Source organism: Hemitrygon akajei, chromosome 32, assembly GCF_048418815.1.
Source record: "Hemitrygon akajei chromosome 32, sHemAka1.3, whole genome shotgun sequence".
Lineage (NCBI taxonomy): Eukaryota > Metazoa > Chordata > Chondrichthyes > Myliobatiformes > Dasyatidae > Hemitrygon > Hemitrygon akajei.
Window position 1 is genome coordinate 6,571,356 of NC_133155.1, and position 144,179 is coordinate 6,715,534.

The following is a 144,179-nucleotide window of genomic DNA, read 5'->3' on the forward strand; positions in this document are numbered from 1 at the left end:
AAATCTCTTCATTATTCTCCTCTACATTCCAGAACACATCACTTCCTGCTGTCAAATCTTATCATGATTTTAATCTTACTCAGCCATTTCCTGTCATTGATTAACTTGATATAACTCATTTCCATAGTGGTGTAACAGTCCATGCAGTGGCCTTACAGTTCTAAGTCTCAATTCAAGAATGTTTCATCAACACATGAGTGTAAAGGCAAACAAAATGATGGTTACTATCAGGGGTAGTAGGGCCCGTAAATGCAAATTAAAATAAAATGGCAGGTGCTGAAATTTTGAAGTAAAAAGATAAACTGGTGGAAATACTCGTTAGATTGGGCAGCATCTGTGGAGAGACTAGTCCAACTAGTGAATGAAAGCAGGCTCTGGTCCGGATGCCGGGGTGGAGATACGTCTCTACCAAAGGAAGTGTAAGGCGCTCCTTCCCTCCGCTAGCCTGCATGTCACCCTTGGACAAAGTGTAGCACCAGCTTAGCCCCCCACCCACCATTCAGGGTCAGGTGAAACCATGGGAGCAGGTGGTGGATGGTCGTTTGAGCAGCTGGTGCATATCACAGGTCCTGGTTATGCGACCACTGACACCACACAGGCAGTTTTTGAAGAGATAATGGCTACGGTAATCCGTTTTGTAAAGGCACTGCCCAGAAAAAAAAAGCCATGGCAAAGCACTTCTATAGGAAAATTTGCCGAGAAAATCATGGTGAAAGACCGTGATCGCCCACACCATACAACACGGCACATGACGTCCGCAGCTCCACTCTCCCCGCCTCTCAGTTAAGATGTTGGCTTTCCTCCTCGGATCAACTATGGATTCCTCCCACTTCCTATGGAATCCCACATAAACTTTCAGCTGATCATTAAAGCAGAACGAACTACGCGCTGGATTGACGAAGGCCGTGCCGTCCACTTAATGACTAAAGGTCAACACTCTCTGCTCTCTCTCCATTCCTCCCTCTCTGACCGTTCCTTCCACTTGCTGGTTTTCTCGATGTCCCCTTCTTCCACCTTTCCCAATGGTTGTCACATACACTCCTCCTCATTCTCTCTCTCGCTGGATCTCGAGGGCACACCTTAACTCCACGATTGACAGTGCAACCCGCCAATGAGAGAGGCGCTGCCGCCTACCTGTGGGTGACGACGCAGGCGGAAACGGCTAAAGTTTGTTGAAAGTTGCCGTGAGTTCGGGCGCGTCGGAAACTTGTCCACGGCTGGGGTTTTTGCTCCAGCTCCAGCTCCAGATCCCGGAGATGGAGCCTGTCAACACCTGGAGTCCGCGCAGAGTTGCGCTATGGCTACAAGGTGAGATCGGGGTCTGCAGAGAGGGAGCGAGGAACAAGTGGTAAAGTGGGCGAGTTTTCTTTCACCTGATAGTTCTCCCCACCGAAAAGAACCCGACCTGTGCTGTTCCTTTATCCGTCGCGATTCGGTTCAGTGTCGGTGCTTTCTCAGAAAGAACGGTAAAGGGTTTACAGTGGCTAGTTCATGTAATCCCCTTCTCGCAGGTCTGTAACCTGAGCTTTTTTTATTTTGCAAACCTGCAAGGCTAGAGTGTCTTGTTGTTAATTGCTACATTTGCACGTTTATAATAATAGAACGAAACGCGGCACATTCAAGGCAACAGCCTGAATGTCAACAAAACGAAGGGTCTGGTCCTGGGCAGATTGCGTGCCGCTGGCGGTGGGGAGCTCCAGACTCCTGATACAAATGCCACCAACTATTTCACCTGAGGAAGAGCCACGACCCGAGACTGATCTGACAGTCCTGAAGAAGGGTCTCAGCCTGAAACGTCGACTGTTTATTCATTTCTACAGACGCTGCCTGGCCTGCTGGGTTCCTCCGGCATTTTGTGTGCGTTGCTCTGGATTTCCAGCATCTGCAGAACCTCGTGTTAATAATTGGACCTTCCGCATAAGGCTAAGGGACCTCTGCCCGGCCCTGATGATTGGTTGCAATTTTTAACGGATACACCAAAGGAAAGCATCCTGTCTGGATGCATCAGATCATGCGGCAACTGCTCTGCACAAGAACAGCAAGGAACTCTGGAGAGTTGTGAACCTGGCCCAGTCCATCATATTTCATCTCTACTGACTCTGGCTATACCTCCTGTTGTCCTGGAAACATTAATCAAGGATCTCATCCAATCCTGTCCGAAAATTCAAAAGCATGTACCACCTGACTCAGCCTAGGTTCTTACTGCCCATTACACAGGTGGTTTTTAGGGCAGCAATGAAGGTCCTCCATCTCCATCTGTCCTTGGCCCAGGTGTGGTTCAGCGTCCTCATTCCTGCCTGTACGGTATGGCACCAAGTTGTCTTTGGCCTCCCGCATTTTCACCAGACTCGGGGAGAGTTCCTGTCCCGCTTTTCTCACATTTCTGAATGCACCTCCCAGAAGTTGAAGATGAACTCTTGGTCTCCTATGATCCCTTGCACTTTGTTTGTTCCCCTGCACTGCCCTTTCTCTGTAACCACAGCACCTTGTGCTGTATTTGGTAATCTTGTACAACCTCAGTGTATTTTACTTTGGCATGTTCTGCCTGGATGACAGCCAAGATAAGATACTTGCTCTAACTTCATTCATTTGACAGTGAACATCATTCCATCCGGAAAAAATAGGTTGTTCACCTTGGCCAGGACTGAAATTTCCATCTTCTAGTGACATTTCAGCCAGCACCTTGGGTTTCACTGGTGTTATCAAACCAGTGTTAAAAAGCAAGGCACATGCTGACCTTGGACCCTCACCATTAATGAGGTTGGGAAACCTTGCCTTAGACCACATGAGATGTTGAAAGTTGTGCTCACCATCGGAGTTGGGTGAAAAATTAAAATTTGAAGAAGAGCTGAATGTTTACAATGCCAGTATTCCAACCATACTCATTAACAAACCTTTGTCTCAATCCTTGGACCCATCATTAATGGTAAGGGTCCATGGCAAAAAAAAGGCATGGTTCCTTTGTAACCAGGTAGCCACAAATATATGTTTTAAGTTGATGGGCAGGCTTGCTCTTTTTGAGGTGGTCATTGCCTGGAACCTACTGAATCTTAGTTCATGGCTGAATGTTGTATGTATGGATGATGTGCCCTGGTCTATTGTATTTCCTTCACCCAACACTACGCAAGCTTCATCATCAGAAAGCCAAGACCTCAGGTGAGCCAAATGTTGCTCTCCATTCCGGCTTGACTTGAGTATTGTTAATGGCACTCTCCCTCCAGTTAAATTTAGTCCCACACTTCTAAATCTGGAGTTAGCTTTGCTGAATAAAAAAGTGGAAGTTTTAGGGAGCACCAGCAAAGAAGCATGTAAAAACTGTGAATTGCATATCAGTGTTTATTTTATTTAGAGTTACAGTGTGGAATGGGCCCTGCAGGCCCCTCATGTGAGGCTGCCCAGCAGCCCCTGACAACCTCAGTTTAACCCCAACCCAATTATGGGACACTTTACTGTGACCAATTAACCTACCCGGTATGTCTTTGGACTGTGGATGGAAACCAGAACACCCGGGGAAAACCCACACGTTCCATGGGAAGGACGTGGAGAGACTCCTTACAGAATGCCGCCAGAATTGAACTCCTCGAGCTGTAGCAGCGTTGCGCTAAAGGCTATGCTACTGTGGTGTTGGTGGTAATGGCTTTGAACCTAAGGTGGTGTGTGTTTCTATAACTCTGGGTCAATCTGGTGCTCAGAACCTGAAGTCGGTGACCCTGGGTAATGTAGGCTTGAAGGATGATTTAGCTGGGCAACTGCATTGAAAGTATAGCAGCGAATGATGATGTAATGGAGGATGAAACCTATTTAACCAATCGCAACCATCTAATTGATCATGAGCGTAGAGGCTGCAGCAACATACAGCAATACCCTCCTCATTTTGGATTTGCTGGAGATCCTATTGACTGGCTTCACCCAAGTATTCTCAACAGAGCTGAGTTCCAGAAGTGAGGGGAAAGTGGTTGATAGACAGCAATGAGTCAGAATTTGACCTTGTGATATCAAGGAGCTTTAATAGAATTTAAGTCAAGGGAAATAAAATTGTAACTCCGCTGACAACATAACGTGGCTGAAGGCCAATCGCTTTATCTGCTGGTTTGACCACTTCCAGCAGTTTCAAAACATAGGCTTTTCTTCATCATGAGAAACCTAAAGTGTGGATATTTATTAACTCCCTATCTGATGGCAATACATGGGTAACTTCAACAGTGTACTGAGAACAGGAGATGGGATGTTATGTTAAAGTTGTATAAGACATTGGTGAGGCCTAATTTGGAGTACTGTGTGCATTTTTGGTCACCTACCTACAGGAAAGATGTAAATAACTTTGAAAGAGTACAGAAAAAGCTTACCAGGATGTTGTTGGGTCTGGAGGATGTGAGTTATATGGAAAGATTGAATAGGTTAGGACTTTATTCCTTGGAATGTAGAAGACTGAGGGAACTTCCAGTCTTGTGGAAGGGTCTCGGCCTGAAACGTTGACTCTGCTCTTTTCCATAGATGCTGCCTGGCCTGCTGAGTTTCTCCAGCATTTTGTGTTTGTTGTTCAGAATTATGAGGGGCATTGATAGGGTAAATACAAGCAGGCTTTTCCCACTGAATCTGGGTGGGACGACAACTAGAGGTCATGGGTTAAGGGTGAAAGGTGAAAAGTTTAAGGGAAATTTCTTCACTCAGAGGGTCATGAGAGTGTGGAATGAGCTGCCAGCTTGATTTCAATATTTAAGAGAAGTTTGGTTAAGTACATGTATGGTAGGGGTATGGAGGGTATGGTCCCAGTGGAAGCAGGCCATTTAATTGGTTTGGCACTGGCTGGATGGGCCGAAGGGCCTGTTTCTGTGCTGTACTATGTCAGTATACTATGCCATATACCATTAGTTTGATGCAAGGTTTACTAAACCCATTGCCTCAACTACATGGAATAATCAAATCCACCTACTTTAAATATATATCTAACCTCACAGAAAGAACTCCAGGGCAGGGCAGCCATATGTTTGATGTCTAATCTGTCTAAGCATTCATACTTTCCACCAACTATGCCTATAAAATGCGTTGTGACATCAAGTCAAGGCTGCTTCTAGTCCTTCACAAAGCTCCTGCCATCTGAATGGCAAAGGAGCAGTCTGCTCCTGTGTGTTCTTCAAGCGTCACACCAACCAGATTTGGACATGTTCTTGTCTTTTCATTACTTGAGTCAAAATTCTTGAGTCTGTCCAATAGCATCATGGGAGTATCTCCTTTGCAATGGCCGGAACATTCCTTTGTTATTACCTGCTCTGAGTGTTAGACTGCCCGCCCTATCCTTGGTATGTGAATGTACAAAAAATAAAGAAGGGCTTGTGGACTGAAAGCTGAATATAATTTGTATGTTTAAAAAAAGCAAGATAGAATTTACATGTAGTGGTTTGAATAGCTTTCATTATCTAAGAGTTTTGAAGCCTGAGTGTGTTCACAGGAATTTAAGATCCTAAAAGGGATATTGGCATAGAATAACGCAATTTAACTACTGGGGAAGCATTTATTTGATTGTGCATAAGAGGTTTGTCGGCAATTCTGTGCAAGAAGCTTTCCGTGATCTCCAAGTGAAATGTGGCCTTGTAAATTCATTGCAACATTCTTTTATAAGTCTCTACTTTCACAAATCCTAAGTGCTGACCTTCTGATCATTTGAGATAATTAAATGTCTTTTCTTTCCATTCTCATGTTTGCTTGATTTTCTTTGGAACAGCACTTTGATTGTCAAATGGTTGTGTAGCTACAAACACCAGCAATTCTGCTGCTGCTGGAAATTTAAGCAATATGGCTGGCATGGTAGCATAGTGGTTAGCACAACGCCTTACTGTACAAACGACCCAGGTTCAATTCCCGCCGCGGCCTGTAATGTTCATTCATTGGTTAATTGGTCATTGCTTAGATTAAATCGGGGTTGCAGGTCAAAGCACACAGCTCAAAGGGCTGGATGGTACAAAGGGCTTTGTATCTGAAAAAATAAATACACACAAAATGATGGAGGAGCTCGGCAGTTGTGTAGTTAGCAAGATGAGATGTTAGCTGAGGAAGGATGTTGCTACTTCATGGTAAAACCATCCTGACTTAGAATTGCCTAACTAGAAGCAGGAGTCGATCTGAAGAACTTATCAGAGCTACAAGCCATGAAAGCTCGCAAGCCAAATCCTTGAGGTGATCTGTCATGTTAACACTGTTATGTGGTTCAGAGAAAAAACGTTCCGTTGTGAACACTAGACATTATGCAGATGCTGGAAATCCAAAGCAATGCACACAAAATGCTGGAGGAACTCAGCAGGTCAGGCAGCAGCTATGGGAATGAACTACCAGTCAACGTTTCAGGCCAAGATTGTTCCTTGGGACTAGAAAGGAAAGGTGAAGGTGACGGAATAGAAGGGAGGGGGACAGGTGAATGAGGCTAGCTGCAAGGTGATGGGTGAAGCCAGGTGGGTGGGAAAGGTAAGAGAAGGAATTTGATAGGAAAGGAGAAAGGGAAGGAGGAGGGGACCTTGGGGAGGTGATAGGCAGGTGAGAAGAGGTAAGGGGCCTGAGTGGGGAACAGAGGAAGACAGGAGGGGGTGGGAATTTTTTTTACTGGAAGGAGAAAGCGATATTCATGCCATCAGGTTGAAGGCTGCCCAGACGCCATATGAAGTGTTGCGCCTCCTCGTGGCACAAGAAGTGGCCACGGACTGACACGTCAACCTACAATATAATGCAGATTATGGCTACTCAGTCAGGAACACCACCTATAAACTAAATGACTCATTCTGCCAAATAATCATTATGGCCCATGGCTGTTGCAGGCAAGTGCAATGTTTTACTATCTGTTCCCGAATGTCTTTGAGAAGGTAATAGTCACTTTCTTGCAACAATACAGCCTTTAAAAACAAGAGAATGCAGGTTGCTGGAAATCAAAGCAACACACACAAAAATGCTGGAGGAACTCAGCAGGCCAGGCAGAGTAAACAGTCAATGTTTCAGGCCAAGAACTTCATGAGGACTGGATAAAAGAGATTAGGAGTCAGATTACGAAGATGGGGGAAGGAGACAGAGAGGTACAAGGTAGTAGGCGATAGGTCAAATCGAGAGAAGGAGGGGCTGAAGTAAAGAGCTGGGAAGACAATTGGTGAAAGAGTTAAAGGCTGGAGAAGGGGGAATCTGATGGGAGAGGACAGAAGGCCATGAGAGAAAGGGATGGGAGGGGAGCACCAGAGGGAGGTAAGGAGATAAGGTGAGAGAGGGAAATGGGAATGGTGAAGGAGAAGAGCAGCTGGAGGTGGGGAACAATTACCGGAAGATTGAGAAATCGATGTTGATGTTATCAGGTTGGAGGCTGCCCAGATGGAATACAAGGTATCGCCACTCCAACGTGAGTGTGGCCTAATGCTGGCCATGGACGACATGTCGGAATGGGAATGGGAAGTAGAATTGAAATGGGTTCCACTGGGATATCCCTTTTTTGTTTTGGCAGGTGGAACATAAGTGCTTGAGGAAGCAGTCTCCCAATCTGCGTCAGGTCTCACCAATGTACTGGAGGCCGTACTGGGAGCACCAAATACAGTAGATGGCCCCAGCAGGCTCACAGATAAAGTGTTGCTTCACTTGGGAGGACTGTTTGAGGCCCTGAATGGTAGTGAGGGAGGAGGTGTAGGGGCAGGTGTGGTACTTGTTCTGCTTGCAAGGATAACTGCTGGGGGGGGGGGGAGATCAGTGGGGAGGGACGAATGGACAAGGGAGTCGTGTAGGGAGCGATCCCTGCAGGAAGTGGAGTGTAGGGAGGGAGGGAAGGATGTGCTTGGTGGTGGGATCCTGTTGGAGATGGCAAAGTACCTTTATGGTACTGGTGCTTCCATAGGTTTGAATGTTTTAGTATTTAGACCCAGCAACTACGATGATGTGATTCCATTTAGGGTGGTTTGTAAAATGAAACTTGCAGAGGGAGCCAATCCCTTGATGTCCTTTCATTCAAGGTTACAGAAGGTTTGAGTTTGGAAGGTTCAAAGGCACCTGTTGAGTGGGTGATATCCACTGGTACTACAGTGCAGTTCTATGAAGGGTCGTTGACTTGCAGCGTTAGATGGTATCTCTTTCCACAGAAAGAGGGCGGCACAGTTACGTAGCGGATCGTGTAGCATGATTACACCACCAGCGACCCAGGTTCAGTTCCTGCAGCTGTCCGTGAGGAGTTTGTACATTCTCCCCGTCCCTGCGTGGGTTTCCTCCAGGTATTCCGGCTGCCTCTCGTGTTCCAAAGACGTATGGGTTAGTAGGTTAATTGGGCTCATGGGCCAGAAGGGCCTGTCACCGTGCTGTATCTCTGCATAGATAATGCTTGACTGGCTGAGTTCTCCCAGTAGTTCCGTCTTCGTTTCAGATTCCAGTACTTGCACTGGTTTTCCTCCGTGCACTAGTGTTGATGACTTTGAGAGTCATGTGCAAGGTTGCTTCATCTCCTGGGCTCCATCCAAGAACTGAACAGTGTTCTATGATCTTAGTGTGTCTTTAGATAATAGAATAACATAGGGAAGTCAACCCATGAACACCACCTCACTTTTTTTTTGTCTTTTTGCACTTTATACAATTAAATTTTATATATACAGTGGATTCCACTTAATTGGGCCATTGGTTAATTGGGGCAGCCGTTTATTTGGGGCAACTCCTTAAAGAACAAAAACTAATCGAGAAAATAGTCGGCATTTCCTTCATTTATTTGGGATACCATGCCACTTAATTGGGGCAGGGACTTTTGCTGAACCATTTCTAACTAGTGTCAGCCGCATGCACTTGTGTGGCCGTTACCTGCAGTAGGTGTCTGTGTTGATTTTTGTGTTACGTCTGTGCTGTTTCAAGCATCCAGGCTTGGAGATGCCAGAAACAGCCAGGAGCGAAAATGAAACGATTTCATGACTTAAGCAAGTCAGGAACTATGAAGAGTTTGGAGGTATTGACAATCATCCTAAATGTTACAATGAAAGTGAAGACTTGGAGGACGCAATCATCAATAGCAGTGTATGAAGGCAGTCCGTTATCGACACGAGGTGTCTGCGCTGATTTTTGTTCATTTACAGTCAATCAAAAGATCACGGCAGTGCTCACTGGATGAATTCCTCTGTCGATAACTACTAGGAACAAAGACACAGTTTTATAGTTCTGTAGTAGCATTGTAGCATTCTAATTTGTTTTTATTTTATTTAAATACTAAGTTTTTTTATATACCTTTTTTTAACTATTTCAATGAAACTTCAGCTAATTGGGGCAGCTGTTTAATTGGGTCAAAATATGCCAGTGCTGCTTTTTGAACACAAACATGCGAGTAACACTACTTAAAAACTGTTCACACTGAGTACAGTGTAGAGTCTAAAGGCCACACGATGTGCATGGAGCTGACGCTAGTTAGCAAGTGTTCACCAGCAGTCTCCTGCCCCAGTTAAGCAGCATACTGTCCCAAATAAACAAAGGGAATCCCGGCTATTTTCTCAATTAGTCTTTGTTCTTTAGGAGTTGCCCCAATTAACCGGAATCCACTATGTTCTAGTCTTGATGATGCTGAACTTGGACTGGAAGTAGCACATGGCCGCTGTTAGAAGTCTTATCCTTCTGGGTGGCAAAGGTTGCAGGTTTGGAGAGCCTTGCTCTACTGCACTTTGCAGATGGTACACTGACCAATTACACAACATTGATTAGGTTTTGTTCCTTAGGAGATGGCCCAAATTAAGTGGCTGCCCCAATTAACCGATGGCCCAATTAACTGGAATCTGCTGTAATAAAATGTCATTAAGTGCATAATACAATAGCTGTAGTAGCAACAGTATAATTGAATGCAACACGTCAGTGTAGTGTTATTTCTCTTGAAGTTTCCTGATGGTTGCTAAAATATATATTGCATCATTAGCAAGTTAGGGAGAAACAGGAAGTTTGTTTAAAAACTGTTGGAAGGCAATGAGAGATTCTTTCACATATTTTTGTGCAGGTATTTCTGGTAGCCCCTTAGGTAGTTTAGTCAATGTATCATTGAAGGCAATTTCACACATGGTCATTCCCCATCCTAACTCGCACCCCATTCTCTTTCTTCAGAAGACACTGATTTATCAACTTGGCCGATGCAAACAAAACATTAAGGTGTAAATGTTCATGCTGTCTGTTTTGTTTTCAACTTTCAAAACATTAAATCAATCCAAAAGACAGGCGAGTTCAAAAAGTGAGTGTAAACTCCTCTTTAGGCGAGGTGTCCACATATCACATGGTAGCATAATGACGTATGCAATTAATGCATTAATACATGACTTGTATTGTTTAAAGAATGAGAATGCTTTTTTAAAAAAAAGTTAATTAAATTTTCAAATGGGTTACATAGAGTAGAATAGAATAATATCAGCCCTCCCCCCTCCCCTTAACCCCTCCCCCCTAACATATCCCTATCTTCAAAAGAGAGGAAATAAAGAAAGACTGCCTGGATATCGGAAGATCCCCACATGCTCCATGGAATTCAAAATAGCTTTAAGATATGTATTTATTTCTTTCCCCAGATGACCAATAACTTTATCTTCAGAGTACCTATATATTTAATCCTATCTTTTGTAAATAAGGGTGCCAAATTTTCAGAAATATGTCATATTTATTTCCTAAATTATAAGTAATTTTTTCAAGTGGAATGCAGCTAAAAATTTCATTCTTTCAACGATCCATACTTAAGTATGCATCCGATTTCCAAGTAACTGCAATAGCCTTTTTGGCTACTGCCAATGCAATTTTTATGAATTCTTTCTGATATTTGTTCAATTTAGGTTTCGGTTTTATCCCTTCAATATCACCAAGTAAAAATAATATTGGGTTATGTGGAAGTTGTGTTCCAATAATTTGTTCCAATAAAACTCTTAAATTTATCAAAAAAGGTTAAATTTTAAAACAAGACCAAGCAGAGTGTAAAAAAAAAAGTACCAATTTCTTGATTACATCAGAAACATTGATCAGATAAATTTGGGTTTAATCTATTAATTTTTTGTGGTGTAATATATAATTGATGTAAAAAGAACTTGTATTGTACTAATCTAAGTCGGACATTTGTTGTATTTGTCATACTGTCAAGACATAATCTTGACCAATAAGAACGAGAATGCTTAACCAATCAATATGCAGTCAAGATTACTCAAATATAACTGAAATATTAAATACACAACAGTGTTCATCGGAAAAACCTTTACAAAGTTCAAAGGCAATTTGTTATCAAAGTTCATGTTACTATATGTTGTATTTTTATATTTTAGTACTATTTGAGTAATTGTGTGTGTGTGTGTGTGTGTGTGTCTATGTATATGATGTGACTAGTGGTGTCCCACAAGGATCTGTTCTGGGACCTCTACTTTTCGTGATTTTTATTAATGACCTGGATGTGGGGGTAGAAGGGTGGTTTGGCAAGTTTGCAGACGACACAAAGGTTGGTGGTGTTGTAGATAGTGTAGAGGATTGTCGAAGATTGCAGAGAGACATTGATAGGATGCAGAAGTGGGCTGAGAAGTGGCAGATGGAGTTCAACCCAGAGAAGTGTGAGGTGGTACACTTTGGAAGGACAAACTCCAAGACAGAGTACAAAGTAAATGGCAGGATACTTGGTAGCGTGGAGGAGCAGAAGGATCTGTGGGTACATGTCCACAGATCCCTGAAAGTTGCCTCACAGGTAGATAGGGTAGTTAAGAAAGCTTATGGGGTGTTACCTTTCATAAGTCGAGGGACAGAGTTTAAGAGATGCGATGTAATGATGCAGCTTTATAAAACTCTAGTTAGGCCACACTGGAGTACTGTGTCCAGTTCTGGTCGGCTCACTATAGGAAGGATGTGGAAGTGTTGGAAAAGGTACAGAGGAGATTTACCAGGATGCTGCCTGGTTTAGAGAGTATGGATTATGATCAGAGATTAAGGGAGCTAGGGCTTTACTCTTTGGAGAGGAGGAGGATGAGAGGAGACATGACAGAGGTGTACAAGATATTAAGAGGAATAGACAGAGTGGACAGCCAGCACCTCTTCCCCCAGGGCACCACTGCTCAGTACAAGAGGACATGGCTTTAAGTTAAGGGGAGGGAAGTTCAAGGGGGATATTAGAGGAAGGTTTTTCACTCAGAGAGTGGTTGGTGTGTGGAATGCGGTGCCTGAGTCAGTGGTGGAGGCAGACACACTAGTGAAGTTTAAGAGACTACTAGACAAGTATATGGAGGAAATTAAGGTGGGGGGTTATGTGAGGCAGGGTTTGAGGGTCAGCACAACATTGTGGGCCGAAGGGCCTGTAATGTGCTGTACTATTCTATGTTCTATATATAAATTTGATTATGCATTCTTCTTTGTTTAAATAATTCACTACAGGTTATATGTATAAATATAGAAGGGTATATGTCATCGCTCTACCACGTGATACGTGCGCACCTCGGTTGAAATAAACTCATAATACACCCGCATTTCTGACTGCCGTATCTTCCTTTGAATTAGTTTACTGTTTTGAAGTTACAAAACATAACACCATGTGCTTGCTTGAGGTTCATTCTCTTGTTCATATTTAGAAGGAAAAGAGAAATACAATAGAATTTTTTTCAAAACAACTACATAAACAGACAAAGATTGGTGAGGATTCTGGCATGGAATGCTTATTTACTGAATCCAAATCAGATTTATTTTCACTGACTGGTAAGAGACAAAATGTGTTGCTCTGTGATATCAGTATAGTGAAAAAACATGAAATTACAATAAATTGCAGAAATAAATTGAGCAAACGCAAGGAACAATGAGGTGGTGTTTGTGAACCAGTAAATCTGATGGAAGAAGGGAAAAAGCATTTCCTAAATTGTTGGGTGTGAATCTTCAAGCTCCTGTACCTCCTCCCTGATGGTTTTGATGAGAAGGGGACATGTCCTGGATGTTGAGGGTCCTCACCGATAGATGAGACCTTCTGCCTGTTGAAGATGTCCTCAGTGATATTGAGGGTTGTTCACTGATGGAGTTGGCTGAGATTCTATCAACAACAGTGTTATCATCTGTGGATTTATACAAACGTTTGTAGATGGTGCTTATGCTGTCCTTGGCCACGCAGTCAGTAGTATAGACAGAGTCGAGCAAAGGGCTAAACTCACATCCTTGAGATGTGCGTTAGTGTGAAGGAGGTATTATTACTGATCTGCACTGACTGTGATCTCCTGATGAGGAAAGTGAGAATCCGGTTTTGGGGGGAGGGGGTACAGAGGCCTAGGTTTTGAAGCTTGATGATTAACATTGAGGAAATAATGGTGTTGAATACCGAGTTGTAATCAATAATCGGCAGCCTGATGTATGTCTTGCAGTTGTCTAATTGCTCCAACGCAGAGCAGAGTGTATTACAAAGCTCCTACTAATAACAAAACATGCTTCCAATCACAGCCTAATGTCGTTACTAAATAATACAAACCCACTTTCTGTTATTCAGAATAATAACTTCCTGGAATTCAGAAGAGTGAGGGGTGACCTCGTTGAAACCTATTGAATGTTGAAAGGCCTCGATAGAGTGGATGTGGAAGAGATGTTTCCTATGGTGGTGGAGTCTAAGACCGGAGACACAGCCTCGGAATAGAGGGACATTCATTTAGAATGCAAATGAGGAGGAATTTCTTTAACTAGAGAGTGGTGGATCTGTGCAATTCGTTGGCAGAGGCTGTTGTGGAGGTTAAGTCATTAAGACAGTTTGATAGATTCTTGATTAGTCAGGGCATGAAAGAATACAGGGAGAAGGCAGGAGACTGGGGCTGAGGGGGAAATGGATCAGCCATGATGAAATGGTGGAGCAGACGTGATGAATCAAATGGCCTAATTCTGCTCCTATATCTTATGATCTTGTGGTTGTGAGCTGGAATTTTTCTTTATGTTGGTGATTGGTTTTTGCAGACTGTCACTACAACTTGAAACAGGGTTTCATAGCTAAGACAGTGAGAACTATGAGATAAATTACAACAGGCAACTGAAGTGAATCTTGTTGTTAAAGTTCAGGTGCAGAGAGCTGGCATGTGGAAAATATTCACTGCTGGGCAGGTTTGTACAAGTTAGACCACAAATCTTATAGAATGTATTCATCATCTGGAATGACTCAGGAACAGCAGTCACTAAGCCAAAATACTTTAAAAGTGAACTTTCAATGAGTCCAGTTGTTTGAATGTATCCCAGTGTGTCTTTAAAATGGCATTCGATAGGGATTACTTTGATACTTGTTGAATCTCTGAGCATTAAGTGACTTGCTTTAGCTATTTTTTGGAATTCTTTCCTTTCTGCTGAAGTCATACAGTCATCCTAAACTGGAGTTTATGCTATTACTGTACTTTTTTCTCTGCACGATTGTAGATTCATTCTCACTGAGATCTAGGCCCCCCCCCACCCCCATTCTGAAGGAAGCAGAATTAATAGCTCACAAACTTTTGTTTCACAGAATGTCAAGTACAGATTAGTAAAACCGCCTTCTATTCCCATTGACTTCAGATTGATAATTCTACAGCAGAACTCACAATTCAGTCCTTTCCAGTCCTGAAGAAGGGTCTCGGGCCAAAACATTGACTGTTTATTCATTTCCATGGATGCTACCTGACCTGCTGAGTTCCTCCAGCATTTTGTGTGTCTTGCTCTGGATTTCCAGCAACTGCAGTCTTTCTCGTGTTTATGTTTTTCCAAATTATTATTTCATTTTCAGTTAGTCTATTATTTACTTACTTACTGCAATACCCATCAGGGTGCCACAGTAGAGTAGCGGTTAGCGATACTATTACAGCTCGGGGCGATTCGGAGTTGAATCCTGGTTCCGTTCTGTAGCGAGTCCCCATGGAATGTGTGCGTTTTCCTCCCACACTCCAAGGACGTACCGGGTAGGGTAATTGGTCATCGTAAACTGTCCTGTGATTGGGTTGGGGTTAAATCAGGGCTGTCAGGGGCTGCTGGGCAGCACAGCTTAAAGGGCCAGATGGACCTATTCTGCACTGTATGACTGACTAATAAATAACATCTGCAAACTCGTCTCTGAAGGGTTAACAATAAAAGTAATACATCAGCCACTTACAGGGCATTGTTTGAATGTTAATCTCTAAAGTTTATAGCAAATAAAATGTACAGCATTTTATTGATATAAATGTAAACTTTTTAGAATTTAATGTACAATGGGGAAACTGAATGCCCAACCCCAAGTGCCTCCCCAAAGTGAGGTGGCTGGCTGCCGAAATGATGAAGTGTGTGGTGAAAGAGCCTACACAAGAATATCGGCATGACCTCATTCTCTCTGATCTGGAGCCATGAGCGACTGCAGATGCTGGAATCCGGAGCAACAAAATACCTGCTAGAAGAACTCAGCACGTTGAACAATGCCTGTGGGTGGAAAAGGTTGTCACTTCTTTCATCACCCTCCCTCCCCCACAGATGCTGCTTGACTGACTGAAAACTTGTTGAAGATTTTCTCGCCAATCTGATTGTTGCAGATGCACCTGCTCCTGACGGTATTGCAAGATGTGACTGACATATAGTTCTCAAGATCAAATCCTTTCTTCTCTTTGAGGGCAATTTTCTTTCACCACTGCCTAGGATCAAACAGATCTAGTTCTTTAAACCGGCATCAGAAACTATCATTGGAATTATATTCCGTATGCAGTCTTAGGTATGTATCCCTGTGGAACACACACAAGACACTGGAGAAACTCAGCAGGTCAGGCAGCATCTATGGAGAGGAATAAACGGTCAATGTTTTGGGCTCAGACCCTGCATCAGGATGTTGTCTCTTTATTCCTCTCCTAATTTGCTGAGTTCCTTCAGTGTTTTGTGTGTTCCTCGAGATTTCCAGCATGTGCAGTATCTCTTTGTTTATGTATCCCTGTGGACCAGCATTTCCCTCTCTTTGACATCACCATCAGGCTAGAGAACCAGTTTAAACGAAGAGCTGATTATATGTGAATTCTAATTAGCAGCATTACCATTCTGTAAATAGAGCAAAGCAATCTGATGACTAATAATCAAATTGAAGCTCTGTTGTCTTGCTTTCGACACTGTAATTCATAGTGGACAATTAAGTAGATAAATGGAGGGAGGAATGTTCTATGGATGGCACATCCCCAACAGTCACAGAATTCAACCTGAATGCAGAATGAAGCTGAGGGTTGGCATGTTCAACCAGAAGCTGAAATTCAATAATTCGCCCCAGAATCTTCTTGAGGTCCCCACGATCCACAAAAGCCAGTTTTTCAAACCACATGATGGGGCCAGAATGGCAGCTAAGTGTACTGGTTATAACATTATGTAACTGGGCCCTTTGGATAGAGCTTTGAGGATGTGTGTTATAACTAGCTGCTGTTGTTCCAGTACAGCTAAACCCTTAATTTTATTTGATTATGTTGAAGATTGTCCAGATGTGTCTTATCAACAAGAGCAGAGCAAATACAGTCTGACTAATCGCTGCCTCACTAGCATATTCCAAACCACAAACAAAGCAGTGATAACGTGTTCAATAGTTCTTGGTGGAAAAGAAAATGGTTGATTATTCAACATTAATAATCTAAGTGGTGATGGCTGGATCTTCGCTTGCGAGGATCAGGAGGGAAGAAGGCTCCTTAGGAGTGACGGCACGATCGTTGGTGACTGTAGAGGCCAATTCTGGATCTGCAGACTCTGGAGCTGAGGGGACACGGGAACAGCTGGGATGTGGGCGCCAAGGTAGGAGGATCCTTTCTGCACGTCCTCTTCTCTTCAGCAGTCGCTCTTCAGGATTCCTCAAAATCCTTGGCTGCTCCGTGGATCAGCGTTCTCCAGCGGTCTCTGTCTCAAGCCAGCTGCTGCCACTCATTGACCTCAGTATTTTCCTGAGAGAGCTGCTCTTTAAGTTGGTCTTGGTACCTCTTGTGCGGGGCACCGTGATCCCTCTTGCCCTGAGAGAGGTCTCTGTACCTGGAGTTGTCCATGCGGGACACGTGGCCTGACCAGCAGAGCCACCTGAGCTGCAAAGTGGCTTCAGTGCTTGGAGGTTGAGCTTCTCCGGGACCTCGTTGTTGGAGACACGATCCTGCCAGCTGATACCCATGATGGAGTGGAGGTAGCGCTGATGGAAGCGCCCGAGCAATCGGATTTACTCGTGGTACAAGACCCGGGCTTTGGAGCCACGTAGCAGTGTTGTGACCATGGCAGCCCTGTGGACAGATGCAGCTGGTGCTTCTTCCACACCTGTTTCTGGAGCTGCCCGAAGGCACTGCTGGCTCTGGCAGGTCAATTGTCAACATCCCTTACCACCGTTGGAGATGACGCTGCCCAGGTAGGTGAACTGATACATGGTGATCCGAGGTAGCTTGTAAACCCATGAGAGGGTATGTGATTGTTCAGGCTGACTGTTAACCCGAAAGCCCTTACAGCCTTGGCGAACTGAGTGACTGTAGCCTGTAGTGCATCCCCAGTGTGCGTGAGAAGAGCACAGTTGTCCGTATATAGAAGCTCGAGAATGGGCTCTTGCCACGGTCTTCGTTTGGGTGAGAAGGCGGTGGAGATTGAAGGTATTCCCATCAGTGTGGAACTGAATGTACGTGCTCTCCGAGGTGGTCTCTTTTGCTTCCCGTAGCATCACGCTGAAACAGGTGGTTGGTGCCAAAACGCAGCCTTGTTTCACGCCGGTACTGATGGGGAACAGGTCATACAGGTCATCGTTGTGTTTAACCTGACCGCTTTGGCCTTCACGGAGCTGCTGCAAGATGGTGAGGAATTTCGGGGGACAGCCGAGCTTCGACAGAATCTTGCAGAGACCATGGCGGCTGACTGTATCAAAGGCCTTGATCAGGTTGATGAACGCCATGTATTGTCCAATACCTCTCTTGTATCTGGCGCAGGGCAAAGGTCATGAATAATTAAGTAACAAGATATAAAAAGCATTGTCCTGTCGGGGCTTGTCCATTTTATAAAAAGACCTGTCAAAAATAAGATCAAAATAGGAAATTGTTTGTAGGTAATTGTACAACATTCTATTTGTAATTCCTGGATAACGATATAGTGCATGGCTTCTTCATCCAGCAAGATTCACTGTGGGGTAGAAAGTAACAAATAACATTCAAGTTCAAATTTATTGTCATCTGACTGTACAACCAAACAAAACAATCTTCCTCTGGACCATGGTGCACCCTCACTACGTAAATCACACAGTATTATACTTTAAGTTTAATGAAAGATAATTTAAAATGCATGTAGTAAAGCAGAGCACAGGTAAACAGCTCGCTGTCCTAGTGACCAGACCTCGGTGGTGGCAGGGTATTCATTAGTCTCGCAGTCTGAGGGAAGAAGCTGGGATCCAGTTTCATCCTGATGCTCCTGTACCTCCTCCTGACGGTAGTAGGTCAAAGGGATTGTGGGATGGGTGGCAGGGATCCTCAACAATGCTTCGGGCCCTTCGTCTGTAACGCTCCCAGTGACTCTTCCAGGGGCTCCCAATCATTTTTATGCTATGACTTGGACCATTAACTGAGAGGTCTGTGGGCCCCAGGTTGGAAACCCCCGACTTTTAGGCGGTTTTCACTGTTAAAGCAATAAATCACCAGGTTGTGCTCTCCTTCAGTAAGAGAGAGGATCTGAGCTCACATTAACGTTTAATGGTGGGACCATTGCTGAATTCAATACCATCGCTCACATGATCAAAAAATATGACTGGATCAGTCTCATTAAAGCAATGCCAGGAAGACCGAGTCAAAAGCTGGTGTTCTGCAAAGCGTAATATAACTTCTAGTGTCTGCGCTGATTCTATTCAGCGACGTTCAAAGTAAACTTTATTATTGAAGTACGTGTATGTCACCATATACAACCCTGAGATCCACTTTCATGTACTGCATGAACTCTTCAGTCAATAACTATGAGGAGCTAACACACGATTTTATTGGTAGTTTTCTAATTTGTTCTGTATTTCGTTTAAATATTTCCTTACTCAGAGAGTGGTAGCTGTGTGGAATGAGCTTCCAGTAGAAGTGGTAGAGGCAGGTTCGGTATTGTCATTTAAAGTAAAATTGGATAGGTATATGGACAGGAAAGGAATGGAGGGTTATGGGCTGAGTGCAGGTAGGTGGGACTAGGTGAGAGTAAGTGTTCGGCACTGACTAGAAGGGCCGAGATGGCCTGTTTCCGTGCTGTAATTGTTATATGGTTATATGCTTTGTTACTCAGTTAAATGGTTCTAACTCTATCAGTCACGCACACTTGCATACCGTTAGATGCTGCACCATGCTTAGACTGGGCAATTTTTAAGTAGTGTCAGTTGTGTGTTTTTTTTTTAAAGAACAGTTTTTTTTTGTTTTGTCACTGATAGTTGGTGAGGAATAAGCATTAAGACAATTCAGAACTGATTTGCTCACTGCGGGTTTCAAGCAGTCAGGCTTGGAGATGCCAAAAACAGCAGGGAGTGCAAATGAAATGATTTCACTCCTTCAGTAAGGTGGGAACTGCGAGAAATTTAAACATGTAGACAATCGTCTTGAATGTTACAATGAAAATGAAGATCTAGAAGATGCAATCATCAGTAGTATTGTATAAACGCAGTCCATTATCTGCTCCAGGTGTCTCTGCTGGATTTTGTTCATTGGGTACACTGGATAAATTAACCCCGTCGATAAATATTAGGAACTAATACACAAGTTTCATAGAACTGTAGTAGTATTGGTAGTGTTCAAATTTGTTCTGTATTTTATTTACATAATTTGCTTGTCTTTTTATGCCTTTTTAACTATTTCCATGAAACTTTGTCTAATTGGGGCAGCAGCTTAATTGGGCTAAAATGTACTGGTCCCCATGTGTCCCAATTAACCCAAATCCACTGTATTTTATCATCCCCTCAACACTGCAAAAGATGATGACCACTCATCAGCATTGTGAGCGTATTATCTCCAGAAGGTTGCATTAGTTGAAGTTAGGAATACGTATTTATTGCATCCCTCGCTGGTGGCACGACTGATCAAAACGTATATCTGCTCCCAGCACCACCTGAACACTAAGCTGGCCGGCTGTCATTTAGATGAACACCTTTTTGTATTCCCAGTTTAGAAGTCATTAAACAACATGCTTTAGCCTTTCTGCGTGCACGGGGCATGTGATTCAGATAAGTAAAGGCGTGGCCTCCGCACCGCAGTTACTTTCCATTACTGAATATTCATTGGGTTTTCCTTTGCAAGCTTTTGGAAACTTGGCCTGATAACGGCGAAGCATATAACGTCATTCAGAAAGCATTTTATAGCTGTGTTTTCATCATTTTTAAAGGCACACGTGAAAATCAACTGCACAGTCAATCAAATCAGCTCCACTTTGTCAGTTTTGTTTAACACCGCCGGCGCTCACACAGACAGATAATGAGCAAGTGCCGTTTATCTGAAACAGAAGGCTGGCTCCAGAGAACAGGGGGAAAGGATTGTTCAGTCTCTTGGACAGAATTTAAGAACAGGAGCCATTGCTACTTGAAACAAAAGCTAATTTAGCACCATACACTATGCAGGTCTCTAGAGAGATAAATCGTTGAACACAAAAGAGTAGCAAATGAAAAACTGAACAAAACTTGCACAAAGCTGAGAGCAAATACTTTTTCTGACCCAATGTAGTGACTCATTGCTGGGAAACGATCCTCCTTTCTTGCATGATTTCATGCTGGTGAAAGTAGTTTCCCTGCTTAACTCAAATTTTGTTTTAACCTTTTTCTCCCCTATGCCAACAACCTTTCAGAATGTAGATCACCTGACTTTGTACCAAATTGTTAAGTTCACTCCTGGTATAAGAAACACAGGGAATCAGTTCGATCCACGAGTAATTTTGCCAGACTAGGAAAATTGCTTGCTCCAGAGTCTTGTGTATAAATATTTATATGTCAGCTTGGCTCAGATGGTATTTATTCAAAGATTCAGAGTACATTTATTATCAAAATATGTCTGTAGTTTACAACCCTGCCATTTGTCTTCACGCAGGCAACTATGAAACAAAAACTCCATGGAACCTGTTCACAGAAAATATCAAACACATAACGCATATGGAAAAAAAAAATCATGCAAACGGCAAAAAATGAGCGAATTACACAAACCACAGAGTCCTTGAAACTGTCTAGGAGTGTTTGGTTTAGTTCCAGTGAGCCAATAGTTTACACAGTCCAGTGGAATGGGATTTCTAAGGACCCATCAGTGATGATAAGGAATGGCAAGTTATTTCCAGTTAAGAAGTACCTAGGGCTTGGAACAGAACGTGAAAGTGGTGGTGCTACTGTGTTCAATGTCTTTTGTGGTAAAGGTTGTGGATTTGGGAAGTGCTGTTGAAGTGGTGTTTCATAACCAGGATATAGTTTGTCAATGGTACGCCTTGGAGCCATGGTGCTGGTGTGGAAGAAATGACAATTTGGTGTCGTGGAACGACTATCAATCAAACAAGCTGATTTGTTTTAGTTGAATATGTCAGGAAATGTCGAGGAGGCTTGACCCAAACTCAGAGTGGCGAAAACTATTTAACAGTGAGTGAAAACTTTAATAACAAACTGCAAAATACCAAGCCATGAGGGGGCCACAAAACAAAAGAGAACAGATACTTAACGCAACAAGCCAACAAGATAACAGAAGGTTAGGGGCAACAGATTGAGGCTATCCGGTTCACATGAGTGAACAAGGACTGTGGATAAGATATATAAAAACACAAAATGCTGGCAGAACTCAGCAGGCCAAACAGCATCTATGGGAGGAGGTAGTGACGACGTTTCGGGCTGAAACGTCGTCACTACCTCCTCCCATAGATGCTGTCTGGCCTGCTGAGTTCTGCCAGCATTTTGTGTTTTTTATTTATTTCCAGCATCTGCAGATTCACTCGTGTTGACTGTGGATGAGCGATGGGTTTAAATAGGCTGCAGGTAATGAGTTGGGAACAAGTGGCAGGTCAGGGTGACTCCTGTTAGCGGTGGAGACTGGGAGGAGCCTGCATGTGCATTGGACAACCTTACTGCAATAAAATATCTCACTGTTGTTGTAATTCCGCTCATCCAGGCTAGTGGAGAATATTGTTCTCCTGATACACTTTATAACTGGAGCAAGGTCTTTGTGGTGTTGTGAAGTTATTCACCTGATGTTCTGTAGGCATCCAACAGCTGACCTTCTCTGGTACCCACAGTTTTCATTGAACTGGTCTAGTTGAGTTTCTGATCAGTGCTGTCATCTTGCATGTTGATGGTGGGGTTCTTGTAGATCGAGGGGTCCCAACCTTTTTATCCCATGGACCCCTCACCATCAAGAGGGGTCTGTGGACCCCAAGTTGGGAGCCCCTGTGGTAGATGGTCAGGACATTAAATTTAAAGCCATGTGGGTAGACCTGCTCTTTTTGGAGGTGGTCTTTGCCTGGAACCAAATGAATGTTACTTGCACCTTAGTTCATGCCTGAATGTTGTTATGTATGGATGATGTGGCCTGGTCTGTTGTATTTCCTTCACCTAACACTACGCAAGTTTCATCGTCAGACAGCCCAGATTAGAATTCTGCAGGACTCCCCAGAGCTGAATGTGGTCAAGGCCTCAGGTGAGCCAAATGTTGCTCTCCGCTCCCGGCTTGACTTGAGTATTACGTTAATGGCACTTCCTTAATAGTTTAAATTTTAATTCCATTCCATACTTCCAACTCTAAATCTGGAGTGAGCTTCCTCAAATAAAAAGTGAAAGTTCTGGGAACATGTAAAAGCGGTGAATTGCGTATCAGTATCGTCTCTACCAAAGGAGATTTGAAATGTAACCTCATCGCAGGACACTTTCCAATGTTCAATTAACCTAACCGGTACATCTTTGGACAGTAGGAGGAAACCGGAGCACCTGGAGCAAACCCTCACATTCCACAGTGAGCACTGCAAGGACACCTTACGGAGGACTCTGGGATTGACCTCCAACGCCGAGCTGTAATAGCGTCGCGTTAACCGCTACGCTAGCTGAAACCGAAAAGGGAATCTGGAGAGGCCTATCCATGGTTTCCCCTCTAGCGTAGTTGACAGAACATTCAGCTGCATCTCATCTGTATCCTGCACATCTGTTTTCACATCTTCACCCCACCCACAGCAAGGATAGAGTTCCACTCATCGTAATATTATACACCTGCAATATTATCTCAGCGTTTCTCTCTCCACAAACATACCCTGATGAGCTGGGATTGTCGACTATTTGTTTCCGTGCTTCATGTGCCTCCAACAGCTCTGACCTGCATTCTCCAGTTTCTACCTATCCCTTTTGTTTCTCTCCGTCACTGTTTTCATTAATTATTAACCAGGAGGCTCCATAAATAGTGAAATCCTGGCCTCGCCCTGTCAAAGATGTTCCTCCTCAAAGTCAAAGAGTCAACATCTAGATTAGATTCAACTTTATTGTCATTGTGCTGAGTACAGATACAAAGCCAAATGAATGATGCATCCTTGATGATGCTTTTCGCCCTGCCCAGGCAGCGTTTATGGTAGATGCTCTCCATGGTGGGCAATTGGCTGCGGATATTCCGCCAGGCAGTTTTCATCACACGCTGGAGTGTTTTGTGGTCTGATACGGGACAGTTGCCATACCACACTGAGATGCAGTTGGTGAGTATGCTCTCAATGGTACAGTGGTAAAAGTCCGTTAGTATCCTGGGACAGAGGTGGGCTTTCTTGATGCTCCACAGGAAATAAAGGCGCTGTTGTGCCTTTTTGCTCAGGATGGAGGAGTTCAGGGACCAGGTGAGATCCTCAGAAATGTGGACACCAAGGAATTTGAAGTTTGATACATGCTCCACTACAGCTCCATTGATGTAGATGGGGATGTGAGTGTGGCTCCTAGCATGCCTGAAGTCCACAATGATCTCCTTGGTCTTCTGGGTGTTAAGGGCCAGGTTGTTGTCGGCACACCACGCGGCCAGGTGCTGGACCTCGTCCCTGTAGGCCGTCTCGTCATCCCCTCTGATCAGGCCGACCACCGTGGTGTCACCTGTGAACTTGATAATGGAGTTAATATCAAAAGCTTGTATGCAACGTTGAGATTCATTTTGCAAGCAGCCACAAAACACAACAGAATCCACAAAAAAACCCACCATAAAGATTGACAAATATCCATTGTGCGAAAAAAGAACAAATTGTATGAACAATAAAAGTTTTTGTATTTTTAATTTTTGAGATACAACACGGAATTAGCCCTATCAACCCTTTGAGCCACCCTGCCCAGAAATCTCCTGATTCAATGCTACGAAATCATGGGACACTTTACGATGACCATATAACCATTACAGCACGGAAACAGGCCATCTCGGCCCTTCTAGTCCGTGCCGAACGCTTACTCTCACCTAGTCCCACTGACCAGTTAACCTACCAAGTGGTATGTCTTTGGACTGTGGGAGGAAACCAGAGCACTTGGAGGAAACCCACGTGGTCATTGGGAAAACGTACGAATGCCTTGCAGGCAGCAGCGGGAATGGAACCTGGGTCGCCGGTACTGTAATTGCGCTAACCACTACGATAATACTCACAGAACGTGAACTGCAGAGCCACTGAGAATGAGTCCACAGCCTCAGAGCCGAGGCGAGTGACGCCGGTCCAGGAGCCTGATGGCTGCGGGTCAGTGCCACTCAGCCGGGTTCAGAGCCGAGGCGAGTGAAGCCGGGCTCAGCGGGTCAGTGCCACTCAGCCGGGTTCAGAGCCGAGGCGAGTGACGCCGGTCCGGGAGCCCGATGCCTGCGGGTCAGTGCCACTCAGCCGGGTTCAGGGCAGAGGCGAGTGACGCCGGTCCGGGAGCCCGATGCCTGCGGGTCAGTGCCACTCAGCCGGGTTCAGGGCAGAGGCGAGTGATGCCGGTCCGGGAGCCCGATGCCTGCGGGTCAGTGCCACTCAGCTGGGTTCAGAGCCGAGGTGAGTGACGCCGGTCCGGGAGCCCGATGCCTGCGGGTCAGTGCCACTCAGCTGAGTTCAGAGCCGAGGCGAGTGACGCCGGTCCGGGAGCCCGATGCCTGCCTGAGTTCAGAGCCGAGGCGAGTGATGCCGGTCCGGGAGCCCGATGCCTGCGGGTCAGTGCCACTCAGCCGGGTTCAGAGCCGAGGCGAGTGAAGTGCCACAGAAAAGTGAGACTTTGTCCTTCACCCTTAGCCTTAATCTGCCCTAAAAATTGGGGAACCTCCAGTTGAGCCCTTGAATCGCCAAGGCGTAGAAGGCTACCAAGCAAGTGTTGGTAAATGAAATGAGTAGAGATAGATACTCGATGTTTGACATGAGCGTGGTGGACCAGAGAACTTATTGCTGTGCAGTATCACCACATGACCCCAGGGTGGATTCCGTGCAGACAAACCAGGCTCTGTTACAAGTTCTGCTGGATATTTTATTGCTTTGCGTTTATCTGGCTGCATCTAGTGTGATGTTATGCCTGGTCTGCTGTAGTAACACTGTGCCATCAGCAGCTTACAATACACGGGGTAAATCAGACCACACGGACTGCCATTAAAGGAGCAATGCTGGCAAGTTTCAGCCACTAATTATAAACACAACAGTTTCTGCAAACACGGGAAACCTTGAGCACCACACAATGAAGAACGGCGGGTGGGGGGGGGGGCGGGATTGCATTGAAACCTATTGATTATAGAAAGGCCTAGATAGAGTGGATGTGGAGAGGATGTTTTGTAAGGTGTGGGCAAGTCTAAGCCCAGGGACCATAGCCTCAAAATAGAGGGATGTCCCTTTAGAACAGAGATGAGGAGGAATTTCTTTGGCTAGAGAGTGGTTGACCTGTGCAAGATGTTGCCATAGACACCTGTGGAGGCCAAGCCATTGAGTATGTTTAAAGCAGAGGTTGATAGGTTCTTGATTGTACAGGGATCAAAGGTTACGGGAAGAAGAATGGAGTTGTAAAGGATAATAAATCAGCCATGATGGAATGGCAGACTCGATGGGCCAAATGGCCTAATTCTGCTCCTATATTTTATGGTCTGAAATACTGGAGGAACTTGGCAAGTCAGACAACATTTATGAAGTCACAGTCAACTGTTTAGTTCCTCCAGTTTTTCATGTTTGTTGCTCGAGTAACGATTGCGACTTGCTTATTGTTGTGTTTGCGAATGCTTATTTCTAGAGTAACTAATTGAGGAAGGACACAGCAGTATAGAAACGGCCGAGTGTGTGAGCGACCTGGAGTGCATTCAGTGTGAGCTCCTGTGCACTGGGTGCTCGTTGTGGGGGTGTGCTCTGCTCTGTACTCTGAGGACCAGCTCCCACGGACAACGTGGTCGGCAACCACGTGTGAAAGGCAAAGTGATGCAGATGCTGAAAAGCTGAAATAAAATCAGAAAGTGTGTCAGCAGACATTTGAAGGTCTTCTGTTCTCAATCCCCTGTCAATTTTTATCTTGCTAACTCGGGACAGGCTTGAAATTAAACTGGTTGCATGGGCCCCTGCTATTGAATTACCTGCCAAGTTCCACACTAAACTGGCTTCACTCGTCTCAGTGCTGAACTGGCTCCATGGCTGTGGCCTGCACCATCGGGCTCCCAGACCAACTTCACTCTCCTCGATGCTGAACTGGCTCCATGGCTGTGGCCTGCACCATCGGGCTCCCAGACCAACTTCACTCTCCTCGATGCTGAACTGGCTCCATGGCTGTGGCCTCAGCGCTGGGCTCCTGGACCAACTTCACTCTCCTCGATGCTGAGCTGGTGCCAGGGCTTTGGCCTCATTTTCAGGGGCTCTACAGTCCCCGTTCTGCTTGTTATTTGTTTACATTTCTATTGTCTGCTCGATTTCTTCTTTTTCTTTTTGTACATTGTGTGTTTGATGATCTTTGTTGTGCAGGTATTTTTAATGGGTTCTATTGTGCTTTATTTTGTGGCTGCCTGCAAGCTGAATCTCAAAGTTATATATGATATACATCATCATTATCATTGTGTTGTGTTGTATGACATCATCAATATGTGCTGTGTCATATGACATCATCATTATGTGCAATATCATATGACATGGGAGATCATGGTCTTGACAATGATATTGTTCTTGGCAAATTTTTCTGCAGAAGTGGTTTACCATTGCTGCCTTCTGGACAGTGTCTTTACAAGATGGGTGACCCCAGGCATTATCAATACCCTTCAGAGATTGTCTACCTGGTGTCAGTGGTCGCATAACCAGGACTTGTGATATGCACCAGCTGCTCATACAACCATCCACCACCTTCTCCCATGGCTTCACGTGGCCCTGATTGGGGGGGAGGTTGGGGGGGGGTTTAAATGGGTGCTACACCTTGCCCAAGGGTGACCTGCAGGCTAGTGGAGGGAAGGAGTGCCTTACACCTCCATTAGTGGAAATGCATCTCCACCCCGTCACCCTATGATAATGAATGTATGTTGAAGTTCAGTCCTTTCCCTCGTGTTTTTGGGGAAGCAGAGTGCCTGTTAATGGTATGTGAGATGAGGGCTGTCCTGTTTTAGACTCTGCCTGTCGTTGTGTTCCCTAGGCCTCGACAGTAATGTGCAGAAGTATCCATTTGACCAGTGGCAAGTGAACGGTGAGCAGCTTCTGCGATTATCGCAGCAGGGCCTGGAGGAGCTGAGCGTAAAACAAATTGGACACCAGGAGCTGATTCTAGAAGCAGTGGAGCTGCTCTGTGCACTGGTAAGTAAAGCCCGTTACTCTGTGTGCTGTGTGGACACCGGATGGAAACTGTTTCTCTAAACAAGAGATTCTGCCCAAGCTGAAAATCTTGAGCAGCACAGTACACACACAAATCTGGGCGGCAGAGTACCACAACACTGTTGTGCTAACTACTACTGTAAATTGTTGACCGGCATGGTAGTGTAGTGGTTAGCACAACGTTTTACAGTACCAGTGACCCGGGGTCAATTCCCATCACACGGTAGTGTAGTGGTTAACACAATGTTTTACAGTACCAGTGACCTGGGTTCAATTCCCATCACACGGTAGTGTAGTGGTTAACACAATGTTTTACAGTACCAGTGACCCGGGTTCAATTCCCATCACACGGTAGTGTAGTGGTTAACACAATGTTTTACAGTACCAGTGACCTGGGTTCAATTCCCATCACACGGTAGTGTAGTGGTTAACACAATGTTTTACGGTACCAGTGACCCGGGTTCAATTCCCATCACACGGTAGTGTAGTGGTTAGTACAACGTTTTACAGTACCAGTGACCTGGGTTCGATTCCCATCACACGGTAGTGTAGTGGTTAACACAATGTTTTACAGTACCAGTGACCCGGGTTCGATTCCCATCACACGGTAGTGTAGTGGTTAGCGCAACGTTTTACAGTACCAGTGACCCGGGTTCAATTCCCATCGTACGGTAGTGTAGTGGTTATCACATCGCTTTACAGTACCAGTGACCCAGGCTCAATTCCCATCGTACGGTAGTGTAGTGGTTATCACATCGCTTTACAGTACCAGTGACCTGGGTTCGATTCCCATCACACGGTAGTGTAGTGGTTAACACAATGGTTTACGGTACCAGTGACCCGTGTTCAATTCCCATCACACGGTAGTGTAGTGGTTATCACATCGCTTTACAGTACCAGTGACCTGGGTTCGATTCCCATCACACGGTAGTGTAGTGGTTAACACAATGGTTTACGGTACCAGTGACCCGTGTTCAATTCCCATCACACGGTAGTGTAGTGGTTATCACATCGCTTTACGGTACCAGTGACCCGCGTTCGATTCCCATCACACGGTAGTGTAGTGGTTAACACAACATTTTACGGTACCAGTGACCCGGGTTCGATTCCCATCACACGGTAGTGTAGTGGTTATCACATCGCTTTACGGTACCAGTGACCTGGGTTCGATTCCCATCACACGGTAGTGTAGTGGTTATCACATCGCTTTACGGTACCAGTGACCCGGGTTCAGTTCCCATCACACGGTAGTGTAGTGGTTATCACATCGCTTTACAGTACCAGTGACCCGGGTTCGATTCCCATCACACGGTAGTGTAGTGGTTATCACATCGCTTTACAGTACCAGTGACCCGGGTTCGATTCCCATCACACGGTAGTGTAGTGGTTATCACATCGCTTTACGGTACCAGTGACCCGGGTTCGATTCCCATCACACGGTAGTGTAGTGGTTATCACATCGCTTTACGGTACCAGTGACCCGGGTTCAGTTCCCATCACACGGTAGTGTAGTGGTTAGCACATCGCTTTACGGTACCAGTGACCCGGGTTCAATTCCCATCACACGGTAGTGTAGTGGTTAGTACAACGTTTTACAGTACCAGTGACCTGGGTTCGATTCCCATCACACGGTAGTGTAGTGGTTAACACAATGTTTTACAGTACCAGTGACCCGGGTTCGATTCCCATCACACGGTAGTGTAGTGGTTAGCGCAACGTTTTACAGTACCAGTGACCCGGGTTCAATTCCCATCGTACGGTAGTGTAGTGGTTATCACATCGCTTTACAGTACCAGTGACCTGGGTTCGATTCCCATCACACGGTAGTGTAGTGGTTAACACAATGGTTTACGGTACCAGTGACCCGTGTTCAATTCCCATCACACGGTAGTGTAGTGGTTATCACATCGCTTTACGGTACCAGTGACCCGCGTTCGATTCCCATCACACGGTAGTGTAGTGGTTAACACAACATTTTACGGTACCAGTGACCCGGGTTCGATTCCCATCACACGGTAGTGTAGTGGTTATCACATCGCTTTACGGTACCAGTGACCTGGGTTCGATTCCCATCACACGGTAGTGTAGTGGTTATCACATCGCTTTACGGTACCAGTGACCCGGGTTCAGTTCCCATCACACGGTAGTGTAGTGGTTATCACATCGCTTTACAGTACCAGTGACCCGGGTTCGATTCCCATCACACGGTAGTGTAGTGGTTATCACATCGCTTTACAGTACCAGTGACCCGGGTTCGATTCCCATCACACGGTAGTGTAGTGGTTATCACATCGCTTTACGGTACCAGTGACCCGGGTTCGATTCCCATCACACGGTAGTGTAGTGGTTATCACATCGCTTTACGGTACCAGTGACCCGGGTTCAGTTCCCATCACACGGTAGTGTAGTGGTTAGCACATCGCTTTACGGTACCAGTGACCCGGGTTCAGTTCCCATCACACGGTAGTGTAGTGGTTAGCACAACGTTTTACAGTACCAGTGACCCGGGTTCGATTCCCATCACACGGTAGTGTAGTGGTTATCACATCGCTTTACGGTACCAGTGACCCGGGTTCAGTTCCCATCACACGGTAGTGTAGTGGTTATCACATCGCTTTACGGTACCAGTGACCCGGGTTCAGTTCCCGCTGCTGTCTGTAAGGTGTCCGTACATTCTCCCAGTGACCGAGTGGGCTTCCTTCGGATGCTCCAGTTTTCTTGCTCATTCCAAAGACGTGCCGGTTTAAAGGTTGACGGGATACTATAAATTGTTCTGTGATTAGGCTCCGATTAAATCGGGGGAATTGCTGGGTGGCACGATGCAAAGGGGGGAAGGGCTTATTCCATGCTGTATCTTGGTAAATAAATTCTGATGGTACGTGTAAGGCGTTCCTGGAGCTGCAGACTGGGTCGATTGCAAAGCAGGAAGCAGCCTGTTGAGCTGAAGTGTCTGCATATTCATCAATGCAGCTGAGAGACAACAGTGATTAGCATTCGTTTTGGGGTGCCTTGAGTGTTGGTGTGGAGATCTAGGTGTTTGAACCAAAGGAAGCAGCATGAATGGATTGCAGCTACAGAATTGTCCTATTGTTATCTTTAATAAACATGTAATGTTGGATCAGGAGCCGCTACCGAGAACGTCTCCCATGTGGTTCCAGCTTCTTGTGCTGAATGAAGACTTCGGCATCATCAGCTTCAGTGTCTCTCCGGCGATCGATCACGCTCACGACCGGCGGCGCGCTTCGTTGGGTTGCAACAGCCTGCTTGGTGCTGTATCTCCAAATAAATAAACAGTCAGCGTTTTGGGCCGAGATCCTTCATTGGGACTCTTCACTTCCCTCCGCTGACGGACCCTGAGTTCCTGCAGCATTTTGTGTGCGTGTGGCTCTGATTTTCCTGCCTGGGATTCGATTAGGAATGTTACATATTCATATCAGCCGGCCACTAAATCCTTCAAATTGCCAGCGGCTGATTGACAAATCCCCCTGAATATTCTGGCACATATGGTGTGATGATGCTAACAGTAAATAGGCTGATCTTTTAATAAGGTTTACCGCATTGTATAGACGAACTATTTAGTGTAAAGAATTCTTTTGTTGTAGGATTTAGTCTGCACCCAGCACTTTTTCTGACGTTGATAGCGCTGTAAAGCTGCTGGGTCTGGCGGCATCTGCCCGTGAGTCTGAGACACCGGGAACCAGGATCGGAGGCTGAGGGGTGGCCTGCCCCAGCTTGGAGGCCTGTGTGAGTGGGAGGGTTTTACTGCTGTTGCCTTGTTCTGCTTTGCTGTTACAGTATTGCTGATGCTGCCCGCGTTGTTCTGTGAACCACACGTTGTGTTGGCATTGGAATGTGTGGTGGTGCTTGCAGGCTGCCCCAGCACAGCTTTGTTTATACTTGTGCCTACGGGCTACACCGCAGCCTATTCCGTAACCCTGATTTTCACATCTGCGCCGCTCTACGCCGTAGCGAGCGTGGGTTGGTGTGCGCCAGAACGCTAGTTGGCTGTGGGGTTTCTATGCCACTGTGTTGAGTTTCTTCGTGAGAGACATGGACGAGGAAATGCATTTCAAACATTTTCGCATGTCAGCAGGTAGATTTGGTTCATCTATTTTGTATTGGTGTACGTGCAGCCTACAGACATGGCGGAGAAGAAGCAACCGGAAATGCGTAGGAGGAAATGCGATGCTACCAAGTGGACCAATCACAGTTGTTGCGGTCTGCGTCGCCACGACGCATGAATAACTTTTCTGGAGAGGTGCACGTCACCCTTTAGCATAGGGTACAGCGTAGGTACGGTGTAGGGTACGCGATACCTATGGCGTAGATGCGACTCACAAGTATAAATCAGCCTTTAAAGCAAGCGACCCATTTCACTACGTTACAATGTCCATGGGGTAGGTAAATCTGAATCCAGAGTGGACAGGAGTTTTGGTCCGAAAGGGTCGAGGTGAGGTAGCCTCTATAGAGAGGAGGGTGAAGGGGAAGGAGGACCACCAATGGGTGAATCCAAGTAAGGAAAGGGTTAACTGGCAGATGAATTCAGGTAGGAGAGCAAAGGGTGGGGGCATCCAAATGCTGCAGGTGATGGAATCTGATGAGATAGGAAGCTGAAGAGTGGAACTAAGTAGGGGAGCTATTATGGGCAGATGGGAACAGTGAGGAAGGCGGACCCAATGGAAGGAGTATAAAGCTGATGAACAGATGGAGTAAATGGGGACAAGAAAGAAACTTGAGGATAGGGGATGAGGGTGTATGGGGGGGAAGAGGAGGAGGAGGAGGATTAGAAAATGTGTGCGTGTAGGAGGACCTGGGGGAGAGAGACTAAGGGGTATGGGAGGAGAAGGTGTGAGTGGGAACTCCTGGATGGATGGTGAGAGGGGATGAGGGTGTATGGGGGGGGGGGTGGAGGAGGAGGAGGAGGGTTGGAAAACTGGTGTGTGTAGGAGCACCTGGGTAGATCAGAAGAGGAGAGAAAGGGACAGAGAAGGAGCAGGTTGCCTGAAACTGGAGAATTCAATGTGCATGCTGTCAGGGTGTAGTCCACCCAGGTCGAATATGAGATGCCCCTCCTCTAGTTTGCTTTTGCCCTCACCCTGGCAGGAGGGTCAGTGTGAGATTGTCCGTCTTTGTATGTAGTTCTTCACTGATTCTATTGTATTTCTTTTTCTACTCTGAATGCCCACAAGTAAAGGGAAGTATAAGATGCCATATCCATGCTCTGAGAATAAATTTTCTTTGAATTTTGAACTTGTTTCACCGGCGCAGAGCAGGCCACATCAAGAACACTGAATGCAAAAGAGAAGGTTGGAGAATTTGCATGTGAATCTTTACCTCACCCAGAAGAGATGGCGGTGACGGAGGAAGTATAACAACAGTTCTTGCGTCTCCATTTCACCAAACATGATTTGACTCCTCTAACCTACCCAGCTAATGTTCTGTCCCAGTTTCATATCATCAGCACACTTGGAAAACTTTATAATTATTGAGCAAAACATGCAGAATCCCGAAGGAACTCAACATGTCAGAGAGCATCTATGGAGGGAAATGAACAGCCACCATTTTAGGCGAGACCCTTCTTCAGTCCTCCATAGATGCTGCCTGACCTGCTGAGTTTGTCTTGCATTTTATGCGTGTTCCTCAAGATTTCCAGCATTTGCAGAATCTCTTATGTTTATTACTATTACCGAGTTTTTCCTCATTTTAAATTAATTATTAATATACATCAAACAATCCCCAAATTAATAGCTCACAGTAACAATTTAATCACTTCTTTCATGGTATAACAGTTCATTCATTCGTTATATGTCATACATCATGGCATGGGTGATAATGGTCTTTCCATGATCATGATTATTCTTGGCAAATTTTTCTACAGAAGTGGTTTGCCATTGCCTCCTTCTGGGCAGTGTCTTTACAAGATGGGTGACGCCAGCCATTATCAATACCCTTCAGAGATTGTCTGCCTGGTGTCAGTGGTCGTATAACCAGGACTTGTGATATGCACCAGCTGCTCATACGACCATCCACCACTTGTTCCCATGGCTTCTCATGACCCTGATCAGGGGCTAAGCAGGTGCTACACCTTGCCCAAGGGTGACCTACAGGTTAGTGGAGGAAAGGAGTACCTTACACCTCCTTTGGTGGAGAATTATCTACACCTGCCACCCAAGGTATAACAGTAACTACCAGGAATTCTGCATCCACTGATGTATCTCCATAACTAACCACCTCCTACATTGAGAATACCTTGACATGTACATACATTGTAAAACACTAATTGTATTTGTTGATAATAACTGCTTCAATCATTTATTAAAATCACATCCTAATTGTTTGTGGCTCCAGTATTATCCCTGCCACTCTGTCTTTACCTTGGTGTTGCAGGCATCAGAGGTTAGATAAGTGCATGCCCTAGCTGTGTTAACTTACAAGCACCATTTTGTTTTCAAAACAAGTTCCCTCAGCCACCATTGTTCACCTCAAATATCCTCCTACTATTAAGTGGTTTCAAGAGTTTCACTGTAATCCTCTGTCTACAACTATTAATGATCTTGTTGCAATCCAGCTTGTAAATCTTACTTTATTGGCTAAATCATGATACTTTACGGCTGTTCAAAGGTCAAAGTTCAAGCTAACTTGCAAAATAACATCATAAACAGGCAAAAGTCTGCATTTGCTGGAAATTCAGAGCGCGCGCGCACACAAATGCTAGAGGAACTCAGCAAGTCAGACAACATCTATGGAAATGAATAAACAGTCAACGTTGTGAGCTGAGATCCTTCCTCAGGATTGGAAAGGAAGGGGGAAGATGCCAGAATAATATACTCAATCCATTGTATTGCATTGCTGATTTTAAATTATATTTTTCCCATTACTTCACTCTTGCAAGATATTTCCAAAGTTACTTTGTGCTTAAAATGTTGATTCCATTTTCCCTGGGTTTTACTCTACCAGAGATGAAAGGAATCCTCCCCCACACAAACTTGTAACCAACATAAAGAACACAAACTAATTGCATGGACAGCACTAAAATTGAAAGAGCTGGTTAGTGTTTTAGGTTGAAACAGTAACTCGGACAACCTGGAGAAATCGGACATAGTTTGCTTCACAAACAAGAGAAACTCTGCAGCAGCTGGAAATCCAAAACAACACACACAATACTCAGCAGGCCAGGCAGCATCTATGGAAAAAAGTACCATCGATGTTTGGGGCCGAGACCCTTCGGCAGGACAGTTTGCTTCAGTTCGGTGGTTTGGGAGTTTATGGTTTCAATATGTAAAACTGCCATCAGATTAGTTACCTTGCTGATTTGATATTCCAGTGTCCATTAGTGGGTGTATCCTAATGAGATGTTAATGTCTCAAGGTTAAGAAAACCATTACCATTTAGACTTGATTATCTGAATCTGCACCAATTAATAAAGTATTGGAATTAAACCCCAACACTGATACCATTGTCAATGGTTTAGAAAACCATTATCAAATAAGGGGTGAATGTAGATTTGTTGATTTCTTTTAAATGGACATTTTTCTCCACCAGAGGCAGAGGGAATATATATTATGTCATCCCAAGAGCTCCAGTGACATTAATTATCAAAGTACGTATAAATGTCACCACATTCATTTTGTTATGGGCATACTCAAATCTCTAGACTAGTAACCATAACAGAATCAATGGAAGACCACCCAACTAGGGTGATCAACCAGAGTGCAGAAGGAAACAAACTGTGCAAGTAGAAAAACAGGAAATACTAATAATAAATAAGCAATAAATATCAAGAACTTGAAATGAAGAGTTAGTATATTATCCAAATTTATGTTCCCAGTTTACATGCTAACCAGGTGAACTGTCCAGAAGCAGTATATTGTTAATGGCAAACCCTTAACAGTGTTGATGTGTAGAGAGATCTTGGGCTCCATGCCCATAGTTTCCTGAAAGTGACTACATTGGTCACTAGGATTGTAAAGAAACTATTTGGCCATGCTTGCCTTTATTAGTCAAGCTACAGAGTTCAAGAGTCAGAAAATTGTGTTGCAGATTTATAAAACTCTGGTTAGATTGCATTTAGCTCTGGTTGCCCCACCATAGGAAGGATGTTGCGGCCTTGGAGAACATGCAGAAGATGTTCATCAGGATGCTGCTGGGATTAGAGGGCATGTGCTTCAAGTCGAGGTTGGACAAACTTGGTTTGTTTTCTCTGGAGTGGCTGAGGATGAGGGGAGATTTAGATTATCAGAGGCATAGCTAGAATAGATGGACAGTGCTGCTGCCTGTAAGGAGTTTCCGTGTCCTCCCCGTGACTGCGTGAGTTTCCTCCGGTTTCCTCCCACAGTCCAAAGACGAACCGGTTAGTAAGTTAATTGGTCATTGTAAATTGTCCCATGACTAGGCTAGGGTTAAGTGGGTGGTTTGCTGGGTGGAGTGGCTCAAAGTACCAGAAGGGCCTATTCTGCACTGTATATTTTTCCCAAGGTTGAAATGTCTAATGTCAAAGGACATGCGTCCAAGTTCAAAGGGACACATGTAGGGCAAGTTTGTTTTTAAACACAAAGTGGTGGGTGCCTGGAATGTGCTATGGATACAAATATGATAGAGGCATTCAAGACAATGATTTGCAGGAAGTGAAGGGATGTGGACATAGAGTAGGCAGGAAGGATTAGTTCAAATGGGCATTTGATAGCAAATGTAAATAGTTCAGCACAGTATTGGGGGCCGATGGACAGTTCCTGTGCTGTACTGTTTAAAGTCAAAGTAAAATTTGTTAAAGTACATATATGTTACCATATACTACTTTGAGATTAGTTCTCTTGCCGGCATTTACAGGAAATGTAAAAAATACAATAAAATTTATGAAAATCTATACATAAACCAAATCTGGCAAACAGCCAGTGTGCAAAAGATGATGAACTGTGCAAGTAAAGAAGTACAGAGAATGTGAGTTCTAAAGTCCTCGAATGTGAGTCTGTAGGTGCAGATTCAGTTCGGTGTTGTGGTGAGCGAAGTTATCCAAGCCAGTTCAAGAACTTGATGGTTGTGGGGTAATAACTCTTCCTGACCCTGGAGGTGTGGGACCTAAAGCTTCTGTACCTCCTTCCTGATGGCAGCAGTGAGGGGAGTATTGCTTGGATGGTGGGTGCTCTTGATGATGGACAATGCTTTCTGTAGCCTTTTCTGTTCTGGCCATTGGATTTTCCAGACCAGCCTATGATGCAACCAGTTACAATACTCTTCACCGCACATCTATGAAGATTTGTCAGCTTTTGGTGACATGCTAAATCTATGCAAACTTCTAAGGAAGTAGAATTGCTGTTGTGTCTTCTTTGTGATGGCATTTATGCCCTAGTTCCAGGAGTGATCCTCTGATATAATAATAGCAAGGAATTTAAAGTCATTGACCCTCTTCACCTCTGATCTCTGGAAGAGGACCGGCTCATGGACATCCTGTTTCTTCCTCCTGAAGTCAGTAATCAGCTGTTTGGTTTTGCTGATGTTGAGTGAGAGGCTGTTGTTCGGACACCATTCAATCTCCCTTCTTCTGTATGTCAATTCATCATGTCTTTTGATTCGGCCAACAACAGTGGTGTTGTCAACAAATTTAAATATGGCATTGGAGCTGTACTGAATATCACAGTCATAGGTAGAAGACAAGTAGAATAGGGGGCTATGCACACAGTCCTGGCAGTGAGTGTGGAGGAGATGTTGTTGCCAATCCAAACTGACTGGTGTCTGCAAATGAGGAAACTGAGGATCCACTTGCACTGGCAGATATCGAGGCTTGGTAATTTGAGGGGATGATGGTGTTGAATGCTGAGTGTGAATGAAGAGGTGATGCAATCTTGACGTTTACATCCTCATTGGCCAGCTACTCCAGAGCTGAGTGAAGGGCTAATGAAATTACATCTGTTGTTGTGATGGTAGGCAAATTGTTGCAGCAATAGGTAACACCTCAGACAGGAGTTGATATGCTTCATGACCAATATGTCAAAACACTTAATCACAGTGGATGTACGTGCTACTAGATGATAGTCATTGAGGCAGGTTACCACGTTCTTCTTGGGCACTGGTATGATTGAAGCCTTCTCAAAGCAGGTGGGCACCTCAGACTGCCGAAGCGAAATGTTGAAAATGTCCATGAACAATCCAGCTAGTTGATTAGCTCAGGTCTTCAGTACCTGACCAGGTACGCTGTAGAGCATCCTTCTGTGTTTCAAGTTTAGTACAGAATTGCAACTTTGCATGTGAGATGGCTTTCTGGAGGTCATACCTGGACCTGTTGTACTTTCCGGAGTTGCCAGTCTTGAATGCCGCTGATCTAGCCCATGGCAAATTGTGAATCTCTTGGTTCATCCAGGTCTTCTGGTTGGGGAAGACTCTAATGATTTGGTGGGGCCACACTCGCACACGAGTGTCTTTATAAAGTCTTTGACAACTATCGTGTATTCATTCAGGTCTTCTGATAACTACTTCAACATGGCCCTGCCCCCTGAGCCCCACTTCTTTGTTGTCCTTGCCTCTGGCGCCTTGCTCTTTAGTCCCTGCCTGTATGCAGATAGGAGGAGAGCAGTCAGATGGTCAGACTTCCAGAAGTAATTACGAGGGAAGGAACAGCAGGCATTCTCAATGGTAGTGTAGCAGCTGGCGAATGTATTGGGTCCTCTGGTGCTGCAAAAGATTTGCTGATTGTAGTTGGGCAGAGATTTCTTCAAGCTCGCCTGAATGAAGTCCTCATCAAGGATGTGAAAGACATGAGGGTAGGCTGTTTCTTGTTTGTTAATCATCGCACTCAATGCACCAAGTACTCGTTGGACACTTACCTTTTGGTGGCATGTAAATTGCAGTCAGGTGGAGAACTCTCTCAGTAAGTATAATGATTGGCACGTAATAATAAGATGTTCCAGATTAAACGTTCCATCTTTGTTCTAACCACTTATGCAACATTAATGAGTAGGAGCTACGATCCTGACTTTTTGTTCATCAGCTCAATTAATTATGATCCAACAGTTTGTAAGGGACCAAGGTTATTGTGTGGTTAGTAGATTCTGAAGTGAAGCGGGGTTTATAAATGGCTGTCTTCCCAGTGAATAATTTTGCCTTCACTTTCAGACCTATGACCTTGAGACAGAGAATCTGAAGGTTCTAATGGAGAAGCTGAGAGCCGTCTCTGGAACCCTTCAATCCTTCATTATCAGTCGGAGGAAAGTCACCCCCAGTCCACAGAGAGCGTCTGGAGACCTCCTCAGTTCCGTTATTGACCTTCTGCAAATCACCAAAGCTATTTTCTCCTGGCTGAACAGGTACTCAACATCACATGTAATATCAGTGACATATACTCTGAAATTTGTCGTTTTGAGGCAGCGTTACTGTGAAATACATCAAAAATTTGACAATAAGAAACATGTTTAAAAATAAACTCAATAATTAGTGCAAAAGAGAGCAAATTTAGTGAGGTAGTGTTCATGGGCTGGTGTGCTGTCCACTCAGAAATCTGATGGTAGATGGGAAAAAGCTATTCCTAAAACATTGAGCGTGTGTCTTTAGGCTGTTGTACCTCTTCTCTGATGGTAGTAATAAGAGGAGGGCATGTCCTGGGAGATGGGGGTCCTTAATGATGGATGCAACCCTTTTTGAGGCATCATCTTTTCAAGAAGTCCTCAATGCTGGGGGCCTAGTGCCCATGATGAAGCTGACTAGTTTTCAACTTTCTGCAGCATTTTTTCCAATTGTGTGCAGTAGCCCCTTCATACCAGATGGTGATGCAACCAGTTAGAATGTTCTGTGTGGTACATCTGTAGAAATTTGTTGGGATCTTTGATGTACCAAATCTCTTCAAGCTCCTAGTGAAGTATAGCCATAGCTTTGCTTTCTTTGAAATGGCGCCAATATGTTGGGCCCAGGATAGATCATCAGAGATGTTGATACCCCAGGAACTTGAAACTGCTCATGTTAATTAATACTTCAGATTATTTCTTTAGCCAACAAAATGAAGCCCTTGTCTTTAAATCTCATTTTTTCCCTTCTATTGTGTGTTAACTGTCAAACATTAAATGCTTTATTGGTATAAAGAAGGAAATAATTATTTGCACCAGTTTAGATTCCTTGCAGTAAATGAAAATCAAAACAACTGCAGATGCTGGAAATAGAGTCGTGGAAGAGTACAGCTCAGAAGCAGGTCTTTTGACCCATCCAGTAGTACCGAACCATTTGAACTGCTACTCCCATCGACCTGCACTGGGACCATAGCCCTCCATACCCCTACCATCCGTGTACCTATCCAAACTTATCCTGAACGATGAAATCAAGCTCGCGTGCACCACTTGTGTTGGCAGCTCATTCTACACTCTCACCACCCTCTGAGTGAAGAAGTTCCCCCCCCCCCCGCCATCTTCCACTTAAACTTTTCACCTTTCACCTTTAATCCATGACCAGTGGAAAAAGCCTGCTTGCATTTATCTCATCTATGTTCCTCGTAATTTTGTAAACTTCTGTCAAATCTTCCCTCAATTTTCTACATTCCAAGGAATAATGTCCTAGACAATTCGATCTTTCCTTATAACTCAGGTCCTCCACACCCAACAACATCCTTGTAAATTTTCTCTGTACTCTTTCAACCTTGTTTACATTTTTCCTGTGACTATACTCCAAATTAGTCTTCACCTTATACAACTTCAGCATAACATTCCATCTCCTGTACGCAGTGCTTTGGTTTATGAAGGCCAATGTGCCTTTATAGCCCTACCTACCTGTGATGCCACTTTTAAGAAATTATGGACCTGTATTCCCCGATCCCCTTGTCCACCGCACTCCACAGTGCCCTACTGTTCATTGTAAAAGACCTATACTGCTTGGTCCGACTGAAGCGCAACACATTGCACTCACCTGCTCAAATTCCATCCGCCGTTTTTCTGCCCATTTTCAAAATAAAAACAGTAAATGCCACTGCCACAAAAGAATTGTATCACATAAGACAGTAATAACCAATCTGATTCAGTCAGAGGGTTTGGCTACATCTGTAAGAAGAGCAACAGATCTCGTGGTTTGGAACAAAGACTCAATTTGTTTCTCTTTGCATAGGTGTAGCCTTACCTGCTGATTATTTCCAGCCGTTTATGTTTTAATGTAAATGAATCTGGGAAGCAGAGAATGTTGGGGCTCGCGTTGCGGCTGCAAAAACGCAGGTTGTTATCACGTGGGCAATACAGATTGAAATACACTCTTATTGAAATAATGGGCAGCTGAGGAAAGATTAATGTCCTTGTCTATGTAACTGGGTGCCGGAGTGGACATGTGTTTCTATCACAGCAGGTGTAAGGCACTCCTTCCCTCCACTAGCCCTGAAATTCACCCTTGGGCACCTGCTTAGCCACCCGATCAGGGTCATGTGAAACCATAGGAGCAGGTGGTGGATGGTCGTTTGAGCACCTGATGCATATCACAAGTCCTGGATATGTGACCACAGACACAAGGTAGACGATCTCTGAAGGGTATTGATAATGGCTGGGGTCACGCGTTTTTTAAAGACACTGTCCAGAAGAAGGCAATGGCAAACCATATCTGTAGAAAAATTTTCCATGATCAAAGACCATGATCACCCACATCACAGACACGGCATATAATGATGATGGCATCTATGCAAGGTATTGCTAAACTTGCATAACCTATGTAATGACAAGCTGAGTTTTTCCAGCTTTTATTGTTTTTATTTTGGATTTGTTCGGTTTTTTTCACTCGGGCACATTACTGTGTAGTTAACAGGATACTGAACAAACATTCAACACATAAATTGCACTTACATCAGGTGTTTTAATGGGAAAAGATCCTCTGAAGGAAAGCATAAAGTAATTGCTGAGCCAGTGACAGAATGAAGTAGAAGGTTTGCGTAGAAAGATTACATGCAGAGAAAGAAATGTGAAACTGAAGCGATTTGCATTAGCAAGGAAGAGCAACCCCATCGTGTGAGTTTTGGTTGACATAGAAGATATTAAAGTCTCCTCCTGGTAAAAATATTTCTCCCCTTCCATTCTTCCCCTATTCTCCACTCTGACCTTTTACCTCTATTCGCCTGCCTATCATTTCCCACTGGGCTGGGTCTCCCCCGCCTTCCCTTTCAACTGTGGTCCACTCTCCTCTCCTATCAGATTCCTTCCTCTTCAGCCCTTTACCTTTCCCACCCACCTGGCTTCACCTGTCACCTTACTAACCTCCTTTCCCTCCCCTCACACCTTATTATTCTGGATTCTTCCCCCCCACCCCCCCACCCCCACTTCCTTCTCAGTCCTGAAGAAGGGACTCAGCCTGAAACATTGACTGTTTATTCATTTCCATAGGTGCAGCCTAACCTCCTGAGTTCCTCCAGCACTGCGTGTGTGTGTGTGTGTGTGTGTACGCGTGTGCGCGTGCGTGCGTCCATCCGTGCGTGTCCCCGGTTGGGTGCAAGTATTGAATAAGTTGATGCGTGTGGAGTTGAAGCAAAGGGCATTGGTGATGGTGGTTCACCAGTTGTGGAGAATTTCTAACCATACTTCTCCTCTGCCAAACTAGGTACCCATTTATATGTATCATAAATTACACTGAAATGAAGAAGGAGATCATCAGGCTATGTGTGGAGCTGACAAAAACTATCCATAAGGTTTGTCCGTCTCACCACTGTCTGTAAGCAGTTTGTCATTTTCCCCGTGACCGCGTGGGTTTCCTCCCAAAGTCTAAAGACATACTGGTTGACAGGTTAATTGTCCCACTATTTCAGCAACTCCCATGATCTTTCTGTATTTCATGGTGAAGACAAATATCAGAGTTGTGTTGTACATGCATGCTTTGACAATAAAATGAACCTTTGAACCTTTGATTGGGCTAAATGGGAGGTTGCTGGGCAGCAGGTCTGGAATGGCCTATTCCCGCACCGTATCTCAATAAATATCACAGAGTGTCATAGAACCGCAGAGAAGCTTACATGTAGGAAACTGGCCATACAGCACTAACAGGTTTATTTTAGTTTCCGAAAGGTCTGTGTTAATACACTGTTTTGAGCTTCATCTCACCCTGTCGGCATGGTTTTCTGTTCCTACCCCGTATACTTAGCAAGCCTCCACTTAAACGTACCCGTGCGAGACGTTGACAAACAAGTGCTATGAAATCTGAAGGTTTTTTTTTTAGCACTTTTGTAATTTTTTTTTCACCTTTTCTCATTTCAACACATCAGCCCTTCAGGAGAGCATTTGCATAGTGATATTGTAAGCAGAGTGAGATTTATTTACATATGGTTCAGTGAAAATCAGACGCCACCCTCGAGTGGGGTGTTATGAAGCTGATGAATTCCCAAGTCAGGGTTTGCAATAACTTTAATGTTTTGTTTATTTATACTCCCTTGCATCCAGAAGTGGCTCACAATTTTATATGGACAGAAATCCTTGCAAATCTTGATGTTGTCTCCATGTGGTATTATCAAAACTTGTTGAAATGCACATAGACTACATCAAACCTTCATCAAACCTCCTTGTAATCACCTCAACAAGTGTACGTGTCTTAACAATTTGACGCAGACCGTCCTGACGAAACTGTATCTTTCTAAATCTGGGGTTCCCAACTTTTTTTTACTGTTAACCGAGGGGGCCGTGGATGCAGGCTGGGAACCCCTGTTCTAAATTAAGATTTTTGTTGGTTGATGGAATTATCTCTAATAACCTGTGTACAACTGAAATTAAAGCAAGTGGCTTGTAAATTATTGGTTTATCTCTTCCTCCCTTTTAAAATAAAGTTACATTTGCATTCCTCCAAACCTCTGGTATACTCCTTTAGTCAAGGAAGATTGCATAATTATCGACAAACCATTGCAATTTTCTTCCTTTATTTCTTTTTAAAAGCTGCTTATAGTACATCCAGGCCTTGATAATTCATTCATCTGCTTTTAAAGACTCTCAAACCTTGATAGCTCCTTATTTAGTAAGGTTATTCCAGCTTACATTTCATATACCTCCCCCTTAACTACAACAGTGTCAATCCTTCCCTTCATAAACTCGTCTGCGAAGTATTAAAATAGGATTTGTATTTGTATCCTCTGTCACTGCACAGTTCATCTTCAATTGGCTTTGCAATTTCTTTAGTTATCTTTCTGCTCCTTATGATTTATAAAACATCTTTGAGATTTTCTTCGAAGATGCCAGAAGTTGTGGAGAATGATGTGCTGGATGTGGAGGCTCGTGGGGTGGTAGGTGAGGACAAGAACTCTATCCCTGTTAAGACAGCAGGGTGAAGTCAGATATCCGGTAAATCGAGGAGATGTGGGTGAGGGCCGTGCCAGTGATGGAGGAAGGGAAACCCTATCCCTTGAAGGAGGAGGACATCTCTGATGTCCTGGAAAGGAAAGCCTCGTCCAGGGGATAGATGCAGTGGAGACAAAGAGACTGAAAAAGTGCATTTTCACAAGAAACAGGTATAGTCAGGATAGCCGTAGGAATGAGTAGGTTTATAAAAGATGTCAGTAGACAGTTTGTCTCCAGAGATGGAGACAGAGGGATCCAGAAAGGGGAGAGAGGCGTCGGAAATCGACCAAGTGAATTTAAGGGCAGGGTTGAAGCCGGAAGAAAGTTGTTGAAATTGATGAGCTTAGCGTGGGTGCACGAAAGTGCAGTCTTCAGTGTGGCACAGAGAGCATTGTGGATTTGACAATCATTCCTGATGAACGTGTTATCTTTTGGCCCTGTAGTAATTATTTCATGTGAAAAACCTCTTGGGAGCATTAAACTGACATTCCTGCCCCCTTTTTAAGCCACAATTCCATAATAGTTATAAAATACTTCCATGTCAGACAGGGCCTTCAGACCATCTGCCCTGTATGCTATACAAATGCCCTCTGTGTTTCCATTGGTTATTTATTCCCCTGCTTCCTACCCCATCACAAGCTATTGCTCAGCCATTACTTCACAGTTCTCGGTTGCTTTCTCGTCTTTGCCTGCGTGCATGTGTGAGTGTTCCATTGTGGAGAGCACCGTACCTGAGCCTCGAGCTGCCCAAAGTCCGGATAGTTACACATGCCAGGAGAATCCACTGAGGATCAGTAGCAATCCCCTTCCCTAATCCTAGAGACAATGGCAATATTTCTAATGCTGTGTTCTCGCCACAGCTTAAATCATACCCTTATCACACACTGATGTGCAACATATTAATACCCTCTGAGGAATCTATTATATTTTAAAGTCCCAGATGTATGCTTCTCTTAACAGATTGACACTTTGCCAAGTTAACATTTTAGTTATAACATGATTTCTGAGCCCCTATTAGCTGAATTATTATCTAAATGTCATTAAAATCCTTAAACTTGATATCTATTGTTTAGGAATACAGCCAGACAGAGAAAGAAAACTGGATACTCAGCATTGTAAGTATGAACTAATTATCTCCTCCTTGCCACACTATCATGAAACCGAGTATCATCTGAATGCCCTTGAGTCAGAAGGTTGTAGGAGCCGTGCATCTTTTCTCTATCTGCATTGTGTTCTGTGTTTATTGTGGTAGTTAGTCACGTGGGTGGGCGCATGGTAAAAGTGAAGGGAATAAGTTGCATATTCGTGCTTTGCTCTGGCACTTTCGTTCTGGGGACCGCCGGGCGTTATATATCTTTTGTTGACCGCATAATTATGCTTAATTGCATCACTTCAAGTTTGTTTGTTTTGCTAGTTGCTGATAAAGGATTGAGTACAGTTCTTCGATTTTTGTGGAACACTATTATTGGATGGATGAGAGGGCGTATCATACAAGGATAACAACAGCAGCAGCAATAGTCTGTGTGAGATTGATATTTCAGATGAGTTGGCGAACCCATGTCCTATTTGTGTCTTGGGATGGTAAAAGAACAAGAGCATTATTTGAAAAACTAATATTGCAGGTTCAGCTCCCAGTCTAGAAACTGCCTCAGACCAATGGCCAGCACAAGAACAGTTTCTGTGCTGAGAATACTAAATACCAACATTAACCTACAGTGTTCCTGAGGGGCAGTGAGCTGATAATTAAGTCCCACTCGGGAATAATTTGAACTATGCCTTGAGGAGATTCGGCTGTAGAAAACACTTCCATTTTGTTTGTCCCCTCCCCACTAAAATCAGGATGCTGGAGAATGTTCTGACCTTCCAAGCTGATTGCCGTTTTGTAGAGTTTGTCAAGAATTACACAACCACAGCATTGTACCTTTTCAGGAGTTGTTTGCAATAGTGACTCATCGTTAGTTGGCAGGGCAAGATGTGCAGTGGAACTGCTTTTGTGAGTCAGAGTACGAATGCCCTCGAACGGAAGAGCACAGAAAACAGTGGATACGGCCAAGCCCATCACGGGTGAAGCTCTTCCAACCATTGAGCCCATCTAGAAGAAGCAGCACCCATCATCAAGGACTCCCACCATCTAGGCCATGTTCTCTTCTCACTGCTGCCATCAGGAGGGAGGTGCAGGAGCCTCAAGGCTCACACCCCCAGATTCAGGAACAGTTATTACCCCTCAACTATCAGGCCTTTGAACAAAAGGGGATAACTTCACTCATCCCAACACTGAACTGTTCACATAACCTATGGACTCAGTTGCAAGGACTCTTCATCTCACATTCTTGATATTTATTGATTTTTTTATTTAATATTATTATTTGGGGTTTGCAAAATCTTTGTATTTGCAGTTTGATATCTTTTGCACATTGTTTGTCCATCTTGTGGTGTGAGGTTTTTCATTGATTCTATTGAGTTTCTTTGTATTTACTATGAATGCCCTCAAGAAAAGGAATCTCGGGGAGTAAATGGTGATATGTATGTACTCTGATAATAATTTTCCTGCTGTAGCTGACTAAGGGTCATTTCTAGGTGGTGGTACTTTGCATTCTGTTCCACCCCCCCCCCCCCCCCCCCCCGTTGCGAATAAGGTAACGTTGCTGTGTAATTGGTTCTGCTTGGTCTTATCTACATTCCTTTCTGATTTAGTGCAGAGAGCTCTCTAGTTTCTGTGAACGGATGGTCATGGAAAGTCCTGAGGAGTTGGTGAATCAGCGAGCCTGCTTGGAGACTATTCACTTGCTTACCACTTCGCCAGGACAGAGTCTGGTAAGTCTGCACGCTCTCCTGAGGACACCGGAGATTGAGGATGCAATACAAATCATGGACACTATTTCTAGATGAAATTGGGTTTTAGAGAGTCTAGAAAATCTTCAGATTTGTTTTTTTTAAAGGCACATTTACAGTGCTGTGCAAAAGTCTTGGTCACATATAGAGCTAGGATGCCTAAGAGTTTAGCAGAGTACTAAAGTGGTAAAGGGTTACAGCTCCACTGAGGATTGAGAATGTGCTTTGGGCTGACATTATGGGGCAGTAATGTGGGGAGCTCCATTACTAGAGGCATCCTTCAACTGAAATTTGTCAACGTGGAGCGGAAAGCAAGTTTGTAAATCTGGTGGGAGCAGAGGATGTTGGGAATGGTGAGGGTGGAGCACTGTGGGAGGGGTGTGGAACAGGGGGCAGAGAAGGAGGGCCGGGGTGGTGTGTGGCGTGGGTGTAGACACACCCAGCCCTGAGACACCAGGCAAGGCCATTTGATTCCAAACAATCAGTTTATTGATCATTACAGAATGTCTCTCTGGTGCTTCCCACTCCCCTCCCCTTTCCCAACCGTGATTTCCCTCTCCCTGCCCCCTTCCCACTCTTCAGTCCAAAATTCAGACCTATATCCAAACCAAGTTTATCATCGCTCATATTATATATAAAATTACAGTACTTCTGCACAGTACTGTAATTATATCTCATAGACCAAGGCTGTTTATCACTTCTCTTGAATGATGGTATGTTTTATACACCCTGTAATATCTTAATGTGCAGTGACACTAACAGTAAGGCTGTGCTGGCAAGGTATCACCCTTGCTTATAGTGCTAAAGGGTTACAGCTCCACTGAGGATTGAGTATGTGCTTTAGGCTGACATTATGGGACAGTAATGTGGGGTGTTATTAGCAACATCCTTCAACTGAAATATTACATTGATGACCTGCCTTTCTGCTTTGGTTCAAGTAATTGTTTAATTATATTCTTCTATTAATTCAGCCACTTTTTTTTTTGCTCCACAAATACATCTCATCCTTTGTTTTATCAGTCTAGAAAGTCCATTAAATTGGTAAAATGAATTATCCAAGCTGTCTTATCAACCCTCTTTTCATCTATCATTCTGCAAGTCGAACTGACAAGCCACTGTCTTGTTTATGATCTGTAGCCATTCTGCAGTAGTCCCCAGGGCTTCAGCAGTCAAAGGTTGCCTGCCTGTGAATGTTTTTATGTACTAGTTGGGGCACACAGCACCTATAACATCCTTCACTGGAGTTTTATTGTTCATGCGTGTAGAGTCTGCGTATAATGCAGCATGCAGATTGCTTGTCTCAATTCTGAAGAGAGTTTCTTGTGTTTATGGTTGGGGGAGATTATCTCTCATTCCTGTCTCAGGGGACCATCGTTCTCTGATCTGAGCCACACTTCATAATGGCTCAATATGCCGAGTTTGTTTTAAATTGAGATACCGTGTGGAATAGGCCCTTTCGGCCCTTTGAGCCCCTGATTTAACCCTAGCCTAATCACGTGACACTTTACAATGACAATTAACCTACCAACCGGTCTGTGGGAGGAAACCCGGCCACCCGGAGGAAACACACGCAGCCATGGGGAGAAACATACAAACTCCTTACAGGCAGTGGCAGGAATTGAACCCTGGGCGCTGGTACTGTAAAGCTTTATGCTAATCACTACGCTACCGTGCCGCCCTAGTTGGCCTTCAAAATTACTCATCCATTGTTAGGCATTCCCACATACCCTGTCACTTTATGTTTCTACAAACTATATACGTCCTCCTGCTACCAACGCACTTCTACATATAATGTTCTTATACATTCTCCAACAGCCACTTCCTGCATCAAAACATACGTCATGTCACCTCATTATTTCATACCTACAAGTCTAGATGTGAGCTCACCAGTTTTGTGAAATCAGACTGAACAACGACACTCCAGCTTTGTGCTTGGACCTTCAAACTCAGGACCTCCTGGCCTTCCTCAGTCCATAATCTCTAAATTTCCTCAGATTGTTTAATCTGCTCTTCACTGCACTGAGGCCGAGGCTGTGGGCCTGCTCCAGGCTCTGTGACTGGGGGCTCCACGACATTTCCTCCGCCTCTGGATGAAAACATAGATGGGAGGGGGTATAAGTTTGCCAATGATACCAAGATTGGCGGAGTTGCGGATAGTGTAGAGGACTGGCAAAGAATACAGCACCATATAGAGCAGTTCTAGATATGGGCAGATGGAATTTAGCCCAGATCAATGTGAGGGGTTGCACCTTGGTGGGAAATGGCAAAGAGACGGTACACTGCAAACACGAGAAAATCTGCAGATACCGGAAATCCAGGGCAAAATACACCAAGTGCTGGAGGAACTCAGTAGGTCAGGCAGCATCTATGGAAAAGAATAGACAGTCGACGTCTAGGGCCTTCGTCAAAATGTGAAGTCAGAGCAAGAAGGTAGGGGGAGTGGAGGTGGGGAGACAGTACACTTTCAACGGCAAGATCCTCAAGAGTGTTGCTGAGCAGAGAGAGATCTTGGGATAGCTTTTTGAAAGTGGTTACACAAGTCAGTAAGGTGGTTCAGAAGGCTAATGGAATGCTTGCTTTTATTAGCCAAGGTATTGAGTTAAAAAGTCAGGAGGCTAAGTTGCAACTTTATGAAACTCTGGTTAGGCCACATCTGGAGTATTGCGTACAGTTCTGGTCACCTCGCTATAGGAGGGATGTTGAGGCTTTGGAGAAGGTGCAGAAGAGGTTTACCAGGATGCTGCCTGGTTTAGAGGGCATGTCCTATCATGAGAGGCTGGATAAACGTGGGTTGTTTTCTCTGGAGTGGTGGAGTCTGAGGTTTGTAAGATTATGAGAGGCAGAGATAGAGTGGACAGGGAGTCTCTGTTTCCCAGGGTAGAGATGTCTAATACCAAAGGACACGCATTGAAAGTGAGAGAGGGTAGGTTCAAGGGGAACGTGAGGGGTAAGTTTTTTTACTCAGAGTTGTGGATGCCTGGTTTGGTGGTAGAGGCAAATACTTTAGAGGCTTTTAAGAGACGTGGATAGGCACATGGCTGTAAGGAGGATGAAGGGATATGGATGTTGTATAGGTAGGAGGGATTAGTGTTTGGAATTTTTTGATTTGCTTTTTAGCTGTTGCAGCACAACAGTGTGGGCTGAATGGCCTGTTCCTGTGCTGTACTGTTCTGTGGTCTATGTTCTTTGCGCTGAACTAAGGCTGTGGAGCTGTCCTGGGATTCGTGACCGAGGACTCGCTTTCGTTCTAAATGCTCTTTACCTGTATCGTTTGCTGATTTGTTTCTCTCTCTCTCTGCTCATTGGGTGTTTGTCAGTTTTGTTCATGAGTTCTTCGGGGTTTCTTGATTTGTCGCTCCCTGTAAGGAGACAAATCTCATGGTTGTATCCCGCATACATTATACTTTGATAATAAATATACTTTGAACTTCTGAGGAAAGAAATGACCTGCACTTGTAAAGGACTTATCATGGCTTCAGGATCTCAAAGTACTTTTTAAACAATGAATTATTTTTTGGAGTGTAACTATATATGGAAAGACAGTATACAGTTTGTTGGCTCAAGCTGCAGAAGTGTGGAGAAAGAGAGTGGGAGAGGGGAAACAGTTGCAGGGACTCAGTAATTTGGTTGTTTATAGTTGAGAGGTTATCTGTGAAGATAGGACGGTAGATATTGTCTATTTGGACTTAAGTAGGCATGTAACAAGATCCTGCATGGTAGGCTGGCCCAGAAGGTTAAACCATATCAGACCCAAGTTAAGCTAACCAACTGGACCCAAAATTGGCCAGGGGGCAAGAGGCAAAGGCTAGATTTGTGGAAGGATGTTTTTCTGATTGGAAGTGCCACTTCCACTTGTGAATGCCAAGGATTTGTACTGAAACCCAGTTGTTTGTTTTATGGATATTATTGACTTGGATGTTAAGGAGCTGTGAATAACATTTGTGGTGTTGTGAGGAAGGTTGTCTAAGGCTGCTCTGGGGCGTAGATCACTCGGAAAGTTGGATGCAGGGTTGGCAGATGGAATTTAATTCTGACAAGAGTGAGGTAATGTATTTTGGGAGGTCAAAAGGGATAGGACATAAGCAGTAAATGGTAAGATGCAAACGATAGTTGAACTGAGGGATCTTTGGCTTCAGTACATTGTTTCCTGAAAGCAGCAGCACTGGTGGATAGGGTGGTGAAAAGGCTTTGGGCATGCCTGTCTTTGAAAGGCTGGAGCATAGTATATGAAGCTGATGTTAAATATGAAACTAATTCAAAGGAAAACGAAATAGCTGAGAGATGTGAGTCTTAGCTCGCGTTTTACTTTAAGCGAGGCGTACACGTATCCTGTGGTTGCGTCTCGGTGTATGCAATTCATGTATTTTTTACATTTAACCTGTAGTGAATTATTTGAGCAAGAATGCCTACTCGCGGGTGGGGTGGTGGGGTGGGTACTTTGGGGTTCTAACATTTAACTGTTGTTCACGCTTTAGGACACTAAATGCTAAACACTCCTGCGTTTTTGTGGCTGGTTGTGAAGAAAAAGCGTTTCAGGATGTATATTGTATACATTTCTCTGACATTAAGTTGTACGATTGAACCTTTGAACCCTAGCACACCGCTTCTACTTGGGCCATACTTTATCAGTTGAACTTCTCAATTATATATTAACATCTTTAGTTGGTGTAATCTAATCTGATTCCAGTTTCTTGTTTTTAGAGGTGGGTTTACTTCTTGCACAGAGTTTAAAAGGCTCTTATTCAACCACTTGAGATGCATTCATTTTTCTTCCTAGAAGTTTGAGACTCTAAATGCAATTATCACTCATGATTTAATTTCAGGACTTTTTGAACCTCATCCAGTTTTATTTAGCTAAGTGTTTAAATCGGTTTGTTGTAGATTAACAACTCTCTGCATCATTCCTTTATGTGAAGTGTTTCAGAGGTGAATTCTGATTCAAGTCATTGGCATCACCAAAGACGCGTTTCCTGTCCTGTCCAGTCTTGCTGCCACTGTTCCAGAGGCTCGACAGTCCTTTGGAACTACATCCATCGTTTCCACTTTCCCCTCTTTTCTCAACTCAGAACTGGAATAGAAGTGTCAACCCCAGGGGAATGCTGGAGAGATAGATATCAGTAGTCTAGGGGAAGCACAAAGGCAGCCGAGCAGTTGAAGTATCCAATAACCAACAACAAGGTCAAGTTCAAGTTTATTGCCATTCAGCCCTATACATGCATACCGGCAAATGAAAAACGTGCACAACCCAGTGCACGTTACTCACACACATAGCACATGAAGTGATATTACCACAAATAGCAAGGTGCAGTTATGACACAGGTTTAAAAAGTACACAGTATAACACTGCTGGCGCTTCATACGCGATGAGACCTGGGTGGTGACAGGGAGTTCAGTCGTCTCATGGCCTGGGGGAAGAAGCTGTTTCCAATCCTAACAGTTTTTGTTCTAATGCTACCGTATCTCCTGCCTATCAGTGGTGGGAGGAGGGGTTTAAATAGATTGTTGGATGAATGGGGGATATCATGGACAATGCTAAGGGCCCTGCGAACATTTCAAGGTAAATATTTTAAGTTGTTCAAATTTGATAGGTGGAGTGGATAATTTTTCAATTTTGTACATTACCTGTTGAGAAGTGGCCACTCTCTGATCTTGAAACCTTTGCAGAAACATACAGCAGATTTAAAGCAGGTTCCTGAACCTCGTCCGCTGTGATGAAGTAGAGCTTAGAGTCCACACCGTCAAGTTCAGGAACAGTTATTACCCCTTGACCATGATGCTCCTGAACCAGAGGGATAACTTCACTCACTTCATCACTCAACTGATCCCATTTGGACTCACTGTCAAGGACTCTACAACGCATTTGATTTGAACTTTGATTTAACCAATACTTTGTTCTGAAATGGCTGCTGACTTAACAATTGTTTTCAGACTTGTTTCTATATTCACCCTGACATCAGCAGATTCATTAATCTACAGTGGTAGGTAAAATAAAAATAAATGATCCTTCACCTTTGACCTGAAACATCATCTGTGTTTCTCTTCCCAATTTTGTAACCTGACCTGCTGAGAGTTTCTACTCTGTCCTGTTTTTTTTTTAAATTTCAGGTTCCAGCATGCGCAATCTTTAAAAAAAAAATAAAGTACCATAAGACTACAAAATATAGGAGCAGAATTAGGCCATTTGGCCCATCAGGTCTGCTCCACCATTTCATCATGGCTGATCCATTTTTCTTCTCAATCCCCAATCTCCTGTCTTCTCATATCCCTTCAAGCCCTGACTAATCAAGAATCTATTACCCTCTGCCTTAAATATACCCAATGACTTGGCTTCCAAAGCCACCTGTGGCAATGAATTCCACAGGTTCACCACTCTCTGACTAAAGAAATTCAATAGACAATAGACAATAGGTGCAGAAGTAGACCATTAGGCCCTTCGAGCCTGCACCACCATTCTGAGATCATGGCTGATCTCATCAAATTCCTCCTCTTCTCCATTCTAAAAGGACATTCCTCTATTCTGAAGCTGTGTCCTCTGATCTTAGACTCTCCCACCATAGGAAACATCCTCTCCACATACACTGTCAAGACCTTTCCACATTTGATTGGTATCAAAAAGGACACCCCCTCATTCTTCTGAATTCCATTGAGTAGAAGCCCACAGCCATTAAACACTCCTCATATGACAAGCCTTTCAATCTCATAATCATTTTCGTAAACCTCCTTTTAGCCCTCTCCAATGTCAGCACATCCTTTTTTAGTTAAGGGGGCCTAAATTGCTCACAATACTCCAAGCAAGACCTCCCCAGTGCTTCATAGAGTCTCAACATTACATCCTTGCTCTTGTATTCTAGTCCTCTTGAAATGAATGCGAACATTGTATTTGCCTTCGTCACCACCAACTCAACCTGCAAAGCGACCTTTAGGGAATCCTGCACGAGGACTCCCAAGTCCCTCTGCACCTCAGATTTTTGAACATTCACTCCGTATAGAGTGGTAATTTGGTTCTAAACTAAAATCTCATGTCAAACTGTTTTTACAAAAGTGATCTGTGATGTAGTGTGAGCCTGGCTGACAGCTGTGGCTATCGCTTACATGGGCAATCGAGACTGATAATGTTACAGGTGGCTAAGATGTTAAACCTCAGAAGCATTTTAATAAATGACACAAGCTGCTCCAGATTCATCACTTCAAAGCTGACAAACTCCATTTCCCTAAGCAAATGGTCACACCTTTATTTACTATGGCTGTATTTTGGATTAAAAGCTATTTCCTTATGTTGTTCAGGGAATTGAAATCAAGTCGAATAATGGGCTGCATTTTATCACGGGAACTGCACTTAATGTAAGTGTCATTTATTCACCTCTGTCTAACTGCCTCTCTTGGAATGTGCATGCAAATGGTTACCCTTCTGCGCCTGAGTGTCTTACTCAATCTGCTGGATTTGTATTTATTTTTCTTTTATCCCCTCACCCATTTTCTTTTTTTATCCTCTCTCTGTCTGTCTCTGTCTCCCTCTGTCTGTCTCTGTCTCTCTCTTTCTCTGTCTCTGTCTCTCTCTCTCTAAATTCCAGATTCCAACAACCTTCTAGATAAATTGGTTCTTCCTGATGAAGAGTTTCAGTCCAAAATGTTGTGGTTTACTTCTCTCCATAGCTGATGCCAGACCTGCTGAGTTCCTCCAGCATTTTGCATGTATTGCTCAAGATTTCCAGCACCTGCAGAATCTATTGAGTTTAAAGTTGCTCTTCTGATTCCTTGTAAAGCTCTTACCCCTTACCCTAAAGCTCTAACTTAAGCCTTTTAGTATGTGACATGCCAAAAGTTGTTCTTGAACTGTCTTCTCCCTTGGGCACCTTTCTTTCGATTGTTACATTTTTGTGGTGTGTGAGTGCGTGTGCAGATGAGTGTATTATCTGTTTCTATGCAATTACATGTCTTGCTCCTTCCTGCAATGGCCTTTTGACTTCCCATGGGCTGGAGTATGTCAGAGTTGTTGAACATTCTTTCCTATAAGCATTGCCATTTAAAAAATTGCATTACCTCAAAGAGACTTTCACCATGGGTGTAGGTTATCCTAAAAAGAACAATAAGGGTCCACATTTGCCGATATCTCTCAACACAGTATAATTTTGCAGTGCTGTGCTGGTGGAAATGTACGTAGCTGCTGTGAGCCCAGTCGTTCTGGAAATCAGACATGGAAGTCATTGGGAGCATGGAATCTGACTTTTCTGTCCCTATGTTTATGCCAACTACCAAATATCTATGTGTACTAATTCCATTGACTGGCACTTGGTCTAACGCCTACGTTGCCGGTTCTGGAGGACCTGTGTCATAAGGAAAGTGTGAATCGGTTAGGACTTCATTCCTTGGAATGTAGAAAATGGTGAGATTTGATAGAGGTGTACAAAATCATGAGGGGTGCAGATCGGGTAAATGCATGCAGGCTTTTTCCACTGAAGTTGGGTGGGTCTACAACCAAAGGTCATGGGTTAAGGGTGAAAGGTGAAAGTTTAAGGGGAACATGAGGGGAAGCTTCTTCACTCAGAGGGTGGTGAGAGTATGGAATGAGCTGCCAGTGTAAGTGGTGCAAGCGAACTTGATTTCAGTGTTTAAGAGGAGTTTGAATAGGTTGGGGTATGGAGGGCTGTGGTCCCTGTGCAGGTTGAAGGGAGTAGACGATTTAAATCATTTTGGTGTAGTCTAGATGGGCTAAGGGCCTTTTATGTGCTGTACTTCTCTATGACTCTTCTCTGTGGCAATTCCAATGCTTGTCCAGATGATCTGGGAGCTGCTGCCTCCATTACATCCACAGCAGCTTGTTCCAGATTTCAAGAAACCGTCTAGATGAATACGTTCTCCCTCAAAGGATCTTTATCAGGCTGACAGACGGTGAATAGCAGGAAGCCACAAGGATCAGTGCTTGGATTCCAGACCTTCATAATCGATCTCGTTGATTTAACTAATGACCAATGACAAATTCCCAAGTTTGTTGATGTTCCAAAATGAAGTGGGATTGTGAGTAGGAATGAGGATGTAAAGAAGATTTAGGGGAATGTAGTGAATGTGGAGGTGTAATAAACTGAAAAGCAGCATATTTTTGTAAATGGTGATGTATTTGGTAAAGCTGATGCCCAAAAGGACCTAAATGGTATGAAAACCAACATGTAGATGCGCCATAATTAGAAAGACAACAATATGTTGGCAAATGTATTACAAGAAGATTTCATTTGAGGAATAAAGATGTCTTATTGCAATTATCTAGGGCTTTGGTAAGACTGCAGCTGAAGATTTGTGGATAGCTTTAGCCTCACCTATAAAGGGTGGGAGGGTGGAGATTCGTCACTACCAAAGGAGGTGTGAGTCACTCCTTCCCTCCACTGGCCTGCAGGTCACCCTTGGGCGAGGTGTAGCACCTGCCTAGCCTGTCTGATCTGGGTAACGTGAAGCCGTGAGAGGAAGTGGTGGATGGTTGTACGAGCAGCTGGTACAGATCACAAGTCCTGGTTATGCGACCCCTGCTGCCAGGCAGACAATCTCTGAAGAGTATTGATAATGACTGGGGTCACACATCTTGTAAAGACACTGCCCAGAAGAAGGCAATGGCAAACCACTTCTGCAGAAAAAATTGCCAAGAGCATCATGATCAAGGAAGGACCATGATTGTCCATGTCATAAGGCACATAACGAATGGACAACCCTATAAAAGATATATATCAGAGGGAGTTCTGCAAAGGACTGCTTCCTGTGAAGGCAGGCTTGCTGCATGAGGAGAGATTAAATAGATCAGCCCTGTACTCACTCCAGTTCAGAAGAATGAGAGGAGAATTCACAGAATTCTTATGGAGTTCGCCCACATGAGCTAGAGATCACAAGTTAAAGTTGAACTATTTAAGAGAACATGAGGTGAAACTTCTTCACTCAGAGTGGAACAAGCTACTGGTGGAGGTGGGGAATGCGGGTTCAATTGTAAGAGAAGTTTTGGATAAGTACTTGGATGGGAGGGGGACGGAGGGTTATGGTCCAGGTGTGGGTCGATGGGACCAAGTAGAATGACAGCTCGGTATGGGCTGGAGAAACAAAAGACTGGAGAACTCAGTAGGTACGGCAGCTTCTAAGGAAATGAATAAGCAGTTTTGGGTTGAAACTGTCGAGCTCTTTGATTCCAAGTGGATGGAGGGAGAATGTTTCACTCAGATGAGGAGCTGAGAACCAAGGGTCACAGTATCCAAATAAAGGATAAGTTATTTAGTTCTGAACTGATGAGCGGGTTTTCCATACAAAGGATAATGAAACTTTGGAATCTCTCTCTCTCTCTCTCTCTCTCTCTCCTGGAGATTTGTGTAATTAAGAACCGATCAATATCAAGGGAATTGAGCAATATTTAGGAAAGTACAGAAAAATACCACTAAGGTAGACCATCAATGTCAGAACAGGAGCAAGGGATCATGTGGTCTGCTCCAGCTTCTCTTACATTCTTGCACACTGTCATGTCTTCCTGAGTGGCAGATGGAAATGCTGACCCACTGAATGCATGTACTTCAAACACGAGGTAATCTGCAGTTACTGGAAATCCAGAGCAACTCACACAAAACGTGGGAGGAACTCAGCAGCATCTGAGGAAATTAATAAGCGGTCAACGTTTTGGGCCAAGACCCTAGTCTCAGCCCAAAATGTCAACTTTTTACTCTTTTCCATAGGTGCTGCCTGGCCTGCTGAGTTCCTCCAGCATGTTGTGTGTTGAACACACATACTTCCTTATTTTGAAAAGAGAAGTGTTTACTAAGTTTAAATTCTATGTAAGTGGAGATGTGGTTCTGTTTTTAGCTAAGGTATGATTCACTCTGAGGACTCAATATTTTTTAGATTTTAAAATATTTATATTAGAATATTTATATTTTTACATTTTATTATTTTCTTTTAATGACTTGAAATTGCTGTGAAAGAAATCAGAGAGAGAACTGCTCAAGCCCAAACTATAATTTGTGCTCATTTATGAGAATTGGTGTTGCACAATTGTTCTAATTTATAATTTGAGATCGCTGCTCAGCTTCCTCAGTGCCAATGGGTGCATATTCGTTGGGTGAATGATCCATAATTGAAGCTGTTACGAGCTTACTGTTATCTGCTCTTCTTCAGTCTCCTGCTCAACGTTCGCAGAAGATTCGGCCTGGAGATGAGGTGGTCCAGGTGAATGATATGGTTGTGGTAAGTACAGGCTGAAAGATGCTCTCGTTAAGGCATGGTTCAGTTGTTGGATGACAGAGTTGGTATTTGTCGGGGTGAGTGAACAGATGAATGCTGTGGTGGGAGTTTTATAATGCAAAGTGAGAGATACAGATGAGAAATTATGGAAAGTACAAAAGCAGTCAGAAACAGATGATTTTTCAGCAACTTCGTCTACTTATTTTTCTGTAAGTGTTACATAGAAACATAGAAATCTACAGCACATTACAGGCCCTTCGGCCCACAATGTTGTGCCGACCATGTAACCTACTCTAGAAATTGCTTAGAATTTCCCTACTTCATAGCCCTCTATTTTTCTAACCTCCATGTACCTATCTAAGAGTCTCTTAAAAGACTCTATTATATCTGCCTCTACCACCTTCACCAGCAGTGCATTCCACACACCCACCACTCCCTGTATGGAAAAACTTGCCTCTAACATCCCCCTTGTACCTACTTCCAAGCACCTTAAAGCTATGCCCCCTCATGTTAGCCATCTCAGCCCTGGGAAAAAGCCTCTGGCTGTCCACACGATCAATGCCTCTCATCATCTTGTACACCTCTATCAGGTCACCTCTCATCCTCTTGTTGTTCCAAGTTCACTCAACCTATTCTCATAAGGCATGCTCTCCAATCCGGGCAACATCCTTGTTAATCTCCTTTAGATTAGATTCAACTTTATTGTCATTGTGCCCGGTACAGATACAAAGCCAATGAAATGCTGTTAGCATCTAACCAGAAATGCAAAAGAATAGTGTTATTTACAAAATAACTGTGAATAAAAAAGTAAGTGCTACAGCACACAAATATAAAAGTTCTGAGACAGTCCAATATGGGTGCAATACTGCTTAGCGCTGTGATGTGAGGTTCAGCAGGGTCATAGCCTCAGGGAAGAAGCTCTTCCTGAGCCTGCTGGTGCGGGAGCGAAGGCTCCTGTAGTGCCGACCGGATGGGAGGACAGTAAAAAGTCCATGAATAGGGTGAGATGCATCCTTGATGATGCTTTTCACCCTGCCCAGGCAGTGTTTATGGTTGATGTTCTCAATGGTGGGCAATTGGGTGCTGATAATCTGCCTAGCAGTTTTCACCACACGCTGGAGTGCTTTGTGGTCCGATATGGGACAATTACCATACCACACTGAGATGCAGTTGGTGAGTTTGCTCTCAATAGTACAGCAGTAAAAGTCCGTCAGTATCCTCTGCACTCTCTCTATAGTATCTTTTAATTACATGCAGTACCATGCAAAAGTCTTAGGTAGGTATATATATATAACTTGGGTGCCTAAGGCTTTTGCACAGTACTGTATTTGTCAACGTGGAGTGGAGAGTGAGTTTGTAAATCTGGCAAGAGCAAAGGATGTTGGGAATGGCGAGGATGGAGCCCCTCAGGAGGGGTATGGGACAGGTGGCAGAGGAGTAATGTGAGTAACGGGTGTGCCGGAAAGGTACAGACACACCCAGCCCTGAGACACCAGGCAATTCCATTTGATTCCAAACAATTGGTTTATTGATCATTACAGAATGTCTCGCTGATGCTTCCCACTCCCCTCCCCTTTCCCAACCATGATTCCCCTCTCCCTGCCCCCTTCCCACTCTCAGTCCACAATAGAGACCCATATCAGAATCAGGTTTATCATCACTCACATATGTCATATTTTTTTTTGCAGAAGTACAGTGAACATAAAATTACTACAGTACTGGCAAAAGTCTTAAGTACATATCTATATATCTCAGTAGCCTAAGCCTTTTGGACTGTGCTATATATCTTTTAAAACCATTGGTAGCTTTGAAAGGTGTACAAGAACCCCAGTCACAGAATCACCCATTTTATTGTTCAAGATCTGCAAACATCTAGTGAAGTACTATACCGAGAGTCTCACAATAATTGATTTTCATGTACCTTAATATTCAACTGGGAATCTTTCCAAACACATTCCTGTTATCTTACTCAGGATTTTCTCAGAACATTCAATTACTGCCTTATGCAACTCCAAGCTGACCAGCTCAGACGATTTAAAAATGATAGATTTGCCTGTTTGAATTTAGCAGAGGTAAGATTACCTGCCAATGATTTCTGACTCAGTTCTTTCCCCTTTTTTGATTCTGCGTGGCTGTTTCTAGAGTCATAGAAAAGTACAGCACGGAAAAAGGCCCTTTGGCCCATCAAGTCCATGCTGAACCACTTGGATTACTCCCATCGACCTGCACTGGGACCACGGCCCTCCATGCCCCTACCATCCATGTACCTGTCCAAACTTCTCTTAAATGTTGAAATCGAGTTCGCATGCACCACTTGTGCTGGCAGCTCGTTCCACACGCTGGTCTTCTGCCACAATGTGAATTCCTCAAAATTTCTGGGTAATTCCGCTCCATTTTTTCCCTCATTTCCTGACTTCCGTCACCGTGGCCCTGATTTCCTGGTGTACTGCCAGAAGGAACTTTCTACTTGTATCCTAAACTTTTTATTGAATTCTTAGGAACAGGGGAACGTGGTTCCTTAAAGTCTGATCTAAAGTTCAATGAGGTTGTGTCAGAATCAGGTTTAATATCACTGGCATACGTTGTGAAATTTTTAAACTTTGCAGCAGCAGTACAATGCAATACATGATAAATATAGAAATAAAGTTGAAATCTAGTAAGCATATACGTGTGTGTGTGTGTGTGTGTGTGTGTGTGTGTGTGTGTGTGTGTGTGTGTGTGTGTGTGTGTGTGTGTGTGTGTGTGTGTGTGTGTGTGTGTGTGTGTGTGTGTGTGTGTGTGTGTGTGTGTGTGTGTGTGTGTGTGTGTGTGTGTGTGTGTGTGTGTGTGTGTGTGTGTGTGTGTGTGTGTGTGTGTGTGTGTGTGTGTGTGTGTGTGTGTGTGTGTGTGTTAAAATAAGTGGTACAAAAACAGAAATGAGTGTTCATGGGTTCAGTGTCCATTCAGAAACCGGATGAGAGAGGGGAAGAAGCTGTTCCTGCATTGTTGAGTGTGTGCCTCAGGCTTCTGTACCTCTTTCCTGTTGGTAACAATGAGAAGAGGGCATGTCCTGGGAGGTGGGGGTTCTTTATAATGGATGCTGCCTTTCTGAGGCATCGCTCCTTGAAGATGTCCAGATCAGTGACCGAACCCTATCTCTATTATCACTTTCAGTGGAGACAGAGTTAGGTCACAGATCTGCCATCAAACAACAGCCAATATCTTATTTAAAATTAACATCAATCTAGCAGCAATGAATATCCATAACTTCTGCAATGCACTTCACTTAGAAAAGTCTTGATTTTTGGATACTGGGTCCCTTCTTTGATTACTCAATTTTATTAGATGAAAGGAAAATACTGTAATCTTTTTAGCAAAATGTTGACTGCTCGTTTCAACGGATTCAGCCCGACCTGCTGAATTCATCCAGCTTGTTTGTACGTGTTGATTTGACCACAGCATCTGCAGTGTACTTGTGTTTAGTAAAGTCCCCAAAGAGCCCATGATCTAGGTCCATCAGAAAGTACAGTCCATAACCCAGCATTTTGACATGCCAGAGGCTGTCTCCCTCACTAATGAGGGACAGAGAGGTACCCCTTCTTCCACAGCAAGAGGGGAGACAAACAGCTTGCGGTTTCGATGTCGCAGTCTGCAGCGTCTCTTTATTTCTCTGAGTCGAGAATCGGCAGCAAACTTATGGTTGTATTGAGCAGAAGAGAGATGGAATGTTAATATATATCCAACACTTAAGAATGATTTTTTATTTGTACTCTTCTGTTAATGATGCTGTTCTCATACTTCCATTTAAGGTTATAAGTTTTGGATTTCTATATTTTTTTTCAGCAATTGTGTATTTTCATTATCTATAATAGTCCAGATATATTTTCCGTGTCCTGAAATACTATGCTAAATTTCTCATCCAAAGTAGCGGGTGGGAAGCAATCGTCATTGGCTAATCCTATTTCTGAATCAGTGTATCTCTGCTACTATCAGATGTCCCAGGAGAAGGGGCAACCAGTTGCTCGAGGCATAAGGGGCTGGTCAGCCATGGTTGACTTCTCATCTAGGAGAAGGAAAACTCTGATCTCAAACCTCCGCTGCTTTGCGGCTATACCCACTCCTGGGGAAGGCTTCGGGAGTAAACCCCAAGGAAATATCCAGGGCTGGAATCCCTAAAGCCGTCCTACATTGAGTTCAATGCTGACTGGCAACTCCAGCAACACTGCTGGTGCCAAACTGTATCAGTCTCTGCCGTTCCTTTGGATTCATCAGTTGAGAGGCGAGAGCCTGCTACATGGGCAACAGCTTGCTCTCCAGGTCGTACCTTGCTGGCTTGCATATCACGTAGACAGCTGGCGTGCAGCGCCCATTGTCGACCCCAAGCAATGGAGGGCCTCAGATGTCTCAGGAAGGAAAACGATCGTGTGGGCGTGTTTTTTCCCTTCTGCTGTCCGAGATGGCAAGTCCTGAACACAGAGCTTCCAACCTGATGCTCAGATCCTGCAGAAAACTGCTGAAACACTCCTTCCCTTAAAGCCTTTTGAACTACTCACACTGGCACCAAAAGTGATGCCGTTCCCCTTCAATTACCTTTGTACTTGGAAAATAGATTCTACAGATTGGGGAGCAGAATTAGGCCATTTGGCCCATCGAGCCTGAAAGGTAGAAAGTTTAAGGGGAGCATGAGGGGAAACTTCTACACTCAGAGGGTCGTGAGAGTGTGGAATGAGCTGCCAGCGCAAGTGGTGCATGTGAGCTCGATTCCAACGTTTAAGTGAAGTTTTGATAGGTACATGGACATGGAGGGCTATGGTCCCCGTGCAGGTCGATGGGAGTAGACAGTTTAAATTGTTTTGGTATGGACTAGATGGGCCAAAGGGCCTGTTTCTGAGCTGTACTTCTCTGTGATTTGATCCATTTCCCTCTCAGCCCCAATCTCCTGCCTTCATTCCCTGACTAATCAAGAATCTATCAACCTCTGCCTTAAATATACCCAATGACTTGGCCTCCACAATCGCTTGTGGCAATGAATTCCACAGATTCACCACCCTCTAGCTAAAGAAATTCCTCCTCATCTCCGTTCTAAATGGACATCCCTCTATTCTGAGGCTGTGTCCTCTGGTCTTAGACTCTCCGACCATAGGAAACATCCTCTCTGCACCCACACTATCGAGGCCTTTCAACATTCGATAGGTTTCAATGAGGTCACCCCTCATTTTTCTGAATTCCAGTGAGGACAGGCCCAGAGCCATCGAACGCTCCTCATATGACAAGCCGTTCAATCCTGGAATCATTTTCATGAACCTCCTTTGAATCCTCTCCAATGTCAGCATGCCCTTTCTTAGATAAGGGGCCCAAAACTGCTCACCGTTCTCCAAGTGGGGCCTCACCAGTGCTTCATAAAGCCTCAACATTACATCTTTGCTTTGAAATCATTTGTTTATTATTATCAGGATACAGTGAAAAGTTTGCCTTGCATGCTGTTCATCGTGTTCCCTCTGCTGCTAGGTTGGATGGACTTTGAAGAACCTGGTTGCCAAGCTGCGAGAGAATCCGAGCCAAGTGGTTCTTGTTATGAAAAAGCTGCCCCTTGAAATCTTACCATCTGTGTGTACTTCAGAGATGATACCTCCACACAAACCCCAACAATCACAGGTGAGAACAATTACATTCAATAAAATGAACAGCTGTATATTCACTAATTTAGAGATGCAGCATGGAATATGCCCTTCCAGCCCAACAACCCCGATTTAACCCTAACTTAATCAAAATATCCTCTCATGTTCCCCGTCAAACTTTTCACCTTTCACCCTTAACCCATGACCTCTGGTTGTCGTCCCACCCAACCTCAGTGGAAAAAGCCTGCTTGCATTTACCCATTCTCTACCCCTCATAATTTTATATACCTCAATCAGATCTCTCCTCAATCTTCTACGTACTAACTTATTCACTCTTTCCTTACAACTCAGGTCCTCCAGACCCAGCAACATCTTTGTAAATATTCTCCGTACTCTTTCAACCTTGTTTACATCTTCCCTGTAGGTAGGTGACCAAAACTGCACACAATACTCCAAATTAGACCTCACCAATGTCTTATACAACTTCAACATAACATCTCCTGTGCTCAGTACTTTGATTTATGAAGGCCAATGTGACAAAAGCTTACTTTACAACCCTATCTACCTGCGACGCCATTTTCAATGAATTATGGACCTGTATTCCCTGATCACTTCATTCTACTACACTCCTCAGTGCCCTACCGTTCACTGTGTGAGACCTATCCTGATTGGTCCTACCGAATTACAACTCCTCGCACCTGTCTGCATTAAATTCCATCTGCCAATTTTCATTCCATTTTTCCAGCTGGTCCAGATCCCACTGCAAACCATGATGACCTTCCTCGCTGTCCACTACACCCCCAATCTTGACGTCATCTGAAAATTTGCTGATCCAGTCAGCCGCATTATCATCCAGGTCATTGTTATAGAAGACAAACAACAACAGACCCAGCACTGATCACTGTGACACACAACTAGTCACAGACCTCCAGTCATGTTGGCAATATTTATATTTGTGGCAATGGCTGAGTTGGCAAAAGTAGGATCTGATTTTAAAAATTGACGTCCTTGGGTTTGGCTTATCCCTGTATCAGGATGTGTTTTAATTTTTATACTTGGGCAGGATGAGCAGAGCCTGTGCTCAGGTCAAGGTGGGATGAGGAGCAAGCTGATGTGTTTGGGATGCTCGTGGGGGCTGAGGATTTGGGAAGCAGAGCGGAGGATTGGATTGGGGGGAGGGACAAACATTCAAGGACATCAGGGTCGTCTGCTTAAGGGTTGGGTCCAAAAGAACATAAGGGATTTAGCAGATGTTTGTCCATTTGTTCGTTGTGTGCTGTGTCATATGACGTGGGTGATCATGGTCTTTCCCTGACCATGATTGTTCTTGGCAAATGTTTCTACAGAAGTAGTTTGCAAGACGGGCGACCCCAGCCATTATCAATATCTTCAGAGATTGTCTGCCTGGCGTTGCATAACCAGGACTTGTGATCTGCACCAGCTGCTCATACGACCATCCACCACCTGCTTCAGGGTGTTATATGACCCTGATCGGGGGGCTAAGCAGGTGCTACACCTTGCCCAAGGGAGACCTGCTGGCTACCAGAGGGAAGGAGTGCCTTACCCAGATATCTCTACCCAAGCTAGACAGGTTCCAGTTCAGCATTGTGTCATGAAGACCAGGTTGACCTGGGAATGACCAGTGATGGTCATTACTGGAACAACTCAGAATAAATTCACCGATCGTTCTCCAGAAGATGCTTTAGTTGAGGGGTTAACATAATTCAGACCACACAAGTGCAAAGTGGATTCATGGCAGCAAGTGCCCAGTTATTTTTGGAGCTATGACAAATGATCTCAAACTGTTATCTGGTTTCACTTCAGAAACAAATGGATTTTGATTACATAAAAGGTGGTTGGATTTCAAAATCAGGATCTTTTTGCTCCTCAGCTAAATCAGCCAAAACAAAACAGAGTAACAGTAATAACAGAGCCAGTGTTTCATGTCATAGGATCTCACTTACCACCTATTGGTTGCCCAGAGGTGGAGTTGGAATAGGAAACTATAAATTCAAGATGTTCTTTCATAATGGAAAAGTGCTGTTGCAAGTCAGCACAGGAATGGATCTGTGAGGTAGGGTGGAATCTTCAATTTCAGTATCTGATGGTAGTCTAAAATAGTATTCTATTGAGTTGGTGCCAGGGTCTTTACAATGCACAGATTGGTCCTACGTGAAGCAGAGCCTACAAATTCTTCTATATCTTGCACTCGGATAATATCATTGGTGATGACCTTTGCTTTCCCCGCACCCCTATAATGTCATGCAGTAAGGAATGTGGCAGCATTGGAAGGGTTTATAGGAGATAAACAGTAGATTTGAAATTTATAAAACTTTTATTAAAAAAAACAATCAATGCAATCCAGAATGAAAATGGTAAATAAAGAAGAACTTTAGATCAGATACCTGAAGGAACATCTTCACATACAGGCTGAGAGATATCTGTCTAATCCAGCAGACAGCAAGCAGGAAACTAGAGTCATGAATTCAAAAAAAAAAATGTCTTCCTGCCATCCTTGGCGGGTGTGAACATGAAAGTGGGGCAGGCACCTCTTGTTTCTTTGATTTATTATGTAAAAATTAAGTTTGCATGTTCTCTCCGGGTGCTCCGGTTTCCTCCCTCACTCCAAAGACATACCATTCGGTAGGTTAATTTGTCATTCCAGTTGGTTATGGTAGGTTAATTTGCCCTGTGATTAGGCTCGGGTTAAATCGGGGGATTACTGGGCGGCACAGCTCGGGGTGCCAGAAGGGCCTATTTCACACTGCATCTTGATTTTAAAAACCCATTAAAGACCTCTCTGATCTTTGCTTCCACTACTTTTTGGTATATTACCTTACACAATGACTCATGAAGAAGATTGTCCAAGACGTCAAAAGAATCCAGATGAATTGAAAAGTAAGCAATGGGATGGAAGATGGAATTTAACTCAGACAAGTGTAAAGTGAAGCATTTAGGAACTTAAATCAGGGCAGGATATACACAGTTAATAACCTTTAAACCGAGAGATCCTGGGGTAAAGATACAGTTCTGTGCAAAAGCCTTAGGCAAAGGTATATAGCTAGGATACCTAAGACTTTTGCACAGTACTGTAATAATTTTATGTATGGCATTGTACTGCTGCCGCAAAGAAATGTGTGAATGATGATGAACCTGATTCTGATATGGGTCTCTGTTGGGGACTGAGAGTGGGAAGGGGGCAGGGAGAGGGGAATCATGGTTGGGAAAAGGGGAAGGGAGAGGAGTGGGAGCAGGAAGCACTAAAGAGACATTTTGTAATGATCAATAAACCAATTGTTAGTGACCAATTGACCTTGACTGGTGAATCAGGGCAGGGTGTATCTGCATCCACGCCACACACTCTGGTCCCTGTCCCACACCCCTCCCATGGCACTCCACCCCCACCATTCCCAACGTCCTTTGCTCCAGCCAGATTTATAAACTTGCTCTGCGCTCCACACATGGACAAATACAGTCCTGTGCAAAAGCCTTGGGCACCCTAGCTATATATATGTGCCTAAGACTTTTGCACTGTACGTTGTTCCATGAAAGTGGCTATGCAGGGGGATAGGGATGTGAAGAAGGCTTCTTCACTGAGTACAAGAATCAGAATGGTACGTTACACTTGTACAAATTATTATTTAGGTCACACTTGGAAAATTTTGTGCAGTCAGTGTCAGTCACCAGACATGAAATTAAGCTAAAGAGGGTACAGAAAAGATTCGTCAAATATTGCCTAGGCTTGAGTTTTAAATAATGAGAGATTGGATAGGCTGGCTCTGTATTCCTTGGTACAAAGGGTGGGTCCAAGGTGCCGTGATGGATTGTGAGAGGCACGAGCAGGGCCAATAGCCAGAATCTCTTTCCTATGCTAGGGATGTCCCTTTGTAGAGACGAGTGTAAAAAGGAAGAGGTTTAAAGTGGATCTGAGGGGTAAATTTTTTGTACAAAGATCTGATAGTATCTGGAATGAGCTGGTAGTGGTGGAGGCAGGAGCAGTAATAACATTTAAGAGGCATTTAGTCGAGTATTTGAATGAGCAAGGCATTGAGAGAGATGAAATTAAGTTCAGCAATTGGGATTATCATCGACGTGATGGGCTGAAGGGTCTGTTTAACTGTACCACACTGTCAATATTGTAAAAGGAGTTGCATCTGAAGTCAACATCAGAACTACCCCTTTGACTTCTTTAATAAATTCTAAATTTATTTCTAAATCATATGTGTACGTAGAGTTGATGTGGAAGGAAGCGAAGTAAAATTCATCTGGTTTGCCTATATCTGTTCTTTCTTCTAGTTACCAGAAAGTCTGTTAGAGGAAGAAGCACCATGTCCAGATCCCAGTGTGCTCCCTGATAAATGTGTGCAGTGAGTAACATTTATTTTTCCTTGGGCTTGAGATGTGAGGGGTAAGGTTTACTGCAAAAGTGAACTTTGTTCAGATTTCCAACTCCAGGCTGCTAAGATTGATTAGGACTGACTGTAGTTGTTGGGTTCAATATTAAGGCGACTGACAAATTTACAATTGGCCAATCTAAGTAGTATTGAGTATCATTCAATACAAAGGACATTTAGAGCTGACTAGATGGGCCATTGTGGTCTTTTACAATCCTGTGTGATGATTGCCTTTGAATGAGCTACATTAGATCTTGTCTCTGCTCTGAAGCACCTTGATGTGAATAACCAGCTCTCCATCTATTACTCTGGACAACAAAGATTTTGCTTCCTGAATACTCTTGGGTGTACTCCATGGATCTTGGGCTGCTGATCATGAAAATCTCTGAAATTTCTCTAACATGCACCATTATTTGAAATCGCCTATATTTGTTATTTCAATTCATAATTCAAGTCAGAATAATGGATGCTAAGATGAGGGAAGGCATTTTTGTTCATCCACAAACCAAACAGTTCATCAATGACAGGCAATTCGAAGAACTTCTAGTGGGACCAGAGAAAATTACATGGAAGACATTCAAGGACGTTGTTGAAAATTTTCTTGGTAACTCCAGAGCACCAAGCCATGTGCAGCTGTTGGACAACATGCTTTAAGCATACAAAACCATGAAGTGCAACATGTCACTAAAGATTCATTCCCATTTAGACTTCGTCCCTGCATGTCTTGGCTCTGTCAGTGACGAGCATCACCAGAACATTGCGGTCATGGAGAAATGGTATCAGGGCAACTGGAATCCATCAATGCTGGCTGATTATTGTTGGACACTTAAACAAGAAGCCTCAGACACTGAGTGCAAATGAAAATCATCAACAAAACATTTTTAACTTAGTTGAATATTGCAAAGCATCAACACCATTATGCAATTAAACACATCATATTCAATAAAATTAATTTCTCGTTTCTCCAAATTCCTACATGATACTAGTAATCTGAAATTATATCTGTGTTTAGCTTCAAGCAGTCGATCAGAAACAAAACAAATTCTGATGAAGCAACACTTTTGAAAAACTTTGTCGTCCAGTGTAATAGGAAAATAAAACATTCTTAACAAGTGCAGTTGATCTTCCATTTACAGTTGTTTGAAGTAGGATTTTAAATGATCAACATGAATATATAGAAATGCAAAACCAGATACAGACCATGTTTATGGTGCAGCATCTTTGATTGACCCACAAGCAGGACACCAACTAGCATCACGTCCTTCAACCGCATGTAGCTAAGCCATTGACCATTACCTATCAAATGTTGAAAGGCCTTGATGGAGTGTATCTGGAGAGTCTAAAACCAGAGGACACAGATACAGAATAGAATAACACAGACTCAGAATGGAGATGAGGAAGAATGTCTTTAGCCAGTGGGTGGTGAATCTGTGGAATTCATTGCCACAGGCAGCTGTGGAGGCCAAATCATTGGGTATATTTAAGACAGAGGTTGACTGATTCTTGATTAGTCAGGGCATGAAGGGATACGGGGAGAAAACAGGAGATGGGGCTGAGAGGGAAAATGGATCAGCTGAACGGCCTAATCCTGCTCTTATACCTTATGGTTTTATTACGTTCTGGCTGGCCATTTCAATCCTAGTCCTGGGTGTATTAATGCCCAAATGAAGGCTCTCATTCAAGCTCAAGTTCAAACTTAATTATCTTTCAACCATTAATGAATACCCATGAATACAGCCAAATGAGACGGCGTTACTCCAGGTTCAAGGTGTACCAACAGTCATACACAGCGAAGGGCACATGTAGCGCATATAAGACAGCAGTCAACATACAGTCACACAAAATATAACCCAAGTCCATGAATCCGTGGCTGTTGTCAGCAAGGAAAGGTCTGGAGCAGTCTGCAGTCAAGCACAATCCGTCCTGCCTGCCACTGAGCGAATGTTGGAAGGCAGCGCTGATGGGAGAGGTCAGCTCCAACGCAGCATGGACCCTGTACCACACTGCCTCCAGCGTTGCTTCTCTAAACCAGCTGCAACAGGCAATGCTGCCTAGTCTGCGCTATAACCGAGGCTGCGCAGCTCCCCCGCATCAGCCTCACCAATGAGCCAGTGAACCTGACTTGCACATTACCAACTCCAGTTTATTTTAAAACACAGTGAAAGGCCCAATAAGCACCTAAGAGCTTTCTTGCTGTTTGATTGCATGATCTCATGTTCAGTGACGGCAGCCTCCCAACTAAACGTTTTCTCCCAATGAGATCAAAAAGCCCAAGTTGCTTCTTGTTCCTTAAAATAACTGCAGAGAGCATGGCCATACAGTAGATAACTATCCAAAATTACAGCAGAAGTAGCAAAAACAATTTTCTTTCTTTTAAATTTCAGTTATTCTCAGAGAAATGATAAGATGGAGGTCCAGCAAGTTGCGCAGGATGACTTCAGTGCTTCTGAAACCAACACACTCCACATGAATGAGTTTCAGTCTGTGCAGACTGACTCTGACCCCAAAACCGAGTCTGTGACTGAAGCTGGAGAAGGAGATTGCTTGCAGCCAGAAATGACCCACCATGAGGGTAAGAATGAATTCTTGTACAGTACTGGGCAAAAGTCTTAGGCGCATACAGTATATATAGCTGGTGTCTTAAGACTTTTGCACAGTAATTTTATGTATTGCACTGTACTGCTGCAAAAAAATGAACAGATTTCATGACGTGAGTGATGATAAATCTGATTCTGATATGAGTCTCTATTGTGGACTGAGAGTGGGAAGGGAGCAGGGAGAGGGGAATCGTGGTTGAGAAAAGGGGAAGGGAGCAGGAAGCACCAGGGAGACATTCTGTAATGATCAATAAACCAGTTGTTTAGAATCAAATGACCCTGAGTGGTATCTTGGGGCTGGGTGTATCTGCACTCGTGTCACCCCACGCCCCGGCACTCTTTCTCCGCCTTCTGTCCAGCCTGTACAGGGACCTGCTGGTGTGTTTGCAGTATGGTGTAAAATTAGATTCTGAACTGCAAAGCATGCGATGCCTTCACCCAGCTGACTGCACTGGCAATGAGTGCAGAAGTGGCAGAGACAAAGTTCTGCACAGTCTGAGCAACTGAAAATTTTGTTAGCTGAAAAGACGGTGGTTTGGGTCGCTTAGAAACGGTGAGTCATACAGTTAATGCATTCTTTAAAAGAAACTTCTGTATATCGATATCATAATTTGAATACATAAATGCCATTCTGGTTACTATGGTAATTAATGGGAAGCAATGGAATAAACTTTTTGTTCGTTCATGAGGTATGGCATCAATGGCAAGGGCAGCATTAATTATCCGTCTCCAATTACCCTTAAGAAGTTGGTGAATTGCCGTCCACTGAAATAGTTGCTGATAAAATTATTGATATAACTGAGTGCCTTGCTTGACCTTCTCCGGTGGCAGTCCTGAATGGTCCAAGCTACTGAGAAGCAACTTCCCTGCAGGCGGTGGGAAACCAGATTACTATTTTTTTTGCTACAACCTGGTAGTACATGAAAACATTTTTTTTTTCTGGATTTATCTCTGGATCATTAATCCAGGAAATTACATTCTATTTTGTTGCCTCATTACACTGCTCATAAAGATTTTATAATTATGGTTTCTACATGGTAATTAATTTAATGGGGAACTTCTAGTATAATCTGGCCATTGACTTTTTCAGAGAATTTAGACACAGTGTCCACAATGTTCATTTGACCTCAGTGTTACTTTTGAGATACAGAACATAAGAACAGGCTGTTCGGCCCACAATATTGTGCCATACTTATTCACCAGTAATTAAACACCTAACTAAACTGATCTCTTCTGCCTGCTCAATGTCCGTACCTCTGCATTCTGCGCACTCTCATGAGCCTACATAAGAGAATTTTAAATACCTCTATCGTATTTGCCTCCACTACCACCCTTGGCAGTCCATTCAAGGCAGACACCCCTCTCTGTGTTACAAAGCACAGACATCTCCTTTGAGCTTAGCCCTTTCTCGGCTTAATACATGCTCTCTAGTACTAAGCATTTCAACCCTGGAAAAATATACCAACTGTCCACTCTATAATCTTCTATAGGGACTCCATTCAACCTCTTCCACTCCAAGGGAAACAATCAAATTCTGTCCGATCTCTCCTTGTAGCGCATGCACTCTAATCCATGTGGGTAAACCTTTTCTGAACCTTCTTGCTATATAAATAAATAACTTGGGTACAAATGTGGGTAGTAATTTCACCGACAATATGAGAGTTGGTGGTGCTGTTGACAGTCTAGACCAGGGTTCCCAACCTTTGTAATGCCATGGAGCCCTACTGTTAACTGAAGGGTCCATCGATCCAAGGGTCCAAGTTAGACCCCGGTCTAGAAAATTGCCAAGGAATATAGCAGGATACAGATCAGATCTCATTAAATTCCCTCCAAAGTGTCCCCATCTTTACAATAATGGGATGACCAGAATCAAGTGCAATACTCCAGATGCAGCCTAACCAGTGTTTTCCAACGCTGCATCATAATTATTGTGGTCACTTGGGTAGCTCTTGTATTTCAGATCTTGTATCATGCTTTTTCTCATAGTGAAGTGTTGGTTTTGCTCTTGACCACATATCTTGTAGGGCATTACACTGCATCAGAGAGAGTTTTAAAAGATCTAAGAACAACGGAGATCTGAGGAAAGTTTTAAACACAGTGATCACTATTTGGAACTGGTGGAGTTTGATACAGTCACATTTAAGATGATTCGAACAGAATAGGTTCATTGAAAGATAAGAGATCAATTGTGGTCTAGAACAAAGGTTTGTTCCCCAAGGACTGGGGTGAGGGAAAATTCCTTCCTTCAGAGGGTTGGGAACCTGTGGAACTCTGAGCCACAAAAGACACCGAATAAATTTTAGTAAAGATTTCAAGGTACAAATGACATAACTGAGGAGAGAGTATAGACATGGTATTGTAGCACTCCAGATACAGCCAAACCAGATTTTTATAAAGCTCCAACATATATTCATTGGCCACTTTATTAGGTACACCTGCCTGTTAATGTAAATATCTAATCAGCCAATTGTCAGGCAGTAATTCAATGTATAAAAGCATGCAGACATGGTCAAGAGGTTCAGTTGTTGTTCAGACCGATCATCAGAATGGGGAAGAAATGTGATCTAAGTGATTTTGACTGTGGGGTGATTATTGGTGCCAGATGGGGTGGTTTGACTATCTCAGAACATGCATAACAATCTCTAGAGTTTCCACAGAATGGTGCAAGAAACAAAAAACATCCAGTAAGTGACAGTTCAGTGGGCGAAAATGTCTTGCTAGTGAGAGAGGTCAGAGGAGAATGGCCAGACTGGTTCAAGCTGACAGGAAGGTGACAGTATCTCAAATAAATAGAGTGGGAGCTGAGGCTCCTGTACCTCCTTCCCGATGCAGCAGCAAAAAGGGAGCGTGTCCTAAATGGTGAATGCTGTTTCTTTGTGACAGCGTTCCTTGTAGATGTGTTCAGTGGAGGGAAAGACTTTTCCTGTGATGGGTTGGGCTATATCTACTACTTTTTGTAGGCATTTTCACTGTTGGTATTTCCATACCAGGCTGTGCTCTCCATATCACTGCTGTGATCTCTTTGAAATGGCATTTACGTGCTGGTCCCAGGACAGGTCCTCTAATAGGATAACGCAAAGGAATTTAAAGTTAATTACCCTCTCCCGCTGTAATCCACTAATGAGGACTAGCTCAGGGACCTCCCGATTTCAGCCCTCTGTAGTCAGTAACCAGCTCTTTAGTTCTTTATTCATAGCTATTTTAATACTTAAGGAGTTGTGAGAATGGTACTTGTGGACTCTGACAGGTATCTGTTGCTCATTAGGCTGAGTGGAATATTTTTTAACTTCTGCCGCAAACTTTCCAGTTGTCAGTGGGAGTGTTGCACCACGTGCAGGTAGCATCAGTCCTGACCTTGTGATCAAAGGGAAAGTTATCAAAAGGCAGATGAAGTTGGGTGGGCCACACACTCTGACAATCAATGATTCATAAAAGGGTTTTGTATGGAGGCAATTTAATCTATCGTGCCTTTGACAGTTTTTTGCAATTACTCCCACTCCCCTGCCCTTTCTCGTAGCCCTGCACATTTCAGCTTTTCACGCATATAATGGAATTACTTTCTGAAGAATTGTACTAAACCTGTATCCACTACTCTTTCAGGGTGTGTATACTCACTCAGGACAACTCACCTGTTACCTATCACCTTAAATCCAGCCTGCCTTTATTGACAAGTGAAAATCCGCAGATGCTGGAAATCAAAGTAACACACCCAAAATGCTGGAGGAACTCTGCAGGCCAGGCAGCGTCTATGGAAAAGAGTAAGCAGTGGACGTTTCGGGCCGAGACCCTTCATTGGGACTGGAAAAAAGAGATGAGAAGTCTGAGGAAGAAGGTGGGGGAGGGGAGGAAGAGGTACAAGGTGGCAGGTGGTAGGTGAAACCGGAGGGGAGGGATGAAGTAAAGAGCTTCACTCTCCTTCACCATACCTCATTCCTCTCTCACTCTCTCTCTCTCTCACTCTCCTTATCACCTTACCTGCCCATCACCTCCTTCTGGTGCTGTTCCCTCTTCCCTTTTTCCATGGCCCTCTATCCTCTCTATCAGACTCCCCCCTCCTCCAGCTCTTTATCTCTTCTTCTGCTCCGGCTTGGTACTGTGCAAGCACTGCCGGACGGCTGTCGTAACGCACAGTCGGTGTGAACGGCGTGAGAGTTAAATTGTAAAGTGAGTTTTTTTGACTAGATCCCCTAAATTGATTTGATTGAGTCTATCTTTAAAAATATTAATGGCAGAAATACTGCGCAGTTCTGGCGGCAGAAGATTCCACTCTCTTGTTGATCTTGGGTAGAGGGAGCACTGGTAACAAATCTTGTTGAATTGAGGGGGTTTCCAATATGTAAGGTCCAGTTTGCTGTCGAGTTGAACTGACCCTGTGGCGACTTTGGATGTTTGATGGAGTGATGTTGTGAACTTCTTTGAAAATGGAGATTAACTGTGGCTTAGTACGTCGGTTTTCAAATGGTTCCCATTGAAGGTTAGAGAGCATGTCGGTGACACTGGATTTCCTGCTGTAATCATTTAGCACAAAGCGAGCAGCACGGCATTGGAGTTTTTCGATGGACTTCTTATTGTTAGCTTGATAGGGATCCCATATGGCCGCGCAATACTCGAGCTTTGGACGGACAAGTGTCTTGCACCAGTCGACTTTGCCAGCTCTTTATTTCACCCCTCCTGCTCTCCCAATTTCACCTATCATCCACTATCTTGTACTTCTTCCTCCCCTCCTGCTGCCTCACTTCTTACACTCAAAACAGAAAAAAAACTACTTCCATTTGGTCCATGACTTGTGGCTGTAACTTAAAAATTAGAGCGCTATGTTTTCAGGAGTCCTGTTATTACAAAGCCTCCAAATACAAACACTGGGAGAAGTTAAGAACTGACTTCACCTAAAGACAACTGAGGCTTGGCTGGTTATGAATATTCAGTCCTTCCTGAGGAAAGGTCTCGGCCTGAAACGTCAACTGTTTATTCATTTCCATAGATGGTGCTCGATCTGCTCAGTTCCTTCTGCATTTTGTGTGTGTTGTTCTGGATTTCCAGCATTTTTGCAGAATTTCTCGTGTTTTCAATTAAAAATTATTTTAGGTTTTGTTAACCAAAATTATTAAAAAACATAGGGCAAGGAGAAATTTGTTCATAGACCATCTATGATCACATTGAATGGCAGGCCAGTTTCACAACCTGTCTCTCTGTGTTTTTACATGAAAGTCTCCTTTTTTTTAAATCTCCTTTGTTTATTTGTTCCTTAAAAGCATTATTTCACTCTGTTCTTTCGTACATGTCACTCTTACAAAAGGCCTCACATGCCAAAGCAACCTTAACTAAGGAGCTGAGACCTGCTTAATTCATTGTATTCATTTATTTATTCATTTTATTTAGAGATAACAGCCTTCCAGCCCAACAAGCCCAGCAGCCCACCTATTTAACCCTAGCCCAGTTTACAATGACCAATTAACCTACTAACTGGTACATCTTTGAACTGTGGGAAGAAACTGGAGCACTCAGAGAATACCCACGTACAAACTCCTTACAGAGGACAGCGGAATTGAACCGTGAACGCTGGGACGCCCTGAGCATCATGCTAACCACTACACTACCATGAAGCCCGTTAAAGCTGCTTGACCTCACCTGGTTTGTCAGGAAATCAAAGATGCTTATTGTTTATCAAGTATTTGTCTTTGTGTTTCCCTCCGCCAAGTCCGTAGCCACCTCACCAAGCCCCTTCCCCAATCCTTTCTCTGAAGGGAAGAACTAACAGATGAAAGGCACTTTTGGGCAATGATTGGGCACTATTCACAAATTTGGCGCAAGTCCACCAAATAGCACTTTTCAAAAGCACCCTTATAAGGCAGAGTACAGTTTCTAATCCTTTCTCTCTTGACATGCTGTGGCTTGCTGAGATATAAAAGTCCTGTGTTTGAAGTGTATTAACTATATGCACGATGCCAAAGTGCACTGTAAGATGTATCATATCATTGACAATCTTGGATCTGATGTGCATGCACAATTTTTTTTAATTGCTCATATTTCCAAAGTGTTTGTCACGCTTGATTGATTCACATTATTTGCTAACCTTGTAGATTTGCTGAAGTGCAGAAATATATAACAAAAACCCTACAAAGTCACACAAGATTAATTAAATCCTTTCAAAGCTACCTTTCAAGAGACAACAGCTGTAGGAAATGAGTATAATTCGGTGAAACAACTTCCTCTTTCTATTAGTTGTCTTTGTTCACATCTGAACAAATCGAATAATACTTTCCAGACGTCAATAAGCACTAAAATGACCTGTAGGTACAGGAAATTAAAATGTGGTGTTAGGTAAATAAATATTGGTAGTTGAGGTCTTTCATATGGACCTGTTAACTTTTCCTGAAGATTACTTGACTATTTGTTTGCTTCATTCACCCTTCTGCGTACAATGCATCAATACACAGGAATCATCGTCCTCGGACCACCCACTCTGTACTTTGCCTGTGTGACCACTGTGTGCGAGTAGATTTTCACCTTCCCCAAATTACCAAAAGTGAAAATATACCATACAGATATACTTCAATTAATGCACAATATTTACAATTCTGATATTAATGTGCCAATGTTGTAAAAGGAAAAGCGTATTTTTTTTCTCTGACCTTGAGACTGTACTGCCTATGTACCTGAAATATTGAAGCTAACTCCTTCAACTATGATTACTGTCAAATGGATCCTTGTTGCCCAGTAATGGCAGCATTAGACAGGTTTTGAAAAGGATATCATTCGCTGATAATTTGCTGTGTCGTATGACGTGAGCAGTCATGCTCTTTGACCATGATTGTTCTTGACAAATGTTTCTACAGAAGTGGTTTGCCATTGCTGCCTTCTGGGCAGTGTTCCAAGAGGGGAGACCCCAGCCATTTTCAAAACTCTTCAGAGATTGTCTGCCTGGCATGAATGGTTGCATAACCAGGACTTGTGATGTGCACCAGCTGCTCATACGACCTGCTCTCATGGCTTCACGTGACCCTGATCAGTGGGGGCAGGTGGGGTGGGGCTAAGCGGGTGCTGCACCTTGCCCAAGGGTGACCTGCAGGCTAGTGGGGGGATGGAGCGCCTTACACCTCCTTTGGTAGAGACGTATCTCCAATCCACCTCCCAGAAAAAGACATAGGAATGCTGTACACATCATGCAGGTATGTCATTGCCATCAGTAGTATGTACAAGAGGTGCTGCCTCACCCATCATCAAAAATCATCCATTCAGGTAGCTGCCATAAGACAGGAAGTACAGAAGCCTGAAGTCCCACACCACTAGGTTCAATAACTGCTACTTCCCTTCAGCCTTTCAGTTTTTGAACCAGGTGCCACAATCCTAATATCTAAAGTTCAGCAATACTATAACCGCTTTGCACTAAAATGTATTATTTTGTTCTAATTGTGTTCTTTCTCATGATAAATGAGCATGATATGTATTTCTTGTGAATGCTTATAAGACACGAGGTGTCTGTGGTGCTGCTGCGAGTATTTCATTGCACCTCCCCGTACGTGAACTTTTGCATTTGGTAATAAATTTAACTTTGGCTTTTTAATGTCTTGGCCTTAACAACACGGTGATGTTATTTCTGAATGGCATTGCAGAGCACGTCTCTACTGTTCCATATAACCTCTTCTATGAGAACTTAAGTAATTTATGTAATCGAGTATGTATTTGATCATGTAGTGCAGCAGGTCCAAGTGCGCTTTCTCTATTATTTACGCACTGTGTTTTGGTTTTGCAGATGAGCACATGGAGGTAGCAAGTCAAATATCTGTTGAAAAAGGGCAGTTTGTTTCTGATGACCCACCAGCTCCCCAGTCTCCAGGAATGACAGATCTTCATCGAGTTGACGATGGAATGAAACACGACGGCAAGCAAGAAGCAATGGCGAGATCACCGTCTGCTGCAGATGACACAAGATCAGTGAGTATCAGGTTCTTTTGAGGCATCGAGGCCATGAAGGGATATGGGGAGAAGGCAGGAGAATGGGGCTGAGGGGGAAAATCGATGGGCCAACTGGTTCTATATCTTATGGTCTTATTATTTACAGAGCCATAGTGAATGGACGCAGGCCCTTCAGCCCAAAGACTCCATGCTGATCATCTTATCCACCAGCTAGTCCCAATTTCTTACATTTATCCTGTATCCCTCTAGGCCCCTCCGCTCCATGTACCTACCCAAATGTTTCTCGAATGTTACTATTATATCTGCTTTGTCAGATCATTCCAAATTCTCACCATCCTCTGCATGAAAAAGTTGCCTCCTCAAGTTCCTCTTTCCTCCTCTCACCATAAGTCTATGCCCGCTAGCTTTGGAGTCCTCTACCCTGGAGAAAAGACTGTGACTGTCCCATCTTATCTACGCCTCTTGTGATTTTAAACACGTCTATGTGGTTGCCCTTCAGTCTCCTACGTTCGAAGGAATAAAAGTCTACCCTGGCCAATGTCTCCCTATAATTCAAGTCATCTAGTCCTGGTAACATCCTGATAAATCATTTCTGCACTCTTTCCAAGCTAACCATGTCTTTCCTACAAAAGTGTGACCAAGACTGTACTCCTAGCACAGTAATGTGTACATCAGCATTTAAATGTCCCAACTCCCATACTTGGTTCAAAGGTTCAATTATTATCGAAGTATATACATGCAGTATACAACTCTGAGATTCTTCTTCTCCAGATAACCATGAAACCAAGAAAAAACATGGAAGTCAGTCCAGAGAGAAACAGCAAACTATCCCCCCCACCCGTACCAAAAGGAACGGTAACATGATCATCAACGCCCAAACCCCCCCCCTCCCCTGCACGAAACACAACAAGAACATTGCCTTCAAACTCCTCCTTCTCGCACAAAACAAACGTGAAAGAATGAGCGAAAACATAGAATATTTTTTAAAACTATAAGACTGAAAAATAGTCCATTGTCCATAGTCCAACTCCATATCTATCAATGCAGAAAACCTTGGTATCATCCTCTGGGCACAGCCACAGGCCACACAGGCCCCCCTCTCTGGCAGCAGAGCGATCCTGCCCTAATGAAGACCAACCTCCTAAGCACCTTTTCCACTACCCTGTCTACCTGTGATGTCATCTTCAATGATTTTTGCACTTGTACTGCTAAGTCTCTCCATTCCATTGCACTCTTCATTGCCCAACCATTCAAAGAATAAATCCTACTCTGGTTTGACTTTCCCAATGCCATGAGATTTTGGGTAGAAACTTGGGCAGGTCAACCAAAATAGAACTTGATTTGTGGAAAATTATGAAAAAGCTCAACATTGGGGTATTACCCGATGCCAACATCAATAATTCCTAGAAATGGCGATGTTTGTCAATTGTTCCACTTGCAGTTCATTGCAGCAAGCAGTTCATGTCTACATGTAGCACGACCTGGAAGAGATCCAGGACTGAACTGAAATGTAGTGCAGCACCAATAACACAAAAGCTGAACTATTCCGGTGTCATTGTAGCCACCGTATCTCGTTGTTTGATGAAGTGAAATTTTTAAGGGGTTGAATGCAATGTCAAACAAATAGACCATTTTGTTTTGAATAATACAAATCATTCCGAATGGGAATGGAGATGTGCTCAGCCACTCTTCTAAAGTACAGTTCATCGTACTCTTATCTAGAGGGAAAAGCTTTATGGAGTTTGAGATTCAAATCACTCTTTCCTGAATACTTCTGATTTATATAGTAATCTCCTCAGATTTGTAGGTAGTCCAGCCATTTACCTCACCTTCCTTTCTATTAAGAGCTTCCACAGGTTTACGAGAGTGATTCCATAAATGAAAGGGTTAACACACAAGGAGCTTTTGATGGCTCTGGGCCTGTATTCCTGGAGTTCAGAAGAATGTGTGTGTGTGTGTGTGTGTGTGGGTTGGGGGGGGGGGGGGGGGGGAGTCCTGTCATTGATGCATATCAAATATTGAAAGGCCTGGATAGGGTGGAAGTGGAGAGGATGTTTCCAGCAGGGGTAGGGTCTAGAATAGAAGGACGTCTCTGTAGAACAGAGATGAGGCTGATGAATCTGTGGAATTGATTGTAACAGACTGCTGTGGAGGCTGGGTATATTTACATTTAAAGCAGAGCTTGGTAAGTTCTTGATTTGTCAGGGTGTTAAAATTACGGGGAGACAGCAGGAGAATGAGTTTGAGAGGGAAAATAAATTGGTCATGATCGAATAGTGGAGCCAGGTTGATGGGCTGAATGAACTAAATTCTGCTCCTATGAGCCCACTAGGGGAAAGGCAGCTCTGGACTAGGTGCTGCGTGTGTAATGAACCAGATTTGATTAGGCAGCTGAAGGTGAGTGATCTTAACTTAAGAACAAGTAATCATAATAGAATTCACACTGCAGTTTGAGAGGGGGAGGCTAAAATCTGATATTACAGTGGAATAAGGGGAACTACAGAGGCACGAGAGAGGAGCTGGCCAAAGTTGATTGGAAGGGGGCCCTAGTAGGGATGATGGCAGAACAGCAATGGCTGGAGTTCCTGGGTGCAATTCAGAAGATGCAGGATAGATGCATCCCAAAGATGAAGGATGCATCTAAAGGAAGGATAAAACAACCGTGGCTGACAAGAGAAGTCAAAGATAGCATAAAAGCAAAAGAGAGGGCATATAATAGAGCAAAAAATAAAGGGAAGTTAGTGGATTGGGAAGCTTTTAAAAAACAACAGATGGCAACTTAGAAGGCCAGAAGGGGAGAGAAGATTAAATATGAAGGTAAGTTAGCCAATGATATCAAAGGGGGTACCGAAAGTTGTTTTTTTTTCCAGATATATAAAGAGTAAAAGAGAGGTGAAAATAAATATAAAACTGCTGGGAAATGACACTGGAGAGATAGTACTGGGAGACAAAGAAATGGCAGATGAACTTAAGTATTTTGCATCAGTCTTCACTATGGAAGACACTAGCAGTATGCTCACAATGCAAGAGTGCTAGGGGACTGAAGTTGAGTATCGTTGCTATCACTACGGAGAAGGTGTTTAGGAAGCTGAAAGGTCTGAAAGTCGACAAGTCACCTGGGCCAGATGGAATGCACCCTGAGTTCTGAAAGAGGTGGCTGAAAAGATTGTGGAGGCTTTAGTAATGATTTTTCAGGAATCACTAGTTCTGGAATGGCTCCAGATGACTGGAAAATTGCAAATGGCACCCCACTCTTTAAAAATGGAGGGAGGCAGAAGGAAGGAAATTAGAGGCCAGTTAGCATGACTGAAGTGGTTGGAAAGATATTAGAGTCTATTATGAAGGATGAGGTCTCAGGGTGCTCAGAGGCACATGATAAGATGGAATCGTTTGAAGAAATTACAAGCAGAATAGACCAAGGAGAGTCGTTGGATGTTGTTTCCCTGGATTTTCAGGAGGCCTTTGACAAGGTGCTGCACGTGAGGCTGCTTAACAAAATAAGAGCCCACGGTATTACAGGAAAGATTGGTTGAATGGTAAGAGGCAAACAGTGGGAATAAAGGGGGCCTATTCTGGTTGGCTGTCAGTGACTAGCGGTGAGCCACAGGGGCTGGTACTGGGATCACTTCTTTTCACAATGCCGGTAATTTGGATGACAGAATGAATGGCTTTCTGGCCAAGTTTGCAGATGATATGAGGTAGGTGGAGGGGCAGGTAGTGCTGAGGAAGCCGAGAGTCTGCAAAAGGACTTGGACAGATTAGGAGAATGGGCAAAGAAGTGGCAGAAGGAATATTGTGTAGGGAAGTGTATGGTCGTGCACTTTGGTAGAAGGAATAAAGGCATAGACTATTTTTCAAATGGGGAGAAAATTCAAACATCAGAGGTGCAAAGGGACTTGGGATGATTCCTTAAAGGTTAACTTGCAGGTGGACTCAGTGGTGAGGAAGGCAAATGCAATGTTATCATTCGTTTCGAGAGGACTAGAATACAAAAGAAAGTAAGTAAAACTGAGGTATTATAAAGCATTGGTCAGAGCACTCTTGAAATATTGTGAGTAGATTTATCTAAGATGTGCTGACCTTGAAGGGGATCGAAGGAGGTTCTCAAGAATGATTCCAGGAATGAAAGGGATAATGTATGGGGGGGGGGGGAGCCTGTACTCGTTGGAATTTAAAAGAATGAGCCTATTGAAAATGGAAAGGCCTAGATAGAGTGGATGTGGAGAGGATGTTTCATATGTTGATTGAGTCTAGACCGGAGGACACAGCCTCAGAATAGAAGGTCATCCCTTTAGAATGGAGATCAGATGGAATTTCTTTAGCCAGAGGGTGGTGAATCTGGGGAATTCATTGCCACGGACGGCTGTGGAGGCCAAATATTTGAGTATATTTAAAGCAGAGGTTGATAGGTTCTTGATGTATAAGGGTATTAAGGGTTATGGGAAGAAGGCAGGAGAATGAGATTGAGAAGGAAAATATATCAGCCATCAACAAATGGCGGAGCAGACTCGGTGGACTGAATTCTACTCCTATGTCTTGTGATCTTATTATTGGTTCAGTTCCATCCCATGCTGTGAATGCCCTGTTTGAGTGAGTCCTCTGCAGATCAGCTCAGTGCTGCCCTCCCTGGGATTGACTGGCTATTGCAGCTTCTGCACAGCATTCGACACCTGAAACTGAGGCAAGAGGAAAAAAAATTCATGAGCTGTATAATTGGGAATGCTAGTGACCCGCGCAGGACTTTCCAGCTGATATATCACAATCAAGGCTGTTGCAACTGTTTTCATAAGTTTAAATTTGTTTCAGATCCAATTACGCAACAGAAGGAAGAAAAAGGGTGAGTAAAAGTTATTTTTTTTTCTTCTGAAGCTCTTAACTCGTAGAACTTTAACCCACATCACTAATTCAGGAAAAAGAACCCATGAGCCGAGCTACCGTTGACAACACTATACTTAATTGTAAGGAAAACCAAAATGGTGGACGATGGACTCCCTCTTGTGGTATTGGCTGTACTGCCTAACCATGCTTCAGGCCGTCTCCAGGTAACTACTAGTTCCATTTCTACAGACATCCATAAATCAAAAAATACACAAAAATCTCTCGATATGGTAACCTCACCCACACAGTGTTGCAACGAATGGCATCAACAGCACATAAAAATGATAAGAAAAAACAATTAACCGAGATGGAAGGAGAGAGAGAGAGAACTAGTTCCTCCATTGTAGGAATAAATGTCAAATGTGCAGAAGATCTGCAGATGCTGGAAATCTGGAGCAACATAGAAACATAGAAAATAGGTGCGGGAGTAGGCCATTCGGCCCTTCGAGCCTGCACCGCCATTCACTATGATCATAGCTGATCATCCAACACACACAAAATGCTGGAGGAACTCAGCAGGTCACGCAGCATCTAGGGAAAAGTGTAAACAGTCAATGTTTCCGACAGACCCCTCATCAGGACTGAGAGGAAGGGGGTGGGGGGAAGATGCCTGAATTAAATGGTGTGGCGGAGGGAAGGAGGACAAGCTGGAAGGTGATAGATGAAGCCAGGTGGGTAGGAAAGGTCAAGGGCTAGAGCAGAAAGAATCTGATAGGAGAGGAGAGTGCACCGTAGGAGAAAGGGAGGGAAGAAGGGACTCAGGGAGGTGAGAAGATGTAAAAGGCCAGAGTGGGGAATAGAGCAAGATTCTTTCTTCTCCACCCCTTGACCTTTCCCACACACCTGACCTCACCTATCAACTTCCAGATAGCCTCCTTCCCCTCCCTTCCCCCCCCCCCCCACTGTCTAATTCAGGCATCTTCCCCCTCCCTTTCCAGTCCTGATGAAGGGTCTCGGCCCGCCCCGTTGACTGTTTACTCTTTTCCAGAGATGCTGCCTGACTTGCTGAGTTCCTCCAGCATTTTACGCGTGTTGCTCAGGAATAAGTGTATAATTGGGATTTTTGACTTATTAATACCATGGGAGCTGATTCATTTCTAAGGGTGTCCATGAGTTGGATGTTGTTAACCAGGAACAGACTGTACAGAACTGCACACTTCATTGAGAAGATGCAAAGTGTGCGGGTCGAGTCAGTGGGAAGGAAGGCAAATGCAATGTTAGTATTCATTTAGTACGTATATACCGTGGAGAGTATTCTGACAGGCTGCATCACTGTCTGGAATGGGGAGGCTATTGCACAGGACTGAAAGAAGCTGCAAAGGATTGTAAATCTAGTCAGCTCCATTTTGGGTACTAGCCTACAAAGTACCCAGGACATCTATAGGGAGCAGTGTCTCAGAAAGGCAGCGTCCATTATTAAGGACCCCCAGCACCCAGGACATGCCCTTTTCTCACTGGTACCATCAGGTAGGAGGTACATGAAGCCTGAAGACACACACTCAGTGATTCAGGAACAGCTTCTTCCCCTCTACCATCTAATTCCTAAATGGACATTGAACCAGTGAACACTACCTCACTTTATATTATAAAAAAAAGGTCTGTTTTTGCACTGTTTTAATCTATTCAATATATACATGTATTGTAACTGATTTATTTACTTCTGTTCTATATTATGTATTGCATTGAACTGCTGCTGCTAAGTTAACGGATTTCACGGCACATGCCGCTGATAATAAACCTCATTCTGATTCTGATCGTGGTACTGATTGAGCAGACTGACGCTTCCCGTTGTGAACTTGGATGCGGAGGGAAGGAAGATTAAAGAGAGAGCACGGGGGGGTAGGCTCTGAAAACAGAGCTTTTACGAGAGGCCGACTCAGACTTCAGAAGCATATCAGACTCCCGGGTGAAATGTGAGAAGGAAAGTTCCTGATAATTACTTGCTGATTGATCTCTTTCAGCTGATGGATCATTTTCGTCCATGCTGAACACAGTTGTAAGGTACATTGAAGGTTGCCAGGGCAAAGATAGGTACATGGATGGTAGGGATGGGAATGGCTGTGGTCCAGGTGCAGGTCGATGGGAGTAGACAGTTTAAGTGGTTTGGCACGGAGTAGATGCTTTGTGCTGTACTTCACTATGACTCTAAGAGTGTTCTGGATACGAACCCTCAATATTATTGATGAATAGAACCTCAAAAGCATCCTTACAAATGAACTAGTGGAATTCTGTGATGTTGGTGCTAGACCAGGTTTGCAATGGATGGAAAAGGAACACCGAGACAAACCCCTGTCCTTGGCCTCCCCAGTTTATCTTTCACAGATTCACCTGTCCTTTATAGTGCCAATAGAAGTGGCCATCATTACAGTCAGAATTCAGTATGTTGTGTCAATCTTCTAACAGGAACGTCTCTGATTTTTTTTTCTCTCTATAATCACAGGGGTAGCAACTACACTGAGCCGTAGACGAATTTCTTGCAAGGACCTTGGTCTGGGCGAATGCTATGGCTGGCTTTGGAAAAAGAAGGAGCACACGAGGTTCATGAGCCAGAAATGGAAGCGTTGCTGGTTTATCCTGAAGGGTCACACCCTGTACTGGTACAACAGTGAGAATGTGAGTGCACGGGAATGCCTGAGAGATCAGATGCTTCGGGTGAAGAGACTCCAGTGCTGATTTATGGGTAGCCAAATTTTTTGTTCTAAACCAGAACAAATACTGCCTGATTATAACAGCCAGACATCTGCCTTGCCAGATTGTTTGCCCTTTTACTCAAAGGGAAAAGAACCCTTTATTTAGAAGACACTTTTCATGGATCTCAGGATATCGCAGAATGTTTAACAGTCCTTTTGGAAAGTATTTTCAGTTTAGATTTTAGATTTAGGCATATAGAACTTCTGCTAGATGAGCCAGTGGTGCTCAATTACACCCATGTGAACCAATTAGCCTACTAACCCGTACATCTTTGGACTGTGGGAGGAAACCAGAGCACCCAGAGGAAACCCACATGGTCTCGGGAGAAGAACGTACAAACTCCTTACAGACAGCGGCAGGAATTGAATCCGGGTGGTTAGCACTGTAAAGTGCTGTGCTAATCACTATGCTGTCGTGCTGCAGTTGTAAGCAATGAGACAACCAATTTGCATAAAATAATATCCTTAAACAGTAACGTAACAATGTCTCAGTAAGCTATTCTCATGTAGTAGTAAATACTGGCCATATTTTTCTTCAAAGCATTTCTTTTGCCAAACAAAATGCTTCAAAGATAACGTCAAAATCAGCCTGTACATCTTAAAACCTGGGAGACCTTGCACTGAATAAGTACACCTGGGTGAAATCCGCTCCCTGAGAACGAACTTCGCCACGCCGCACAGAGCAAGCGACAGCTACAGAAGTTCAAAATTCAAAAGTAAATTTATTATGAAAGTACATATATGTCACCATATACAAACCTGAAAGTCATTTTCTTGTGGGCATACTCAATAAATTCATAATAGAATTATAAAATCAATGTAAGTCTGACAACCAGCGCGTAAAAGACAACAGATTGTGCAAATATAAAAGAAAGAAAAAAAATAAGCAATAAATATCGAGAACGTAAGATGGAGAGTCTTTTAAAGTAAGTCCCTAGGTTGTGGGAACAGTTCGGTGATGGGGCAAGTGAAGTTGAGTTTGGTTCAAGAGCCTGATGTTTGAAGGGTAGTAACTGTCCCTGAACAGGTGGTGTGAGTTCTGAGGCTCCTGCACTTTCTTCCTGATAGCAGCAGAAGGAAGAGAGCATGCCCTGCGTGGTGGGGTCCCTGATTATTGAGGCCACTTTCCTGCGAAAACACTCCTTGTGGATGCGCTCGAAGGTGGGTAGGGCTTTATCCACGATGGACTGGGCCGTATCCACTACTTTTTGTAGGATTTTCCATTCAAGGGCTTTGGTGTTTCCATACCAGGCTGTGATTCAGCCAGTCAGTATACTCTCCACCACACACCTACAGAAGTTTGTCTAAGTTCTAGATGTCATGCCGAATCTTCGCAAACTCCTACAGAGGTAGAGGCACTGCCATGCTTTCTTCATAATTGCACTTCCATTCTCGGCCCAGGGCGGATCCTCTGTAATGAAAATACCAAGGAATTTAAAGGTGCTGATCTTCTTCACCCAAAGTATGAAGAAAAGGAGAGACTGAAGGACCAAAAGCCCCAGCCACCAACCACAGTCTCCACTCACTCTTGCCCACACTGCAGCAGAGTATGTGGAACCTGAGGACCTGCCAATAGACCTTTAGGGCAGGGTTACCCAACATTTTTATGCCATGTCCGTGGACCTCAGGTTGGGAGCCCCTGCCTTGGGAGAACATCATGCTACTGCCGCTACTGCTACTGAGTATAATTTTCCTGCTCCTCTTCTTGGGAAATAATGCAGTGGAATCTTTTACATGAACCCAAGGCCCTCTAATTAATGTTTAATCCAGAAGATATCACTTTGAACAAAAAAATAACCTTTTTGTAAAGCCCGGCCTAGATGATTTGTGTTTAAACCTCAAAGTCAGCCAACAGTTAAAATCAATTTTCAGTTGCCTGCTGCCAGTTCAAGTGTAGCATGTGACTCATTTAGGAACTACAATCTGTCCAGAACTTGGATTTCCAACCTCCCACTCATTAATTTCTGCCGACCTTTAAGTGGTTTACTTTTTTAAAAAAAAGATTGAATCTGTTCTGCCTGTTCAGTATTTATTTCCATATAATTTGACGTTATTAAATCCACATTGCCACGGAGGCGCTCTGAGTTGTGGTTTTCAAGTTTAAAGATAATAGACAATAGACAGTAGGTGCAGGAGTAGGCCATTCAGCCCTTCTAGCCAGCACCGCCATTCACTGTGATCATGGCTGATCATACACAATCAGTACCCCGTTCCTGCCCTCTCCCCATATCCCTTGACCCCGCTATCTATAAAAGCTCTATCTAACTCTCTCTTGAATGCATCCAGAGACTTGGCCTCCACTGCCTTCTGGGGCAGAGCATTCCACATATCCACCACTCTGGGTGAAAAAGTTTTTCCGCATCTCTGTTCTAAATGGCCTACCCCTTATTCTTAAACTGTGGCCTTTAGTTCTGGACTCACCCATCAGCAGGAACATGCTTCCTGCCTCCAGTGTGTCCAATCCCATAATAATCTTATATGTTTCAATCAGATCCCCTCTCATCCTTCTAAATTCCAGTGTATACAAGCCCAGTCACTCCAATCTTTCAACATATGACAGTCCCGCCATTCCAGGAATTAACCTTGTGAACCTACGCTGCACTCCCTCAATAGCAAGAATGTCCTTCCTCAAATTTGGAGACCAAAACTGTACACAATACTCCAGGTAGGGTCTCACCAGGGCCCTGTACAGCTGCAGAAGGACTTCTTTACTCCTATACTCAATTCCTCTTGTTATAAAAGCCAGCATGCCATTAGCTTTCTTCACTGCCTGCTGTACCTGCATGCTTGCTTTCATTGACTGATGTACAAGAACACCTAGATCTTGTTGTACTTCCCCTTTTCCTAACTTGACTCCATTTAGATAGTAATCTGCCTTCCTGTTCTTGCCACCAAAGTGGATAACCTCACATTTATCCACATTAAACTGCATCTGCCATACATTTGCCCACTCACCCAACCTGTCCAAGTCACCCTGCATTCTCATAACATCCTCCTGACATTTCACACTGCCACCCAGCTTTGTGTCATCAGCACATTTACTAATGTTACTTTTAATCCCTTCATCTAAATCGTTAATTTATATTGTAAACAGCTGCGGTCCCAGCACCGAACCTTGCGGTACCCCACTGGTCACAGCCTGCCATTCCGTTAATCACTACTCTTTGTTTCCTGTCAGCCAGTCTATTTTCAATCCATGTCAGTACTCTGCCCCCAATATCATGTGCCCTCATTTTGCCCACTAATCTCCTATGTGGGACTTTATCAAAAGCTTTCTGGAAGTCCAGGTACACTACATCCACTGGCTCCCTTGTCCCTTGTCCATTTTCATAGTTACATCCTCAAAAAACTCCAGAAGATTAGTCGAGCATGATTTTCCCTTCATAAATCCATGCTGACTCGGACTGATCCTCCTACTGCTATCCAAATGTGTCGTAATTTCCTCTTTTATAATTGACTCCAGCATCTTTCCCACCACTGACGTCAGGCTAACCGGTCTATAATTCCTTGTTTTCTCTCTCCTTTCTTGAAAAGTGGGACAACATTAGCCACCCTCCAATCAGCAGGAACTGTTCCTGAATCTATAGAACATTGAAAAATGATTACCAATGCGTCCACGATTTCAAGAGCCACCTCTTTAAGTACCCTGGGATGCAAACCATCAGGTCCCAGGGACTTATCAGCCTTCAGACTCAACAGTCTATCCAACACCGTTTCTTGCCTAATATAAATTTCCTTCAGTTCATCCTTTACCCTAGTTCCTTTGGCCACTATTACATCTGGGAGATTGTTTGTGTCTTCCCTAGTGAAGACAGATCCAAAGTACCTGTTCAACTCGTCTGCCATTTCCTTGTTCCCCATAATAAATTCACCCGTTTCTGTCTTCAATGGCCCAATTTTGGTCTTAACTTTTTTTTTGCTATTCACAATACCTAAAGAAGCTTTTACTATCCTCCTTTATATTCTTGGCTAGTTTACCTTCGTACCTCATTTTTTCTTGGCGTATTGCCTTTTTTGTTATCTTCTGTTGCTCTTTAAAAGCTTCCCAGTCCTCCGGCTTCCCGCTCATCTTTGCTATGTTATACTTCTCTTTTATTTTTATACTGCCCTTTACTTCCCTCGTCAGCCACGGCCACCCCTTACTTCCCTTAGGATCTTTCTTCCTCTTTGGAATGAACCGATCCTGCACCTTCTGCATTATTCCCAGAAATACCTGCCATTTTTGTTCCACTGTCTTCCCTGCTAGGGTATTGTTCCATTGAACTTTGGCCAGCTCCTCCCTCATAGCTCCATAGTTCCCTTTGTTCAACTGTAATACTGACACATCCGATTTTCCCTTCTCCTTCTCAAATTGTCACTACCTCCTAATGGTTCCTTTACCTCGAGGTCCCTGATCAAATCCGGTTCATTGCACAACACTAAATCTAGAATTGCCTTCTCCCTGGTAGACTCCAGTACAAGCTGTTCTAAGAATCCCATCTCGGAGGCACTCCACAAACTCCCTTTCTTGGGGTCCAGTACCATTCTGATTCTCCCAGTCTACCTGCATGTTGAAATCTCCCATGACAACTGTATCATTACCTTTGCGACATGCCAATTTTAACTCTTCATTCAACTTACACCCTACATCCAGACTGCTGTTTGGGGGCCTGTAGATAACTCCCATTAGGGTCTTTCTACCCTTAGAATTTCTCAGTTCTATCCATACTGACTCTACATCCCCAGATTCTATGTCCCCCCTCGCAAGGGACTGAATATCATTCCTCACCAACAGAGCCACCCCACCCCCTCTGCCAGTCAGTCTGTCCTTTCAATAAGATGTATATCCTTAAATATTCATTTCCCAGGCCCTGTCCGCTTGAAGCCATGTCTCAGTTATTCCCACAACATCGTACTTGCCAATTTCCAACTGAGCCTCAAGCTCATCTACTTTATTCCTTATACTTATATATAATACTTTTAATTCGGTTCTCCCCTCTCCTTTCATATCAATTCCTATTTCACTTGGCCATACTGTATGATCTCTTCTTGAGCTTTCTACTCCATTGATTCTGTTGTCCTTTTTAACTTTTCTTATTTTCACTTTCCCTTTAACTCCATCCTTATATTTCCAGTTCATCCCCTCCCCCCCACTACTTAGTTTAAACACATCCATGTTGCAGTGGCAAACCTGTCTGCCAGGATGCTGGTCCCCCGCCTATTAAGGTGCAACCCGTCCCTTTTGTACAATTCATCCCTACCCCAAAACAGATCCCAGTGGTCCAAGAATGTAAATCCTTGCTTCCTGCACCAGTTCCTCAGCCAGATGTAAATGGAGCTGAATCTGAGAGCCAGAGAAGGCCCTGGGTGAAACTGTATTTACATAAAGGGAAGACTATTACCTTTAGGATTATCTCTCGAGCACTGCTTTATAAGTAAGCAAACCTTGTGTATGAATAAGAAACTGAATCAACAAACACCAATGAGAAAAGGCAGCAGGCAGAGGCTAAAGAGCAAAGCTCAGAGATTAGGGCAACAAAGAGCTGGTCACAGGAGGTGGAGGAGCAGCTAAGGGATTGCTGTGAGTCCGTGGACTGGGCCATGTTGAAGGACTTCTCTGGAGAGCTGAATGAATACACCGTGGCCATAGTGGACTTTGTTAAAACAGCTGTACATGAGTGTGTCCACCACAAAATCATTCAGAAGCCCTGGATGAACCATGAGATCTGCAGACTGCTGAGGGCCAGATCAGAGGCATTGGAGTCCGGTGACCAAGAAAGTTACAAGAGGTCCAGGTAAGATCTCTAGAAAGCCATTTCATGGGCAAAGTGGCGATTCTAGACTAAACTTGAATCAACAAAAAATGCTTTGACAGTTGTGACAAGGCTTAAGTACTATCATCTCTTATAAAGTTTACTCAAGCGACATAGGCGACAGCAGAGCTTCACTTCCGGATGAGCGCAATACCTTTTATGTTTGGTTTGACCATCACAAGATCACACAGCCCCCGACGACCCCGTGATTTCAGTCTCTGAGGCCGATGTGCAAGTAGTCTTCAGGTGGGTGAACCCATGAAAAGCACTCGGCCCAGTCTGGGTCCCTGGACAAGGCTTAAAAACCTGTGCTTACCACCTGGCTGTAGTGTTCACCGATATTTTTAACCCCTCGCTTCAGCAGTCTGAGGGACCCACCTGATTCAAGCAGGCTTCAATTATACCGGTGCCTAAGAAGAACGTGGAACCTGCCTTAGTAGCACTTACATCCACAGTGATGAACTGTTTTGAGAAGTTGGTGATAAAGCATATCAACTTCTACCTGAGATGCAACTTGGATCCGCTCCAATTTCCCTACCGGAGCAACAGGTCCACAGCAGATGCCATTTCATTGGTTCTTCATACAACTCTGGAACATTTCGGCAGCAAGGATGCATACATCAGGATGCTCTTCATTGATACATCAGGACGCTCTTCATTGACTACCGCTCAGCATTCAACACCATTATTTCCTTAAAACTGATCAATAAGCTCCAAGACCTTGACCTGAATACCTCCTTGTGCAATTTGATCCTCAATTTCCTCACTTACAGACCCCAGTCAGTATGAATTGGCAATAACATCCCCTCCACTACGTCCTTCAGCACAGGTACACCACAAGGCTGTGTGCTTAGTCCCCTGCTCTACTGGCGTTACACTTGTGACTGTGTGGCTAAACACAGTTCCAATGCCATATTCAAGTTTGCTGATGACACCACTTTCATGGGCCGAATCAAAGGTGGTGATGAATCAGCGTGTAGGAGGGAGATTGGAAATGTGGCATTAGTGCCATAGCAACAACCTCTCACTCAATGTCAGCAAGGCCAAGGAGCTGATTATTGACTTCAGGAAGAGGAAACCAGAGGTCCATGAGCCAGTCCTAATTGGAGAAAAAGAGGTGAAGAGAATCAGCAACTTTAAATTCCTCAATATTATTATTTTGGAAGAACTGTTCTGGCCCAGCACCCAAGTGCAATTATGAAGAAAGCATGGCAGTGCCTCTACTTCACAAGTGTGCAAAGATTTGGTGTGACATCTAAAACACTGACAAACTTCTATAGATGTGTAGTGGAGAGTATATTGACTGGCTGCATCAAAGCCTGGTATGGAAACACCAATGCCCTTGAACAGAAAATCCTACAAAAAGTAGTGGATACAGCCCAGTCCATCACAAGTAAAGCCCTCCCCACTATTGTGCCCATCTACAGCGTTTGTACATGAAACACTGTTGTGGGGAAGGAGTATCCATCATCAGGGATGCCCCACCACCTGGGACATGCTCTCATCTCACTGCTGCCATCAGGAAGAAGGTGCAGGAGTTTCAGGAACAGTTACTACCCCTCAACCATCAGGCTCTTCAACCAAAGGGGATAAATTCACTCAATTTCTCTTGCCTCATCATTGAAATGTTCCCAAAACTAATGGATTCACTTTCATGGTCCCTTCATCTCAAATTCTTGATATTTATTACGTATATATTTATTATTAATTCTTTCTTTTTGTATTTGCACAAAAGTTTGTGCGGTCTTTCGTTGATTCTATTATGGTTATTATTCTATTATGGATTTATTGAGATTGCCCACAAGAAAATGAATCTCAGGGTTGTATATGGTGTCATATATGTACTCTGATAATAAATTTACTTTTAATTTTCAACTTTTGGACTTTGAATAACGACAGCTCCCTTATAAATCTGCTAATGATCATTGTATTCCTAGAGCCAGGAGAATGGAAGGGTAGGAGTGTATGGGCTTGCATGACCCAAAACTCAAAGTTCAAAAAAATACATATGTCACCATATACCACTCTGAGATTCATTTTCTTGTGGGCATTCACACCAAATATCAATGAAAACCTGCACACAGCAAAGATGGACAAACGTTTCCATTGTGCAAAAAACAACAAATTGAGCAAATACAAAAAGAAAAAAAAACAAACAAATAAAGGAAATAATTTCAAGAACTTAAGTTGTAGAGTCCATGAAAGTGATTCCATAGGGTGTAGAATCATTTCACTGTGGTGGTGAGTGAAGTTATCCATACTGGTTCAGGAGCCAGATGGTTGAGGGTTAATAACTATTCCTGAACCTGATGGTGTGGGTCCTGAGGCTCCTGTACTTTTTTCCTGATGGCTGCAGTGAGAAGAGAGCATGGTCTGGATGGTCAGGGTCTTTGATGATAGCGCTCCACATAGATGTGCTCAGTGGTGGGGAGGGCTTTACCAGTGATGGACTGGGCTATATGCACTACTTTTCCTTTCAAGGGCACTGGTGTTTTCATACCAGGCCATAATACTCTCAGACCACTCAGTACTCCACCACACACCAATAGATGTTTGTCAAAGTTTTAGTTGACATGCCAAATCTTCGCAAAGTTCTCAGAAAGTAAAGGTTTTTTTGTGCTCTGAAATTATAACACCAAGGAATTTAAAGTAACTGACATTCTCCACCTCTGATCCCCGATGAGAGCTGGCTAATGGACCTCCAGTTTCCTTCTCCTGAAGTCAATAATCACCTCCTTGGTCTAGCTGACGTTGAGTGAGAGGTTGTTGTGACACCACTCAGCCAGATTTTTGATCTCCCTCCTATATGCTGATTCATGGCCACCTTTGATTCAGCCAATATACAGTGTCAGCAAATTTAAATGTGACATTGGAGCTGTAGTTGGCCTCCCAGTCATGAGTATAAAGTGATTTAGAGCAGAGGACAAAGCATACCGCCTTTTGGTGCACCTGTGCTGATGGTGATTGTGGAGGAGATGTTGTCAATCTGAACTGACAGGGCTCAGCAGGTGAGGAAATCGAGGATCCTGTTGCACCAGGCGGTATTGAAGCCAAGATCTTGTGGCCTATTGATCAATTTTGAGGGGATGATTGTATTGAACCTGGTCCTTTCCCTGCTTTTCAGCTCTGCTCAGTTTTTCACAGCTTCATTAGACTAATGAGGTCACTTCAGACACCTGCCACACCTAGAGCTAGAGCTAGAGCGGCCACAGACCCTGCTGCTGTTCATGGCTTGGTGTGTAGTGCCATAGACTTTATCATTAACATATGAGGTTATGTTATTGTTTACATTTTTCCCTTTATTCATTAACACGACGCATTTGGCTTGGCAGGGGTAAGTGATCAGTCTCACTGTGTCTTTCTTGCAACAAGGTTGAAGAAGTATTCTATGTGGATCAGGAAATGCTTTTTGTTTTGGGAATATGGGAAATGAGGAGATGTTAAAAGGGAAAGGGAGGGCTGGTGCTTAAAACTTGGGACTGAAAATGAAGATGATAAACAGAGGTCCCTAAGTTAGTGCCTGTGTGAGTGAATCTCTTTATGAATTACTTACTGTTTGTAGGATGAGAAAGCTGAAGGATTGATCAAGTTGTCATCATACTCTGTGGAGGCAGCTGGAGAACACAAGAGGAAATTGTAAGTGTCTGTGAACCCCTTTTCCCACAAAATAATTGTTACTCCAGATCCTATTCAGCACAACAAAACACCAAAGATAAAGAACACAATAATAATTAAACACAATAAATATAAATATGCAAGTACAGTGAGTTGTGGTTTGTTTGATGTGCATATTATAAAAATATATTTAAAGTGCTGCGCAGTTTTCAGGTTGCGTGTAAATAAATAAATAACTAGATAGATAGATAGATTCCTGCTCAGAGCAATGGTTGATCTGCATAGCTGTTTAAAGAAAAAAAATTACAGGTAACATTGATTGTAAGTGTATTCAAACCCCTTTTCCACTTTTCTTTCTGAGTAGGTTAATGAATATGAGCTATGGGAAGTCATGCCCGGTGGATGAAAACTACACAGCTGGGGGGGGGGATACTACTTCCCCAGAACTGTTGCGAGCTTGGATCAGCTCTGGGAGGATACTGTTAGTGTGTATCAGTCAGAGCTTATGGATGACAGGAGAAAGGCAACAAAATCCCCACCAAACACCTCTGAAAAAGAACAAAACAAAATCTTCTTCTTGGGTATTAAATTATTTACAATAGTTTGTGTTGAAGTAATCCATTCCCACTGAGGGATAAGCCCCAGCCAGCTTCGGTGCTGGGCTCTCTTCCTTGTTGCTAGCCTGGGATCAATCTAGAGAAGAACTCACCAAATCTGGAAAACATCATTAGCACAGACATATAGGGTATCTGAATTTTCCTGAAATTGTATGGATTATAGAATTTAGGTGGAGTTCCTTTCTTGTCTGACTTGTCAAATACTTTGCCCCTGCCCACTATAGAAAATAATTCTCAAACTGATAAACAAGTTCTAAGTGTGACATTGAACTGTAAGTCACAGCCAGGTTCAGAGCTCAACATCTGGCCTGTGTTGATTTGACTGAGCTCAGTTGGCAAGGCAGCTTGGTCTCCAGATGTGCCTGTTTGTTTTCCAGTTACTCCCTCTTCTACTCCTCTTCACTGTCCTACAAATTAACTCATGAATAAAATATAACCAATTTCCTTTTTAATGTTACTATTCACTACATAAAGAATTTTTCATTACCTCCACTACAATTTTTCTCAATTATATCAAATGTGTCATTAAATCACCAGGGAAGTTTTCCCCATTCTCTCAAGCAAACCCTAATTATTTCAACTCCACTATTAAATCCTACCATGCACTACCCTACTTCCCTGCAATCCCACTCCATTCCTTGCTTGGAGGATCTCAGCAAGTCAGGCAGCCTCTACAGAGGGGAATAAACAGTCAATGTTTCGGCTGAGACAGTTTACTCATTTCCATAAATGTTGCCTGACTTGCTGAGTTCCTCCAGCGTTTTGTGTGTGTTGCTCAAGATTTCTCGCATCTGCAAAATCTCTTGTGTTTATGATTTGCCACCCCATTCCTTAACCTTTTCTGCTCTGAGAAGAAATATCTGAGATGAGAAAATTTGCAGAAGCTGGAAGTCCAAAGCAACTCTCACAAAATGCTGGAGGAACTCAGCAGACCAGGCAGCATCTATGGAAAAGAATAAACAGTCGACATTTCGAGCTGAGACTCTTCAAAATCTTGGAAAACTTTTTATAGTGCGATTTATTTTTTTTGGTGTGTCAAAGTACATTTATTATTAAAGTATGTATCCTATATACAACCTTGAGATTCCACTCCTTACAGGCACTCACAAAACAAACCCAATAGAACCCATTTTAAATAAAGACTGTCAAACACTGTGTACAGAAAAGAAAAAAAAAATCATGCAAAAATATAAGTAAGCAAATAACATTCTGAACTTAAATTTATGAATGTATATAGTATAATCTCTCAGCCTCTCTAAGGTCCATTATATCTGGACAGGGCATACTAATAATGATCAGATATTCTATGACTACTAAACACAGAAAGCTGCGTCATTTTGTTGAGATGCACAGGACTATCTGGTACCTGTCATAATAAAAGAAGATATGGACAGTCTGATTTTTCCCTCTAACCATGCTGAATTCTCCTGACCCTCTTTAGCGTGTTCCAGCTTTGTCACAGGGAGTTCAAGTCCTTCGTGTTTTCAGCGGAGAACGTAGATGAAATGAGCAAGTAAGTTATTGCTTGGATGTACATCTCACTACAGGCTGTATATGGGTTATTTTACCAAGGTTCTGATACAATTAGAGTGATATTGCTGTAAGTATTTATATGAAAAGTTCAAAGTAAATTTTATTATCGAAGTACATATATGTCACCATATATAACCCCGAGATTCATTTTCTTGTGGGCGTACTCGGCAAATCTATAGAATGGTAACTACTATAGGATCAAAGAAAGATTTTTTTTAAATGATTTCCACACATTGAAAAATAACCATTCTTCAGTTCTGTCCCAAAAAGTGGTTGAAGCTGTTATTTACATCTGTTTTGTGTGCAGTCTGCCTGGGGGAGCTTTTGTCCCATGATGTGAAGCTGGAGTTATCTCCTCTCAGTCTCTGTATTCCAGGATTTAATGCTTCTATTAGTGCTAATACGCAATAATTTGTGGATGACACATCCACCATTGCCCTTTGTGGTTGTGTGCCAGGCTCTGAAGTTGTTTTTGTTTCTGTAGGTGGATTAACAGCCTCATCGGTGCTAAACAAAAATACAAAACTGAGAAGAATTTTGTAAACAAAGAGGAAGGTGAGAGAGCTTTAACTCTAACATAAACACAAAAGTTTACAGGAAGCAAGAGTAAGCCTTTCTTGCACTCCCCTCAGGGACCCATTAGATGCTCCTTCATCTGGAGACAAATGCATAAAAATGATGGCCATTGTTTCATATAGATAGATTATTACGTGTCAAGTACTGAAAATATTTTTAAAAGGCTACTGTCCTTTATATTTAGAGGTTTAAAATCAGAATTGGATTTATTATCACTGACATATGATGGAGTACAGAGCAAAGACATAAAGATCTATAAATTATATAAGAAGTTCCATAGCGAGATACTGTTCATAGGTTCGTGAACTACTCAGAAATCTGATGGCAGAGTGGAAAAAGCTGTTTATAAATTGTTGAGTGGGTCTTCAGGCTCCCTGATGGTTGTAACAAGAAGAGAGCATGTCCCAGATGGTGAAGGCCCTTAATGACGGATGTCACCTTCTTGAGGCTCCACCTCGTGAAGATGCCCTCGGCAGTGGAGGAGGGTGTGCTTCTGATAGAATTGAATTAGGTTGAATTGAATTGACTTTATTTCTTGCATCCTTCACATACATGAGGAGTAAAAATCTTTACATTATGTCTCCATCTAAATGTGCAATGTGCAATCATAGTAATTTATAATAAATAGAACAGTCAATGTAATATAGAGTACACTCAAATCAGTGTGTGTTCATCAGTCTGATGGCCTGGTGGAAGAAGCTGTCCTGGAGCCTGTTGGTCCTGGCTTTTATGCTGCGGTACCACTTCCCAGATGGTAGCAGCTGGAATAGATTGTGGTTGGGGTGACTTGGGTCCCCAATGATCCTTTGGGCCCTTTTTACACACCTGTCCTTGAAATGTCCTGAATTATGGGAAGTTCACATCTACAGATGCGCTGGATTGTCTGCACCACTCTCACAGAGTCCTGCGATTAAGGGAGGTACAGTTCCCATACCAGGCAGTGATGCAACCAGTCAGGATGCTCTCAATTGTGCCCCTGTAGAAAGTTCTTAGGATTTAAGGGCCCATAACAAACTTCCTTAACCGTCTGAGGTGAAAGAGGTACTGTTGTGCCTTTTACACAACTGGTGTGTACAGACCAAGTCAAGTCAAGTAATTTTTATTGTCATTTCGACGATAACTGCTGGTACAGTACATAGTAAAAATGAGAACGTTTTTCAGGACCATGGTGTTACATGACACAGTACAAAAACTAGACTGAACTACGTAAAAAAAACAACACAGAGAAAGCTATACTAGACTACAGACCTACACAGGACTGCATAAAGTGCACAAAAACAGTGCAGGCATTACAATAAATAATAAACAGGACAATAGGGCAAGGTGTCAGTCCAGGCTTTGGGTATTGAGGAGTCTGATAGCTTGGGGGAAGAAACTGTTACATAGTCTGGTCGTGACAGCCCGAATGCTTCGGAGCCTTTTCCCAGACGGCAGGAGGGAGAAGAGATTGTATGAGGGGTGCATGGGGTCCTTCATAATGCTGTTTCCTTTGCGGATGCAGCGTGTAGTGTAAATGACAGTGAATGCGGGAAGAGAGACCCCGATGATCTTCTCAGCTGACCTCACTATTCGCTGCAGGGTCTTGCGATCCAAGATGGTGCAATTTCCGAACCAGGCAGTGATGCAGCTGCTCAGGATGCTCTCAATGCAACCCCTGTAGAACGTGATGAGGATGGCGGGGGGTGGGAGATGGACTTTCCTCAGTTTTCGCAGAAAGTAGAGATGCTGCTGGGCTTTCTTTGCTATGAAGCTGGTGTTGAGGGACCAGGTGAGATTCTCCGCCAGGTGAACACCAAGAAATTTGGTGCTCTTTATGATCTCTACCGAGGAGCCATCGATGTTCAGCGGGACCACATGAGGTCCTCGGTGATGTGGATGCCAAGGAACTCGAAGCTGTTCACCCTCTCAACCCCAGGATCATTGTTGTCAAGAGGGCTTAACCCATCTCCATTCCTCCTGTAATCCACAACCAGCTCCTTTGTTTTTGCAACATTGAGGGAGAGGTTGTTTCCTTGACACCACTGTGTCAGAGGGATGACTTCTTCCCTGTAGGCCTCCTCGTTATTGTTTGAGATGAGGCCAATCAGTGTAGTGTCGTCGGCAAATTTAATTAGCAGATTGGAGCTGTGGGTGGCGATACAGTCATGGGTATACAGGGAGTAAAAGAGGGGACTCAGTACGCAGCCCTGAGGGGCTCCTGTATTGAGAGTGAGAGGGTTGGAGGTGAGTGAGCCCACTCTTACAACCTGCGGCGATCTGACAGGGTCCAGCTGGACTGAGTCTTTCATCCTTTACAGTCTCTTGCAGTCCTGTACATTAGAGGCACTGTACCAGGCTGTAATGTAATCAACCGGAGTGCTCTGCACTATACATCTTGAAATTTGAAAGAGTTTTTGGTGACAAAACAAATCTCCTCAAACTTCCAATGAAGTAGAGCCGCTAGTTTGCCTCCTTCATGATTGCATGAATGTGTTGGGGCCCAGGATTGATCCTCTGAGGTGTTGCTGCCCAGAAACCTGATGCTGCTCACCATTTCCTCAACAAGGACGGGAGTGTGTTCCCCTGACCTCCCTTTCCTGAAGTCCACAATCAGCTCTCACTGGCTGCTGTGGCACCACTCACTCAGCTGATCTCTCTCGCTTCTGTGAACTTCCTCATTGCCATCTGAGATTCTATGGACAGCAGTGGCAAAGCTTTGGCTGGTGTTTGAACCCTGCTTAGCCACATGGTCATGAGTGGTGCTAGAGCAGAGCAGTTGGCTTAGCATGCATCCTTGAGGAGGAGATGATATTACTGATCCTCACTGATTGTGGTCTCACAATAAAGAAATTGAGGACCCAGTTGCAGAGGAAAGTACCAGGGCCCAACTACTGAAGCTTGGTTTTTACTACTAAGAGAACTAGTGTTAAACATCGAGCTGTATATGCTGAACTGTATTCTAACCTATGTCTTGTGGTTGTCTAGTTGCCAGTGAGATTTTGTCTGCTGTAGGCTTGTTGCAGCAGCAGGTTCAGGTCCTTGCTCAGACAGGAGTTAATTCTAGCCACTACTGCTCTCTCAAAGCACTTGTAAGTGCTGCTGGGCAATGGTCATTGAGGCAGCTCACTCTCCTCCTGTTGGGCACCGGAATGATCCCTACCCTGTTGAACCTCGGACCGTAAAAGGGAGATTTTCTTGAACACTCAAGTCAGTTGGTCAGCACAGGTTAAAGGATGTTCTGACATTGGCCTCTTGAGACAAAGTTCACCTGGTTGTCAGATACTGTAGGGATTCATACAAGAATAGTGTTATTCTCCCTCCAAAGCGTTCATAAAATGCGTTGAGCTCCTTGGGGAGTGAAGCACCACTGCCATTTATGCTATCGGTTTTCGCCTCATCAGAAGCAATGGCAGGCAAACCCTGCCACAGCTGTTGGGCATCCAATTCTCTCTCAAACTTCCCTCAGGGGTATTTTTTTCATTCTCACGATGGCTTTCCATAGGTTATACCTGGACAACTTGTAGGATTGTGGATCTTTGGTCGTGAATGCCACAGGTCCGGCCCTCAGCAGACGACAAATCTAGTTCATCCAGGGTTTCTATTTTGGGAAGGCACTGTATTTTCTTGAATGTACCCACTCACCCACACATACTAGTGATAGTCAAAGGGTCAAAGCACTGCTGTGCTATATGAAGACTGGGTTAGACGTTACATACTGTGGGCACCTTTGGCCTCCAAACCTTAGTAAGGCTGTATCAGTCATAGAGGCTGTGATCATTCGTTTGTTATGTGCCATGTCATATTGTGTGGGCGATCATGGTCTTTCCGTGTTCTTGTATGAACTTTTATGTTCATATACACTAGCTGAATCAAAATTAAGTTTGTGTCGTAATCATATGTGCCATGTCCTATGACATCATTATGTGTTGTGCCGTATGATGTGGGCGATCATGATCTTGACCGTGACTGTTCTTTCAAATTTTTCTACCAAAGTGTTTTGCTATTACCTTCTGCTAGTCAGTGTCTTTACAAGATGGGTGAACCCAGCCATTATCAATACTCTTCAGAGATTGTCTGCCTGGTGTCAGGACTTGTGATATGCACCAGCTGCTCATACAACCTCATACAACTATCCACCACCTGTTCCCATGGCTTCACCTGACCCTGATCTGTTGGGGGGGGGGGGCGGGGGGGTGCTAAGAAGGTGCTACAAGGTTGACCTGCAGGGTTAGCATAGGAAAGAAGCACCCTACACCTCCTTTGCTAGAGACGTATCTCCACCCCACCACACTGAATGTGAATATATTAACTGAACTCCCAAGACTTAAATTTAAGACCAAGATTATTTAAAATTGGTGAAGCATCTCAGTCTGAAGCGTCAACTGTTCACTCTTTTCCATAGATGCTGCCTGGCCTGCTGGGTTCCTCCAGCATTTTGTGTGTGTTGCCTTCTTAAACTTGGGTTACAGTCCCCGGACTATATCAGGTTTACTGGGTGATTTGATTGACGTTTTCAAACTATTAAGGAAGAAATGTATACTGACCAAAAACTGGTTGGGGACCTGAAAGAAAAGCACCAACCCTTTCAAGAATGAAGTTAGCAAACAGTTCTGCAAGTAGAAATTTGGAACTCTGTACCATAAATAACATGATGCAAGGTCATTCATTGATTTTAGATTTGAGGTTAGTAAGGTTAAAGATATGAGAGGTTATGGGATGAAGGAGTTCTCATGAGAAGAATGAAGAATGGCATAATCATTTTTCTATGTTCCCATAAATTTATATAGCACCTGTAATACAACAAGTCATAAAATGTAATTGCTTTGTGTTGATGATAGCATGTCAGTAGAGTGGCATTTATTTTAAAGCGCTTCTCAAAGGACAGCCGAAGTCTCAACTTATTTTATCATCTAAGAGATTATACTTTTATCAGTGTGATGTTCCTTTAGCTTTATTTTTATGTACTATTTGTTTATTTAGTGATACAATGTGGAGTAGCCCTTCTGGCCCTTTGAGCTGTGCTGTCCCAGCAACCACCGACAACCCCGATTTAATCTTAGCCTAATCACAGGACAAGTTACGATGACCAGTTATCCTTCCTGGTACATCTTTGGACTGTGGGGGGGAAACCGGAGCACTAGGAGGAATCCCATACGGTCAGGGTGAATGTACAAACTCCTTACAGGCAGCAGCGGGAATATCTAATGCGATCCAGATGCTTGGATTATTTTCTCGTGAAAAATCATTAAATTATCATTTAATTATGAGCCCTTCTTTCTGCGATTAGAATGGTTTTCCTTTGCTTGCTGTTATACATATAGCTGCCACTGGAGAGAGATGTAATACCATTGATACTTTGCACCCCAATCTTAATTTTAAAACCATGACTTGCTGCTGTTTAACTTTTGTCTGCTTCTGTTGAACCAAATGCTGTTCCACGACAGACTGCTGGAGTGAGACAGAGACCGAAGAGGGTGATGACTCTCCAGAAGTGCCTTCTGCTTCCAGATTGAAACCCTACACTGTGAGTATTGACAGAGCTGAATGAAAAGGCTAGCACCAAAGAAGAAGTCAATAAGATTTTAGTCTCAATAAAATGAAGAGATTAGATAAGTAGACGTGGTAATACGGCAGTGATTGGTCTGGATGTTGTTCCTCTTCACGGCTTGTGTCGCATCGGGCAGCAATCTTGCCGTTTCTTTATCATTTTGTCTGTTTTTCACGAGGCTGAGTTGCTAGCTCGACACTCAATCCAGCACAGAAGGAGAGCGTGCAAGAAGCCGGCCGGATTTGAACTCCGGACCACTTGCTTTGTAGTCTGGTGCTGATACCACTAACCAGCTTTAATTGATGTAGGATGAATGTAAAAGGTGTTGGAAAAAGAGCCAGAGAGCTGCAGGTCAGAATATCTAGAGAACTACTAACTTAAGACAATATCAAAGATTCAGGGCACATTTATTATCAAAGTACGTATGCGGTTACAATCCTGAGATTCGTCTCCCCCACTAAAAGCCATGAAAACTATGGAGCCCGTTCAAGGAGAAACATCAACCCCACCCTCCATGCACAAAAAAAAACAAATCACACAAACAGCAACAAAAAAATGAGTCCGAAACATCAACTGGACTTTTTTTCCATGGATGCTGCCTGACCTGCTGAGTTCCTCCAGCAGTTTGTGTGCGTTGTTTGGATTTCCAGCATCTGCAGATTTTCTCTTGTTTGTGACTAGAGTCGAGGCGTATTCAGTTTGTTAGCTGCAGGCTGCCCCAATTCAAAATCACCTAAAGTACAGAGAATTTACTCTGGGATTTACTCAAGTTTCCTTTTCCCATTTAACTTCATCCCTCCTCTCCAGTATTGAGCTTATTCATTTTAGGGTACTGCACTACTCTTGGATACCAGCACGTCTACAAGACCTCACTGATGTAGCTGTGTGACTCCAGACGTGCTCAGCCACAGTTTCAACAACCTAGCCTTGCCTACTTTCTCCCTCGGAATAATTTCATCCTTAGTCACTGGGTGCTAACCAGGAGCAGGATCACTATCAACTGACCCCACCCCCCTTTGCTTCAGAGATATTTGTTGAAAGATTCAGTAGTAGGTTTCTTCAGTGCTGGGTGTCATCTGCTCCTCTCCTTAACCTCATTCACAATAGTAGAACTAAATGACAATTGAGCTTTACTGCACAAGGGTTTGTGGAAATGATGCTCCAATTTTAAGCAAGGATTTCATAGCCAGGAAAGGGGAGAGCCCAAAATTCACCTTGGCTAGGGTGTCTAACACTTTTATACATGTGTCGATGTGGAGCAGAGAGCAAGTTTTTAAATCTGGCAGGACCAAAAGATGCTGGGAATGGTGAGGGTGGGTCGCCACAGGAAGTGTGTGGGGTAAGTGGCGGAGAAGGAGTGCCAGTGCAGGGAAGAGGGTTGGCATGGGTGCAGACACACCCAGCTCTGAGACACCAGGCAAGGTCATTTGATTCCAAACAACTGGTTTATTGACCATTACAGAATGTCTCTCTGGTGCTCCCCTCTCCCCCGCCCCCTTCTCACTCTCAGTAGAGACCCATATCAGAATCAGGTTTATCATCATTCGCATATGTCATGAAATTTGTTTTGCAGCAATATTCTGGTGCAATACATAAAACTACTACAGTACTGTGTAAATGTTTTAGGCACCCTAGCTATATGTGTGTGCCTAAGACTTCTGCACAGGACTGTAGAAGCAAAAGTAGGTTATTCGGCCCACTGTGTCTGCTCCACCATTCTAACATGGAGCTTTTGAATGTGTTTGGACATTCTCAAAGCAAGAACTGCTCACTTTGCCCATTCATTTGTAAAGCAAATAATTTTTGGACAGAGATAAGGAAGGTAGGGTGGGAAGGGAATCCAGGAAGAGAAGAGGGAGGGTGAAAGGAAAGATTACGTTAAAAATGTTTGACTTGCTAGCAGCAGCATCCATGCAGAACTGTTTTGTCACAGAAGTACATAATCAGATTGTGATTGTCCAGTGTGAACCTGACCCCCTGTTTCTTTCCAGCAGGCTCAGAGGACTAGTGACTTCTCTCCCACATCGCGACGGTCAGCAGGTAGCAATGGGCAAAGTGGACGTGGCAGAGATCCTGGTAGTGGGCCGTCCAGCCCCAGTAAGGAAAGAGTACAGATTTCAGGTGGGAGCTGTCATAAAATCTTAACATGATGCTGGTTCTTCAGAAAAGTATTGTCTTCTTAAGATAATCAATGTGAAGTTGTATTAACACTTCCCCACCCCCTGCCCCTCTCCTGGGTCAATCTTCGTGCTCTCCTTTCCAAACTGCTGTTGCTAGAAACAAATTATTTCTATTTCCCATCAGTCAGTTCCTTCCTGCACGCCTTTGTGAAGCTGCTTACTGCAGAAGTCAGTGGAGGCCAATTCTCTGGATGCTTTCAAGAGAAGAGTTAGATAGAGCTCTTAAAGATAGCGGAGTCAAGGGATATGGGGAGAAGGCAGGAACGGGGTACTGATTGTGGATGATCAGCCATGATTACGGTGAATGGTGGTGCTGGCTCAAAGGGCCGAATGGCCTACTCCTGCACCTATTGCCTATTGTCTATAAGTCCTGGCCTCTGATTTCCCTTTGTAATGCTTGTTCCAATGTCTGGTCAGCAGTGATTCTAAAAAGTTGGTTGTGGACATTCAATAATACAATGTGATTGCATTTGAAAGGTAGGTGCCCCCTTGCTCTCTCTCCCCCACCTCATGCTCTCCCTCCCCTCATTCTTATGCAAACATAAATGGCTACGTTATCCGAGGAGACACGAATGGAAGACACTGCAATCATACACAAAAATCCACACATTAAGTGAACTCAGTGGTGGGTGGAAGGTTATTGATGAAGTCACTGAAGTTAGTTTAACTCCTGGCTTTATTCTGATCTTCTTGGGTGAAGGTAATTAACCTGGTACCACATCGATGTACTCTACCGATGGAAAGTGGACGCATTAAGGTCATCACTCACTGCAAAGCCCCTGATTTGTATCAGTAAAATGAAAACAATTAGTACTTTTGAAGCAGAAGCATGAGCACACCACTGGGTTCCTCAAGCCGTGTTTACTGTTCGATAACATTGACTAAACTCCACCTCATCCACGGCTTGATCTTAGATACTGTGTATTCAAAGCTGAGTTTCCCCAGTCCTCTGAACAGAATAACAAAGTTTCATAATGCTTTGTGATTAAATTCCTCATTCATAAATTGCTCTCGGCTGCCACTGTTTCCTGCTTTTGATCTGCACTTAGATCTGCTGTTCTCTCCATGCCACTTCATCCTGTCACAATCCATTCAGACAGGGCTCACTGCCTCCTGCTGTCAGCTCGAACTGACTCCCACTGTTCCTTTCTCGCTGTCTACCAGTCTCTGAAGCCACTTAAATGTTCTACTGCAATTTAACCTATTAGTCCACTGTTACTTTTAGCTGAATCCATTACTGCACTTCCACAGCTGCTATGTTTGTGCTCTCACACAGGCAAAACTCTGCAGCTCCACAATATTCTCACAGCTTCCCGTCTCTCACTCCTTCATTGTTACTTCACTATGCATTTTTCGCCTCTGCTTTATCCCTGTGTCTACACTTGCTCTTCTGTTTTCCCACCTTTTTTTGTTTTTTCTCTCTCATCTTAAGCTGGTAAAACAGGCATAGCCAAGCACACTCATTTCACAATTGCTAGGAACTTTCAAACTACTCTAGTGGCGTTAGAGTATTGTGGCTTTCTGGAGATAAATGTTGCGGTATGGGCCTAATTGTTTAAAGCTATTGCACAGTTACTTTGAGATGTTACCAGTTGTTGATATTACAATTGGGGCAATGTATACCCGGTTCATGTTCCATAGTCTTTCAATTTTCTCTTTTAATTTAGCATATTTCTGGTGTTTTTCACATTGATCTCTGTATGTTCTATGTGTTTGAAACGGTTATACCTATTAAGTCTGTTCTTGGAGTTATTATAGAAATAATACCATTTGTGGGACTATGACTCTAAAACTAGATGAGGCTTGTATTTATAGTAAGGTATAAAGTCTTTCATGAACTTGTATTTTAAAGCAAGATTTTGCTGAATGATGTTTGCCACTTGATTGTGCCAATGTGAGTAATCAGATTGAGTTAAACTGCTGCAGGATCCTGTAACATGTTGGATATATTCTGGTTTCTCCTGGCATTTTCTGCATGCAATCTCTTGAATTTGTTAGTCTTTTATTATGTATTTTGATAATAATTATTACTATTATTATTGAGATTCAGTGTGGAGTAGGTCTTTCGAGCCACGCCACCCAGCAACCCCCGATTTTACCCTAGCCTAATCGCAGGTCAACTTACAATGACCAATTAACCTACCAACTGGTACACCTTTGGACTGTGGCAGTACCCAGAAGAAACCTATACGGTCACAGGGAGAACATACAAACTCCTCACTGACAGTGGCAGGAATTGAACCCGAGTTGCCTGTACTGTAAAACGTTGTGCCAACCACTGTTACCATGGTGCTGTATCCACCACTCTCCCATCTCTGTTCTTCCTGCGTTTGCTGTTTAATCTGTTAACCACCTGCAGTTCATTCAACATTGTTGCTGAGTTTACTCACTGTCGCTGTCTCTTTCCTAGCACCGTATTCATCTGCCCTTTCTGGACCCTTGCCACTGCTCCTCTTTTGCTCCCCACTCTCTCCTGACCTGCACACTTTCCCCTCTATTCCTCTCTCATTGACTGTTTATTATTTCTCTCTACATTTCCATTTGTTTTTTATATGAACTTTTTTGTCTCTGTACTCTTGCTGAATCAAAACAAAAGTTCATATCATCATCATTGGCCGCGTCATATGACGTGGGCGATCATGGTCTTTCCATGTCCATGATTGTTCTTGGCAAATTTTTCTGCAGAAGTGGTTTGCTGTTGCCTTCTGGGCAGTGTCTTTACAAGCTGGGTGACCCCAGCCGTTATCAATACCCTTCAGAGATTGTCTACCTGGTGTCAGGGGTCACATAACCAGGACTTGTGATCTGCACCGGCTGCTCATACGACCATCCACCACCTGCTTCATGTGACCCTAATATTGGTGTGGGGGGAGGGGGAAGTAGGTGCTACACCTTGCCCAAGGGTAAATGCAGGCTAGCAGAGGGAAGGGAGCTCTTTAAACCTCCTTTGGTATCTCCACCCCACCACTCAGGATGATGATGATGATACTGTTGCTGAATCTCTGCAACTTTGTACCTGAGTCTCCAGTTTCTCTAGTTTCCTCCAACATCCCAAAGATACAGGCTAGGGTTATGAAGTAGTGGGCGTGCTTTGTTGGTGCCAGAAGCATGTCAACACTTCCCGGGCTGCCCCAGCACATCCTCGGACTGTGTTGGTCGCTGACGCCAATGCAGTCTGACACGTGTTTCAATGTACGTGTGATAAGTAAAGGTAATCTAATCCTGTGGGTTCTCATGTGGCAAATGAGGCCAGTTTGTGGTCCAGATTCTATCACAAATGGGAAAAGAGGTACTTGACAGGTTAGGTGAGTTAACCAAAGGTGAAGTACTCCCTCTGCTGTTTATGCTACACTCATGAAACACCAGTGGTGTTATATTGTTTACTTTTTAACTTGTGTTGCAAATGTACCTTAGTATTTGTTAATTTACTAGTGGTGATATTACTTTGTATTATTTCTGTGAGTTATATGTACTGTGTTGTACACCCTGGACCAGAGGGACGTTGTCTCATTTGGCAGTATACGTGTGTATGGTTGAATGACAATACACTTGAGTTTGACTTCTGTACACTCCCAATTAAGAGACTTGACTCAGGCCCAAGCACTTCATTTTGAGTAGTACCAAGTTAAAGCTAGGTGGCAGTATGCGCTGTGAGAAGGATGCAGAGAAGCTTTGGAAGTTGTAGATAAACTGAATGGATTGGTACATTTGTGTGGATGAAATATAATGTTGTTTGTTCATTCAATATGTGCCATGTTGTATAAAGTAGGCAATCATGGTCTTTCCATGTCCATGATTGTTCTTGGCAAATTTTTCTGCATAAGTGGTTTGCCATTGCCGCCTTCTGGGCAGTGTCTTTACAAGATGGGTGACCCCAACCGTTATCAATACTCTTCAGAGATTGACTGCCTGGCGTCAGTGGTCGCATAACCAGGACTTGTGATATGCACCACCTGCTCCCGTGGCTTTGCATGTCCCTGATCGGGGGGCTAAGCAGGTGCTACACCTTCCCAAAGATTACCTGCAGGCTAGCAGAAGGAAGGAGGCTTTGCACCTCCTTTGGTAGAGAGGTATCGCCACTCTGCCACCCGATGTAATAGTGAAAGATTGACAGAGGTTAGTGTTTATAGGGATCTGGTATCATTGCCTACAAATCCAAGTGTGGTGAGGAGGTAAATCTCATTCCAAAAGCACCAGAGTGGAAATGTCTTTCTCTTAATATACAGGCCATTGATGAAACTACATCCAGAGTACTGAATTCAGATCTTATTATCCTAACAAAAAAAATATGCGGCCTCCTCCACATTGGTGAGACCCATTGTGAATTGGGAGATGAGCACCTCTGCTCCGTCTGCCAAAAGCAGAACTTCCCAGTGCCAAACATTTTAATTCCCATTCCTGTTCCGACATGTCAGTCCATGGCTTCTTCTTGGGCCAAGATGAAGCCACCCTTGGGGAAGACGAGCAACACCTTATATTCCATTTGGGTAACCTCCAACCTGATGGCATGAATATTGATTTCCCTCCACCTCTTCTATTTCCCACTCTGGTCTTTTACCTCTTCTCACATGCCTATCACTTCCCCCGGGTCCCCTTCTCCTTCCCTTTCTCCTCTGGTCCACTCCTCTCTCCTATCAGATTCTTTTCTTTCGAGCCCTTTGTTTCCCACCTACTTGGGCTCACCTAGCACCTTCTAGCTATCCTCCTTCCCCTCCCCTTACCTTTTTATTCTGGTGTCTTCCCCCTTCCTTCGTCCTGAAGGAGGATCTTGGCCCAAAATGTTGAACGTTTATTCATTTCCATAGATGCTGCCTGACCTGCTGAGTTCCTCCAACATTTTGTGTGTGTGTTGCTTTGGATTTCCAGCATCTGCAGAATTTCCTGTGCTTAAAAGAAGAATATGACTGTGATAGAGGGAGTGCAGCAAAAGGCTCACCAGATTTATTACTGGAATGATGACCTTGGCATATGAGATAATTAGGCTGGGCCTATGCTTACTAGTGATAAGAATAAGTAATGATCTAATTGAAATTGGAGTGATCAGAACTAGGGGTTGTATGCTGAGTGAACGATTTGATTAATAAGCTTGGCTTCAATCTTTGTGCATATGCAAGCATTGTCCATGTTCTGTAACTTGACAACTAAAGCTGGAAGTGATCTTGCTTCTGCAGTGGAGGCAATGCAGGTTGAACAGTTTCCAGCTCAAGCCTGTTGTAGATGATGTGCAGCTTCACGTTCACTCGCCTCCAGTGTTTTGTGGACCAGTTATGGTTGCAGTTTGCATGCCATCACGTAGCAGATGGAGACTAATTTCTCTGATCAATCAAAGTTCACAAAGATACTCCATTCTTCCTTTGGATTTGAGCTATCAACACTGGTTCATGCTGCCTGCATATCTCTTGGAGATATGGTGATCGGGTGTTTGTGGAAAGGAATAGCCTTTGTGGCTTAGGAAGAAAGCAATGATTTTCCCTGTGACAGACAGCAGGAAGTTACTTCTAATTAATTATATACTCTTTAGAAGAGGATTACAGTTACAGAAACTCTGAAACCTCCTGGCATGTCCTGCTCTTCCACAGTTGGGAAATGAGGTTATAGCTTCATCCTTGAAGCTCCTCTCCGCTGAATTTTAGAACTTCAGTACGCTCCTTATCTCCTTAACCATTTGGCTCTGTGATCTCCCACACCTCCTCCATGTTTATCCTTACATTCTCACTCCTGCATTACCTCCATTCTGAATTGCTGCTACCCCACACTCTGTGACTGCAGAATCACACAGTTCTCCCCCCCCCCCCCATCTCACTGTTGTATACCAGCTTTTGTGGCTTCCCACTCTCTCATAATGTATCTGTAAAGTGGCCAATGCTTGCTGTTTTCCATTTCCTCTCAGCACTTTTTTTTCATGGCAGCCAAATGTTAGCTCTCATCATCTGGCATTCTCCACTACAGTACTCTTGCCTCCCATTTTACACCTGTTGACTCTGTTGACTTGTTCTCAATTCTTAAAACTAAAGTTGAATTGCAACTATAATTTGTATTTTGAATGGAAGCTAATTCTAGACAAGATTAAAAAGAGAAGTCTCCCACCACATTTGTATCGTTCAGTCTATAATTTTAGAAAGACCATGGGGTCATAAAAAAACTACAGCACAGACACAGGCCCTTCAAACCATCTAGTCCATGCTGAACCATTTAAGCTACCTAGTCCTATCGACCTGCATCCAGGCCACAGCCTTCCATAACCCTCCCATCCACATACCTATCCAAACTTTCTTAAACATTGAAATCAAAATTGCATCCACTACTTCCACTGGCAGTTCATTCCACACTCTCACCACCGTCTGAGTGAAAAAGTTCCCCCTCATGTTACCCTTAAACATTTCACCTTTCACCCATGACCTTTAGTCCCGCCCAACCTCAGGGTAAATGCAAGCAGGCTTTTCCCACCATCTATACCACTCAATTTTGTGTGCCTCTATCAAATCTCCCATCAATCTTCTACATTTTCGAGAATACCATTCTAGCCTATTCAATCTTTCCTTAGAACTCAGGTCCTCCAGTCCCAACAACATCCTTGTAAATTTTCTCTTTACTCTTTCAACCTTATTTACATCTTTCCTGTAGGTTGGTGACCAAAACTGCACATTATACTCCAAATTAGGCCTCGCCAGCATCTTCTACAACTTCAACATAACATCCCAACTCCTGTACTCAGTATTTTAATCTATAAAGTGCCAAGAACTTTTTTTATGACCCTATCTACCTGTGACACCACATTCAACAAATTATGGACCAGTATTCCCAGATCCCTTCGTTCTACAGCACTCTTCAGTGTCCTACCACTCACTTTGTAAGACCTACCCTGAGCTATTTTGATCCAAGTTATCCTATATAAAACAAAGGTTTAATTTTACTGAGATTATCTGATCAACATTAGTATAAAATTAATTTGAATAAGCAATAGTTTGAAATAACTATGTAAAATAAACTGGTTACTGGTATGTAAGGGACAGCACAAAAATAAGACTGCATCAGCTAAACTCTTCATTGGGTTGTATTTGCCAATAAATAAACATCTCCCCTTCCTGGTGCACTACTCTTGAGGGATAGGATATGTTCAAAATAATTTATTATATACAACTCACTTATATTTCTGTCCATTTATTCAGAACCCATTCAGAGTTCTAATGATGAACTGGAGGTGTTAATAAAAGTCTTGGAACAGGGTGGAGTCTCAATAATTGGTAAAGAACAATCTTTTCGAAAAGATTATCATCAGTCATTCATCAGACGAAATAAGAATCCAGTGATCAACGAGAAAGTGCACAATTTGCGAGTACTTAAGAGCACACTAAAGGCAAGTAATTAAGTCAATCTTGTTGCATGAATCATCTGTTTTTTGTTGTTTGTGTTTTTGCTATGGTGGTTACTAACAATTCTCTGAACAATTTTAGGCCAAAATTGTAGATTTGCAATCTATCAACAAGATCTTGGATGATCCTAATTTGACAGCAGCAAAATTCCGACACTGGAAAGAAGAAAACCAGGAGCTACTTGCAGACATCCAGAAGGTTCCACGCCTTGCCAAGAATGGGCGAGAAGCAAAAAGTGAAGATCTGTCAACTTCTAAAACAGACCTACAACCGGGCCCCACAGAGAATCCTTTAGCTTGGCTTGATACAGGTCAGATATTAGCAGAATCTTCAGCTTCCATTTTACAAGAAGAACTGGAAAACAAAAGAGACATCTGTTCAGATAGAACTATGCAATTAGGATCTGGAGATGCCTGCGAGGAAGAATTAGATCCCCCACAGGACTTGGACATTGACAGGATCCAAAGATGTCCGTAATCATCCTCAAAATCTGCATTCAAGCCACTTATTGAATCTCCACCTTGAATTGGGAACTGTTTATTCAGAAGACATTGTCTTCAAATAGTAAATCTGTTAAACTCAAGATTCTACCCATGCACATCGACAGAAATATAAACTGTTTTTAATAATAATTCCTGCAACACAATTAATCAAACTGGTTAAACCATAATACCACCAAGTGTTTCTGTCACATAATTGTTGCAAAGAATGGAGACATTTTAGGGACTTATGATAGTATGACATCAGACATGTGGACAATTATTCTTTTAATCCTTGCACGTAAACCAAGATTCATCACTCTGTCATTGTTTTTTGAAAAACATCTTTTCCTACTTAGTGATTTTATATGTGCTGAACAGTTGTGTCCTGAACCAACTAGAAGAATACTGCCCTTGTGTACACACGGCTGTTCCTGAGTATCAAGTGTAATTGTTGACCTGCATTCAGTCTCTCGTGAACTTTTCTCTCTGCCTTTTACCCCATTCTATAGGTGTCCTGCACTGAATCAGAAACCAAAACTCAATCTTCCCATGTGCTTCAGTTCTTGAATGTCTCAACCCCATCACCATTCTCTTTCTCTGACAATATAAGATGAGCTCAGATGGTAAACAGTTCAGCCACTGTGTGCCAGTAGTGGGGCAGCAAGTGCCAGGGTGGTGCATGAGATGTGAATGTAGCCAGCAGTTTTGTCCTTGATGGAATCAGGCTTTTTAAACAGTTGTTGGAGCTGTACTCGTTCAAGCAAATGGACAGCATTCCACACACTACTTTCTTGCACCTTGTAGTTGGTGGAAAGACCTTAACTGAGTCACTTGCCTCAGAATGTTTAGCCTCTGGACCTGCTCATTTGGCATCTATATTCCACTGGCCGGACCAGATGAGTTCCTGGTCATTGACGACAATTAGGACGTTAATGATGAAGAACTTGGCAATGGTTATGCCACAGCATGTCAAGACTAGATGTTTAATCTTTCTCTGTTGGAGATGATCATTGGCTGATTCTTCTGTGACATGATTTTTGCATGCGTGTGCTTGAATATTGTTCAGGTCTTACTGCCTGTGGGCATGGGCTGCTTCACTGGTTGAGCTGTGAAGGAAAATGAACCTTGAGCCCTCACTCATAAACATCACAATTTCAGACCTTACAGTGGAAGGAAGGCCATTGATGAAGCAGGTCCAGGGTACTGCCCTGAGGAACAATGTTGATGCCTGACTCCAACCTTTTGTCCATCCCTGTTCCAACAATGTGTGCTTGACAAAGACATTATAAGTTATTGTTTAAGCCTTGCCATTACTTAGACCCTTAAACAGAATGACAGAGGAGACAATATCTTGGCAACATGGAATGGAATTGTCAGATTATAATCAAATTCTGAGGGAGGAAATTTTCTTACCTGATCTTGCTCTTATTGCTTCATTCCCTTAAAATTATGAATTTATGTTATCAACAGAGCAGCCATTTTGAGAGGAGATATGCAAGCCCTGGGGAGGGTCCAGAAGGGTTTCACAGGAATCTTTGCTGTCTTTGTGTTGATAGCGTTCAGAAGGATGAGAGGGGAAACCAACCAGATACTGAAAGGCTGGATTGAGTGGACAGTGGAAGGGATATTTCCATCAGTAGGAGAGTCTAGCATCTGAGGGTACAACCTTAAAGGGGCATCCCTTAAAACTGAGATGAGGAGGAATTTCCTCAGCCAGAGGGAAAAAATCTGTATAATTCATTGCCATCGAGGACTGTGGAGACCAAGTCATTAGATTTATTTAAGACAGAGATCAATAAGTTCTTGATTGGCAATGGCATTAAAGGTTACAGGGAGAAGGCAGGAGAATAAGGTCAGAAAAAAATATCAGTCAGAATTGAACAGTGGAGCACACTCAATAGGCTGAATAGCTTAATTCTTATTATTCTTCTGGCATTTTCCTTATCTCCTTAGCAGTTGTCTTAACTGAGCTTTATTTTTCATCTAGATTTTAAAATAATATGATTGATATTGATCAAGTTTGGGATATTCCTTTAATATCTATTGGCAAATAAATATTTGCTCATGCAGCTTACCTGTGTAGTATACCCAAATCAAATGTTCATAGGTTTTACATTAATCAAATGCCATTTTCCTAACACATACAGCTGAAGAGTCTAAGATGGGCAACGGCTCAAAACTGTAAAAAAAAATTTTGTTCACCAAACTCAGAAAAAATGTTGCTAACTTTTTTTCCCTCTTCTGTTAATACTGCTGAAGCTTCAGATCACGCATAAGCAATTCTATTATTAGATAAATTAGATCAGCTGTAAAACCCCCAATTGATTTGTGTTTTGGAAAAATAACTTTGTATTTCAGAATTGCTATTTGATGTTTTTATCTCTGGATGTCTCAGAGTTTAAGAGAAATTGTTTTTGAATGTTCCTATAAGTGTCAAGCTTTCAAACACTGAGGTTTCTTTCCTCCTTGATGCAAGGTTATGACTATGTAACTAAGCCATTATCTTTGAATATTCACTACAATGACCAGTCTGCACATGTTGTTTGAGTATCTGCAGGTTATCTGACAACAGAGAAAATTGTAACCAAACCTGCTCCTATATTTACTGGTACCTCCAGGACAGATTTGAATTGTAATTGCAAGCAGAACTCTGCACAGTTTTCCTCCCTCAATCCAAGGTTGCCAAAGCCAACAAAAACATTGGAATACTACAGTATCTGAGACTGACTAACAGCTCAGTTTGGAGACCAAACCCAGATCGTTTTTGATCTACATGACTCTGTTTTAGAGATCACTTCTCCGCTGCTCCTGTTTTCTTTAGCCTTAGTAATAGCTGCACTTGATTTCCAGATCTTAAAAATATGGATTGTTCCATCCCAATAAATTTTTAATTGAATTTTTTTTTAGTATAACATCCTTATAACAACCATAAAGGGAAAAGTCTGCTTAATTTGTTGCTCAGGTAACTGGTATCTGGATTGCAAAAGAATCGAACTGAAGGCAAAGTAAAAGAAGCTGAGTTAAGAGGTTTATAATTTGATCACTTGACTAGCACCAAGTAGGAAAATATCGAATAGTAGAAGGCCATCACAGTTTTGATGGAGAAATAAAGAGCTGTGTGGTGGGAGCAAAAGTTCTAGAACAGGGTAAGGCATAGAATTTGTATTTGAAAATGATAATATGAAAAGGCTGAATTGTTATCATATAGTGATTTGAAGAAGAGAGAATGATTTCTGGTGTACATCACAGAGAGGATCAAAGTGCAAGGGACATAGAGTTTGCAGTTAGCTGAGACTTGTGAAAAGTAGTGGAGAGAGTATATACAGGAAGTTAATTATTGAAGTTGAAATGTTACTTCCAAGTGACATGGTGTTAAATAGGTATGTGTAGGAGTCAGAAAATGATTTGTAATGTACTGGAAGTACAGATTTCAGCTCAGATTCAGACAGGACAATAAAATTCTGAGTCATACACGAGTAAGGCAGGAAAATAGATGGGGCTAAAGAATGTAGAATCTATCAATGAACCCAAGGCTTATTTGTGAGAAATAAATACACAGCATTGTTTGAAAAAAATGATGAAGAGATTCATTTGGCTCTGACTCAGACAGCTGTCAGTAAATATTAGACCCTATAGTATTCTGGATCCACTTAATAGTGTTCATATTCTCATGGAAGTTTACACTGAACATATCCACTATCCTTAAGGAAACATGAAGTGCTGATATACCTGTACATCTTGCTCTTGCTGCCACTGTGTGATTTGTAAGTTTTTTTTATGCAGGAAGTGGGAGGGTTGGGGTTTGATGTTCTTGCAGTTCGCCAGTTTGTTTTTCTGCATGCAGGGTTTGGGGGTGGGGTCGATGCTCTTGTTCTCGTTACATGTAAATTTGGAGCGATTTGTACATTTTTTTGTGTGGGGAGAGGGGTTTGAATGACTTCCATGGTGTTTCTTGGTTTCGTGACTACTGGAGAAGACGAATCTGAGCTGTATACTGCATACATACATTGATAATAAATGAACCTTGGAACCTTTTTTTTTAACTTGGATCTTTACTGGTTCATTACTACCAGAGTCTGGTTTGTGAACCTAAATGGCGTATTCATAAGAGATGGGGGAATCTAAGCAATTTTGCTTCTCATCTGGTAGATTCAAAGTTCCAAGTACATTTATTATCAAAGCATGAATGCAGTATACAACCCCGAAATCCGTCTTCCCCACAGACACTCATGAAACAAAGAACCATGCAACCTATCCGTTCAAAGAAAGTTATCAAATCCCCCCCCCAACTCCCCACACGCAAAAAAATCACGCAAACGGCAACAAAATAAAAGATTGAAAACAGAATATAAAACACAAAAGGCATACTTCAGTGCATTTCAGTTCAATTCAGCTCAGCTCAGTGTTCATTATCCGCAGGCTGCCCAATTCTAAAATTGCCCAAATCTAGTAACGAAAAAAGAGCAACCAGAACTCAATGATTAAAAACCCCTAAGGACACCAGACATAATGGTACAAGCAATTTCTGGATACTCTCTAGTTATAACAGGATAGACAAAAATGCAGTATCACCAAACTAGACGGTGGAGAATCATTGGAGGAGAACATTGCAGCCAATAGCTTTAGATAATCAAAGGACAAGTGAGATATTTGACCATTTTCAATATCACATAATAATGTTTGCTAAGATCCCTTTCCAACAGTAGAAATAAGACTGAAGGGTCTGCTTCAACAAGAAAGGACTATAGCTTGTAAGAAAGGTCAGATCATTTTTTATTAATTCAATAAAGGAGATAAAAACTCAAAAAAATATCAGGTAACGTGAGGAACAGGAAAGGAAGTTGCATCCTCAGCATTTCGGTGGAAATGTTGTTAAGGAAATAGGAAATGAGTCTCTGAGGGTAGGAAGGTAGTTGGTAGAAAAACTTAAAGGAAGGCATGTTTGGACCTTTGAATTTTGATTAAATGCTCTAGGAAAGTAAGGGGAAGGGACCACTGGTTGATTTGGATCTTGAGAGTTTATGATGCTCCTGAGAGTGAACGGTATATGGGAGAGGATAGTTTGCAGTGGATTAAAGAAGACGAGGTTTCTCAGTCTCTCGGTCTGCTGGGCAGATGAGAGCAGGGCTTATAAAAATGACAGGGCAGGCACTTCTTTTTAGCTGATTCTAATACAGCTATTTATGTCAAATATAATTGTTTTGATTTGAATGGTGCTACTAGTTAATGATAAAATTGTCATTTGCAAACATTGCATCCTTTACAGAAACTGACACCCCTGCTGATTCAATATAATGCTGCTGGGCCAGGAGCTGTGAGGTCTTCACCTAATTAATCCATGTGAACTGCATCAATACTGGTGTTGGGGTGAGGGCTGAGACCACTCGGCGTTGTGATGTTGGGTTCAGGACTGCATTCTGGCTGCGACTATTGATGACCCATTTTTGGGAACTGGCAACAATTGGCCCATTTATTCACAGATTTCTTGAAATCTGTATCTCCGTCAAAACCTCCAGTTAAATTTAACAGAATTTACTGTCTCCTCTCTTTTTGTCCTTGGCAGCAAATGGACAGAGAGAAGGACAGTTAACTCAAAACAACAACAAGTATGTTGAATTGAAATAATTTAAAATACCAAGAACAAAAAGAAATTGCTCAATGAAGAGGCTGGGAAAAATATTTATGGTGTGTCTAAGCCTCTGATAGTCTTGATAGACCATGGATTTGTGCCTTGTAAAGTTTCCAGGGCACAAGCCTGGGCAGGGTTTTTTTGATGGGAGACCGGCAGCTGCCCAAGCTGCAAGTCTCCCCTCTCCACGCCACCGATGTTGTCCAAGGGAAGGGCATTAGGACCCATACAGCTTAGCACCGGTGACATCACAGAGCAATGTGTGGTTAAGTGCCTTGCTCAGCCAAGGCTCGAACTAGTGACCTTCAGGTCACTAGATGAACACCTTAGCCACGTGCCAACACAATTTATGGTATATGTTTGGCCAAAAGAGAAAAGTAATAATTTCTTTGGTATTTATGATCTAGGTGTTGTGCTTGTTTAATTTTAGAGTATTAAAAAAGAAATAACCCTGCAGGTTGACATAAAAAACACAAAATGCTGGCAGAACTCAGCAGGCCAGACCACATCTATGGGAGGAGGTAGTGACGACGTTTTGGGCCGAAACCCTTCATTTTGTGTTTTCTTATTTATTTCCAGCATCTGCAGATTCACTCGTGTTGCCTGCAGATTGACATCTTGGAGCTGCAAAATGTTACTTGACCCAGCGTGTAAAATTCAACCATGGAATCAGAATATGGCTTGAAATGAAGAACCAATAATTTTTTTCCATCCACAGCTGACTATTAAGACTATGTGATTCCTTTCCTGCTTCTGCACTTTTAGACCTGTTCAGTTATAAAATAATCTTCCCCGGAACAATTGAGGACCATGATGAAGATTATTAAAGGAACTGATCTAAAGTGCAGAAGCAGGAAAGGAATGACATGGTCTTGATAGTCAGAGGAATCCAGGAATTACAATCAAACTCAGAAAAGGTAAGTCATCAAATGGAACATAGAACAGAAACAGGCCCTTTGGTCCACAACGTTGCTGAACCAAATAAATTGGTAACAAAATGACTGACTAATCTCTTCTGCCAACACAGTATCCATACCCTTCCCTTACCGATTTAAGATGGCACTACCAAAGATTTGCGACAGCTTACTGGTAAATCATAAGGCAAGAGATTCAACCAAAGGCATCAGTTATAGCATCTTTCATGAAGCAAATTGTGGTGAACTATCGCCGCAGGCAGAGGCAAGGCTGGTTCAGGCGATGAGCTGTGCTGGAGCATTGTGAAACGCAACGTGTTCAAGCCGCAGACAGAGATGGAGTTTGTATCGCTGCCGGAGATGGAGTGAGCGAATTAGAGAGGAGTTGATGCGGAAGAGTTTTGATGCCCGTCCATCTAACCCAGGTGCAAGGTTGGATCGCTCCAAGCACTGAGCTGATTTGATAAGATTGAGAATAACTTCGGGTGGGGCGGCCCAGGTGTATCAAGGCACCTTGGAACATGGCATAAGTTCAAACACCAGCTCAGATAGACTGAAACCTCGAGTCCTGGGTACAGAGGCAAGGGTCGAGCTGATTTCACTCACTCCCCCCGCGAATGTTTGTTCCTTTCTCCGCAGCACTGAGCTGTGAACTGATCGGTTGCTGTGCGTTGGTGCCCTGCTGTTGTTTGACTTGGGCCTACTCCAGCTGCTTCAGGAACAGATCTGGGGCTCGCTCTGGTTCAGGATACAGTTGCCTTGCTTCTATCGTTTGCACATCGTGTGATTTTCTTTTCCTCTCTTTCGCTGCTCAGTGGTTTTTAGTTATTCGAGTTTCTAGCTTTGGGGTTGCCCTAAGCAGACAAATTTCAAGGCGTATAATTTATACATTTTTTTATTAATAAATGTGCTTTGAATCTTTTCCTTACATCTATGTGCCTATCTAAATGTCTCTGAAAAGTCTCTCATGTATCTGCCCTACAACAACCCCAGACAGCACCTTCCAAGCATCTACCACTCTCTGTGTGATTTAAAAAAAACTTCCCCCTCACATATCCTTTGAAATTGCCTTCTCTCACCTCAAATCCATGCCCTCTGGTATTAGATATTTCAACCCTTGAAAAAAGATATTATCGGTCTACTCTATCTATGCCTCTCATAACCTTATAGACCCCTATCAGGTCTCCCTTCTGCCTCTGTCACTCCAGAGAAAACAACCCAAGTTTGCCTCACCTCTTGTTATAGCACATACCCTCTGTATTCAGGCAACATCCTCATAAACTTCTTCTGCACCCTCTCCAAAGCCTTGACATCCTTATAATAGGGTGACCAGAATTGTATGCAATACTCCAGATGTGGCCTAACTATTTTATAAAGCTGCCGCATATCTTCCTAACTTACTGATCACTTAAAACTTTCAGCAGTGAGGAGTTTTGAAGTGCAGAGCGCAAATAAAAATAGAAAATTCCCAATATGCCTGTGGTGAGAGAAATCGTCATGTCAGCATCAGATCTTTAGAATGGAATTTATTTATTTCATATTTTCTCATGGCATAGGAGGCTATTTGGTCCATCAAGTCTATACTGACTTTCAGAATAATCCCATCTTTCTCCCCCCCCCACTTATTTCCCTGTAACTTCTCATCTTATTTTCTAACTATGTGCCATCAACTCCCCACTAATTTTCCTGCCATCCTCCTCTGATAGGTGTAATTGATATTGATATAGGTGAAAACTGGAGCACACAGGAGGAACCTATGTGTTGTCAGGACGTGCATCAGAGGTCACAGTATCAACCGTAAGGCAATTCCGCCAACTGCATCCTGATGTCAGAGGAATGTTGTGTTAGGAAACCCATTTTGAACAGTGTTGCTATTTTTGAAAAGAGCAGGATGTAAAGCAAAGAACAATTAAGATGACAAGCTGGACAAGGAGAAAGATAAAGATGAATAGGTGGTTATCCCTGTGAAAGAATCAAATTTCTGCTCCAAACCAAACATCGCCTCAGCTGAGAAACTGCAAAAGAAGGACAATTCTAGCAGTAAACTCATGAGCCAAAGGGCTCAGTTGAATGTAAAATCACAATTAAAGATATCAGCAAGCAAAAGTGCTAGTCTACCCAAGGTGGAGTTAAAAACCTGAGTTATAAGGAAAGATAGAGTCGGTTAGAAATTTATTCTCTAGAATGTAGAAGATTGAGGAAGATTTAATGTATACAGAATTATGAGGGGTATAGTTAGGGTAAATGGAAGAAGGCGTTTCCCACAGAAGTCAGGTGGGACTATAGGTCATGGGTTAAGGAAACATGAGGGGAAATTTCTTCACTCAGAGGGTGGTGAGAGTGTGGAATGAGCTACCAGTGTAAATGGTAATGCAATTTTGATTTTAACATTCAAGAGATGTTTAGACAGGTACATGGATGTGGAGGGCTATGATCCCGGTGCAGATCATTGGGAGAAGGCAGTTTAAATGGTTTGGCATAGATTGGATGGGCTGAAAGGCTTGTTTCTGTGCTGTAGTTTTCTATAACTCTATGAATCTAAATATGTTTACATAGCTTCAGAAGAACTGAAAGCCTTTGAAGGCAACCCAAAAATAGGAAAAGAATCGCAGCAGTAAGCAGTAACTTCAAATGTTCTATTAAGATTGAATTCTGCTCATGCATATACTTCAAATCAATTAAGTCTGTTTTCCCCAAAGGAAATGAGATAGCAGAACATGGGCGGTAGGTTTTGCACAAGTATCTATAAATTACCGCCTTTTTTTAAAAGCCAGCAGATCTAAAGACCAGAAAGAAAGGGAGTTGAAGTAGAAAGGCCAAAGATTATTTACAGGAGGCACCTCAGTAAGAAATGCTTCTGTCAAAGAGCCATCACCTCCAAGTCACATGTGATTCTACCTGAGCTACTAGCTATTCCTTCATCATCAGAGGGCCAAACTCCTGGAAATGCCTAATTAACAACATTAAGTTCTGTAATGGGAAAAAACCTATAGATCAAAACTCCAACCTACCCATCATCTCAAGGAATATTTGACAGAGGACACTAGCAGCATTAACACTGCAGCATTGGTTTAATGAAATATGATGCTAACCATTTCGTTCTAAGTTACTGGCAACTGGCCAATATTTAAAATCTTAACTTTTGTCTATACATTTGTGCCACTTTTTCTAATTATACTGTTTTTAACTGGAACAATAATTGTTTCCTCTACTCCTAAGAACCATTATCTAGTGCAGTATTATACAGATACACTAATGAAACTGCATGAGCCTTTTCAGATGCAGAACAAGTTGGTTCCACTCATTGACTGCTTCTACCTTTATCACTGGGTGCCAGACTGCAGTAATTTTGATGGAGATAGTAAAACACTTTTTGAAAGTGGGTGAAATAACTTCTTTTGTGCTCACGGTGACTGGCACCTATCAGGAAGTTGCATTACTGTAATGGAGTATGACGGGAGCCGCGATGGGGATCAGATACGGCCTCCCAAACCTGTTTTAATCAAAAAGTTTACCAAGGGCCCTATATGACTTTACTGGCCTTGCCTCAGGCGCCAGAATATCCTGCAAACTAGGTACCCCACGTCTACCCAATAATTGCCTAAACAGCTTAATACATTTACAACGAATATCTGTGGCATTTGTTGTAAATCACTGTTTCTGGGACCTTACAAAAATCACACCCCCATTGTCAAGTTTACCAACAGTGGAGTGCAAAACCGGTATGTCCAAACCTCAATCTCGCCAACCCCACATCTTCCCTCCTATTCTTCGCAAAAGGCACCTCTCCTGAACTGCTGGAAACAAACTGTAATACCACCTGACTGTCCCACACTTTCTACCATTTTCCAATACCAGCCAACCTAATATAAGATTTGTCTTGCTACTTTCCCATATTGCTATAGTCTCCCCTTTCACTACCCGATACACCTGCAAGTGCAGGTACCCAACAAAGCTGTACTGTTACTTACCCCACTCTCCAGAACATATAAAGGGCGAAATAACAAGGGACATGGTGCCCTTTATCCCAGTTTCCCACCAAAAAGCCCCCGGTTTAACGGTCGCGCAAGCGCACGTCGAGTGAGGAGCAGGCGGCTGCTGACGTCACAGGCGGGCGGTGTTGCGTCACAAGCCAGCGGGAACGATCGCGCGGTCGCCTTCATGCAAGGCTGGCGTCACAGGCGGGCTGTGTGACGTCACAAGGGAGCGGGAACGATCGCGCGGCCCCGGCAGCGTGAGCGCGGGGTGTCGGAGCTCGGGGTGGTGAATAGCCACCCGGCGGGACAATGAACCTGGCCGGGCTGAAGGACCTTAAGAAATACTCTGTTATTGTGAGTGTGGCAGCCTTTGATTTTGTGCTTTATAATCACACACTGCGATCTATTTATAATCCTCCCTGATTCAATGTCCCAAAGTTGTAGTCATCCACTTTCTGTAGCTGTTTCAGAAGTGCCATTAGAACTTGTTCATGGTAAAGGCTGACACTTGTAGATTCAAATCTTCTCCCTGAAAAAGTGCTCCTAAAATTGCTTGCTATTTCTCCAGATTCCAAATGAATTGATCAACGTTAGTTTACCAACTGTTTCAAATGAAGTATCAAATTCCATAAGATGGTTTTCTTTTAAAATATATGTAACTGATCAATTGCATTTTCTAGTAGATTAAATAAATCTAATCAAATGTATCTATATGTTCATGTGACTTTTAATTGCATGACTTAGCTGAATGTTACAGTTGCTGTGTCTCTTGACAAGTTTCAAAAATTCCTGATTGGTTTAGCGCACAAATCCTACTCGGCAGGTCAGGCAGTATCTGTGGAAAGAGACACAGGGTTAACAATTAAGGTCAAAGATCCTTCATCAAAACTCATTAACTTAGTCAATACGTTGAGTACCTGTGACATGCGACATGGCAAAGAATATCCTGATGCCAAACAATATAATACATAAGAATGGGAAAGGTCTTCATTAGGAAATGTAAGATGTAAAATCAGAATGGATGGATGGAGCTATGAAATAAGGTAATGTTAGGAATAATTTACTGCACCTTTTAATAGTATCTATACTATCAGTCATTTTTAATAATGAAGTTAGAAGTCCCTTCCCCCTTCTTATTTACTTACACACACAGATCCCATGTGGACATCCCCTACCCCAACCCCTTATATCTGGTCATAGTTCCCTCTGCCATTCACCTCTCATCAATGGTGGCCATTATCACATCCATTGCCATATTACAGCACTGCTGCTACCCTGTCGTGTCCCTTCTTTCATCCTCCGGCAGCTGTCTCCAACCTTCATCCCACTGTGCTCTGCCTGACACTCATTTCCCCTCTCTCTGTTCAAAGTAAATTTGATTATCAAAATACATATATGTCACCATATACAACCCTGAGATTCATTTTCTTGTGGGCATTCTCAGTAAATCTATTGAGTAGTAGTCAGGATCAATGGAAGATCAACCAGAGTGCAGAAGACAACAAATATAAATAAATAACAAGAACATGACATAAAGAGGCCTTGAAGGCGAGATCTTTGGTTGTGGGAACATTGCAATGATAGGGCAAGTGAGTGTTATCTCCTTTTATTCAAGAGTCTGATGGTTGAGGGGTAATAACTGTTCTTGAACCTGGCGGTGTGAATCTTAACACTCTTGTACCTTCTACTTGATGGCAGCAGTGAAAAGAGAGCGTGACCTGGATAGTGGCGATCTTTGATGATAGATGCTGTTTTCTTGCAACAGTGCTTCATGTAGGTGTGCTCAATGGTTGGGAGGGCTCTACCTGTGATTTACTGGGCCGAATCCTTTTTCTATCACCCACCTGCCACTGTTTTCCAATTCCAATTCCAACTCCACTTCCACTGCTTGGCATAACCGGCCTGTCATCTCTCACTCCCTTCTCAGTCATCAAGGGCTCCTGTTTCACCACTCCCCCTCTTCCCTATATATTAGACATCTCACCTCTCCACTGTCAGTCCTGTTGCAGAGTTTCAACTTAAAACATGGATGATGTCTTTCCCCCTTACAGATGCTGCTAGACATTGATTTCCTCCACCAGAACATTTTTGTTTGTTGGTCCAAGCTTTAGCATCTGCTAAAATCTTTTCTGTTTGAAAATTGCTGGGAGTTGGCAAAGAATGTAGCAGGACATGGATCAGTTGGAAATTTGGGCAGAGAAACTGCAGGTGGAGTTTAATCCACACTTGTATGAGGTGTTATATTTTTTGGGAGGTCAAATGCAAGAAGAAAGGGTGAAGAAAATGCCAGCATTCTTAGGAATATCGATGTACAGAGCTACATTGGGGTGATGAAAGTGCCAATGCATCTTGCTTGCTTTCACTATCAAGGCTCTGAGCATAAAACTCAGTTATACGCTCATCTGGGAAGTTGTATAAAACTTTGGTCTGGCCACTTTTGGAGACCTGTAAACTGTAGAACTGTGAAGGAGAGTTAATTTCATTCAGACAAAGGGCAGGAATTTGCTGAATGCTCCATAGAGCAATTCTGGCTGCCAGATTATTAGAAGAATGTGGAGACTTTGAGGAGAGCATAGAAGAGACTCAGTGGAGTGTTGCTTGGATTGGAGTGTATTAGCTATGAAGAGAGGCTGGGTTAGCTTGGATTGTTTTCTTTGTAACATAGGAGACTGGGGGCTGAACTGATAGAAGTGTATAATGTTATCGGAGACAGGTAGGATAGATAATTATTTTCCCAGAGTTGGTGTCAAACCCTTTGGAGGACATAGGTTTAAAGTGAGGAGGGAGGGGGTAAATTTAAAGGAGATTTGTAAAGTTTTTTTAATATGGAGAGTATTAGTTGCCTTGAATGCATTGTCATGGGAGTGGTGGAATCAGATACAATAGCAGCATTTAACAGGGGTTTAGACAGACACTTAAACAGGCAGGGTCAAGAATAATATGGCACCTGCAGGCAAATGGAATTAGTTTAACTTGGCTTCATGGTTTGTGATTGGTGAGCCAGTCCCTGTACTACACTTTACTATAAATCTTAGAAAATTAGTGACTGGACTAGGAAGCAATTAGGAAATGGAAGCAAATGGTGTGCAGGAGATTAGAGTAAGAAAGCCTTTCCATAATTGTCCAGGACTTCGCTGCAGAAGCAGCTGGAGCCAGCTGCAAGCTGCACATTGGTCTCTGTACCTAAGGAAGGAAACACAAGAAAATCCGCAGATGCTGGAAATCCAGGCAACACACACTAAATGTGTGAACTCAACAGTTCAGGAACTCAACAGTCCTGCCGAAGGGCCTCAGCCCGAAATGTCCACTGTACTTTTTCCCATAGATGCTGCCTGGCCTGCTGAGTTCCTCCAGCATTTTGTATGACCATACACTTCCCCGCACTGCATTGCATCTGCCTCTTCTTTGCCAATTTCTTCTCATCTGCAGACTACCTGCTCCCACAATACTGCTTGCCTCTCCGCCAATCTCTAATTGCTTCAGTCTATTAAATTGCAATTTATAAAAGTATTTGATGAGCTTATAGGCTTTGAAAATAAAATTAGGATCTTTTAAATTGTTTCATTGATTTTTGCACTTTTTGAATATGTTAGGAACATTCACAAACTTAATACTAATATCTTCAATGGATTTAATACCATGCCTGCGGTATGGGCAGCTAGATGCCAGAGTGCTGACAAGGTTTGTTCTGAGCTGGTCACAAGATGCAAGGAATGTCCTGAAATTATTTTAAATAGGTATGGCTTTAGGCAGCAGAGCAGCGCCAGTGGTTCTAGTAACAGTCGGTGTGTACCTACCGCATTGCTCAATGGCAAAAGCACCTGACTCACTGCTGGCTGCAGCATCAGACACACAGAGACCTTGGGAATATTAGGGTTTAGATTAGGGGATCTGCTATTCTGAGATAAGAGAAAGCTTCTTCACTCAGAAGGTTGCAAATGTTTTCTAAGCGATCAGTGTTCAATTTTATCAGTATGCATCTGCACACTTCACTAATTTCTGCCAGTGTTACTCAGTAATTAAATCTATTACTAATCTTTTCATGCATTCCGGAGATTTGAGTCATACGCAGAGTTTGAAATTATCCAAAATAGACACATGTCCTAGTCATGAATATCCATCAAAAGAAGGGCAGCAACATGAAGGTGCTGATGCAGGGTTTGAACCTGACACGCCAACATTTCCTTTCCTCCACAGATGCTGCTCGATTCTCCAGCAGATTGTTTGTTTCTGAAGCATAATCTCTGAAATTGAACTCTGAAGATATATAATGGGAGGAAGCATAGTGAGAGGAAATAATGAAATATTACAGTTTTACAGTGGGTTCAGAAGCAGCAGAATAAGAATGTTGGTACACAATTCTTTGTAAGTTCCTCTGCAAATCGATAACTACACAAATACTATTTATTGAGAATATTTGGTTTACAAAACTTGGAGTTCATTTGGTACAAAATTTATACTCCTTATGTACTTCTGGACAGATTATGTGAAATCAATCATCCTAACAACGTGGCAGTGTTCAGACAGGACAGACTGAAGGTCTATATGAGTGGAATTAAGGAATAAGAAAGGGCTGACCATGTTAAGCAATTATATTATAGACTTAACAATAGTCAGCAGGATTTAGAGGGGCATAATTGTAGGGAGATGGCAGATAGTTAAATAAGAAAAATAGGGCATGATAGGAGGTGATTTTAATTTTCTACATATTAAATGCAATTCCCATGCCATTAAAAGACTGGAGGGGATAGAATTTGTCAAATATGTTCAGGAAAATTTCATTAGATCTTTTATTAAAAATAACTAGAGGTCCCATCTAGAGAGAACACTATACTGGATCTCCTATTAGGGAATGAAACAGAGCAGGTGATGGAAATGTGAGTAGGAGACACTTCGGATCTGGTGATCATAATTCCATTAGTTTCAAGATAAGTAGGAAAAATGATAGGGTGGATCATTAGTTTGAGATTCTTAATTGGAGGAAGGCAATTTTGATGGCATCAAAAAAGGTGTGGATTAGGAAAAGTAGGTTTCTGGCAAAGGGATGTTTGGTAAGTGGGAGGTTTTCAAAAGTGAAATATTGTAAGTACACAGTTTGTATGTTCTTGTTAGAATAAAAGGCAGTGCTAACACCTTTCAAGGATTATTGAGGCCCTTATTAAGAAGAAGAAGGAAGTGCGTGGAAGGTATAGACAGCAAGGTACAAATGAGGTGCTTGAAGAATTTAAGAAATGCAAGACAATACATAAGGAGGAAATCGGGAGGGCTAAAAGAAGGCATGAATCAGAATCAGGTTTATTAGCACCAGCATGGGACATGAAATTGTTAACTTAGCAGCAGCAGTTCAATGCAATACATAATCTAGCAGAGAAAACAAATAATAATAAATAAACAAGTAAATCAATTACAGTATACGTATATTGAATAGATTTTTTAAAACATGCAAAAACAGAAATACTGTATTTTTTTAAAAATTGAGGTAGTGTCCAAATATTCAATGTCTATTTAGGAATCGGATGGCAAAGGGGAAGAAGCTGTTCCTGAATCTCTGAGTGTGTGCCTTTAGGCTTCTGTACCTCCTACCTGATGGTAATAGTGAGAAAAGGGTATGCCCTGGGTGCTGGAAGTCCTTAGTAATGGACCCTGCCTTTCTGAGACATCACTCCCTAAAGAAGTCCTGGGTGCTTTGTAGGCTAGTACCCAAGATGGAGCTGACTAGAGTTACAACCTTCTGCAGCTTCTTTCGGTCCTGTGCAGTAGCCCCTCCATACCAGACAGTGATGCAGCCCGTCAGAATGCTCTCCACGGTACAACTATAGAAGTTTTTGAGTGTATTTGTTGACATGCCAAATCTCTTCAAACTCCTAATAAAGTATAGCTGCTGTCTTGCCTTCTTTATAGCTGCATCGATATATTGGGACCAGTTTAGATCCTCAGGATCTTGACACCCAGGAACTTGAAACTTCTCACTCTCTCCACTTCTGATCCCTCTATGAGGATAGGTACATGTTCCTTCGTCTTACCCTTCCTGAAGTCCACAATCAACTCTTTTGTCTTACTGATGTTGAGTGCCAGGTTGTTGCTCTGGCAGCATTCCACTAGTTGGCATACCTCACTCCTGTACATCCTCTCATCACCATCTGAGATTCTACCAACAATGGTTGTATCATCAGCAAATTTATAGATGGTATTTGAGTTATGCCTAGTCACACAGTCATGTGCATATAGAGATTAGAGCAGTGGGCTAAGCACACATCCCTGAGGTGCGCCAGTGTTGATCGTCAGCGAGGAGGATATGTTATCACCAATCCGCACAGATTGTGGTCTTCTGGTTAAGAAGTCAAAGATCCAAATGCAGAGGGAGGTACAGAGGCCCAGGTTCTGCAACTTCTTAGTCAGGATTGTGGAATGATGGTATTAAATGCTGAGCTATAGTCGATGAACAGCATCCTGATGTAGGTGTTTGTGTTGTCCAGGTGGTCTAAAGCCATGTGGAGAGCCATTGAGATTGTGTCTGCCATTGACCTATTGTGGCGATAGGCAAATTGCAATGGGTCCAGGTCCTTGCTGAGGCAGGAGTTCAGTTTAGTTATGAGCAATCTCTCAAAGCATTTCATCACTGTAGATGTGAGTGCTACCAGGCGATAGTCATTAAGGCAGCCCACATTATTCTTATTAGGCGCTGGTATAATTGTTGCCTTTTTGAAGCAACTGGGAATTTCTGCCCATAGCACTGAGAGGTTGAAAATGTCCTTGAATACTGCCGCTAGTTGGTTAGCACAGGTTTTCAGAGCCTTACCAGGTACTACTCCATCAGGACCTTCCACCTTGCGAGGGTTCACTCTCCTGAAAGACAGCCTAACATCAGCCTCTGAGATGGAGATCACAAGGTCATCAGGTGCAGCAGGGATCTTCACAGCTGTAGTTGTGTTCTCCCTTGCAAAGCATGAGACTGCTCTGGGTGACAGGGTGAAAGAGAATCCTAAGGGCTTTAGATTCAGATTTATTTATCACATGTGCATCAAAACATACAGTGAAACATGCCATTTACGTTAACATCCAACACACCCAAGGATGTGGTGAGTGCAGCCCACAAGTGTTGCCACAGATCCTAGCGCCAATACAGCGTGATTGGCAGAACAACACAGAACACACCGAAAGGGAACACAAGCGACAAAGCAACAACAACAAAACAAGCCCCATTCCTCCCATGATTCTCAAAACCATTCATTCTGATCATTTCTAAAGACAGAAGATTTGGTAGCCATAGGAACATTTTAAGGTAATTGACATGAAGAAACATTTTTGCACACGGTTGCAATGATCTGAAATGCACTCTGAAAGAATAGTGTAAACAGGTTCAATAATGGCATTTATACCACAATGAATGAACAGTTGAAAGGGAAAATAATTGCAGAAATGAAGGTACAGAGATTGAAATATAATTGAATTGTGTAATAATGTACTAACACAGACATGGATGTACCAACACAAATTCATCTTTATGAATTTGTGTCAGTTCATTGTCATTTGTTTGATGAGATTTCTGAAGGACCATGAGAGTTATAACCAGGTTAAAGCTGCTTTATCATTATAAATTGCTTTGCTGGATTGAAGCACACTAAAGAAAATCTACTGCAGTCTGCCTGCAGTCCTATTTGTCTTTTGAAATAGGATGTGTTATAGTGCACTGAATGTTTCAGTGCAGATATTTTGCTTTTAGTCTATTTGGATGTGGGTGTATTTTGGCGACATAATGCAGCTGGAATGCTGAACTTTAGTAATCCGAAACTTGTCACCAGAGGTTTAAGAGCTTTCCGTTAGTTCTGAAGACTAGCTCTACTCCCACTGGAAGTTTGAACATGAGATGTAGCAAAAGAGATTTGGAAAAGCAGCAGGGCAATGGAGCCCTGTTTGCTAATAACCTTCACATAGAGTGGTGCTTTTGTGGACCTATTGGCTAATATTACATCTTCCAGGTTGCCATGCTGCCAAGGTAAAATTAGAACAATTTCTGTGCAAGTTCATTTTTCAAGGGAGTTACACAGACCTTCCTGGTTAATCAAGTTAAAGGGTTTGGTGAGGTCAAAATGGACCTTGTATAGTGAGAGTCGCAGCTCAGTTTTCTGGAGTGAAAACTATGAGTGGAAAAAATCCACTGTGATTTCAGAAGCTATTTGGCCATGGGAAGAGGCAGTTGAACAGGACCGTTTTATGACTTTCCCCATGGAGAATAGCAGGGAGCCCCCTCTGTTGTTGCCAACGTTGGACTTGTCTGCTTTCTTAAGTATGGTCATGACTGCTATAAAGAGAAACATTAGCTTTATTGGTCACGTATACATCGAAACATACAGTGAAATGTGTTGTTTGCATCAAATCAAATCAGCAAGGTTTGTGCGGGGCATCCCACAAGTGTCAGCATGCTTCCAGTGCCAACATAGCATGTCCACAACTCATTAATCCTCATCGAAATATTGTAACCCTACCATTGTAGGTATATCATCCTCATCCCAGATGTGGGTGATAAAACCTTGGAATTGCTACTGAAGCACTTTGAGGTCTTGTTCCTTTTTTTAATTGGGTTAATGCATTCTTGACTTTTTGGTCAGAGGTGGTGGCAAGAATGGCATGGAAAAGCACCTGTGGGATGGATTTAGCTGGTTCCTGTCAAGGACGGACTTGAGGAAATCTCCAAAATGTTCCTGTCAGCGGATGTTCAGTCAGTTGGCAATATCTACTGAAAGAAACTTCTCTCATGGCTTTCAGTCAGTGGGACATTGGAAATTGGGACGTAGATGACTTTTATAGCACTTTGAAACCCACACATCACTCTCTATTCAATATCTGTTGTTTAGTCACCGGGTTTTCTGCTAGGCCTCTGGTTTTATGTGTCTATAAAATTAAGGTGAAGCTTTCAAACAGGAATAAATATCTGAATTTCTAAGACGAATCTTGATAAAGGGTGAAATATTGCTGGACATGTCAGTGGACCAGTGATATATCAGAATCAGAATCAGGTTTAATATCAGCAGCATATGTCAAGAAATTTGTTAACTTTACAGCAGTGGTACAATGCAATACATGATAAATATAGCAAAAAACTGAATTATAGTAAATACATATGTCTATTAAGTAGTTAAATTAAAATAAATAGTGCCAAAACAGAGATTTTTTAAAAAGTTGTGAGGTAGTGTTCATGGGTTCATTGTCCATTCAGAAATCTGATGGCAGAGCTGTTCCTGAATCACTGAATGTGTGCCTTCCAGATTCTGTACCTCCTCCCTGATGGTAACAATGAGAAGAGGGCATGTTCTTGATGGTGGGGTGATGCACCATCAATAACTCTCGGAGACTGGAAGTGAACGATAGGCTTTTATTAACAGCAAAAGGGAGCACGGCATCTCAGAGACTGAGGGAGGAGCAGTGCCTCCAATCGCCTTTATACAGGGGTCTGTGGGAGAGGCCACAGGAGCAGTCAGCAGAGGGGCATGTCCGGACAGGTATACATGGTTTACCACATGGGGGTCCTTAATGATGGATGTTGCCTTCCTGAGGCACCGCTCCTTAAAAGTGTCTTGGATAATACAGCGGCTAGTGCCCATAATGGAGCTGATTAAGTTTAGAATTCTCTTCAGCCTACTTCATTCCCATGCAATAGACTCCTCCTCCTCCCCCCCCCCCCATACCAGACAGTGATGCCCCAGTCAGAATGCTCTCCACTGTACATCTGTAGATGTTTACAAGTATTTTGGATGACAAACCAAATCTCCTCAAATTCCTAATGAAACATAGCTGCCCAATTCATTATGTCCGTAGCTTCTGTGTTTTATTTTGTGATGTAAGAATATGAAAAGACCATTTACAGCCCCAGAGCTTATATTGGTATTCTTCAGTTATATGATATTCCTTTGATCTGCTCAGTGTGGCGAATATCAATGTTCTCTCCAACTTTTGCTGTCTTACATCCTTTACATCAAAAGGAGCCTTCTGATGTTAAAAAAAATTAGTTTGTACCATTTTCCTGCATTAAAAGTGTTAGCAATCTATCTAACAATGTTTCAAAGAGATTTTTAAAACAAAAAAAAACAAACTTTGTTGGCATCCGTTCTAAAGCCCTGTTAATTAGCTCCCTTATGTAACAGTATGGTTTTGAGAATGGTGCACATCGGGAATTGAATCTCATTAGTAGCCCTTTTCCTTTTAGCTGCTCAGGAATTAGCCCTTGGTGGATCATGCCACAGTCCAATCAGCATTCTTTCAGATTTGAAGAATATTGAAAAATCAATCCATGGTATCGTGATGAGAGGAGATGTGAACTCTTAAGGATCAAAGAAGCCTTTACAGAATTTCAATGTGCATAGAAAGCAACCACCTTGTGCAAACAAAAAGTCACATTTATCTAACATGGAAGTTTTCCCATTTGTTATGGAGCTTTCCTTTTGACCACACGGAGCACAAGTGCCAGGTGTGAGATCTCTCAGCAGATACAGCCCGTGAGACAAAGTTTTTGAGGAAGAGGGGTTCATTCTGGTTTAGAGAGTGGTACAGACACTGATTTTTTTCTCTGTTTGGTTTATCTAGTAGCAAATCCATACTGCTGCACCAACAAGTATTAAATCACGCAGAAACAAGCGCAAAACTGATTAATTTTGCATTTATATGAATTTTACTGTATGGTGTCAGTTTTGGATATTGTGCAAAATGATTTCTGGCCCTGTGTGTTTAAAAAGGTTGCCCTTTGAAAACTGAGATAACAGAATCACACCTAACTTTCATTTTACAAACATTAATATTTTTGAATGTAGGCTATTAAGCTCCGAAATGAATCACCACCTTTGAAACAGCCTACAACAGTGGTGTCATCAGAGCTATCTTTTTTTTTTCAGGAGAAGAATTGCAGCAGGTAGCTTTTATCTTGGAAAAGCAAATATGGACATAACTTGGTTGTCAGCATGGGCTGATTTTGAAACAATGGAGTAGCCAATCCATTTCACAGCAATATCTTTTTTTCTATCACAGGTTTGTAAATTAGCTTGGCATGTGGGCAGAGGAGTGCTGCCTGTTTAGATCCTAATTTTACCCCATGGTAAATTGTGAAATTAACTTTAGTAACCTGATAATATTTACACTGGCATCAATGAAATATAACCATGAAAGGTTTTCTATTGTCTTGCTGTGCTCCATTCAAGTTCAGATTTAATTGTCATTCAACAATACATGAATATCCATGGATACAGCCAAAATGAAGCAGCTTTTTTCTGGGGCCAAGGTGCAAAACACAATATATATAGCCCAAATCCTGAGTGTCACATCCTATAGATTGATGGTGTATGGGTGTTGTCGGCACTAATCAGTAAACTCCAAGACCTGGCCTCCGTATCCCCTTGTGTAATTGGATCCTGGATCTCTTCACTTATAGACCCCAGTCAGTTCAGATGGGCAAAAAACATCACATCCACAGTCTCTTATCAGCACAGGAGGACTTTCTGGTTCCTAATTTTACCCCATAGTAAATTGTGGAATTGACTTTAGTATTCTGATAATATTTACACTGACATCAATGGTTGGCCTTCATCAATCGTGGGAATGAGTTTAGGAGCAGAGAGGTAATGTTGCAGCGATACAGGACCCTGGTCAGACCCCACTTGCAGTATTGTGCTCAGTTCTGGTCACCTCACTACAGGAAGGATGTTGAAACCATAGAAAAGGTACAGAGGAGATTTACAAGGATGTTGCCTGGATTGAAGAGCATGCCTTATGAGAATAGGTTGAGTGAACACGGCCTTTTCCCCTTGGACCGACAGAGGATGAGAGGTGACCTGACAGAGGTGTATAAGATGATGAGAGGCATTGATCGTGTGGATAGTCAGAGGCTTTTTCCCAGGGCTGAAATGACTGGCACGAGAGGACACAGTTCTAAGGTGCTTGTGAGTAGGTACAGAGGAGGTGTCAGGGGTAAGTTTTTTACGCAGAGAGTGGTGAGTGCGTGGAATGGGCAGCCGGCAACGGTGGTGGAGTCAGATACGATAGGGTCTTTTAAGAGACTCCTGGACAAGTACATGGAGCTCAGAAAAATAGAGGGCTATGGGTAACTCTAAGTAATTTCTAAGTTAAGGACATGTTCGGCACAGCTTTGTGGGCTGAAGGGCCTATATTGTGCTGTAGATTTTTTATGCTTCTATGTTTCTATCAATGAAATTTAACCATGAAAGGTTATATACAATCACATAGAGTCTGACACCTATAACAGTGTGGCTAAGTACAACTCCAACACCATAGATGAGTTTGCTGATGACACCACTGTTGTGGGTTGTATCAAAGATGGTGATGAATCAGCATACAGGAGGGAGATTGAAAATTTGGCTGAGTGGTGTAATAACAACAACCTCTCACTCAAGACCAGGGAACTGATTGTAGACTTCAGAAGAGGGAAACCAAAGGTCCATGAGCCAGTAATCAGCAGAGGATCAGAGGCGGAGAGGATCAGTAACTTTAAATTCCTGGATGTCATGATCTCAGAGGACCTGTCCTGGACTCATCATATAATTATAATCGTGAAGAAAGCAGGACAGTGCCTCTACTTCCTCAGGAGTCTGTGGAGATTCGCATGTCATCAAAATCCTTGACGAACTTCTATAGATCTGTAAACACAAGGAAATCTGCAGATTCTGGAAATTCAAGCAACACACACAAAATGCTGGTGGAACGCGGCAGACCGGGCAGCATCTATAGGAAGAAGTACAGTCAACGTTTCGGGCTGAGACCCTTCGTCAGGACTAACTGAAAGAAAAGATAGTAAGAGATTTTAAAGGGGGAGGGGGGAATCCGAAATGATAGGAGAAGACAGGAAGGGGAGGGATGAAGCTAAGAGCTGGAAAGTTGAATGGCAAAAGGGATACAGAGCTGGAGAAGGGAAAAATTTATGGGATGGGAGGCCTATGGAGAAAGAAAAGAGAAGGGGAGCACCAGAGGGAGATGGAGAGCAGGCAAGGAGTGATTGTGAGAGGCACAGAGAGAGAAAAAAGAGAGAAAAGAAAAAAGGGGGGGAGAGAGAGAGAGAGAGAGAGAGAGAGAGGAAGAATAATAAATAAATAAATAAATAGATAGATAAGGGATGGGGTAAGAAGGGGAGGGGGGCATTAACGGAAGTTAGGGAAATCAATGTTCATGCCATCAGGTTGGAGGCTACCCAGATGGAATATAAGGTGTTGTTCCTCCAACCTGACTGTGGCTTCATCTTGACAGTAGAGGAAGCCATGGAAAAACTGGATCTCCCAGTGGCCACACATTCTAATTCCATGTCCCATTCCAATTCTGATATGTCTATCCATGACCTCCTCTACTGTCAAGATGAAGCCACACTCAGGCTGGCGGAACAACACCTTATATTCCGTCTGGGTAGCCTCCAACCTGATGGCATGAACACTGATTTTTCTAACGTCCATTAATGCCCCCTCCCCTTCTTGCCCCATCCCTTATCCATTTATTTATTTATTTATTTATCTCTCCTTTCCCCCCCTCTCTCTCTCCCCCTCTCTCTCTCTCCCCTTTTCTCTCCCTCTTTTTTCTCTCTCTGTCCTTCTCACAATCACTCCTTGCCTGCTCTCCATCTCCCTCTGATGCTCCCCTCCCTCTTTCTTTCTCCCTCGGCCTCCCGTTCCATAATCCTTTCCCTTCTCCAGCTGTGTATCCCTTTTGCCAATCAACTTTCCAGCTCTTAGTTTCATCCCTCCCCTTCCTGTCTTCTCCTATCATTTCAGATCTCCCCTCCCCTCCCCCTCCCACTTTTAAATCTCTTACTACCTCTTCTTTCAGTTAGTCCTGACAAAGGGTCTCAGCCCGAAACGTTGACTGTACTTCTTCCTATAGATGCTGCCTGGCCTGCTGCATTCCACCAGCATTTTGTGTGTGTTTCTATAGGTATGTGATGGAAAGTGTTACATTACAGCCTGGTCTGGGAACACCAATGCCTTTGAGTAGAAAATCCTACAAAAGATAGCACATCACTTGCCCATCATTTGCTGGGAGTTTTTGAAAACTGAACATGCAGAAACCATTTATAAACTAGGTGCAGTTTTGCTAAATAATAAATGGATTTTGTTAGGCTTACTTTAATTTTTAAGCAATAGGATAAATCCTGTTTGATTGGTGTGATAGGTTGTCAATACTATGTCTTTCCAGTTTATTTAGTGAGATTCTGTGAGTTAACCTGTATCCATACGGTCACCAAAACACATCCATCTCTTCCTCCATTGTTTACAGAATGCAGAACTTTACACAATAAATTTTTTGTTTTCTTGGACTTGGTGACAACTGAACTTTTTCCACACCCTGTCAAGATCATGGGTCCGTGCAGTTCAATGATATGAAACACATTTTTGTGCACTGTGCTTGAATTGAGATATAAACTTGTTTGTAAAATGTGATCAGGCTTAGCGTAGCCATTTCATATTGAAATTTTTAATCATATGCATCCAGGAATCATGTTCTCGCCTACAGCTGGCCAGAGAGCATTGCATCTGAACGCTAATGTTTTCTAAGTTAATACTTAAAGGTGTGCTGTTAAGCTACACACCTGCTGTGTGGCCTGATTACTCTGTTGTAGAGATAAAGATTATGATCATCCTGAACTTGTGATACTCTGAATCGTCTTGTATAGCCAAACTTGATAGATTGCCATAATTCCCAGTTAATGGCTCCATATTTCTAAGTTGCTCCAGGGACGCTGAACACGGGCCTCTGCTGAAATGTGCTGCAAACAAGGGAATATGCCACATTGCCGGTCCCTTGAACAATCCTGATCTAATGCCTGGAGCGTGTGCCCTTTCCCACTGTATGGTGGTAGCTCGCAAGAGCTTTGCATCATAAGGGAGCATTGATCTCTTATAAGTAGAAGGACCTTGGTATTTAGCATAGGCAGGGCTGTTTGCAAGTTTCTCAGTTCTTCTTGCGGAACTGTATTTTTCCCCTTTCTGAGAGTTTGTTCACTCATATGACTGGAGCTACTTTCACCGTTTTCTTGCCAGAAGTCCTGCCGCAGGTTGGGCAAGGCCACCCAGATAACCCGTCTTCAGGCTGCACCATGAGCAGCATCTGTTCAACCTAATCCGTAGATAGATGGCCATGAGGAAAATATTAAAATGGCAGTTAAAAAAAAACCAAAACGCTAAAAAAAAAACTCAGCGGATCAAGAGGCATCCATGGAGTCAAAGGGATAGTTGGCAGTTCGGCTCAAGGCCTTGCATCAGTATGGTCCAGTACACCGTTAGTATTATATTAATTAGCAGATGTAACAAATTTAAAAGTAATAAATGTTTCTAATATATAAAAACACAAAATGCTGGCAGAACTCAGCAGGCCAGACAGCATCTATGGGAGGAGGTAGTGACGATGTTTCGGGCCGAAACCCTTCATCAGGAGTGAAGTAACGTGGGATGGTGGAGAGGGGATAAGAAGTGGGGGGAGGGACGAAGTAGAGAGCTGGGAAGAGATAGGCTGGAGGGAAATGGGCTAGGGGGAAAGTGGAGAATTATGGGAAATAAAAGAGAAAGAAAGGTAGGGCTGGGGGGAGATTATAGTGAGGGGGGAAAAAGAGAGAGAAAGAGAACCAGACTAAAATAATAGATAGGGATGGGGGTAAGGGTGGGGTGCAGGGGTATCAACAGAGGTCTGTGAGTTGAATGTCCATGCCGGCAGGTAGGAGGCTACCTAGGCGAGAGATAAGGTATTGCTCCATCGACCTGCGTGTGGCCTCATCTTGACGGTAGAGGAGGCCATGGACAGACAAGTCGGAGTGGGAGTGGTCTGTGGAATTGAAATGTGTGGCCACAGGGAGATCCCAGGTGTTCGGCGAAACGGTCTCCCAGTCTGCGGCGGGCCTCCCCTATGTATAAATGGCCACATCGGGAGCACCGGATACAGTATATCACCCCAGTTGACTCGCAGGTGAAGTGGTGCCTCACCTGAAAGGACTGTCTGGGGCCTGGGATGGTGGTGAGGGAAGAAGTGTGGGGGCAGGTGTAGCATTTCTTCCATTTGCAGGGATGAGTGCCCGGATGGAGATCCGTGGGGAGGGATGGGGGGGATGAATGTTTCTAATATATTGCCTTTTAATAGTTAGCCAAATTCCTTTATTTTCCTGTTCCAGGGATCGAAAATCAACATCAAAGAATTGAAGGTAGACTACAATGATATCATTAAGGAAAAGGTATGTTAGCAACTTAATGTGCACTGAACTTAATAACACACGGTCTAACATGTACTGTATCATGGTACCAACTACAGAGATGAATTCCATTCCAAAATGGCACTGTGATGATCAGTAAAAGATTCATGAAACCATATAATTTGCCATTATACTGTTTCTTACAGAGTTAACATTTAGTATGCTGATTATTGCACTGTGTAATTCCAAGAAGTGTTATTTTCAGAAGGTTAAAAGCACAGAAGGAGGACACAAAGCTGAGTGGATCTGTTGTACTTTTTCTAATAACAATCTATAGATAATTTTATTTCCTGCTGTAAATCTGTAGCTCTGGGTGTCCCTGAGCTTCAGTTATTTATCCAGCGTTTCATTAGAAGCTGAATTCTCTAGAATTCAGACATTCTTTTTATCTAACAAAGGTCTGCATAGAGAAATCTATCTTAGTCTCTTCCTCAGTTATTAAGGTTCAAAGGTTCGTTTATTATCAAAATATACAACTCTGAAACTCTTCTTTGAGTAGCCATGAAATCCAGAAGAAAAGGCAGCGTGATCATCGACCACCAAAATGCCGCCTCCCCACACAATAAAAACAAACAAAAATGGAACAGGCACATCAACTTCCAAATCCCTCCTCCCACACAAAAAAATGAACAAAATGGAACAGGCACGTTGACGCACAAAAAAATGAGAAAGATCGGGTGATAAAACATAGAATATAAAAAATTAAATACTGAGAAAAGTCTACAGTCCAAGTCCACATCCAAAATGCAGAAAACCTGGACAATACAGTGGCAGGCCCTCCACTCTCCAGTTGTGTAGTAGTGTGATCCTCAGCAATCAAAAGACAGGGAACCGGATCATACCCTCAGCACTCAACTCGATTATTATTAAATTAGTGATTATTTTAACTGTCATAGATAGTTCAGTGCGAAGGAATGTTTATTCCATATTCAATTTTCCATACTTTGTGCTATAAAACAAATTACATTGAACTTCAACTTGGCCTGTCTTTTCAGTTGAAAATAGTCTTGAGATCCCGAGTGCCCTCATCACTTAACCTATTTTTAACCTATCCTGCATTCAAACATATCTATTGGCTTGATGTCCCTTCAAGATCAGATCATGTAAAGCTACATTAATTATCTCTATGACTTGATTAACTTTAGCTTGTCACAGCCAGTGTTGTGAATGTATTAATTTGTGTTCCTTTTCTTTGCTGTATTTCTTTATGAAAAGAACAAATCCTTTGCTACTTGTCAATACTTTATTTATCTGTACCTTAGCTTTAGATTTTTATATTTAAGTAAAATATGCTGTGAAGCACTCCAAAATCCTTTGCAAGAGCATAATCAGGCAAAAACTGACACAACATCACAAGAAATAACAACAGGTGATAAAAAGCTTCAGGCTGTAAAGAGTTCTCCTGAGCTCTTTATGAGTACTTCACCATTCTGCCTAAGGCTGCAACTACGGCCACTTGATAGTGCACCTGTAGGTTTATGCAGTCTGCAGCTGAAGGCATCATTAATATTTTGCAGTACACCACTGTAAATAAGGGAATTGACGAAGACTATCTATTCAAATGCAGCTTGATCGTCATTTTCTTATGAAAAGAGCTGTTGGTAGCACGTGAACTTGGATTTTCATAGTAAAATTGAAACATTATTTCACTTACTGTATTGCCCCATGAATACAAAAGAGATTATGCCTACTTTGTTCCTTGCCCCTTTCCAGGCTTGAATGCTCATATCCTCTAATTCCTTTTGTGCACAAAACTGTAGCCTTTGAATGTAACAACTGAGCAACCACAGCTCTCAACTCTTAAGGCTTTCCAACTTAACTCTCAGCTTGTCCAATGGCCAAAGTAACCATTGACTAGAGGCATGACAGGGTGATGTGGCCATTTACAAGAATTACAAGTAATTTCACATTGTTTGAATGGCTGGACTGCCCATGACTCATTTATTCTGTGACTGTACCATTGATATTCTTTTTGCATTGTGGCCACAGATCAAAGAGCTACTTGGGGGGCATCAAAGCAAAAATCCCTGCCTAGGATGAAAATAACCCTCTACAAAATCTGTCCTGCTACCCAGAACATCACACTTTTAAGGTCACACAATACATCAGTCTCTTTGAGGCTGGACTGATCCGTTTGATTTTGATTTAAGAATATAGAACTCTACAGCACAATTCAGGCCCTTCAGCCCATGATGTTGTGCTGACCTTCTAACATACTCATTCTAACCCTACCTTCCTAGATAGCCCTCCTGTCTCTTCCTTTCGTCTTATCCATCTCTCACCTTCTCTGCAACTTAAAGCTAATTATTTTTCTCCATCCCAGTTCTGATGAACGGTCTTTGATCTGAAGTGTTAGTTCTGCTGCTCTTTTTACAAATACTGCCCATCCTGCTGAATGTTTCCAGTATTTTCTGTTTTTATTTCTAATTTCAAGCATTGGCTGCTTTTTCTAAAAATTTCTGGTTATGTGTTAAAGCTGCCCTGATCCTTACACCAGTGTTGTGATGAAGAATGTTCTAACTGCACCCTGAAACTGAAATAAACTGAAACCCAATCAGTACTGATGGAGGGGAGAGCTTGCATGCAATAATTTGAAGTGAAATTTTTTCCTACTGAGTCCGAACCTCTAAATTAATTTCTCTGAGTCAATTTAAATTTCATTTATTCATTTGGTTTTTGGGGATATTCCTGTTCCTAAATTGGCCTCTTGTTACCTACGTAGCTGTTTGAGATGTCCTGTTACATAAAAGGGGCTATATTGAAGGAACTGCTGTCATAACATTTTACATTTTCCAAATCTACAAATCCAAATCAATTTTCCAAATCGATGGCCTGTTTATTAGGTACACCTGTACACCTGCTTGTTAATGCAAATATCTAATCAGCCAGATGTGGCAGCAACTTATTGTATTAAAGCTTGCAGACGTGGTCAAGAGGTTCAGTTGTTGTTCAGATGAAACGTCAGAACGGGGAAGAAATGTGATCTAGGTGATTTTTGACTGTGGAATGATTGTTGGTGCCAGAGGGGTGGTTTGAGTATCTCAGAAACTGCTGATCCCCTAGGATTTTCACGCACAATAGTCTCTAGAGTTAGAGAATGATGTGAGAAACAAAAAAAAACATATAATGAATAGCAGTTCTGTGGGCAGAAATGCCATGTTAATGAGGGAGATTAGAGGTGAATGGCCAGACTGATTCAAGCTGACAGGAAGGCGATGGTAACTCATAGCCATGCATTACAACAGTGGTGTACAGAAGAGCATCTCTAAAAACACTTCGAACCTTGAAGTGGTTGGGCTGCAGCACCAGAAGTCACGAGCATACACTCAATGCCCTCTTTATTAGGTGCAGGAGGTACTTACTGAAGTGGCCACTGAGTGTACATTTTTCAAAATGTCGTCAGGGCTGCTCAATTTGGTTGCATTTCACTAGTAGCTCATCTGCCGTCGATATTCAAAGCTTGAATCACGAAATATATCAAAGCTTGTAGTGTGGGTATTTGAAGCAATCCCTACCTGCTTAAGGGTGTAAAAGTTGTTGATAATTAATTTCCTTTTCTTTCATTTCTAGGATGAATGGAGTGTGGAAGACGTAATCTCTCAACGTATTTTACGCAGTTTACTAGACCATGTCCTGCTGAGGTCCTTTATTGTTGCATTGCTTGTTGGAAGCTTCATTTCAATCAGCTGTCAGACTGAGCCTTCCATTTTAGAGGCAAGGAATTGTCATTGTATTAGTACTTTACATTTAAT

The 144,179-nt window shown here is 43.0% G+C and overlaps 1 protein-coding gene across 3 annotated transcripts; it reads left to right on the forward strand.

Moving 5' to 3' along the window:
* The first annotated feature begins 1,180 nt into the window (after positions 1-1,180).
* cnksr1 (connector enhancer of kinase suppressor of Ras 1) lies at positions 1,181-116,578 on the forward strand. 3 transcript variants are annotated; one of them, XM_073034459.1, is made up of 21 exons: positions 1,181-1,308; positions 27,446-27,603; positions 38,728-38,918; positions 42,163-42,250; positions 44,954-44,995; positions 46,575-46,694; positions 53,997-54,053; positions 57,849-57,917; positions 63,402-63,548; positions 67,808-67,878; positions 70,290-70,477; positions 78,256-78,437; positions 83,226-83,256; positions 85,738-85,910; positions 95,342-95,415; positions 97,453-97,524; positions 98,029-98,099; positions 103,544-103,623; positions 105,639-105,768; positions 112,997-113,184; positions 113,282-116,578. In XM_073034459.1, the coding sequence occupies exons 1-21, from the start codon at positions 1,257-1,259 to the stop codon at positions 113,675-113,677; spliced, it is 2,580 nt and encodes an 859-aa protein (XP_072890560.1). In that variant the 5' UTR covers positions 1,181-1,256; the 3' UTR covers positions 113,678-116,578. The 3 variants fall into 3 exon arrangements, with proteins under 3 accessions (XP_072890560.1, XP_072890561.1, XP_072890562.1); XM_073034460.1 differs by having other exon boundaries at positions 105,642-105,768; XM_073034461.1 differs by lacking the exon at positions 27,446-27,603 and having other exon boundaries at positions 1,198-1,308.
* Positions 116,579-144,179: the final 27,601 nt, after the last annotated feature.

Bases quoted from the DNA above. Each gene is read 5' to 3' on its own strand.
- cnksr1 (XM_073034459.1), top strand. From the start codon at position 1,257: ATGGAGCCTGTCAACACCTGGAGTCCGCGCAGAGTTGCGCTATGGCTA. The intron at 97,525-98,028 runs GTAAGTTATTGC...TTGTTTCTGTAG, and splicing joins AACGTAGATGAAATGAGCAA to GTGGATTAACAGCCTCATCG. The intron at 113,185-113,281 runs GCAAGTAATTAA...GAACAATTTTAG, and splicing joins TACTTAAGAGCACACTAAAG to GCCAAAATTGTAGATTTGCA.